Source organism: Rhamphochromis sp. 'chilingali' (assembly GCF_963969265.1).
Source record: "Rhamphochromis sp. 'chilingali' genome assembly, chromosome: 17".
NCBI classification, from domain to species: domain Eukaryota; kingdom Metazoa; phylum Chordata; class Actinopteri; order Cichliformes; family Cichlidae; genus Rhamphochromis; species Rhamphochromis sp. 'chilingali'.
In genome coordinates, this window is record NC_137944.1 from 6,754,269 (window position 1) to 6,865,062 (window position 110,794).

Below are 110,794 nucleotides of genomic sequence, written 5' to 3' on the forward strand. Positions count from 1 at the left end.
CCCCTTCACCGTGACCTCTATTGCTGCAGTGTGATTCACGGTTTCTCTGCTGCTCCCAGCTTGTGTGTGTGCACATTTGGGCTGTTTGGCTTTCCACTGAGCTGAAGCCTGATGCAACAAGGCTCAGAATAGATTTATATCGATCCGTGATGGATGGCTAGGGAATGAGTGATGGAAAAAAAAAGGGCGAAGTAAGTGGAGTTCAAACCGAGGAGTGAACCAAAAGCAGAGAGCTGATAATATCGCTGTGATGGGTTTCTGGGGCTTCTGTCTTTATATGTTTCCACAAATACAGAGTCCTGTAAAGATACAGGCACTAAAACAAGCGCATAAAATGTGTTGTTTTTGTGTTTCCAGGTCTTACAGAGAGCAATCCGAAGCTCAAATCTCATGAGTCATTTCATCGTGTTCCATTATTTGTCCTCGCCATCCAGCTGAGTGAATGAGAGTGTGCGGATACCGGAGGTGACATTAATTTTTGGAGTCCTAAAATTTCCACGCTTATGCATCAATACGTGGAGTGAAGTAGCGTGTTTTGTGTACTCGTATCCCTGCGCTTTGGCCTGGGCACGGTTACCATGAGAACAGCATGAATGGTGACATCACTGCAGCAGTGTGACATCACTGCTAGATGGTGACTCATGCTTATGTTGTGTGTGAGCATAAGAGAAAAATGGAAGAGAGAGAACGCTGAAATGTATGAAGATGCAGTCCGAAGGAAACACCAAAACAAGAAGTCACTCTCAACATCCACGTGTTTTATTCTATGTAACAAAAATAATGACATTGTTTTTGTTCTAGGAGTCTAACAATATTGAAAACAAAAGAAAAGCAAAAAGTTATCCAACTGGACAATCAGACATTTATGTGAACATCAAAGAGAAAGGTTGAATTTAATTAGATCACACAAAAGAGCACAAATGAGCCTCCGTCAAAATGAAGCATTTATATTCATGTCACGAGCTCGGTGTGTACGTGCCTATTACAACCGCAGCAGTCATCACAACGCAATCCTGTCCTTGGCACGGCTAGCTTTCAACGTATTTTTGAGTTGGGCATTGCATGACAAAGTAACCACAAAAACAAAAGCCTCTTGTGTCTGCAAATCTCAGGGCTGAAAGTAAAAGTGGCTCCCCAGCTTCGATGTGGGGCTAATTAGGATGGACGGTATCTAATCAGCAGCGGACATCAGCACACTGTGAAGCCACTTTGCGAGCCAATCTGTTCTAATCAAAGCATTTGACCGCATATTGGTCAATAGAAAATTGGATGATTAACCAAGCTGATGACAATAATGTAGCAAGTCAAAACAACAAAGCAATAAGCACCAAAGCAGATAGACCGTGCGGTCCTGTAGTTCCTAACTTCACTGGTTTACTTAAAAACAAGTCCAAAAACATCTTCCAGAGAAGACAGACAATCTAGTTTGAATTATTTTTGTGTATCAGCTTTCAATTTACTCTGACTGCAATTTTGATTTTGAAAAATGGGACAACTGAGTTGAAAACTGAGATTTGGTTTACTTAAATCTGCAGGTTTCATTTGCACTCGGGAGCCTTATAGTTGCAATGACAGGTTTTTTGGATGTTGGTTGCAACATCTCATTATTGCAATACTAACACGTAGTATTATCGCCAATAAAGTTGCCATGGGGAACACTGTAGGAAATACTTATTTACAAATACCCAGTGTACAGTTAGCATAAACTTAGAGCTAGTTTAGTGCTAGTATTTGAATGTTTAGATATCTCAAATACCAGCAGCAACATCCTTTAGCTGGTTAACAACACCAGTCTCTTCTCCAAAGTTCCCTTAAACAACATTGTTTACAATCTCTAACCTATGATGACTAATAAAGTTTGCAATTTGGAATGTAAACTCTGTAGGTTAGCTTGTTTCTTGACTAGCAATTAGCAACTAGCTAAAAATCTCTATATTCTGGGAGAGGGATGAGAGCTAAAGTAAAATTCACTTATAGTTTTTCCATTTTTTCCACATATACTCATTACACACACACACACACACACACATACATATATATATATATATATATATATATATATATATATATATATATATATATATGCTGAAAACTTTTAAATAAAAAAGCATTTTGTCATAAAAAAGAACGTGATGTCATTTATTTGTTTTAAATATTAAAGTCCACATTGGCGCCTCTTTGCAGACTCAAACCAATGACACAAGCCGAGAGAAACATGTTCATTAATTTCAGATTTCTGCACTTCTTTTGAGAAAAACACAACTTTATCCATGTTTAGCATTTGATCTTCCGGCATGTTCATTACATCATAAACAGAGACTGTACAGTAAGGTGTGGCATTATATTTTCATCCACTGGGTGACACTGTGACACAGGACTATATTTCTTAATCATTCTTCCAATTCACACACCTCTCCTCACACCTTCAGGTTCCCCCTGCTCAACGAACTCCACATATGAGTGTAACCTGTAGAACTGCAACTGTAAGTTAACAAAACAACATGTCCCATGTTAGAGACAGCACAGTACATACTGAATATATACCAGCGGACCACAAAAGCAAATGTATTATGGGGAATAATACTCAGTGATTTTTACAAAGTTAAACTAGACTGAGGCATCTCTTTTTCCACAAATGATACAAATACAAAACACGTGAGCACTCGCGCAAACGCTGCATATACTAACCTCACTCTTTCACACACACTCTCTCTGTCTCTCTCGCTCACGCACACACACACAGTAGCTGTTTCATCATATGAAATTAGGTCTAAGCTAGTGGTACATTTACATATATTTGTTTATATTCATAAATACGATTACAGTCGTATTATAATGTACATGTAAGTTTATCGTTACAGTATCACACCACGGACGCTCTTTCTGTAGCTTTAGGGAGGGAGGATGTTGAGAAGGAGGAGGTAATCTGATTGGCTGGCAGGACAGGAACACAATATTTTTGTGCAAAAAGTGTGACTGGAAGAATCAAGACACTTCTAAAGGCTTTCAGAGGTGCTAAATTGAAAGATGCTGTCATGCTTTTTTTTTTAAAGACATTATTTTTGTATTTTAAAATTTAAGACACAAGGGTTTAATGATTGTTTGGATCGTGATGTTGATTAGATTGTAATTTTAGCTATTGCACTTTGTTTGATCCTCTGGTTTCCAACCATTTTTTTAACAAATAAAAAGGCCACTGTAGTATTTACTTCCTTCAATAAATGCAGCTCGATTTCAAGACTGATGAATCAGCCACTTAAACTGATTCACAGTTAAACTGTGACAATAACAGTTTTTAATTTTAATGGGGGAACATTTATTGTCTCACTGAGATTTAAATAAGACTGATACCACTCTCATGTCTGTGCACCACTGCAAACACGAGTTATCTACAGTAATTCCCCTCCTGGCTACCTGCTTTCATTCATATTCACTTCAGCGTTTTGCTCTCTTTCACATTGATTTTAGATCTAAGCTGAGTTCAGAAAAGTTCCTCCCCCCTCCACCTATTATCAAAGCGTTTCCTCCCTGACATTTAAAGAGGAAGAAGACAAAAACGGGGGGAGAGCAGGAGAGGGGATGCCTGTTTCAGCTTTTAATGTGAAACAACAGTGAATCGTGGAGGCAGCTTTGGCCTTTCTGAGAAATACCGTTTGTGTCATAAGGTCTGCAATTACCGTCCTGATTATCCCGACTCCATGCTGCTACACTCGTTCCTCCTGCAGCTCAAATTGCTGGTCTCAGAAAAGGATGTTTTATATCAAGATGCATGTTTTTTTTTTTATTTCAGTCAGGACTATTTTAAAAAAAGATTATTCCCAAATAGAGTGATTTATATTTAGCAGTTGGGCTCTTTTCTCAGGATCTCCTATCCTTCCTCGCGCATTAGTGGAGAGGAGCAACAAGACCCTTGGTACAGAACAAAGCACACAACATTGACATGGCACTAGTGTTGGGCTAGAGGTGGGTTGCAACTTGCTGATGTAGCAGCAACAGTAAGCAAGCTAAAGGTACTTTAACAGCCAACAGAACATGCTAGATATTGTAGTTTCTGTCCATTATTAGACAAAACAGTGCTCACAAACCAGACTTAACAAAATCTAACAGTGTTAAAATTAAACTTGTTAATGAAATAATGAATGAAAGAGCAGCTGAATCTTACAGCTGTTTTTCTCAGGGTGCTCTGACCCCATGTTTCCAAACTATTATTTATATCAAAGCAGACCCAAAAAGGTCCTGATTAAACAGGTAAGCAAAGATTTGGGATTTTTTTACTCTAAAAAACAAAAAAATACCAGAGGAAGTTCTTTTCTACAATGATTGTAGCCATTAAGAGTGATAATTACAGAGAAATATGCACCAAAAAAGAGCACATGCATATTTCTGACAGTAAAAAACCCTTGCCATCAGAGAGCTAATAGAAACCATAAAAATATCTTATATTTCTACACATGGTAGCAAATGGCAGGCTGATGTAACTGTCAGCTGTCAAGACATTATTGCATAAAATAATTATAAAGCAGGCCACGAAGGGAGCACCTGCTCAAAAAAGGTCTGATTATATTATCTGGAAGATAAAATTAAGTTTAACTTGATTATTAACCTTTTATGAAAACATAATGTATGTTAACCTTTCTGATTACATATTGATTTTTTAAATCGAATGTGGAAAACTTTTAGACGCAGCCACAAGTCACTGAGCAGTACATCAGTATGCCTCACCATGCTGAGACTCAAATCACCTCCCTGCCTCATATTTAAAGAGTAAAGCTTGTGGACACTGTGCTCTAATGTGTTACAACTGCCATATAACTGGCTGTGTGTTTGGCTGTCAAAGGACTAATGATTGCTGCGGCACATTCATGCACAAACACCTGCAGACAGGGTGGTTTGACCTGGCTTTATGAAGTGTGTTTACTCTGAACAAACATATACTAGAATTCATATACACACGTAGAGACATCACAAAAGACAAACAACGGAGTACCTTTCATTTACACAACTCTCTCTCCCTCTAGCAACACATTACATCTTTCTTAATGTTCAACTGGTCCTTGTTGGTCTAATATAAGACAAAACAGCCCATAGAGTATATCATCTAAACATGGGCTGTTGAGCTGTTGGCAGAGCTTATACTTGGATCTAATTAGATATTAAAGCAACATTTTAATTTTTTCACCCACTTTCTTAACCACTTATCCAACTGAGGTTCGTGGGAGGACTAGAGTCTATTCCAGTTATCTTAGGGCACACCCTGCACATGTTGTTAGACTATTACGGAGCAAAAACATAGAGACAGACAACCAGTGACACTCACATTTGCACCTATGACCAACACAGAACAACCACTGACTGTGGGAGGAAGTCAGAGTACCTTAAGAGAAGCCACACAGGATGGCCCCAACAGGAGCGATGTGAAGTGCTAAGTACTGCATCACTATTCACACTGTGCTCATTTAATACCCTTCTAATGTCTCTAGGGTAAGCTGGGGCCATGCAACACTTAGCATAGCATAGCAAAAAGACTCAGGGGCAGTGTTGCCAACTTAGCGACTTTGTTGCTATATTTAGCGAGTTTTCAGACCCCCTTAGCGACTTTTTTCCAAAAAGCGACTAGCGACAAATCTGGCAACTTTTTCTGGTGTTATTGGAGACTTATGACGACTTTTCCACGTGAAAGAACGTATCGCTCTTACTCTCAACAAGCAGCGGGTGCTGCCGTGGGCACCTCGCCTTTGGCGGCAGGTAGTCCTCACGCAGCAGTCCCCCTCAGCTGATGTCAGAGCAGGAGATATTCACCCCTACGCTACAAACTACAAATGAATCGCGCATGAGTGAAGCCGCTGCTTCCCCCCTGCCCCCTTCCCAGAGCGGCGGTAACTGTACATTTTTCTTAGGAATGATGTTTTGTAGTTCATTGATTTAAGAATCAATGCACTACAATAAATTCTTCCAATCATTGCAAACTTAGAATTCGAATGTCCTTGCAGAGCCTTAAGTCCATCTTGTACATCCATACAAGTAACACTTGGAAACCAAAGCTAGGTAGCCAGCTAACCACCTCTGTGTTAACCATTACTGCAGATTAAGTTATTCATGTTGTGTATTTGTGCTTGGGACCCAGCTAGTTAACTGTAGTTTGCTTGCTTACTAATATTGCCACTTGCAAAATAAGACACTTTAGTTTTTTGTTATCCTAATATGGAGTTTGTGTTGTATTCTATTTCGTTCTAAGAGTTGGTCATAAAACTGCAACCAGGCTAGCTGTTTCCCTGGTTATCAGTTTATATGCTATGCTAAGCTAGCATCTCTTGACTCTATAAGAGGTCGTGTCCAAATTCATGGACTGCATCCTCCTGAGGCCGCATTTGTAGGCCGATTACGTCACAGCGACACGACGAAGGCTGTCCAAAATCGTAGACTCCTCCGAATGCAGCTGACCAATGCGTCCACATTTTCCCCGAATTTGAAGGATGGGTCGGGTGTGTCCTTCGTGGCCCACCATATCCCAGAATTCATAGCAGCCAATTCGAGTTTTCAACAATGGCGGCCAGTACTAAGTTTTTAATCTTATTACTCTTTCTGGGTCACAAAATAAACTTTTAACATATTTTCAGGCGAGAATGTAGCTGTGTAAAACTTCAACTATCTGCTCGGTTTATCAGGATATCACATGTTTGCAAAAGTGCTCTGACGTTTTCGGAGACGTCTGTTACCCACCACCTCGATAGCTAGCCGGGAACTCGAGGGTCACTGAAGCCGCCGAGAACGACAAAATCCCGGCACATCATTTTCAGATCACCGCCGTCTTTTGCTACTCAGGTTAAACGTAATATATAAGTCACTTAGACAACCTAAAAATTTTATTGTTTGCCTTTTTTCAGTGTTTTATTTGTTCGTGAGTAAATCGGTTTGTCTGAGATTAACGTTATTAGATTAGATTAGATAAGAAAAAACTATTTTTAATCCCCCGGGTGGTTTTCACACAGCTGAATAAACGTCAAACAGAAAACCGATTAAACAGAAGTGTGAGAAGGTCGAGAATTTACACCAGTGTCCTGTTATATTTTAGATAGGAAGGAGCAGACAGCTGAGTTTATTAAACTCCACGAGACAGCGGTGACGCAAATCTGAAGGCTAGACCGTCCAATTTTACGTTTACTTCCGGCCTACCTGACCTTCTGAGGACCCGGCCCACGTAGACTGTGAAGGCCGGGTCCTCAGGAGGATGCAGCCCATGAATTTGGACACATCTATAGTGATGTCAATATTATTAGTTAGCTTACATAATTTGGAAGTAAGCTACTTTACATTTACATGTTGTAAGTCTTGAAAACAGTGTACATGTTACACAAATAAAAAAGCAGATTAAAAAAAGATGTGATCTTTATACTTCAGTTGTGTTGCAGCCTTGTAATATCGCACACTAGGCACAGAGCCTGACAGCATGAACATCTGAGTGAGACTATTTCCTATGTAAATCTGTATTTTATTTCTTTGATCTGCGCTAAACAGAGCTGGAGGGATTTCCACTTTCCACAGATCGGGCTGAATTTATAAAGACGCTCAGCTGGACTGAAGCAGAAGTGCTTCAGGAGAGCTGCACAGCAGGGCAGCCCGGATAAAAGAATGGCATCAATCAGGGGGTCCGTGTTCCAAACATGGCTTATTTCCAGACATCACTACCTCAGAGAAAGGGAGAAAGAAAGATTCCCTGCCTCTCTCCTTCTCCTCCTCCTCTCTCTAGCAGCATCCCTCCCTTTCTCCTCCTGCTTCACTGTTCTCTCAGCCTCCTTCCTTCTCTAAATTCAGTTCAACTCTATTACCCTTGCTCTGTTTCTCCACCCCTCCCAGTCTACTTCTGCATGTCACACTGCAGCAGTAGGACAATGGAAGGGTCGGATTTGGCTGCCTCTTTAAACTCTTCCAAGGTGATCTCATCGTTCTGGTCCTTGTCCATCTTGGAGAAGATCTTGTCTACACGCTGCTGAGGGGTAAGCCCGTCCTCGTTCATACGCATCATGATCACTGTGCCTACCATCTTGTAGATGGCCTGCAGAGGGCAAAAAAGGGGAAATAATGCTCGATTTTGCCTTAAATACAATTAACAGTTTATTTTTAACACAGACACACCTCGATGATCTCCAGCATCTCCATGCGTGTGATCTTTCCATCTCCATCTAGATCGTACATGTTGAAGGCCCAGTTGAGTTTCTGCTCAAAGCTACCCCTGGAGGTGATGGACAGGGCGCAAATGAACTCTCTGAAGTCGATGGTCCCATCGCCATTTTTGTCAAACGTCCGAAACGCATGTTGAGCAAACTTGGAAGCATCACCATATGGGAAAAACTGCAGTTTAAAAATGAGAAAAACAAAAGTTTGCAATGAGACATTTGTGGCATTGGCCACTTTAGGTTCAACTGTTGACTGTTGAAGTATATACTATCCTTGATGAATAAACAAATGCAGTACAGCATGGGTGCTGAAGATCATTAATGTTACTTTAGGGTAGAGTAGCATTCATCTCTCAACCAGTACTGGTACTGGTATATTCTCTTCGGTACCAGTACCAAATGATACCCCTTTTTTTCTACACTGTACTTGCTCTGAAAACAACGGTGACAGTGTCAGGTGACAAAAGCTTACCCATCATGTAATTTGCAATTGACTGATTTAATCTCACTGTTTACTTGGTAGAACCAATATGTTCAGTACCCTAAAAAATACCTAAAGGTTTAACCAACCCTACATTCCTCACTTTAGTTTTACATTATTTTAATGTTTAAAATCATGCTTTTTTTTTTTTTAAATTTCAATAAATAAATTTGCTGTAAAATTTTGTATTTGTGTATATTTTTGGACACAGACTCATCTTTTTGAGCTTTAGCCAGTGCTGTGTATAAAACATTAAAAGTACTAGCATGTTACTTTTACGGACTAATGCCAAAGTAATGTAACAACTTTCTCCAACAAGTAAATAAGCAACATTAGGGCTGTGCGATATGACCAAAATCTCATATCCCCATATAAGAATTCTATTGTCCCAATAACGATATAAATCACAAAAATGCAACATTTTCTGTAAATTATGTGAATATCGGGCAGCTCGACTTGCGGGAAGTGTTTCCAGCTGCGCGTCGTGTACCTGGAGTCGAGTGTTTTAACCGATGCATGAAACTATACATTTTTAGACATAAGTTGTAACGGCCGCCGTTTTCTTTGTGAGTATTTATTACACGGCGTGCTGCAGGGAAAAGCCTGTTCTAACGTTTGAGTCTAAGGTTTATTTTTTAGCACCTGGCGGCTCTTTTTTACTTATCATCCGTAAATAATCTGCTCTTTCACGTGATTCTGTTTATTTTGAAAAGTCTCAACAGGATCTTGAGCTTTATTGTGAAAGGTTTATGTGGAACATAAACAAGCGGACACACGATGCTGTTACCGTCGTTGTTGCTAACCACAATGCATAAAACAGGCGCTTGTCCGTCAGTAGTGTGGTTATATTAAATATAAGAGAAAGAGAGAAAGAATAAATTAATATAGCCACTACAGTGACCATCAAAAGGATGAAAAAATGTTGCCGTAAACCGTTTATTTTGCGACACCACGACACAAACGATAACATTAAATGAAACGATAGACATTTTTATATCGTCATCCGATATATATCGTTATATCAAACAGCCCTAAGCAACATACTGCATTACCTTTGAGAAAAGTAATAAGTCACATCAAATACATGACTTTTTTTGGGTAACAAGGCCAACATTGTTTTAGCTATATACCGAAACCTATTTAAGTTAAAGGTAGATCATGAATGTGGGCTTAAAAGCACATCTCAATGAGTAAACTCATTCAAAGTCTGTTACATAGACAGATTTGGGCTATGATGATAGTGTAGTACTTTTGTCTGGACGCCACTGCTGTAATCAAATGCACTCTCAGCATAAGTAAAACAGACATCCCTAAAGCTCCATAACAAGACAAGTCCATCAGAGAGACAGCAGGGACATTAGGAGTGGGTAAATCTCTAGTGTGGAGTATCCTGGGTGCAGTAAAACCACCATGATAAAATAATGTAAAGTGCAAGTGCTGGACATCCACAGAAGACAAACTTTATGGAGAGCCACAGGATCCTTCCAAGTGAAGAAAAGTATATTTTGTTCACTTCTTGTTTTTTTCAGTCGTGTTCATTTAAGTTAGGAGGTTGATGTAAGTGCCAATACCAAAGCTAAAATTCAGCCAAATGCAGCAGAATTAATAAGGTGTCACCTCACAGTAATGACCCTTTGACAGCGATTCAAACAAACTGGATGAAACCCACGAGTGTTTGAAGGTAAAGGAGTTGAATATTTTGCAGCGGTCAAAAGAGTCACCTAAACTCAACCTGATCTCAGCCATAAATTTAAATTACTGAAGACAAAAGTCACAGAGCCCCAAATATACAGTTAATGCAATACTTCTGTTCAACAGCTCAAACCTGAAGTCTGCACTCAACCCCTCATATACATAAAACTCTTAATATGTTTCACTAAACTGCTAAAATAACAACTGTCAGTGTATAAATACATAGACTAAACTGTACATCAAACTAACATACTGAGCAGCAATTACAGCTCTGCTTTTAAGCATTAATTGCTTGAAAATTAGCCTCATTTCTTTTTTTTTTCTTTGGCCACGTACACACAAAGTGCAATTTGCAAATACAGCATTTACCTTTCCAGCACTGACTAAGAACAAAATATTTTTTAAAGGATGTCGGTAGCTGGCTGTAAGAGACCCACGGAAGACCTGTTAGCAATGACACGCTGCTTATTAAAGGATTTTTTTCCTCCTTCTGCCAGCAGAACTTTGGAGAGATTATCCGTACAAACTGCAGTTGTTTTCTGTGCCCTTTAAAACCGAGTGGGAGTGAATGAGCCTGAGAGGATATGCAAAATTGATTTAAAAATATATTTTCCCCATCCAACCAATGAAAAATCAGCAGGCCTCTTTGCGGCACTGTGGCATTTTGAAAGCTCCAAATATTTTTGGAGGCAGTTTTAGGCAGCAACAGAGGCATTAATACAGGCTCCTCCTCCTTTATGTGCACTCAACAATTGATTAGTCAGCCTCAGTAACAAAGGCTTTCTATGTAACAGCACAACAATGCTATGAGTCATCTCAGATGTAACTTTTTTTCTTTATATAACTATGGGGAGAGAATGAGGAGGCAATGCTTGAGACGGCTTACTCTCACCTTGACATAGAGCTGCTGAAACTCCTCCAGGTTCAGAATGCCAGAAGGACAGTCTTTAAGGAAGCCCTTGTACCACTGCTTGAGCTCTGCCTCATTGAATTCAGTGCTCTTGGTCAGGTCATCCAGGACCTCTGGAGCCAGCTTGCTGTTGTGTTTCCCCATGATGCCTCACCTCTGTTGAAGAGAAGCAGAGAGAAAGAGAGAGCGGGAGGGTGACCACACAGGTGATGCAGAAACAACAGCAATAGCAGTGATGCCCCTGAGCACTTGCAACAAGCTCGGTCTCTGAGGATGGATGCAAACGAGGAATTACTTACACACAGCCAAACTCAGAGAAAGCCCTGCTGCCTTCCTGTGGCTTTGCCTGTCAACATAAATCATCTTAGCATGGCGCTCTGTCACACAGTAATCGTTTATTTATATTCCTCTTGCTTAAAAAGTTTATCATTATTTTTTAAGACAATTTGATCCCATTCATCTTAGTGTGTCTTACTATCTAAATATTTATATTATTCCTGTTTGGTTTTAGATTTAATGCTTTGGAACTTCTGCTTTTAGTTTATATCAATGACGTTTAATACTCTGACTTAAGTTTAGATCAGAAGCCCTGTGAAGACAGATTTTGGCTTATCCAGATAACTTTACAGTTAATCCTACGAAGGTGGTTCAGTTCTAATCAGGATAATTTGCCATGGTAATTTATGCTGTGAACCTAACCTGCTCTAGAGCAGATCTAGATTAGGGATCAACATGTATGAAATCACTGACTGATGACCAATCAATTCTCCAGAAAATAGCGTCACCATTCCTGGTAGACTCCTCAGACCTTTATGCATGAACGGTAAGAAGGTCTAAAGTTCTTAATATCGTGTTTCCCTCATAAGCATCAGAAATAAATGTTGGCACCAAACAATTTTACAACAATTTTAATGTTATATAAGCCTTAATATCTGATCCTAAAACAGAACACCTACACTATATTTGCTCACCTTATATGAAATTTGTATTATCAGTTAATCACCAGATTAACTGAAGAACTGTGGCATTTATTTCATCCTTTTTACACCCGTCTTGCATTTTACTTGAATATTTGAGCTGATAACCAGCTTCGTGCGACCACTTGATCACACGACTCCTGACTCCTGATCACCAGTGTTAGGTTAAGTAAATCTAGATAACAGAAATGTACCCTGAATAAAATCACTGCATAGTATAGGGCACATGTACTGAAGTAATAAGGCAATTCAGTGTTGTACAGGCGGTAAATCCACAAAAAAAGCCCCAAGGCTCTGCTTTGGGACCACTGCAGTTTACTGTTAATTAGTGCTCTCCCAATATTACTATTACAACCCAATATTGCGGTAAAGCATGTAATACACATGGCAGTCCATAGTGTCCACACTTTGCCTGTCCAAAGTGTTACATGTACCCGCATGCAGAAGTTGCAGGAAGCTGCAGTAACAGCAGAGGGATTTACAAGTATATGCATTTAAGCACCTAGCTTAACCATTTCTGCTCACTACCAACTTCTTGGCTTTAACCTCCTAAGACCCGAACTCTTCCACGGCATGCATCTTTTATTTCTCTTTGATATGAATGTAAAAACAAAGAATGACCAGATTGACCAGATTTTTTTTTTTACCTGATTTTTGTTTTTTAGAAAAATGAGAGCCACATATGAGGATAGTCGTTTAAAATTTCGATAGAACAGTAGCAGTATATTGTCCTCGTAAGTGGATATCAGGCCCTTGTAGAGCAAAATTGAGTATTTTGGTCTAAATAACCCAAAATGTGATGTCCACATATGTGGACACCATGTCCTAGGAGGTTAAATATATTATCTCCCCCTGATGGTAATCCAAGTTCTTCATGCAGTAATGCAAGTTCTGCATGCATGTCTATTACCTGTTCTGCAGTGATACTGGGTTGGCTATTATGTTTATATCCTGAATTAAAAAGAAGATTTTATTAAATTTGTAGTCAATCTAACCACTTGCAGCTGTCATTTATTCTAGCCTCAATTGAGCTGCTGAAATTTAATGCTAACAATAAAGCAACAGAGATTTGCACAATATATGTGTGTATATGTGACTTTAGCACTTAGTTCTAGCACTCTTAGGAAACATGCAGCAGATGGACTCGTTTATATGCCGCTATAAAGAGTTCAAAGAGGTTGCAGACCAAACAAGGACTACCAGCAGCAGTCCAAGTGTGGAGTTAAAATCCGTGGAGACCCACTTAAGAGGTAGCTAATTATGTTGCTGTTTAATCTATTTGTCGCAAAGTATTTGGCATGACAGCATCTCCACTATATTGGCCATAAAATGGCCCATTACTCCCATCACCGAGCACATATTCACACCACAGAGGACCACTGCAGTGCCTTCATGACGCCATTCCTGACTCATGGCCCTGTCTGACAGTTTTCACACTCTGGCACCAGGACACAGCCAATACTGCCACAGCCAAGTGGCCACAAAATCCTCAGAGTGTGAGGTCAGTGTAATGGCTGAAATATCATCCTGTCTTACTTTATAGCAGTGAGTCATACAGGAAGAGGCCGCTGAACCCCAAATCACTGCAAACTGCAGAAATATTTTAGACTCTGCATAGCTGTGACAAGGTGAAAGTGCTGTAGTGCAGAGAAAAAGTAATTAGGGACTTCAATAGGTGACAGGTTGTTTTAGCATTACCCCGCTTTGAAAAGGGTGGCTGTCATCTTAGCAGGTTAAAAAGCAAAAAGGAATTCTCTTAACAGCTGTCAAAGAGAAAAGGAAGGCTGTAAAAAGGATTCATTATTGTAGGAGCAATTGAAGACACTGAGGTGTTATCACAACCTTTTACTGCTCCTCTCTACATATACTCAGCAATGCAGACACCTTTGACTTTTTTAGTTTAGAGTTGCTTTAACCTTTAGACTACAACGCCAATTTCACCAAAATTGGGACAGTGTATGAAATGTAAACTCTCATAAACCTGTGTTTCATTTACACAGAATGTAGAAAACATACTGAAAAAAGACTTTTAAAGAAAGTATGAGGTCATTTTGAGTTTGAATGGAGCAACGTGTCTAAGGGCCACCATGTAGCATTCTCTCTTTTATTAACAGTACATAAACATCTGGGAACCGAGGACAGCAGCTGCTGGACTTTTGAAATTTTGCTCTGTCCTGATTTCTAGCTGCTCCACAGTCCTGGGTCACATTTTAACTTATTTTGCATTTCGCAATTCTCAAATTGTTTTCAATCTGAAACCTCTGGACTGCAGGCAGTTCAGCACCACTGCCTGCAGTCTCAGTGGCTCTTCTACTATAATGCCATGCTGTTGTAAGTGATGCAGTATGCAGTTCAGCATTGTGTTGCTGAAATATACAAGGCCTTCTCTGAAAAAAGGGTCATCTCAGTGAGAGCATGTTTCTCTAAAACCCCGTGTATACCTATCAGCATTGATGATAGCTTTTCAGAAGTGCAAGCCCACAGATTCCTCCAGATTCTTTGAATCTTTTGATTATAATAAGTACTGTACATGATGATATATTCACAAGAGATACTGAAGTCTTCACAATGTTGTGCTAACGAACATTATTCTGAAACTGTTCCATGATTTGTAGATGCAGGTTTTTGCTGACTTTTAGATGTGTTGATGAGCAAATTTTTTTTTTCTTGAAACAGCACAATATTTCAGCTTAAACACGTTGATATGTCCACTTCCATAATTTTCCATTCAAATGGACGCTCTGCACACTCTGGTCATATATCACTGTAGGAGTGCAGTGGTGTTTATTTATCTATAACACAAAACAGGCTGTCTGGCGTTACCATCAGCTTGCGTTGCTGTTACCAAGCTGGCAGTTGGCTGTTACTCTGAGCTCATTTGCATCAGCCAGTAAAACTTGAGTAAGCACAACAACTAAGAATAGCAGCGATAAGCAATGCACAACATAAAATGTGAAGACTGTTAACTGACAAAAACCAGCAACAAAAAAACAAATTAGCCAGATTATTTCAGTCCCGTATCTCAAATCGGCAAAACGTTGCAGTAACACTCTGCAGCTAGCATGCTCAGCATGCCCACGTTCTCTATTAAAAGCTAGCTCAAGCTATCTGTTTCCTTTTATAACATTAAAAATGTTGCAGCTAAAACAAGCATAAAACATGGTACTGCAACTGAGATACAGCTTAGCATGAATAATAGGTGGTGCTTGTGCACTGCTCTCACCTGAAACACCTGAAAGTAACGTCTGGGCTGCTCAGTCATAAGTGATCCACGCTCCTACTGCCATCTAAAATTCAGTACTTCCTTGCCATTACATTCATGTGAGAACAGGTGAGTTTTTCCACTGTGTGCAGTGATGCAAAGCACTTTAAATAACAAAAACAAGTATTAACAATAATAATATTAATTATGTAGGGAGCACTGAGTAATGCAAACCAACTGACAGAGATCTCTGCAACTTATAATAACCTTCAAAATATCCAGGTCAGCACACACACAAACCTTTAATTAGCTTCAGAAAAGTAAGGTATAGTCAGTTTGGTGTTCATTAAATGAATATGCACACTTTTTCTTAACGGTCTGAGTCTAAATGACTCAGTGTTTAATTGAGCAAATGTGTACATCACTGACTAAGGTAGCAAAGACAACAAAAAACAAGTTATGCCACAAGCAATTTATTTTGGATTGTACGCTCCAAGGCGCGCACACACACACACACACAATCCACAGAGTTGGAGTGTTGTTTCTCAGGTCCTACTGGGGAAGATGAGCTTTTATCCCTCTGTTAGTGAAGCAAATGTAGCAGATAATAGAGTTTCCAGAGAAAGACGGCAAGAAGCAAAAACTAGTCAGTCGAGCTGGATTCTTATTCCGTCTAGAAGAATCAGAATATATATGGCTGACAACTCACAAAAACAAACAACTTTAGGGTTCACTGTAATCATTTCGAGGTCGGGTTCTCGTGTTCTGAGCTCATCCTACAGAAGCAGAGATCTAATGGGGCAGAGATTTCGGGAATGGGCGTTATGGAGAGCTACAGTGTTTCTTTTTTCTTAGGCCGTCTTTCATTGCAAATAAGTCAGATTTCTGCAGAGCCAATGTGAAAGACTGAGAACACAGATTAATAGGTGTCCATGTCCTTTTTTTGTTTAGTCTGCCTTAGTTAGGCTTATGTGAGGGCTTAAGGCTGTGCCATTTGTACTTGAAGAAAGAAAAATGCGATCATAAGAATGCATGAAATACAGACTCCACACCCCGGACTCACTTCCCCCTTAAGTGATTTAAAAAGGTCTGCTGCTGCGGTCAGCTGCTCTACTAACTACAAAATAACTGATCAATCAAAGATCGGTGCCTGGCCCAAAACAACACCTGTGCCCATCAAACACAGAGACAGAAACACTGCCGCAAAAATGGTACCAAATGTGGATTAGGATGACACAGCTGCACACTGAGACAGAAATCGTTACTCTTCATCAGCATGTTAAACAGGAATTACGGTGTTTCCTAGACAACTAGTTTGTGATTGTGGCGGGAAGCAGGGACGGGGGGAGTGTGCATGTGCATATGTGCGCCTGAAAAAAGGTACAACAACATTTCCTTAAATAAATTAATAAAAATTTATAATTTGTGACAATAAATAACAATAAAGTATTCAGCTGCCTCTCCAGTCAGTTCCTCATCTTGTAATCTGGCCAGCCAAAACTTTCTCAAAATATCATTAGAATATAATTATATTATACTAATTACAATAATAATACGCAGTGTTGTCTGATGTCTCCTGCATCTTTCCAATCCATGCAGTTTCCTTTGTTGTTACTGATCTGAGGTTAACAGACATACAAAGGCCACATTAGGAAGTTGGAGGTGTGGCAGTTGGAGAATCTTTAGGTTTGGACTTTAATTTTCTGCACTTTGTTTGGGCTTTTTTTTTGCTGAGTGGCTCCTAGACGTTGTGGCTGTGTCACAGAGGTGATGCACCAAAAAATATTTTGTGATTTGTTTAGTTGCCAGCTGATTAATGCACTCCTTAAAAGTCTGCAAGGGAGACACCCACTTTTCAGGAAACCCTTGCCACTTACTCTCCAAGCTGTAACCAGTACCGAACAATGTTCACCTTCACAGTTGCGACTGAGCTCCAATCGACACATTTCAAAACCTGTAACTTTTACTTTGAAGTGGAACAGTCTGGGTTTGTGGTTTGCATCATCGTTTCACTGCAGTTTGCAGTTTCCATCCTAGTTTCCAGAGAGATGGAGATAAGTCAGCATCTTCCATGCAAACTACTGGTTACTGTGGTGACCTGCTAGTAACCAAAGCAATTGCAAGGACGATTTCACCAATTTCACACTAGTGACTGCCAGCAACCTGCAGGAACCACTCACTAACTTGTAGTGGAATATACTTTTTATCTGGCAACCGCTGGTTACCAGGGAGTCACTTAAAGAAAAAGCATCATCTGCAGACACAAGGTGAACCAAACAACCAAATAATTTTCCTCAACGTGCTAAACCCCCATGGAGAATGTCATTCGCAAGCAAAGACAATGCTCTTTCTAAATTTTCAAGTCAGATCAATTAGTGAATCCTGAATCCAAGATTACCAGTTTCCAGAGGGACATAATAAATCCTTAACAACCTAAGAAAGGATCCTATTCAATGAGAAATCAGCATCACCTCCTAATGTACTAATATGAGTATGTTTTAATGCCTAAATGCTGCTGTTTCCCTCTAGTGTACAGCCCAGAAAGTCAGCTCTGTAGCTCTTAGCTAAAAGATCAGTTGGTGTGGCAACATGCTGTTGTTCTGCATGATGACGTCTTCGACATTCCATTCACGTCAACACACAGTGCAAACGCACACGCAAACAGACACGCAAACATGTCGGCTTCAACCACAGACCTATTAGGTCTATCACACACTGACAATCTTACCCTTACAGACACTCACACGCTGACACGAAAATGACAGAAGAGAAAAAGGAGAAGAAGAAAAATGAAGAGGCTCCATATAGAAAAGACTGGAGCGGATGACTCAATCTGGATTCACACTTCTCAGAGAGAAGACAACAGACAGAGAGAAGGAGAACCACGGGGAGAGAAAAGGTTATAAAGATGGGAGGATGGAGAGAGATGTGAGATGTCAGGCAGATAAGAAGAGCTTGTAGAAAATTGTCCCAACAGCCATTCAAGAGAGAAAGACGTGTTTCTTATTGAGTCTGAAGGGGCCTTAATGCATGTTCATTCCAGCTGTCAGACTGATACTAAACACTAAGTAAATGCAGGGGACACTCAGTGTGTGTGTGTGTGTGTGTGTGTGTGTGTGTGTGTGTGTGTGTGTGTGTGTGTGTGTGTGTGTGTGTGTGTGTGTGTGTGTTTCCCCAGCATGATGGCATGATCTATCTGACTGGATAAACTGTTAAACCATGCAAGAGTCCACAGTACCTCTTTTTCCCAAATTCACAGCACTATGGGAGACTGATGTATGACTGAAGCGCTACACTCCAAGTTTCTCAGAGTGAGATCAGATGGCAGTAAGAAACTGTACACCCAAGAAAACCAACAGGGTTAGCTGTTTGAGCAAGTGCCCTGAAATAAGCTTTTCTTATTTGACAAGGCCTTCCTGTAGTAGTGACAGTGATGGGATTACAAGTCAGTTTTAGTGTTTGGGTCAACATTACACTGAGAGAATTATTCTTTAATGCATATCAACCAAACTCTTTTCTTTTGGGGGGGGGGGGGGGGGGGGGGGGTTCAACCTCGACTGAGAACATTAACCTCAGCTTCTGTTTAATGACAGTGATTCATCTTTTCTGCAGTATAATCTAGATCAGAATATCAGAATGTGACACAGCAGGCCAAATCCTGAAAAGGTATCCATCCATGTTTGTTATTTTTTTTAAATAATTTGCCTGAGTTTGCATTTAACCGATGCGTGAAGCTATACATTTTTAGACATAAGTTTTAATGGCCGCCGTTTTCTTTGTCAGTATTTATTACACGGCGTGCTGCAGGGAAAAGCCTGTTCTAACGTTAGAGTCTAAGGTTTATTTTTTAGCACCTGATGGCTCTTTTTTGCTTCTCATCTGTCAATACTTTGCATACTATTTCACGTGATTCAGTTTATTTTGAAAAGTCTCAACAGGATCTTGAGCTTTATTGTGAAAGGTTTATGTGGAAAATAAACAAGCGGACACGCGATGGTTTTACCGTCGTTGTTGCTAACGTCAACGCATAAAAACAGGCGCTTGGCCGTCCGTAGTGTGGTTATATTAAATATAAGAGAAAGAGAGAACTTTAAGAAATGAATATAGCCTCTACAGTGACCATCAAAACAGTGAAAAAATATTGCTGTAAACAGTTTAAAAGATCGTAAACAAACGATAACATAAAATGAAACGATAGATGTTTTTATATCGTCATCCGATATATATCGTTATATCGAACAGCCCTATGTCAGAGTAGTTGTTTTATGCAACTAAACTGGTGTACACCTCAGATTTACCACTAGTCAAGTTAGAAGTGTCTGATGTTGCCCCAAACAGGATGGCGCTGTCACAGTTCTGGGTCATTTGTGTGTGTTTTGATAATATTTTGTATTATGGTTTATTTTCAGGTTCATTTATAGTCATAGTTATTCTATTTTGGAGTTTCTTACAGACCCTGTTTAGTTTTTGGATTATTAGGTTCCCCCTTGTGTCTTTGCCCTGTGTCTCTCTGTGTTTATGTGACCGCTGTGTCCCCCGGCCCATCATGTCCCCTCTCATCTGCTGTTCCTCCACTCCTCTCTCAGTCTTGCGTTCTTTCATTTCCTGTTTTATTGTGAAGGTCATATGTTCCATGTTCAGTGCGTTTAGTTTATCATCCCTGGTCTCGTCATGTCTAACTTGTGTCAACTGTGTTCCCCATGTGTTTTCTGTTCCCTCATCATTGTACTGTGTATTTAATCCTCTGCCTCCCTCCGTTCAGTGTTGCGTTCTCCCTCACAGTTGTGTGTTTCCCCGTGTTCTTCCCCATGTTTTTGTTATTATTTTCCATTCTCAGCAAATAAAGCTGTGTTTTGAGTTCATGTTCCGCCTATGAGTCTGCGTTTGGGTCGTACACTGCCTGCTGCGCACAGCCGATTCGTGACAGGTGCTGCTATGCAAGGCAAAATGCCCAGATTTGGTACTCTATGTATCCAATGCTGAAATCAGCTACAGCTGCCTGTACCAGCACACCTCAGTCAAAGCAGCCATGCCAATGGAAGAATAATAATAGAAGAATTTTTATTGCAGTAGAATAATATGAAAAACATTAATTCACCCAATATTAAAACCAATAGTCATTTTGTCCTGCTCTGTAAACATGCTTTTCAGTGTTGTTTAGTTGGGCGTCTCTATGGAGACTGACTAGCTTTGGGAGACAGCCTCCAGTGGTCATTCAAGAAACTGCAGTTTTTTAGTTTTCAGGTTAGTGAAACTTTTTCACCCTTCGTGGCTGCCGATTGTTTTCCCAAAAAACAGATTTATTTATTCATTTACATTTACATATAAATGTTTTTTTCTAATTCTCTTTTGTGTTTTGATCGCTCTCTTGCTTCACTTAAATAAAGGCAGAGGAACCTTCAGTGCCTGCATTGACCATATCATATGGGGATGCTGTTTATCGTGCCACTGCAATACTTTATTTGAATTCACACAGTTCTTCGATGGAGTCCAAATATTTTTCTTCACAGACACTCAAGAGACTACACACAAGGAACAAAACAAGGGTGAATACACAGTCATTATGATGAGGCTCATGCGGGCTGGCTTTAACCAAACACATCCCAGAGGGGACAATGTGTTGGTGTCCCAGCGACTGAAAATGATTAGCTGGCAAAAGCTGTAATTGAGTTGGAAAGGAAGCAAAAATGGCAAGCTGGGCTCTCTTACAGTCTTTAGTTTTGTCTGTGTGTGTGTCTGTGTGTGTGCTCAGTGTTTGCAGTGGCAATAACCTTTGTGAGAGTGGAAAAAGTACGATGGACCGTAGCAGCAATAGAGGAACAATCAATCACATACCAGTCCAATACCAGCCTCCCTATGAACTGCACGGTCCAGTGTGTGTGTGTGTGTGTGTGTGTGTGTGTGTGTGTGTGTGTGTGTGTGTGTGTGTGTGTGTGTGTGTGTGTGTGTCTTTTCAATAGAGAAAGCAAAGGAAGTGAATAAAAGAAGACAGAGATGTCTGATGAGACATGGACTGCCTTCCTATTGATATGTGAATGAGAAACCCCAACCAGAATGGTCTTTATGGCAGCAGACCAAGTCATCAAAAATGAAATTGAACAATATGTCGCCTTGACAACAGCTGCCCAGCTCACTGCCAAGCCACCATCCGGGATGGAGAATGAGGCTTTCGGCCAATCGAAATAGTCCCTCTGCCAACTGGACCTGACGAAATGGCTGACAGATATATGAGCTGGATCTGTGATTTTATTGAAAATCTAAATATGTACCAGAGTCTTCCACATCCCGCGTGACGCTGATGTGTTTTGATTAGATATTGCTGAAGTGAAGAGAGGGCCATTACACTGTGGAAAACATCCAAACTGATTCAATTCTCATGCAGTCATATGATGAAATGTTAGAGGAGGGGGGAAAAGGCTAATCGTCCTCTATGTGAAAAGTTGACAAGTTATTTGTGCTTTCTGCTGCCCTTTTTGACATAAGCTTCAGAATAACGACATGGTTGTGTTTAAACTTTTCAAGCATATTAGTCGTCCTTCCAATCAGAGTGGTATCTTTTTCCTTGCAGCAGCCTTTTTGCACTTACCTGTATTGCATTCTCTTTTTTTTCTTTATCAGCTCTTCATCCAGAGCCTCAGATGATATTTCCTGGTTTTATTGTCTCTCAAAGAGAGAAATGAGACAGATGCGCACTTACTCAGTACACATATGGCTGAACGCAGGTGACTGATTGGTCAGATCTTTTTATAAATGCTGCAAATTCTTCCTGAGAAATTACGTGATCGGTGTGAACGGTTGTATTAAAAATAGGTGAGTCCCAAAAATATTTAATGCAAAAAATATTCACACAGACTTCAGGTGTGAAAGGTCTTCAGTCGTACCACTGGCCGGAAGGAAACGTCCATCTACCCATGAAAAAAGGCTAGCATAACAGGATGTAAACATTGATAATGCCCACACACAGACAGCATAAAAGTTGGGTGTAGCTTCTGGGACTGAAAAGTGAAACCCACATATAAGTGCCTTAAAGAGGCATGATATTTAGCGAAGGAAACAAATCTCGTAGTTGCAAAAAGACTTCTTGCCCTGCATAAATCTATCAACCAATAAGCACACAGTTTCACAGTGAGATCTGTCACTTATTTGTTAGATCTGGTTCCAAAAAACCAAGATGGCAGTGGCAAAAATGCTTAGCTCAAGGGTACAGCCATCTTTTATACTGTCTATAAAAGACAGTAGAAAAGTGTGAGATGTAATGTCAGCTAGCTGCATGCTAGCTCTATTCCTTAAAATGAGCTATGAACTAAAACCATGCACCCAACATTTGAGGTATGAACCCAGACCATGATCTTTGAGAGTCATTACATAGCTAAATCTTAGAAGAACTATTAGTAAGCAGGATTTTCCAGAAAAGTTATTAACCCTGGGACCTTCAAGTGGCATCAGAAATGACTATTTCATCTTGCACTTAGTTAATGTAGTGGTATTAATCCCATTTAATGCAAATTCTGAGGCACAGACGAACGGCGGAGGTGTATTGGCCTTGGTACATCTCCGTCTCTGGAGAGAAACTGAGGGAGAGACAGCCCACAACAGCAGGATTGCAGAGGTTAATGTCTCTTATATAAGGCACAAAATGACTTCTTACAATTATAAAAGGACATGTTGTTTCCTACAAATATAGTCTCATATTTAATCTCCATATCAAGTTATATCATAGCATGGTACGTGCTGCAGTAAGGACAGATTGCTATAGAAACACAGCTCACCTCAACACTGTTCAAATGCTAATTTAGGACTAGGAAAGCCTGGGGAGAAACACAGGGGACAAAACAGCTGTGTGCATGTACCCTTATGAATCATTTTCTCATCTAACCTTTAACCATCATATCTAAAAGATCAGTATTTTATTTATTGCCACAATTGCTGCACATTTTCTGAAGTCTGGATGATTCATTTCTGACTGCTGCACTAATTGTTGTCTATTTCTATAATTGTTGTCTTAAGTATTCCAGCAACTTATAAATATTGGGGATAAATATTGTGGTTTGTACTCTCTCTTCTCTCTCTGTCTATATGGAAACTGTTGTTTACTTTTGGGCCACATGTCACCAGTGGCTAATATTTCCCCCTTTGTCTGTCTTTATAACCTGATAGTATGTGATGGTGTTTTTGCCTCAAGTGATGAAATATGTTTGTTCTTTTCATGTTTCGATGGAACCACTTTCTTGCGTATTTTGCAACTGGACTTTGTTGGAGGTTCTTGAGGCAGCTCTCTTTTTAGGTACCAAAATTCTCACTGGAAGCTGACATAGGACACTGCCATCTTGTGTTCAAAAAAACAAGCAAGATGAAGAAGATTAAGAATAATATCTCTGAGAAATAACTGTGTGTGTTAAACTATGTTTAACTACCTACTTTGCTAATAAATCACATTAAATTTTAATTTTAATTCATATTTAACTATTAAAAGCTGTTTGCTTTTTTTAGATGTGTGGTCATCAGAGAACAGCTCCTACAAACATGCGGTTTTATAAATTATCAGAATATAAAGTGTTTAAAATTAGCTCAGCCTGAAACATCTGCATAGACCTTAACCACATAGAACAAACTAAACTGAATGGCTGTCCACTATTAAAGGTAGACACTTTCTAAGTTTGGATACAAGAAATAATTCATAGTGGATAACTGTATGGAAATCATACTTGGTGAACACATTTCAGCCTGTCACTTTTAGGGGTACACCACTGAATCAGATGGATGTCAGCATCAACTGATATTAGCATTGTTGACTGGTATCAGCAAATATCAACAAATACATTTTCTGATATGTCGGACTTTTGCTGAATGTGTTTACATTTAGTTAACTGTTTCAAAACAGTGTGATGAATAACTTGTAATACTCAAGATGTATCTGTTTTCTTGTTTTAGCAAAAGATATAAAAAAAAACCCTCATAATTAAATTATATAAAATATTGGCATTACTGTACCCGGTGGCCAAATTATTGTTTAAAAGATTGTCGCTAACTCAGAATATCACAATATATACCTCCTTAGTCATTTTCCTCATTGATAGGTTCATATAAAAATATTCCAACATTTAAAAAGGTAGAAAAGAAAATCATACATTCCCCTATGAGTCTTCCTTCTCTCACCCCCAACCAGTCAACCAGCAGATGGCCCCGCCCCTCACTGAGCCTGGTTCTGCTGGAGGTTTCTTCCTGTTAAAAGGGAGTTTTTCTTCCCACTGTCGCCAAAGTGCTTGTTCACAGGGGGTCGTATGATTGTTGGGTTTTACTCTGTATGTATTATTGTAGAGTCTACCTTACAATATAAAGCGCCTTAAGGCGACTCTTGTTGTGATTTGGTGATATATAAATAAAATTTTATTTAATTTAATTCTTTCAGTTGTGAAATAGTTAGACAGATTTGGAGGAATAAGGGGACTAGTGCAACTGCATTGGTCGTTAGCAGATTGCCATGATCGCCTGGAGCTTGCATGGCAGATACTGACAGATCTGCAAACACTTGCCATTTACTCTCTACCCGATTGAAAAAGTCTGACCAAAAACAGAGAATATTAAAAGTAAAAATTTTATCTTACAATTGAACCAAAATATTTCAAAAGGCACAACAAAATGGTCCCTACTTCCAGTTTGCATCGCATTATTCACAGTCTTACTGTTGCTTAGAGAGCAGTTGGCAAGTTGTTGCTGACAAGTCAGCATCTGAACAATTTGTTGATGATCAAAGCGATCACGAGAATATTTTCAGTGGACTGCATACTTTTTTGTGATTAATTTCATCCAACAGCAACCAACTGGCAACCACTGAGAGAATTTACATTGTTCACTAGCAACCACTATTTGACAGGCAGTCACCAACCAGTCTCTAGGCCTGTGTGACCCAAAAGACAGTTTATAGTGGTAATTAATTACAAATTAACATAACTAATAACTCACAGATGAAAAAGGGAAAAAACCTTCACATGCAAGACTCATGATTCCACCACCAACGTGGTGGATTGAAGTGGAGATCGTTGATTTCCTGTACACAGAAATTAATCAGCACCTATGAGACCAAGTGCACAAAAAATGTTTTTAGGGACATGAAAATAAAGGTAGAAAGTTTGTGTCCAGATGAGAGACGATCACATGGCTGACAGACAGAGGAGTCAGACACTTTAACAACTAAGGACAATTTTAGTATCAAGGCTCACATAAACTGCTTATTTTAAAGTGTGGGAGGGAGCCTCTAACAGCGGTGTCCATTAGTAACTGTGGGTGTTCATTAGTTATTCATCAATAATACCTAACTCCTTCACTCAACATTCCTTTGTTTTCCCACAGCCAATGTCATCCATTCAGAAGCAGACAGGAGCTAGGACTGTGCCCCCCACTCCCTTGCCACAGTAATTTTTTTCTACCGCAACATCTGCCTCCCTGGCTAATAAAGCACGAGACAGGAATGGACGAATCAATCAGTCAAGAGACGCGCATGCAGCAGCTCATGCCAGCTGCCCTCACAAACACAAAGCACACACTGAGCCAGTGATGCATGAGACAGATGCACAGTACACCTGGCCACAGGCTTACAACAAAATGGAAGTGATACAAGGGGAGAGAATAAAAAAGAGGGAGATGTGTGGGGGGAGGTGGGGAGGGGGGGTCAGTGCATCTTTTATCCACAGATGTAGGACATGAAAAAAAAGGGGGGGAAAGAGGACACTGGAAAAACAAACAACACATTCAAATGAACAGTCACATACAGGAAATTGTAGTGTAACATGTTCCTGCGAGTTGATATTATTGTACTACACAGAAAGTGGATCAATAGGTCATTCTTTCCGGGGGGAAGAGCATGTAACGATAATAATGTGTTTTCCTTTCCAGTGATCTGTCACTCAGTCAGCTGTTGTGTGTAACTGTAGCTTCTTTCCACCCACTGTTGGAAATAACAGTGGCGCTTCGGCTGTGTTTAACAATGCTGCAAAGATCAGGTGATCAACCTACCGAATGTTTAGGGAACAGCCTGCTGCTGCTATTATGTAATGAGTACAAGGACATCAAAATAAATGTCCCTGCTATGGATTGCTCTGAAGCGAAGTAACAAACATGGCAGTTTTGCAATCAGCCACAGTACTGTACCTGATACCGTTTTCAACTTGTGAATTTTCTGTCTTTCCACAAGTCATCCTGGCAACATGTGGCCCTGGAGACACCTACTGGACTTTTTTAAGTACTTTGGGTGATGTAAACATAACAATCATGTAAGATGCAGTCACGAAACATTACAAGTGTGTAGTTAAGATCAAAATGAAAGCCATGTTCGAAGATGGTAGACAGATAAAAATACAACTTCAGGATACCCCTAATGCTTTGAACCGGATGCAGGAGCCAATCAGATGTTTTGTAAGGTGGCCTTTGCCGTATTTCACCAGATTAGGATCTGGGGTTATTGGCGTAGGGATGCACCCAGCTATTCTGATGCTCATTCAAAGCTAGCTATTGTAGCCGTGAGCTGATTTATGGAACTGTGCCATTCAATTGAACATGTTTGATGCTTACTTAGCCATCCATTAGTGGTACACCGATTCCCAGAAAAACCAATAAGGACGGATCTTCTTCTACAGGACCAAAGAAGCCAATGGCAAAAGGGCCAACAATTTCTTCAATACACAGCAAATTATTGAATATCCTATCACAACTAGCGACCGTCGAATGTCAACTCGTAGCAACAACTATGAGTGAGCAACTGAATGACTACCAGTGTAACGAATGATACTGCAACCAAACTGCTAATCTGAACAAAAGTACCGAGCCACCTACACATTACACCGACAGGAGCTGCACACGCATAGAAAACCAAGCCACAAGGCTTCCAGCATACAGTGTTTATGCTAATGTTAGTCCCATGTCGCTCAATGGAGCGGACTTCTAAATACAGTGGGAGAACAAACCTGCAGGTCACACTGAAATCATAAAAATTTAAATGTATGAATTTATTTTACTTCTCTGCATTTAAAAGGAGACAAATACGAGGAATAAAAGTAAATCAGTAATTACTAAAAAAGAATAGTTGAGAAAATAAGGAAATTATTGTGAAATGCCAGAGCTTCACAGCATTATTCAAGATATTTTTAACTGTTATATTTTGTGTTTTCCTTTACATACTTAAAGACAATTTAACCATAAATTGATACCCAGTGAGCAAAAACTTGTGTGACAGAAGCTGCAGAAGATGACTTTGCATCTAAATGTTGAGAAATGGTCAAAACATGAAGGATAAAAAGCCTCTTTCCAGCTAAAAATGGTTGAAAAGTGAAAGAACACACTTTCACCTCAACACCTCTAAAAGCCATAGGTTTGGACTGGCCAAAGGCCTGTATTAATAAGTTCACCATGCTTCACACAATGAGACCGAAATATAATTTAAAACTTTAAAACCTTTTTTTAAATATTAAAAATACAGAATGGCTCCCAATTTATTACAAACTGTAATATAAAACTGGTCCTTGTTATCGGCAGTTAGCCTAAGTCAGGGTATGTGTATCCTAGTGGAACTCGAAAAGGATGAATCATTGCAACCCTAACTTTCACTTATGAGATTGTGTCCTTTCTTTTTTCAAAAATCTTTCCACAGTCCTGAAAAACAAATTTAGAAGTAATGGGACATTTTTTTAGAGACCATGACAACATCCATGTACATCTGGGTCTTGGTGGCTAACAGCAGAGATTCTCCAATGGTCATTTTCCCGGCCAATTTGAAGTTCTGTTTTTCGTGATCTGCTGATATCGATTTTCTATAACTAAAAGCAAATACAAGCAAATTATGTTTAATGCAGCATTTTAATTTTCAAAATAAAAAGTGATTAATCTTTACAACTTCTCCCAAACTCCAGCGACTTATGGGATCTTTTCTCACTACTCTGCTCTGCTAATGTATGTTTCTGTACGCCCACCTTTACCCAAAACATCCTACCTTACCAAACAAAAGCTCCCACAGCGTTTATATGACAGAACAAAAGTCAGCTACTTACATTATTTTTCAGCATGTTTATAACTTTACCACATCGCCCCTTTTGTACTTGTCTCCATGATTTTCCTCACACCTGTTGATCCCACACTGCTGGTTTGAATCTGTGCTTTGGATAGCTTTAGCTTTAGCAACTTTGCCTTTGTTGGCTTATTAAAATGTCCATGTTCGCCAGGGCGATGGTGATTTAAGTTTTGTATTAGGTTTGTGGTTCTGGACAGTTTACTTTGGAAAACTTTATAACTCCAGTTACAATAAAACTTTTACACTAATATTATGTTGGCATTTGGCTGTGAGTGTTAGCACAACTATTTACCTGTGCAGCTGTACGTGTGTTGCACATGAATGAAACAAAATGGCTCATAATGGGACACAGATGAGCCTGACTGGCTAGTCACCGGTCCTGGCCAACCACGCTGGAAACTGGACGATCCCAGCCCCTGGCCAGTCAATCGGTGCATTAAAAAAACTCAAATCTTAAACTTAAACACAAAAACAGAGCAGTGAAAGTGTACCGTGTGGGTCTGAGACCTGTCGTGCACTAAGGACCGGCTGCTCCTCAGTTAAAGGCCAGCAGCCAAAGGACTGCAAAGCCAAAATTATTTGTCACTGCCACAACCATACCATCACAGATGTGCTTGTGTCTTGTTATTTTTATGTAATAATGCTTTTTTTTTTTTTAATTATCTCAAACACCATAAATTATGTGCAGACTTATCATAGAAATAGAAATACAGATAGAAACACACGGTGCAATACTTTGATGCATGTGATTTGACTGTTTGAAGCCCAGGAGGCCACCAGTGATGTGAACAAGCACTCACTCACTCACACACACACACACACACACACACACACACACACACACACACACACACACACACACACACACACTCATTTAAAGCTGGTCTTATTGATTGTCCTGGTATCATCCAGAGGACTGAATTATGTAGATAAAACTAAACTACCAGCTCAGCCTGCTTTGATCACCCATATCTGCCTCACTCTGCACTCTCACAGGTCAGCAACAAATGACTCATGGATACAGTTTTCTCTCGCAAACACACAAACACTGACTCCTGATATTCATCAGTTACATTTAGCGCAACCATCCACTCAGGGGGCAGTCAGAGCCTCCATGTATTTGCTAAAAACAGCAGGATATGCAACTACCATGCTTATATCAAGCCATTAACAGAACATAGTCAGAGTCCAGTTTCAGTCTTGAAACACGGAGTGAGCTTTATTTTGTTCAGCCACTTATTGCTCCTAAAGCATGAAGGGCATCCTAGCTCTGACTTCCCAAAGCTGCATTTTCAGGTAAAGGCAGAAGAAAACAGCATATTCTTTAAAAATGACTCACCCAATGTAACAAACGCCAGGGTGATAATGACTGCTGTCATCACCAGAGTGCCTCTTTTGTTTTGAACAGGGAAACGTGGACCCAAGTTCAATTGCCTCTACAGCCCCAAGTGTCCTTGAGCAAAACACTTGAAGCTCTATTTGCTCAACAAATACAGTCCAGTCTACCTAAAACACCGACTTTGATTCATTTGCAGTGACAAATTATCACAGTGATACAAACAGGGGAGAGAGTTAAGTTCATCCTTTCTGGATAATAGCCAACAGCAAAATAGTGTCCATGACTTCTTGTTTTAATCTCTTTTTTAGAAATTAAAGGCAGATTTGACACATTTTCACTACCACCTGTGCACGTTAATATGACGATGAAAACAGAGTATTTACAAATATGCCAAATAAATGTCCTCCACTTACCCTGTAACGCGTGGAAGAAGATTAAGCTCCTTTCAGCCAGAAAACAAAAGCCTCTCTTTTTCTTTCCAGCTATTCTCGCGGCGGTGTTTTGCTCCAAAACAGTTGTTCCCTTATGTAAAATAACCTTCGCGTTAACTCACCTCTCTCTCTGGAAGCAGATGAATGAACCGCTGCGTCTCCCTTGCCAACACATTTGCATAAAGCCCGCCTCTCCGACCCGGAGATTGGCTAGGTTTCCGTTTAAAGGTGGACCCCTTTTAAGTGATTCGACGGAGCCGCATGTCAATAAAACAAAGAGCGCACAACAAGCGCACGCGCCTGTGCCCTCGCGTCCTGTCTCTGTAGCACCGCGTGCGCAGCAGAGAGAGAGAGAGAGAGAGCCCAGTAGTGAAAAACTGTAAAGAACAACACATCTCCAGCGAAAACAGAAATACACACGACACATGTTCGTTGTCCTGTGTAATTTTCTGGTACTTCTCGCTCAAATTCGCCATATTTTATTTTATTATTTGTAAACTTTGTCCTTTAGCTCCTATAACATGGTGGATATTTACTTATCGGAACAGACAGGGAACCTGGGCCCATAAGGTCACAAAGAATTAGACACCAGACAAAATAGCAAAACTACAGAACTCTTAAGTGTAACACTCATGACAGGCACCTTGAATGAGATCAATCACTGTCACCGTGGAAATTGTTTCGTTGTTAAAGAACGTTACATGTGGTTTTCAGGATTTCCATGTGGCTGGTGATTGATGGTGGTGACAATGGTGTAAGGGTCAAAAGTTATTTGTACACTTCTCATCCTTATTTGTTGCAATCTTGGCTTCGCCAGGAGGAAACATAGCCTATACCATGTCAGAATAGACTGTATAAAAGTCAGATGTCGTTTGTGGGACTGTGACAGAGCGTTCTCACTCCCGAGATGTAACATTTCGACGTTTTGTCACGTCCCGCGGCGTTCCTGAGGAACGCGAAAGGAGACCTTCGGCGTTCTTATGGTATGCGGCGGGTTATGGCTGGAATCCAGTGAATGACGCTCCCGCGGTAATAGACGTTCCAGCCCTGTATTCCAGCCCTAAACCTAACCTTATCCCTAGCCCTATAACCATAACCTTATTCCTGACCTTAACCAGGACTTTAATGATGTTAAATAGCGTGTTTCTAAGCGATGTGAAGAAAAAGAGCGAACATGTGTAGATTCAGTCCAGACGGTTCTCATATGTCCTCTTTGAGCGAACATGTGTAGATTCAGTCCAGACGGTTCTCATATGTCCTCTTTTTTCCGAGGTCGTCATTTAGGAACGTGGTGGGTAGCCGAAAACGTAATATGGTGACGATTTGTCACCTAGCGTAAAATGTTACGCTTTGGGAGTGAGAACGGGGTTGACTGTGAAGTGAAGATAACATGGAATTGTCTTAACCTGCTTTCTTTTTAATGACCAGCAAACACTTTTGTTTGCAGAAAGATATGAATAGAAATCGATAAGAAAATAGCTTTTGGCTCACTTGCTCTGTGATCCTAGTAAACATGATTTATAGACCCAATCATTATTGTAAAGCCATAATGAACATAAAAGTTTATTTTGTAAATTGTGATCATTAATACAGAATATTATGAAGGGTGGGCTCATTGATTTACAGCTATAGTTACAGTCCCGTTGAGTATGTCACGTCTTTAAATTCAGGCTCATCACACCCAGTTTCAAAACACCAAGATGGTGACTGTAAAAACAATCAGCTCAAAGTTTCCTACCAGAGGTTCAGTATCCAATAATTAAGGTCACAGTGGCTAGGCCTATTACATACGTAGTTTACGGTTGTCAGCTATGATGGAAATGCTAGCGCTAACTAGCAAGCAAACAGTGTCAGATTTTATCTCTTTAATTGAGTTTAAAATGTGTTGCAGTATTACACAGTGTATATACTAGTGCTGTCAGCATTAATCTCATTAAAATGACGTTAACGTCATAACTGCATTAACGCGGCAAATCCGTTAGCAGGTTAGCATGGATTGCCCCGTGCCCGCTAACCGCGCTAACGTATTGATGCAGGCCCACGCACAGTTATTGGTATTAAAGCCATTTTAACGAGATTAACGCTGACAGCACTAGTATATTCATTTTACATTTTATTAATACATTTTTAGTTTATATATTGTAATATATGGAACTATACTAACAATTATTCTTGGCTAAATTCCCGCAAAGCATAAATGGCAACACACTGCACTGTCCAGTTAGAACACCTCCAAATGGAAAATTAGCTCATCTATAAGCAGCTCCTGTGGAAACCAGTTGGTGACGGCACCTCTTCATAATTTTTATTCAATCTATATACAAGACAGTCATGGGTCATGGGTGAGAGTCTTTAAGCTTCTTATTGTTATTGCAACCCTGTCACTGTACACTAATGCCTCAAATCTTGTCCCAGATAGTTACATAATAGTTAACACATGTATTGATTTCTATCATGCCAATACTCTAATGCAGTGTTGTTGTTACAAAGAGAATCCAGACCGAGTGTTTGATTAGAAATCAATGTCAGTGAGCAAAACAGAACTTGTATTAACAGGTAACCTTTTTATTATTTTCCTAATACATGAAAATACATTTAATATTGTAGGTGAAAAAACAAATTCTAACAAATAAAATGTCACAGCGTGATTAGCCAAGGTGAGCCACAGCCTCTCATTTGAGAATAACATAACCTTCAGCACAAGGTTAACCTCCATATCTCTGCAGGAGCACTGCAACACACACTTCTTCTTTTCTGTGGCGTGAGTGTTGTGTGTCCTTCACTACAAGGTAAGTTCTGAAAAACTGTGAAAAAGAACAGGACAAAACAACGTGTTTAGACTTAATTGTGAAATGTTGAACTCCTGGAAAATCTAATTGCATTGCATTGATACCGCTGCATTAATCGTATTAATGCAATCATATAATTGTATAAGTGTTATGCTAAACTGTGCTCATCCATGGCTGTTCAGGTTTCTCATGTGAGATTGAGCAGAAAGAAAGATCTTTTTATCTCTTTCTTGCAGATTTAAATAGAGGATGATGCTGGATTTCAGTGTTAAATTATAATACCATAATATATAAAAATAGGAGCCTAAAGCTTACAGTAGATTATGCTCTGAATGTTAGAGGTGATGTTGGTAAGCATTTGTTCATGATTAATTATTATACTTAATTAATAATTGACAGTCATCTGACAACCAGAAAAAAACATGTAGCACCCAACCAGCTGCCAAGTGGTTCCAAGAGGGCAGAATCAGAAAATTGCAAACACTTTGCTAACTGTGAGCTGAGCGGTAGTAAAACTTCAAAAAGTGTGGCGCAAACAGGAAATAGAGAACGTTTCACCTTCAGACCAGTCTTCAGGCCTATGTGACTGGAGATTTTGCAGTTGATTTCACAGTCATTAACCTCCTGCAACCACTCCTCCCCAACACAATATACATTTCATTTCCTTGCAAATAGTGGTTACCAGACAGTCACTGAGTGTTCTCTAGGTCTGTGTGGCTGCGACCTTATTAACTTGACCTACAGCATCACATGTCCAAAATTCCTGTCAAGTTAATGGTGGTTAGTAGTCACATGGTTAACGGTCACATGACTGCAAAACCTGAATAGTCATACACTGCATTAAAAAAAATAAAAAACAACAACAACAGCCCTTTTGGGTTTTTTGGACTGTATGGTATTTTGAGGGGGGTCATTGTTTTGTTTTTTGTTGCCAAAAGTGACTATATTTTAGGTAGACATAATCCTTGATTAGCTTTTACAAGTAAAGTATATAATCCCATGAAAAATGTTTCAGAAGGCACTAGCACCACACAGTCGAGGAGTCCAAATTAGTCACTACCGCCAAGTCCTTAACTTTACCCCCTTATTACCATTACCCAAGCACATCAATTTTTTTTAAATCACCAACCATACAGTTTTGATGGTACAGTACAAGGCCATGATTTATACAAAGTTGTCTTTTATAGTATAAAACATTTAGAGCTTTAGAGCTTCCAGATTATAAAATAAAGCCAAATGCATGAGTGCCTTAAACCTGCATTCTGTCTGAAGGCCAACCAAAGGTAACAGCTACAAAAAGAGTTCTGGTGGAAAACAGCTTTCTGACTTGACTTGTCAGAACTTGTTGAGTTTATGGGCTCAGTCACCAATTTTGAATCATATTCAATTCAATTCAATTCAATTCAATTCAGTTCAATTCAATTTTATTTATATAGCGCCAAATCACAACAAAAGTCGCCTCAAGGCGCTTCATAGATACAGAGAAAAACCCAACAATCATATGACCCCTATGAGCAAGCACTTTGGCAACAGTGGGAAGGAAAAACTCCCTTTTAACAGGAAGAAACCTCCGGCAGAACCAGGCTCAGGGAGGGGCGGGGCCATCTGCTGCGACCGGTTGGGGTGAGAGAAGGAAGACAGGATAAAAGGCATGCTGTGGAAGAGAGACAGAGGTTAATAACAGATAGGATTCAATGCAGAGAGGTCTATAAACACAGTGAGTGAGAAAGGTGACAAGAAAGGAAAAACTCAATGCATCATGGGAATCCCCCGGCAGCCTACGTCTATTGCAGCATAACTAAGGGAGGATTCAGGGTCACCTGGTCCAGCCCTAACTATATGCTTTAGCAAAAAGGAAAGTTTTAAGCCTAATCTTAAAAGTAGAGATAGTGTCTGTCTCCCGAATCCAAACTGGAAGCTGGTTCCACAGAAGAGGGGCCTGAAAACTGAAGGCTCTGCCTCCCATTCTACTTTTAAATACTCTAGGAACAACAAGTAGGCCTGCAGAGCGAGAGCGAAGTGCTCTAATAGGGTGATATGGTACTACAAGGTCATTAAGATAAGATGGGGCCTGATTATTTAAGACCTTGTATGTGAGGAGCAGGATTTTGAATTCAATTCTGGATTTAACAGGAAGCCAATGAAGGGAAGCCAAAACAGGAGAAATCTGCTCTCTCTTTCTAGTCCCTGTCAGGACTCTTGCTGCAGCATTTTGGATTAACTGAAGGCTTTTGAATTAAACTGTAAGTTTGGTTTGTAAACCTCCTTCATACCACATTTCAAAGTGGAGGATTATTTCATGCTAATTGGCTGTGAACTCGTCAGTCACCCGTCTTTAACCATTTAGTGTGCAGTTTAAAAGCCTACAGCAGAAACGTTCATCCCAAGGCTTGAAAACGAGATGTTACAAAAAGACTTTTGCCCTTGGTCATTTTTAGGAACCTGATCCAGGATCTGCAGTTTTTACACTCCTGCATTCACAACAGCACTAAGACTAACCTCAAAGATAGGAAGTGTAAGTACGAAAGTCCACATTGGCTTGCCTGAAACACCAACCAATCAGCTTCATTGTGTTCAGAGACCAGGCTTCATAATCAAGTACCATTAAACTTAACTTGTTGGCACTTGGCTGTAGCTTTATTGTTAATGTACCAGCAGGAGAGTGATATTCCTTTTTTCAGCTCTCAGCAAGAAGGCACACATTCCCCAAAATGTCCCCCAGCACTGACCTCAACGCTAAGTCTCAGGTCCTTCAATCATTTTTCACTAAGTATTTTAACAAAATCCCATCCTTATTTTTCCAATTCGTCTTTCTGTCTTCCTCTTTCTTCTCCTCCCTGTAATTCAAGTATGTATTATTGAAACCACATTAATTGATATGAAATGAATCTCTTGCCCTCTAATTGAAATATGCTTAATTGAAAATGGCATGAATTTAGTATGAACCTCCCTCCCTCCCCTCTTACCTCTATGAATATTCATGAGTGAACACATCCATCAGCAACAGAGAGTTGCCATGGGAGACAACCCATCCAGCCTGTCCTCAGCCTCTCATCCCTCTCTGCTCCCTTTCATCTCTCCTGTCCTCTGTCACCACTGATCTCCTCACTTTGGCACCGTTCAGTGTTTGCTCAATTCCTTCTTTCCCCGTTTATTCTGTTGACACTTCAGAAATAAAGTCATTTTAACTATGACAAAATTTGATCTATATATATATATATATATATATATATATATATATATATATATATATATATATATATATATATATATATATATATAGAGAGAGAGAGAGAGAGAGAGAGAGAGAGAGAGAGAGAGAGAGAGAGAGAGAGAGCAGTGTGCTATTATAATAATAATCAAAGACCTGAAAGATATATTACATGTAAATAACCGCAGGTAGCTGTGATACAGGCCCCTCCCTAATTCAGCAAGAACTGATGGATTCAAAATCATGCTAACTGATGGGCAAGTTTGAGGTTGTCTGTGTGTGAGGTGAAGAAATGTCCTGTAAACTGTCTAATTGACCTTTCCACACTCCACAAAGGACGCCCCCCACCCCATGCACCTCCTGCCTGCCATTCCCTCCCTTCTCCTTTTCCCTGCTGTTGTCTTCTGTCATTCAATCACTCATTGTTTTGTGAGGAGAATCACAACTGGAGGTCTTGTACTTTAGAAATAATTTTCCATCCGTCTTTTTCAGCTTAGGCATTATCCCTATCCCAGCTGTCATAGAGCAAGATGGAGGGTACAGCAGGTCACCAATGTGTTGCAGGGATAACACATAGAAACAGATAACCATTCACAATTAGGGCCAATTTAGAATCACAAATTAAGCTAACCCTATGCATGTCTTTAGACTGTGGGAAGAAGTCAGAGTAGCTGAAGAACATGCAAGCTCCTCACAGAAAGGGGCCAGTCTGGATTCAAACCCAGAACCTACCTGCTGTGAGGTGACACGACTAACCACCACAACACTGTGCTGCCCTACACTAAATTATGTTTGAAGTCTTTATAGTTTATTAAAGCTTCTGAAGCGCTCATCAAATGATGAGTGACTACTAAAGATGTTTGTCGCTGAAAAACAAAAGTACATCCAGCCATCTTTGCAAAGAAAACATTCGAGTTTTAGTCGATCAGAGGGATAAAATTTTCCACCAGCTTTGATTTTTTTTAGGGTTAAGTATTAAGTCAGGGTTTAGAATATGAGTTTGTGGTGGTTAAACTTGGGGAATTCATGTCAATCTGTGTCCTCACAAAGATAAAAACTAATATTTTGGTTACTATCTATCCCCTACACATGGTGGGTAGTTGTAAGACTGCACACCTTTGGAGCAGGAGACGCAAGTTCAATACATGCCCGGCAGCAGTATCCAGTAAGGATCCTGGATAGACCCCCATGCTAAAACCAAGCCCTGAGATGGTCACGTCTGCAGCCTCGGACACAAGCATTTCACTGCATGTTGTTCTCTGTATGATTGTGTATGTGACGAATAAAGACAGCAGTCTTTCTTTTCTATTCAAAAATGTAAAAAAGCTATAGAAAGCATGTCTTTGTAATAAAGTGTGGCTCACTGATATACTTTCATTTTTCTTTTATTAATACTTTTATTCAGAGAGGTTTGGTAAACACATGGAGTGATTTGATCAAGCAGTAAGAACTTTTTAAATTTCTTGAAACTAACCCAAACACACAGATTCGTCCCAAGTACCAAAAATTACACTCTTCCAAATACAGACATGAGGTTAGCTCCAAAAGCAACGTTTTTAGTTTAATAGCTAATTTAAGTTAATGGACCAGATTCTTTAAAGCACACAGACTGAAACTTTTAACTTATTAAAGCTTAAAATTCACAGTGTGACAGCTTCGATGGACAAACTGATACCAACAGACGTGTCAATAGCTGGCTGGTGTCTGCCACTTCCAAATGTCGTGCAGCGTTTGTCCTGGCAGGCTATCTAAGAAGTCCGAGCTCCAGTTTTGTTAAATAAAATTCGATCATTTTCGTTGAAAGTCCTTTATTGCTAAATTAGTGCCTGTGTCTGTGAGATGCTCCTATAGAGTTGATGAATGCAACTTGCTTACTAAGTTTGTGAGCATTAGCTAATAATTTAGCACCCCAGCCTCTCATCCATGGGGGCTCAAAAAGAAACTGTCACGATGGCTGCTTCCATGACAGAGATCAGTGCTCAGGCTGATCTGTGTGATCAAACTGACTCAGAAATCACATCATGCTAATAGCTTGTTGCTGTCTGTCTGTTGTTACATAATAAATTCACTGGAGCTTTTCCTCCCTGGGTCTCAGTCCAGAGAGAATAACGACTAATTTCAATGTCAACTTGCGTCGTCACTGGGGACAGGCCCTGTTGAGGCTATTTCTGCACACTTTCACTTGAATGATGCGTCGCAGCTTTTTACCATATGGAGAGAATCCATGTCAGTTGGCTCAGTCACATTTCAGTCTCAAATACTTGTAAGAGATGTCGCGTCACTGATCTATTCAAGTCTACACTTAACCACTGAGTAACATATGACAAAATAGTAATTGTAGATGACATTATAACTTTGGTTTTTCTGCATAAGATCCATATTTCTTATTCATCCTCTCTCATTGCCTTTCCTTCTTTCCTCCTTCTTCTTTTTAATCCCCTTCTTACAAACTCTCAAGGGTGACAATGAGGGTGTGCGAGAGGGAGATGATGAGTGTCTAGGAGACATAGCAGCTAATTACCAGCACTGATGATTAAACACAGCCTTGAACACTTGGTGTGTGCGAGCGTGTGTATGTGTGTTTCAGTTTTTTATGGACTGACGGGGCAAAGTCATTGTACTTCACACAGCGCTCGACAACTTTTACTGTCACTTTTTCATGATTCAAACCTACCGCTGTGTCTGCAACAGGCTCCACTGAGACGAGAGAAATCAGATTTCTCTCGTCTCCTCTTTAGACGACCCTCGGTTTTTTGCTCCTTGTTCTCCTCCTTCCTTTTTTGTTTTTGCTTCTCCTCTCCCGCCTGTGGCGATGCAAAGAGATTACGGAAAATGTCTTGAGATGGCCTCTCCATCGCAGGTCAACTTCTGCCATTTCATTTGGCTCTTTAGACAGAAACTGTCTGCCGCAGGCAAAATGACTTCAGACCAATAAAAATGCACTCTGTGTGCAGAAATGCACAACATCTACAGAAAAGGGGGTATGTAAATAAAACATTATTATTATTACTACTTATTTTTATTTATTTATCTTAGTTCAGCCTTAACATTCCAGATAGTCATGAAGTGTGTCGGAGTTTTTTTTAAATGAGCTGACTGAGAGGAAAGCTAGAGATAGATAATGAGACAAATCGTCTCATCGTGGAAGTATATTCATTCAGCCCACAGTAAAACCTGAACGTCTGATCTGCTAATCCAGCATATTCCTCTGATATGCTAAAACCACTGGCTGCATATAAAAGATCGCCATAGTTTCCAGGTATAATAAGCAAAGCTAACGTCTATGTGCTTCTGTAATCTGTGACTGTCCTGATCAGTTTATGGTCTCAATAAAATCTCACAAAGACTGTATAAATGGTGGACATAGCCACCATGACATCACCCACTGATTTGGCGCACCACATTACCAAGTCTCAATTTTAGGGTTTTGGCTAGGGTTGCCAACTCCCTGAAAAATAAATAAGGGACACCTCGTGGCCAGGGCCGGGCGACCCAGTTGTCTTCACCCTTCCCAGTGTGGTGAATTTTCTAGCTCTTTTTTTGTGTGTGAAATTATTTTTTTAACTATTTGACTTGAAGTTGATTTAAGTAGATGCATATTCTATTCTTTGTGATATGAACACATGTGAAACAAATGATCATTTAGCCATTTATTTTTAGCTCAAAATGACAACATTAACACAGTAAAACAGGTCTCTTTCTTAAACAGAAGCCTGTCATGCTTAACTTTTGAGAATATAAGTAAATCTTTCTTTAAAAGCACTCTGTCCTGCTTAACTTAAAATAATAGAAAACAATAGAAAGAAAAATATTCTTGTAACAGTGCACATTTAGTGCATTTAGTACAATTGGCTTCAGTTGAGGTATTATTTCAGCTTTTCTAATGCTAATCAGCTGCTCCTGTTTGTAAACCCGCTTGTTCCCATGATTACGCATCATAACTCATCATCATTATTCATCTATGTATTACTTTTATGTATTAGTCATCAATTTGTTGTAATCATCTATCCTTGCAGTTGTTTATTACACAAAATAAATTATATTATCACACTTCTGGCCACATAGCGCTGATATTCACTGCACATGCCCATATTAACGTTTTCCAGCCAGGTGTTTTCCTTTTCCCATTCTTCCCTTTCTCTGAGGGGAACAAACATTGCTGCTCTAATGCTGGGCTCACACTGTGCGATTTTTGGCCCATTTTGAGCCGATTTTTGAGTGATCGGACCAATTTTGGCCTTCATCGTGCGTCGTGTAGTATACGTGGGGTAACGAGAAGTGATTAACACCTCACGACCAGCTCCCGATCATCAATCGCTCGTGAGGGTGTCACCACAGGCGCTCACACTGCTCACGCGCAAACGTAAACGTTGGTGAAAAAGACGGCGCAGCACGGCTGTGCAGCGTGTGATCTGGATACAAGCGATGGAGGCACAACTTGTAGAACTTTGGAAAGCTCATCCGAGCCTTTTCGATGTGGCATCACAAAATTATCACGACACAACAACCGTGAAAATAGTTGGATTTACACTGCTGCTCAATCACAGCTGCCTGATCAATGTTTTTCATTAGCAATTTAGCAAAGTTGATGGTAGTGGTGTGTCTGTGTGAGTGAAAGACAGAGAGAGAGAGCGACAGAATTTCTGTTATAACCTTCATTTTATGGACGCACAGTGTGAGCACTCAGGTCGCATCAGAGCATCGGGCGGTATAGTGTGAGAGTACATCGTGACATACGAACTTCTAACCCCTGCGAGTCAATCGTGCAGTTTGAAAATCGCACAGTGTCTGCCCAGCTTTAGGTGTACTGTCATCCGAGACTTGCACCGCAGAGTCGGCGTTTGTTCCCCTGTTGGCCATGCTTCTTGTTGTGGTCATCTGTTGTCTTCCGGTATTTTCTCCGCAAGCGACCTTTCCTCGACCAATGAGATGAGCGGTAATCTGAATTGTCATACTCGAATTGTCATAAGTGTGCTGTCAGCTCATTGGTCACAAAGCAGGAGAGGGGCTGGGAATTATGTTTTCAAACAAAGTGTTAATTCCATAAACATTTATAGACTACTTTTGATTCTCACTGTATTATGGGACAAAGTGCGTCCCTTATTAGCTCAATACGGGACGTGTACTTTTGTTTCTAAATACGGGACGATTCCGTATTTTAAGGGACGGTTGGCAACCCTAGTTTTGGCCATCACCATGTTTGCATTTTTACGGGGTGGTGCTAAGTTTTAAGCTAACACTAGCAAGCTTGACTAAGATTGTATAAAGCTGGAATTGCTACTGCCTCTTTTGCAGGTTACAATCACAGAGTGTATATAAAACACGGACAAAGCCACCATGATGGCACCAACTGGTATGCAAAGGACCTAAAGCATCAAGCAAAGTGTTTCTGGCATCACCGTGTTTTTGTTTTGAAACCAGATGAGACAAGCGGTGGGTTAATGTCACAGAGAGGGACGCTGCACGGTCATAGGCTAGTGGCTCAATCACCTAATAAGGCATACCCTGATTTAGTTGTGTTTAAACTCTAATGGGGGCCATAGTGTCAAAAAACAATCATGTATATTCAACAAGACTTGAAATTTTGGCACCAAGGTTAAAAATCATCATACTGTAAAGACCGGATGCCAACCTCCTTCTGACGAGGAAAAATCAGTGATTGCATTACCTTTTTTGCTGTTGGAGACTGATTTCAAGTAGTTGGAGCAGCCAGTTGGTGACCCAGAGGTTGAGCAATTAATTGCCATCCAAATTTATGCAGACAGGTTAAGAACATGCTGCAATCAGTCTGTGCCGAAGAGCACAACTCATCTGTGATGTGTCTCTTTACAACAGGGGCTTGACTGAACCGGCTGCCATCTGCTTGCATTCAGGTTATATTCCTATATGAAGCAAGGTTGCCAGGTAACTATGTTACATATACTGCAGTCCTGCAGCAATGACATCGCTGTTTGTGGAGGAAATTCTGAATTTTTGTTTCAAATCTGAATACAAGAAGTTAAAGTAATTTCTGCGTAAATAGACAGCAACAGATTTGTGATGTTATCATAGTAAACTGACATATTATCTCAAACAGATTGCATTCAATTGTCAACTTGGCCTCATTCAATCACAGACTGACTCCATCTTGTTGCTGTTTTTGCCATTTTATTGCCATCTTGATGCATCAAAGTTGCTGTGAAGATGGCAGCTGGCTGTGAGTGGTTGCAGACTGGGTCCCAACCCTCGAAATAACCGTTTCAGAGGCAACAAGATTGCAAATTCACTGCAACAGTTTGCAACCACTGTTTTCCCTGAAGTAGGAAAAAAGGCTACCAAGGACATCTTTTGTGTCCCCTGTTGGCAAAGTTATTGCCTGCATGAAAATTAAATGTATCCATGAGTGTATTATAGTAAGATTCCTTAAAAATATGTACTAGCACTGGTCTTAAAGTCCACATTCAGTTCTTTCACTGAAACTTTCATCTTGGCTCTCTTTTTTAACAGAAAGCTAACGACTCTCACCTCTCAAGACCTCTCTCTGTTGTTAATGACTCTGTCTTTAAGCCGACCAATGGATGTACCACCTTGGGCACTCAATCGTTAATCATGAGGGGACAAAAAGGGAGCAGACAGAGAGAGATGAATGAGGGGAGAACGCGTGGCCATGGGGGTGGGTGGGTGATGATTGGACAATGACTCCACTCCAGTGACTTAACATGGAAAGAGGAAAAAGGCATGATCAGAGAAAAAAAAAGAAGGAAGAGAGCAGAAGGTAGTCTGACAGATCCTTAATTAGCTGTGGGATGGAGCAGGGGAGGAAAAAAGAAGAGGGAAGGAGGGAGGAAGTAGCGTTATCACTGATCAGACATGACATTAAAACTACATGCTTAATATTGCGTAGCTAGGTAAGGTGCAGGTTTGCATTATGCCACCTGAAAAGCTCTGACTTGTAGGGGCATGGACTCTACAAGACCTCTGACTGTGTTGTTTGCTTACAGAAGCTTCGTAATGTGAAACTCGGGGGAATCTGGAGGTCAAGTGAGTCACAAGCCGTGAGCACATGCTTTCTGAATCTCAAAATGATAAATAATAAAGTACAAAATGACCTGAAGGTGATCACTGTCCCCATAACCTCTTCAGAAAAGTGTTTAGTGAGCTCACTTTACAAAGAATGCAGGTTTAAGGCACTACTGCATTGGCTTCACCACATCCTATACACTGTCCACGGTTGTATGTGGAAAAAGTTACTAACAGGCAGCTAGCATGAAAATGGTAAATAGAGTGGTACTTAAAAGGAGCATTCATGCACTCCTAGACAGTATTACAGCACTTTATTCTATGCCTTTTAGTACTACTTCAAGCCGATGCACTGGGGACTTTATCTGGTCTTTAAGTCTGATGTCATTAGCCAATTCTGGGCCCAAACTCCGCTGCAGGTCCCTAAATCAAATGATGCCGCACGGCATCACTGAGAGTTAAAAACTGTCTAAATTCTTTCATCTGTAATAAAATGATCAGCGTTCTGCTCTACCAGGTGTAACAATTAAGTTTAACATCCAGGCATCCATGAAAACAGAATTTATGTAATTTAACGGAGTCAGAAGTTAGCAGGGAGTTAGGTCACTAGTTTCCATCTAAATATAATATACCGTGTTCTGACTGAGGGATTTCCGAAACAAATTAAAACGTACAGCTCTGCTATCACTTCCGACATAAATGTAGACAGGAAACTAAACAGCAGTGACGTTTGTAGGGTTACTGAAGTTTGGCTAGCTGGTATATAATGATGTGCTACGTGATCGCTAGCGACACAGCTATATTAGCATAATTAAAACAGTGAATCTGGAGAATGAGCGCTAACCTTTTTCCAGTCAATAAAAGTTAACGTGAGGGTTCCCGAAGATGAATGAATAGTGGCATTGTAAAGCGCTTTGGGTGCCTTGAAAAGCGCTATATAAATCCAATCCATTATTATTATAAAAACACAACAGCCTTATTAAACGCAAAGTAGTTTGGGCCCGGAAGCAGGATTCATCACGTCATCACTTAAAACTGGATAGGTTTCGGTAGTTTGCCCAAGGATTCTTCAGCATAGAGATTTTCCCAGACTGGCTCTGGTAATTGTTTGTCATTATGACGATAAAACTAGCTAATGTCACCGTCCCAAACGTCAGGCACTGACGCAACTCCTACGTAACGTAGTTACAGTTTAGACTTAGCAGGTAAACTTTTATCCTGTTGCTTCAACCACTTGTAGCAGATGGCTGTCCCTCCCTGAGCCTGGTTCTCCCAGAAGCTTCTTCCTATTAAAATTGAGTTTTTCCTTCCCACTGTCGCCAAGTGCTTTCTTAAATTGCCATTATTGGGATTTTCTCTGTAGTATTGTAGGGTCTCTACCTTACAACATAAAGCACCTTGTTGTGACTACTGTTGTGATTTTGCACTATATAAATAAAACATAATTGAACTGCTTGAACAGAGAAGGAGATGAGCCACTGAGAGGTCTGAGGAGAAACACTAACCAGGCCATCCTTAACTCCTGACTCTTTTTTTTCTTCTGATAACAGATTTGTGTAATGAATAATATACGCTATGGTGACTTTGACATGCACTATGGACTGGTTCAGATTTACAGTACAGATTTCAAACAGCACTTCACAGTGACTGACACACTATAGGGCATTACAAATTTTCTAAGTTGACTGTTTGAACACAGCCAAAGTAACGTTCACATGAATGCCAGGGTCCAGGTTTCCCATCAGTTAGTCCACTGGGGACAAGGCTGGGATTGGGGCCATCTTCACTGGCAATCACACTGTTGTCAATTATCTGTTTCTAGTGCTTGTTAACGTTATTTACAATTACACTCATGAACTATAAGTAAAAGACGGGCGTAGCTTCCCGGCCCAAGAATTAAACCCAATGCAGGCGCCCTTAAACCTGCATATTTTTACAGCTGACATTAACATGGCTGACACTTCTCTGGTAAGTTTATGGGCTCAAGTCATTAGTTTCAAGTCTGTTTGAACACCACGTGAAGATAAATTTTTAGAGTCATAGATGATAATATAATAATAATAATAATAATAATAATAATAATAATAATATAATATAATATAATATAATATAATATATATAATATAATATAATATAATATAATATAATATAATAGTCATAGAGTCATAAATGAGGATTGACCAGGCTGTGTTCATTGGCTAATAACTCATTCACTAATGAGCACGCAGTGTTCCTCACACATAAAAAATACTTTTTTTTCCTACTACAGTGGGGCAAAAAAGTATTGTCAGCCACCGATTGTGCAAGTTCCCCCACTTAAAATGATGACAGAGGTCAGTAATTTGCACCAGAGGTACACTTCAACTGTGAGAGACAGAATGTGAAAAAAAAAAATCCATGAATTCACATGGTAGGATTTGTAAAGAATTTATTCGTAAATCAGGGTGGAAAATAAGTATTTGGTCACCTCAAACAAGGAAAATCTCTGGCTCTCACAGACCTGTAACGTCTTCTGTAAGAAGCTTTTCTGTCCCCCACTCGTTACCTGTATGAATGGCACCTGTTTGAACTCATCATCTGTATAAAAGACACCTGTCCACAGCCTCAAACAGTCAGACTCCAAACTCCGCCATGGCCAAGACCAAAGAGCTTTCGAAGGACACCAGGAAAAGTATTGTAGACCTGCACCAGACTGGGAAGAGTGAATCTACAATAGGCAAGCAGCTTGGTGTGAAAAAATCAACTGTGGGAGCAATCATCAGAAAATGGAAGACATACAAGACCACTGATAATCTCCCTCCATCTGGGGCTCCACGCAAGATCTCATCCCGTGGGGTCAAAATGATCATGAGAACGGTGAGCAAAGATCCCAGAACCACACGGGGAGACCTGGTGAATGACCTGCAGAGAGCTGGGACCAAAGTAACAAAGGTCACCATCAGTAACACACTACAACGGCAGGGAATCAAATCCCGCAGTGCCAGACGTGTTCCGCTGCTGAAGCCAGTGCATGTCCAGGCCCGTCTGAAGTTTGCCAGAGAGCACATGGATGATACAGCAGAGGATTGGGAGAATGTCATGTGGTCAGATGAAACCAAAGTAGAACTTTTTGGTATAAACTCAACTCGTCATGTTTGGAGGAAGACGAATACTGAGTTGCATCCCAAGAACACCATACCTACTGTGAAGCATGGGGGTGGAAACATCATGCTATGGGGCTGTTTTTCTGCCAAGGGGACAGGACGACTGATCCGTGTTAAGGACAGAATGAATGGGGCCATGTATCGTGAGATTTTGAGCCAAAACCTCCTTCCATCAGTGAGAACTTTGAAGATGAAACGAGGCTGGGTCTTCCAACATGACAATGATCCAAAACACACCGCCCGGGCAACAAAGGAGTGGCTCCGTAAGAAGCATTTGAAAGTCTTGGAGTGGCCTAGCCAGTCTCCAGACCTCAACCCCATAGAAAATCTGTGGCGGGAGTTGAAAGTCCGTGTTGCTCGGCGACAGCCCCAAAACATCACTGCTCTCGAGAAGATCTGCATGGAGGAATGGGCCAAAATACCAGCTACTGTGTGTGCAAACCTGGTAAAGACCTATAGTAAACGTTTGACCTCTGTTATTGCCAACAAAGGTTATGTTACAAAGTATTGAGTTGTATTTTTGTTATTGACCAAATACTTATTTTCCACCCTGATTTAAGAATAAACTCTTTACAAATCCTACCATGTGAATTCATGGATTTTTTTTTCAGATTCTGTCTCTCACAGTTGAAGTGTACCTCTGGTGCAAATTACTGACCTCTGTCATCATTTTAAGTGGGGGAACTTGCACAATCGGTGGCTGACTAAATACTTTTTGCCCCACTGTATATCAAATGTATATTCTTTTTTTCTGTCATAACCTGTGTTCTTACCTGTTTTTATACCTCAATTTCAAATCTCCTGAATGCAGAGGAGACCGTGCCTTTGCCGTTGCTGCACCCAGGCTATGGAATACTCTCCCTCTTCATATTCGCGCGTCAGATTCCATTCAGTCTTTTAAATCACGTTTAAAAACGTATTTGTTTGATCTGGCATTTAAGGCGAATTAGGGAAATTTACATCTGGCTCTGTATTTAGATTATGTAATTATCTTATATTTTATATATTTGTAATTTATATTTTAGTGTGATTTTATTTGTACTGCGATTTTACTGGAAAGCACTTTGGTGTACTTCGGTCTTAAAAATGTGCTATATAAATAAATTTTGATTGATTGATTGATTGATTTTTTCCCATATGTTCAACTTAGAACACACTCAGCCTGTTTTTCAAATTGCTTTTCAAGTGTCTCCACTCTCAATTTCCCTCAATTCTCCATCTAGTCAGCTTTGATCGCCACACCTTTCTCTGATTCTTTTGTCGTTTCGTTTTTCCATCTTCTCTCCACATGTTCCCATCTTATTTCCAATCGCTTCATCCCTCTCTATCTCTTTGTGTCAGTGAGACATGGGTGTGTCCAGGGATTGGCAGCTGGCAACCGACCCCATCTCTGTCACCATGGAAACTGGGTCAATTTCTCGGTAGCCATGGCATTGAAGCAGCAGTGTGTTTCCCTGCAACAGGTGTGGATGTGTGTGTGCGTGTGTGCGTGCGTGCGTGTGTGTGTGTGTGTGTGTGTGTGTGTGTGTGCGTGTGTGTGTGTGTGTGTGTGTGTGTGTGTGTGTGTGTGTGTGTGTGTGTGTCTCCGATTCAGTGACATGACTGTGCAAGTTGGGGGGATTCTGGGAATAGACAGGCCCAGGAGATGAAAAGCACACATGTGAACAGGTGTGTGTACACATGCACATTTTTTGCTTGAAGTTGTTAAATGTGTTAAAACATACTAGTTATTATTATTAACAGTTATTAATTTTATTAGTAATAGTAGCACATCTTTATTAATGATCATCAGCTTTTTCTTTGAACACTAAAATTCAGCCTGACTTTTAACTCAGTATCGTGTCAACAGTTCAGTCTGCTGGTGGTGGTGTAATAGAGTGGGGGATATTTTCTTGGCACACTTTGGACCTCTTAGTACCAGTTGACTTTGAGTATTATTGTTGACCATGTCCATCCTTTAATAGCTATGGTGTACCATCTTCTGATGATAATGGTCACTTCACAAAGCTCAAACCACCTTAAACTGGTTTCCTGTGAGGTCACTGCAGTCAAACGTTCTCCACAGGCACCAGATCTCAGTTCGTGACCAAAATATCTGATGAATTTTTCAAGCACACTGTGAAAACTGGGCCATGAAGAATGAAGGCAGTTGTGTTGTTGTACCTAACAAAGTGTCCAGTGAGTGTATACACGATAATTACCCAATTTACTTAATGGCTTTAGGACCTCATTAAATACTTTCCCAATGGTTAATGATCTTAAATGCTAGTTCCAAACTCATTTGATACATTTTGATGTTTCTATTTTAAATTATATCTTAAATATTACTTAGAGTAAAATAGATAAATTTGTGGGATCAAACGGTGAGGGTGTGCACCAATAAAAAAGAAAAAACTTGATCGCACCCTGAACTTGCTGTCTTTTAAGCATTGATTCTGTTATTGCAATAACAATCAAAAAGCACAAGTACATTGTAACAGCTCTTTCATAAGCGCTTCTCCAGAGTCCAGAGAACAATCTGGTTCATCAACCAAATCTTGTTCATCTACAACACTGTTTTATCCATTAGGCAGGAGGCAGGAGGCAGGAGGCTCCGGTCCATTCGCACCAGAACCTCTCGCCATAAGAACAGTTTCTTCCCCTCTGCTGTTGGACACATGAACAATAAACGTACGACTGTTCCCACCACTAACACATGACCCTATGCTGTGTTCACTGCATCATTCCATGTTTGGCACTGATCACCACCTGCACTCATGTATATATCTTTCTACGTAGCACTTTAATTCTTATTCTCATGTATATATCTCATGTATTACTCATGCATATATCTTTCTACGTAGCACTTTTAATTCTTATTCTTACTTCTATTTTTTTCATGCCTATTTAAGCGCAATTTATGACAGTATGTTTGCACTGAAGCACCGCAGCAATTTCCTAATGTTGTTAACCTGCTCAACATTTGGCAATAAAACCCTTTCTGATTTCTGATTAGTGCTGATGATGATAATTCCCCAGCAATCCAAGTCTTTTTAATGCTTCTTTGATGCAAATGAAGAGAACAGAGTCATACTTGAGAAGCATTCTTTGTATCTCTGTGCCCAAATTTCATTAGTGTGATGAGTACCACCCACCGAAACACTGCAGCAGGCCAAGCACACCTCCATTGCAGGAGTAATCCCCGGTGACGGCAGCATCTTCCGAAAAGACAGAGTACACCTCCACACATCCAAACAGCTTAGAAAAGACTTGAAGAACACAACAGGGAGCCAAAGGCACTGACCCAACCTCCAAACTCCCCAAATCCCAATCCAATCAAGCTTTCGCAAGATGCACTGAGATTAGCTCGCTCCACTGAGGCCCCATCCCAAAACCTACAACATCCTAGTGCCAGACACAACAGGACCCACATCTGTGTCGCAACAGGTAAGAGCACAGGGGCGACCTACGCAGTATTAGCAAGCTGGTTGTAATGTTGAGGTCAATCACGTGGCTAAATGTCAAACATGCAGACTACTGGGGCACGCTACAATTTACTGATGTTCCCTGGATGCCTCACAAGCTGGCTATTTGTAAATTACTATTGAAATGAGCTGCACTGTTGGACTGAAAGAGCAGCAGGTGATAGGGAAACACCACTGCTACCGCTAATGTTGCAGTCCAACAATGGTAACTCACACTGTCACCAGTTCTCTGCTTTTCACACTTGCCTCAGAGTGGTAAATGTACAAAATAAACCTCTGACTCTTACCTTTTGATAAGGTAAACTTTAACATCCAAACAGAGAGATGTACTTTTTGATAGAAATAGACTATTAACACCTACAATGATTGTATTTGTATGTTAGACTGCTTCTTTAGAACCATTAATGGCCTTTCTTGTAACAAAAGCTAGAAATATTAAAAAATGCTTTTTTTTTCAGTTCCTGAACTAATGTTACAGCACCATTAGCTCAACTAGCTAGCTTTTTAGCTAACCTTGCAGAAGAAAACCCCCCACAGTTCTCTGCTGACAAACTTAAATCTCTAGCACACATTATTACTTTAAAGAGCTTTAGTGCTCTATGTTTTACATTCCTTTAACAGCATCATTGACAATACAAATAACTGAGCATTAGCAGTGTAATTAAACCATGGCAGAAACTCCACTGTGTGTGTAAGAAGCAGCAAGTTGTGGTGGCTAAAGGTGACTGCTATCAGGAGGCTACCGGGCTACGGCTAGAATCAAAATGTTGGATGCCTTAAAGGGGATCACGATGCAGGAAGGTATTTTATTACAATAGAATCATGTGATTTAAAAATCCTAAATTAAACTGTATCTATTATTTCAAACACTTCTATGGAAAAAAAATGTGGAAACGTGCAAGAAGATCATTTTAATTTCCTATCCAGCATATAGAAGTTTTCTCCCCTTCTGTACTGAAGCCCTTTCCGCTTTCTGGTGCTCTTTACGCCATCCACTGCCCCTTCTTTGTTCCAGCCATGAATTGACTTTTGTCCCAGAACAAAGTTGGAAGTCTGTTTCTATTCCTGTGGATAGAAATGTATTACGGCAGACAGGGAGTGATGTATGTTATAAAGACCCTAAAATAACTGCCGGGGTAAATTTAGCTCACTGTTGGCACAGTAGAACAGAACATACATGGGCCAACATATGTGACTGTGAGTTAGGCTCCTAAATGAGCTGCGACTCTGAAATTACAATGACAAAGATAACAGGTGGTCATTTGTGGTTTGTTTGCATGTGTGTGTGCAGAGAATGAGGGCGAATGTGGCCGAGCCAGAGGCGAAGGTGACAGGGATTTTCACTTCAAAGGCAGGCAAGAGCACAGCACAGATTAAAGCACGGCAGGAATCAAAGAGCCTCAGGCGACCGGCAACACACAGGTGTCTTCCGTATGCATGTGTGTAAGCTTGTTTGTCGTGTCGTAGAAGAGGGACCCGTCCTATTATTTACCTCCGATCTTAGAACAACCTCTCTTGGTTCATGCACTCTTTGTTTTCCTGTGAAATTTAAGACTTTCAGGAGAGGAGAGCAGAGGTGATCCTCTGTGGATGTTCACAGGTGAAGCAACATTCAAGCATCCTTTATGAAACTGTTCCATTTTCCACAACTGCAAGGGAGATTTTGGTCATCCGAGGGATTACGGCTGTTGGTTGAGTACCTTCCATTTTGTGGTGATCTGACAGACAGCAGTGCCACAACGCCACAGGGGCGCTCAGTGCTCTCGTGTTATCCAAGTGGTATCAGTACAGACTAAAACAGTATAACACGAAGAACAAGGTGTCGGAACTGAAGCTGCCCACGTGCAATCCTGGCACTGACATGTGAACTAGTGCTTTTTGCACAAAAAGTAAAAAGAATATCCTGCTGCTCAACGTTTTTTAACATTATACTAATGCATTTACACAGAGCAGATGGCACGGTAAAAACTCATTAGAAATTTGTTCTGGTTCTGCCAACTTGTTGGATTTTGGGAAGTTTAACAAGCTTAAACTTCCCAAAATCAGAGCTGACCATAATATTTTGGGGCTTTCTTAATATGACCAATTATAATATAACCATTGTGGTAATTAATTTATCGATATCTTTTAACTAAGGGGACAAATTAATAGCACAAAAACTGTCAAAGGAGACATTTCCACTTGATTGTATAAAGTGACAAAACAATCAGAAACAAACAAAACACAAAGGGATGTTAATATTGATATGTCACGTTTATACTGTTAGCTTACAGACACACAGCTGTATACTTCTTACAGAGGGAAATGATTTATTACATTTAGATTCATGCTGCATGGTCACTGCACAATAAACTAAACCTGCCAAGTTACTGTTACAATAACCCAAACAGGCGCATTTCTCTATCATTGTGTCTGCAGCACTGCTGTGATGAGGTCAGAGTGGAAATTACAACACTTCTGTATCTAATTTCAACTCAACAAACAGCTCAGTGCAAGTTATCAAGTACCTAATGCTAAAACACGAACTGTCTGTATGTTAGATAAAAGTGCAAGAAGACCAGATGAATATAAACACACTTACTATTTATTGTGTGCTGGCTTACTGTGGAGATACTGTAAAAAACAAAAGCATGCAATTTCTATAGTAAATGGTGAAAAAACAGGAACTTTTCTCCCTTTTAACTGTTTCTCTCTTATAATGACTTTGGTGTAGTATGAGAGGCCATGGGGGAGATCTTAATCAACTGTAAAATCCATGAAAATACAAACTCCACAATTTAAGCCCTCCACATTTTAAAATCCAGTTTGCCGGATTGGACTCCTTGCCGGGCCAATTCTAGCCCCCGAGCCTTATGTTTGACACCCCTGCTCTAAAGGGCTGCTACTCCCATCAGGTCAGAGTGAGCACTACTGCTACTTAACCCTTTCATGCATAGTGGTCACTACAGTGGACAGCTATTCAAAGGCTGTTTTCTTGTATTTGTGTCAGCGTTGATGTATACTTGCACATAAACACAACACAGTGTAAATTATTTATTCATTTCTCAAATTCATAAGTTAAAAAGTATGCTGTCCACCTAAGTGGACACGTAAAAAAACTCTTTTAAAAGTACATGTTTAAAAAAATGAAGTTCAAAAATCTTTTTTCATGCCTAAAGATGAATAAAAATACTTAAGAAAGAATCCTGATTGAGGTTGTCATAATTCATGCATGAAGGGGTTAAGGGCAACATCAGGAAGACGGGGCTGAAAAAGGTGACTGGGTTCGTAGTGATGGAGAGATAAACAGCTGGATCGTAGCTTCTGCTCCACTGCATGAGGAAATCAGAGGGAGGAAAACCTCAGGCACACGTGGGCATTTGTCCTGGATGGAAAGACGTTAAGAGAAAAGAGAGGAAACCACTTTGGATTATTGACATTTACCTTGTTTCTCACATATTAAGTGAAGTGTGCAAAAGTGGCATTACGGAGAGGGAGAAATAGGGCGAGCAATTGTACACACACTCTCTGAAGTGCCTTACCCTAACCTGAGTGCTAACCATGTACAGCCATTAAAGCCCCCCTCCCCTACCGCCCACCCGCCCAGCGTGGGCCACAGGGCTGAACCTCTCAGCCTCCAATCGCTGCCGGTCACCGCTCTCCACACACCCACTCACCACTCCACCGCTGAGGAGAAAAGTGTGTGAACTCCATTTACTGCCCCAACTGCTAAAGTAGTATCATGCAATGCTCAAAGTGTCTCATGCTCACAATGTGCCGGGAGCAGAATCCATCAGCGTGACACCCTCCCCTCTCCCCTGCCTTTGGCTGTTTCCCAAGTACACATAGCCATGCGCATGGGTAAACACACACGCACACAAATACACTTACATAGGCTGGCAAATGTCTGCTTTAGCACAGGCAGCCATAGCAACACGGTCAGCAGCGTTCTTGCTCTTTGGCTTCGGTGAGCATCACAACGAGGCCTGGCGGCATTCGAGGCGCACTCACGCACAGGCACACATGTACCCACCTCTACACACACACACACACACATGCAGCCAGTGTTGTTTGATTTCTGTGTAATATTTCTGCTGGTCTCAAAGGGGATTTGGTGTCTGTCTCAAGAGGAGGAGAGAAAAGTCATGCAAAATAAAAGGGATTTATACCACTGCCATCTACAGGTGAAACACTGCAAATGCAGCTTTGTGGTTTGCTGTTTTTTGGATTCGCATGGAAAAATAGAAAGGCAAAGCTTACTCTGTGTCTGTTATGCTTACTTTTTGATCATGCATGATTAAAATGTCCAAATGTACTGTTGTGCCATTGGGTTGAACAGCTGACAACTATCATGGAAAACTACAAAAGCACAAACACCACAATACTGTTTAAGAAAGCACATCTGATCAGAGTTTTAGTCTGTTTCTATGAATTATCTCAAATATCAGCAGGAAAACTAATGCATTAAAAAAATAATGCACTGCACTGATGGTCAGAGTAACACCTGGCACGCTGTCTGTGTTCCAGTTCTTGCTAAAAAAGCTTCCAAAACAAATCATAAAAACTGTTTGTTTTTGCTCTGTGTGCAGGATTGTGGTGAAACAGCAAAAGGAACAAAACAGCAAATTCCAATAACATCATCACATGATGCTGCCAGAAGATTTCTGAGTCTGATCTAACAATTGATGTTTTTCAAATTTCATTACTATGCAGGCACATGCTGCTGGACACTTTCAGCACCACAGTCAGCAACAAGAAAATGCACTGCAATGAGCACATGTGACCACTAGAGGGGAGTGTGAGTTCATTTTAGGAGCATTTAGACTTTTTAATCCCACACTTGGGATACAGCAACACAAGGGACACAAGAAACTGGGCCCAGTCCCATTCACAAACTGACCCCCTCTGAGGCTTTCCCAATGTCAAACCATCAAGTGCATGAGAGCACTGTGACTGCGATTAAGCATGGAGTGGCAGTAGACACCTTACCAAAAAACCAAAAACAAAACGTGTGTAGCAATGTGCAAGTGAAAGCTGCACGAAAAAGTCTTAGTCTGTCCATTTTTTATCCTAGTTTAAATTTTAAACATCCAATATGGAAACTTCCTCTTTTTGGGGGAGGGGGGACTTTTTATTTAGTACTTTTTTTGGTAAGAAACAACCAAACAAGCAACATATCAACATTCTCTGACATAAGACCATTTAAGAGAAAAACAAAAAAGAAAAACAAAACAATAAAATGCATGTGCTGGCATTTCTCCTGCGGTGTTGCTATCAGTGTGTGAAGAGTGGGAGAAGTAGGGTTGCATTGACAATCCAACATAATGGGCAGCACATTGAACACATTTTATAAGTGGTCAGAAACTTGTAAATAACTTATGAAAGAATAAAGTTAGGTTGAAACCAAGCACACCATTGTTTTTCTTGTGACATTACCAATAAGTTTGATGTGTCACATGGCCCTCTTCCTATTGAAAAAACAAAAGTTGTATCCAAGATGACCGACTTCTAAATGGCCACCATGGTCACCACCCATCTTGAGGAGTTTGCCCCCTCACATATACTAATGTGCCACAAACAGGACTTTAATATCACCAACCATTCCCATTTTATTACGGTGTATCCATATAAATGGCCCACCCTGTATATTGTCTCTCACTAGCATGGCTCTCGAGATGGACAAAGGGCCCCCCATTTTTTTTTCCTTATTGTTGTCCACATCTTCAGAGTATGTTTTCTCCAGTCATTCTCTATTTTTAGGGTTTTAATCAATTTTGAATTAATAAAGGGCAATGTTAATAAGGATACGTTCTTAGCTGTGCTTTGTTCCATCTGAACCCATCCAGTTTCCTGGTCATTTCTAATCCTCTTAAAAATAAAAGTTTAATCTCCACAAGGGGGCAGTGTTTTACCAGAAAAGTGATTCATCTATTTAGGTATAAACAAAGAAATGCACAGTACCTCCTAAATGTGTGTGGTCTCCACATCCTTACCCTCTAAGCTCAAGCTAATTTTAATACTCACAGTCAGTGGATTCAATAATGTGATTAAAATAATCACAAAAGCTTTTCCTTTTCTTCCTTCGCAGGATCAGGATGCTGGTAAGATTTCTATCAACTTGTTGTTCACAGCATACAACATAACTGAAAACCACATTCAGTAATTAGAGGGCACTTTTTTAAGAATATGAGTCAGATCCGGAGCAGATTTAAAGGGGTTTTCTCTTTTCCCATGTTCCACCTCTCCACACAGGTTTATGGAATTTGGATTGGTAGCAGTCGACATGTTTCTGTGGCAGTTTTGACCTTAAATCCACTGGTCCGTCCCTGGTGGGAGCCAGGGACCAGTCAAAGTTCTTAAAGACCCAATATCTGGAGTCTTCTTTGCTAATATTTAGAAACAGCTACTCTCCAAATACAACACACCACAGTTCACATTTTTACCTGCATTTCTTGCTAACTTGTTGCCTTTATAGTCCACATATTGCAAAGCAATGTAGAAAGTGTTAGCGCTACACATTCAGTTAAAGCCCCTCCTCCTCACAGGGCAGTCCGGCCCTTGTTCACTACTACAGGTTTAATTCATTTTATTTTCCTAATTTCCTCAATACACTGGATGCTGTACGTGAAACAAAGTTACACTGACAAAGAGAACATGTAGAAAAATTTAATGAGGGTGGACACGCTGATGTTGCACATTAAATGATATTAAAGGTCACAAAAAACTGCATAGATATTAAACAGCATCATCTCCCAGAAATGTTACATTTAAACTGATAATTACATTTTTATTTTATGCATAGATACAAAGTTAACAAGTGCCTTTCAGGATTTAGACTCAATGTTATAATCACAATATTTCAACAAAAAATGGAAATAAATACTTGCAGTAAATAAATGAAAAACATTTTCCTTATTTTCCCCAATGAGCTACTGTCACTGATGACGCGTCTTGATTTGACGTGTGAATGTACTGAACAGCCTGTAAGCACTGCAGTAATGTTTCCCTGGTCATTTTAAGCATAGAGTAAATATTGTTAGTTTAACAATAACTAAAGTATCTTCACCTTGTAACTCGCCAGGAGCTGGACTATAGTCCACCAATAAAACAAAAATATTTTCTAGCTGTGATGTTTTTATCTCAGGTTGAGCTTTTTAACCAGCTCAACCACTTGTTGTGCAAGAGCACGTGTGTTGTGGACAAGCAGAACTGAATGCACTGCTGACTATTCACTGATATTTGTGTCACACTGTGATAAAGCAGTCAGAATGTTCAACACACAGCCATCAGAGCAGACCAAACCTGCCCAATTCTGATAAGTGCCACAGATATATAACAGCCATCGTACTAATAGGTGGGAACCTGCCCAGGTGCATCACTGTTGCAGTTCAGTGCAGAGCACCATGTTCCTCTGCCTCGATGTTCAGCTGCTTTGTGAGAGAGGATCTTTTCAGTCAGGTGGACATACTGCAACCATGCTGGACTGCAGATCTGCTGCAACATTCAGAGCTACCAGAACCGCAGCAGGTAAACAGCTGGTTCATGTGCCGCTAAGTGTCAGAGACTGTGGAGCAGAACGCAGACTGCTGTCAGCAGTGCTGTCCATGAAGGTGGCCCTCTTCATCCACACGATGAGACACTTGTTGAAGAGCAGCTGGTTTATTGCTCACTGAGTACTTTCTCATAAAGTACTCAGTACCAAAGTAAAACATTTACAGACGAGAAACTTAGAAATCTCACTATTAACTGATTTGGGTTTTTTTTTCCTATTTGGGTGTTCAGCCACATGTGTGAGTGCATGTAACCCCAAACTGATGCTACAAATAGAATCAAAATCTCTAGAAACCAGTGAACCAGCACAAAAATTAAAAATTCCAACATAAACATTGTGCACCTACACATTACAAACACTACAACTGTGTAATTTGTGCATTTGTCATATGGAGAACCTGCAATTAGCATTAAGACATCAAAACTTTGAGAACTCCTGGTCTCCACATCAGTACAACTCAAGGATCCAGAATTCACATCCACAGACGTTACTGAGGTGAAGGTTGTTAGAGATTAAGGGTAGTGATGTGCCAGTTAAAGTAAAGACAACCACCGAAACAAGCAAACAATGGTGTTTTAAGACGTTAATAAAGCCTTTATAAATGCACCATGCTGTTGCTTTATTAGACTTCACTGTAGATGCATTTCTGCATAACAGCTTAGCCATCAACCCAGCCTTGAATAAGACAGGCTTGCTTGTAACTGGCTGAGGTTCAGAGAGGTATTTCATTAATTACATGTTTAAAGCCAACACAGACGGTCCTGAGGAGAAGCACACAGCTGAAGTAAGACTTCTGTGAACGCTTCCAGTCACAATGAGAGAGGTCAGCTTTGTCATGCTGTAGTACGAGGCAGAACTGTTGGAACTGATTGCCCAGATTGTACAGGTGTACCTAATGAAGTGGTAAGAGGCTGTATTTTATGAGTTGGAAAAGTGGAAAATAAAACCGTCTGATTGGAGGACATTGCTTCCAATAAATCTCCGAGGTAACCCTGATTGGATATGATCTGAACAGCACATCATAGCAGCTGGAAAAATAAGGATATGTTAACATGAGATTCACTACTTCAGGTGGGACTTCACCATCTGAAGTCCCGCTTCAAGACCGATGAAGTGTGAGGTCACAACAGGAAACAGCTCATTGGACAGATGAAGTGTCAGCCTGGCGTCACTTTGAAGATGCCTGCGCCTCCATACCAGCCTTCGTCATGAGCTCAGTGACGTTTCTCTCAAGGTCGTTGATGCGGGTTCCCATCTGATCAAGTGTGAGCATTAAGAAACAAACAAGTCTGCATTCATGAAGCTAACTACATCTACAATATGTTCATTTTTTCCCAGACGTTTGAATAACACCACCTCTGAGACCAGGAGCGGAGGTCAGAGGACACATTTGTCAAAACTGCCAGTTATGAACAAAAACACTGATAACGCAACAGCAGCAGTGATGATGACGCTGGCACAGAGTCTGTTTACACACTGCAAAGAGGCAGCGCTGTTACTGACACTGTGAGCTCAGGTAGAGTGAAAGAAAACTTGCTTCTAGTGCCTAAAACAGCAGCGCTGTTCCTGTGATCGCCATTAAAACCTTTACAGGGAAAAAGCAAGCGTCAGTCATCAAAGCACCTGACCAGCAAACTCCAACATGAATAAGAGCAAACTTTGTAGCTGCCCCATCCTCGCTGATTGTTTGACACTCAGAAAAATCTGCAGTAAGGCTCCAGAAGTTGTATTAAAACCTGCAAATGGACTCTTCACTTTATTCATTCATTATACAGCTCACTGAAGCAAACAGGGGTGAGTCTAAAGGGGGGCATGGGGTGTACTAGACCATATTTATTTCAAGGCTTTTGTAACATTTTTCTGATTGAAAATGAAATAATATAAAATATTGTGTTAATTAAAACCATGTTAATATTTAAAAATATAAAAATAAAAGCTTTTTTCATAGCTAATAAAACATATAAGAGCCATTAAACTGAGAGCCACTGACCTGAGGGTTGTTCGGTTGGACACTGAATTATAAATAATATTACATAATGTCTACACCATCATTGGCTCCTGTTAACATCAGAAAGTCTTCCAAGAAGTAAAGGTACATTTTTATGCTGTTGTTTAAATACTTGAGATTAATATATATTTATAGGATTTAAGAAAATATTTTCTTTTAAAATTACATTTCAACATGGCACATAAATACAATTAAAGGGCTTGTTTGGGGTTTTTGACAGATGTTGTATGCAGTTAAACTTTAAAACACTGCAATTTCTAAAATAGAAACCACTGAGCATTTTATTGTGACAGACCCATGTTTTCTCTTTTGTCTTATTAATTAGCGATTATAAATATTCAACAGTATTTCTTATCCAATTGCACGATCTGATATCCTTGTGTCTGTGTTGTTCCCACATCATCAGAATAATAAATGTTGTTCCAGGTTCAACATTGCAAGTGAGCAATCACATTGTTGTGACGTCATACTTTTGTGACTTTGGAAAAAAACGTCTTCTTAACGTGCGAGAAACCACTGCTGTCCGCCAATCCAGCAATTTGAATTCGTTGCATTTCAGGATACTGTTCTTTAATAAACGGTAAGCATTATACATATCGTTCTTGCAACATTGGAATTTCATAAATGAATGAATCGCTTGGTTTGCAAAAGTATGACGTCACAACAATGTGATTGGTCACTTGCAATGTTGAACCTGGAACAACATTTATTTTGATGATGTGGGAACAACACCAACACGAGGATATCAGATCATCCTATCCAATTAGTCAATTAATCGATGGAACAATTGACAGATTACTCCGTTACTAAAATAATCAATAGCTGCAGCTCTGTTAGCTTTTAATAACTATTTGATCCCCTGCTGTAAATTTGTAAGTTTGTTCATTTAGTTGTAAGTGAACAATCTTTTATTTTTATGAAATAATATCAATCAAAAATCCAGGAAAACACATTAAATAAACGTTAGAAATGATTTGCATGTCACTGAATTCAAACATAATATGACTCAGTGCTCGGTGGAGAAGCCCTTGTTGGCGATTTTACCCATTTAGAATTAATGCATTTCACAGCATACAGAGTGTTCAGAGCACAAGTGACCCGCATATTGCAGCAGGGCACTTACATCCAAACTTCTCAGGGCGCTTTTGTTTATTTTTGTCTGAGCTTCGATTTTATTGAAATTGCTTTTCAATAAATGATTTACTGCAATTTGAAGCTGCATCTTTATTTCTGTGTGTATTTTCTGACTACATCAGCAACAGCTTGAGTGTTTAGTTTTGGGTCACTGCCATGCTGTAAGACCCTTCTTCGGTGTTTTTGCTGAGAGAAGGGGTTTATATGTGGAACATGGCTCTGTCCTTTGGCCCCTCTATCTCAAAGTCGTCCTGTGCCCTCAACAGAAAAACACCCCCAAAGCATAATGTCTCCACCTCTGTGCTTGACTGTGGGGATGGTGTTCTTCAGGTCATATGCAGCATTTCTGTTCCTCCAAACACAAAGAGCTCGACTTTGGTTTAATCTGACCACAGGTTAGATGTTCAGTGGTAAACTTAAGACAGGCCTGTACATGTGTACATGCTGGTCCATACCCTCCTCAGGATAATCCTCATCCAATGATGCAAGATCTTACATGCAGCTCCAGACCCAGGGTGAACAGCTGTCACCTCCTCACCAAACTTCTTGCTGTTGGTCTTGGGCAGGTCTACAAACTTGTCATCGATGTCCTTTGACAGGACAGCTCTGGTCTTGCCAATGGTGGCGGAGAGGTTAGAATGGAGGACACTGATTTTGTGTGCGTTATACACTGAAATAGCTGAGACCAGGAGTATCTGTAACTGACTGACTGAGGTGTGCACCACATTTATAACCACTCATTTCTTCGTGAGTGAGCAAACTTACAAAGGATCAAATAATGATTTCTCCAACCACATATCAAAATCACCCCTCGTCACTGACACATTTTCTAGTAGACAAAGCTTAATTTCTGAGTATATTCCCATCTTTTAACACACATTTCACTGTTGACTCTTTTACAGGAAGAAATCTCATTACTGGGTGCCAATGTGCCTTAAATAGATAATTATTATTTAAACATATACAGTAGCAGAAGTCACAGGCAGAATGTCACATTTGACAGAGGTTTGTCTCATTTGATTTTCTTCATACTGCACTTTTAAGTGATTGTTGTATGAAAACCAAAAACGACGTGATTTTTAAAGAAGACTTATTTTACCTTCAGTAGCAGTGGCGCTAAACTTGTACAACAGTTGAACAGTTCAAGTCTCGGTAGCGGTCGGTCGCCCTCTAGTGGCCACGTGTTCATTGACAGGAGTCAAAGTGAAAGTCTCATTAGTGAGCTCATTGCTCTCAGGTGTGTCTTAGCAAGCAGAACTTTGAGCTGACTGACTGCGTGGATAAAACGCGCCTGAAATGGAAGAAAACACGGCTGGAAAAAAGGATATGTTTGGACTCCAGCTGTTCAGAGATGCTCTGGAATCTTTTCTCAAGTCGCTGCATGGTTGCCTCCATCTAAACGGACGAGAGAAGGAAACTCGTTCTTACACAGATGTTTGCCTGCCCGGGTTGTGCTTTTTACAGGACACGTAGGTCACATGAAACAAACTCACCGCCTCGGTCATGTCTTCAGCTGCTTTGCACTCTGTTTTAGACATGGTGTCTCCAGACACACACACACAACCCGCTCAGCTGCACTCAAACAACACACACACGCCTGCCTGGGACTGTTTTGCCGCACCGGCCTGTGACACCCAGGTTAAAAAATCCCAAATGAGTTTCCTTTCTGTGACGCTGGCGGTGACTCCCTTAACTTTGCGGTATGCCGAGTTGACACAAACTTCCGCTTGTGGCGCTCGTCCCTTCAAAATAAAAGCGTCGCAGGGGATCAACCTTCAAGTCACCACATTTTTTTTCAGCTACAAACAATTTTATTTCAATATGATTTTTTTTTCTAGAAGATTTTTTATTTTTTAAATTTGGCACAAGGGTGAATAGCTATGGCCTAAATGTACACGGTATATGTAAGTTGCATAATTGGCTCATAATTGCAAGGTTTGACTCTTAAATCTTTGTGCCAATCTGTGATATTACCAAGGTGTAAATGCCAACAGCTTTGACATGAGGGTAGGATCATTTAGTCTTTTTGATTTGGATATAATTCACTCATCAGTGTTAACTGGTGACCATTCTGGATAAAATAGACATAGAATAGGAACACGTCTAACACCAGAGATTTCTAAGAATGGGTGGATTCATCCTTAAAGTTGTCCAGAAGAGCCAGCGTGGGTTTAAGACGACTGAAAGATTAAGAGGGGCGAGAGGTTGAGGTTGTTTCTCTCTGTTAGCCCTGAGACAGGCTGGTGATCTGCCCACGGTGTACCCTACCTCTCACACCCTATCTCACCCTAAGCCAGCTGGGATATACCCAACCCAACCCTGAATTTAATAAGTGGGAAAAATGGATAGATTGGAATTTATGCTAATAAAGTCCACTTAATTTAATTGTTAATAATGAGGCAGATCGCATTCAGGGGGGTAATATTGATACAATGACCATGAAGACAAACTGTGAGTTTGAATTTAAGCAGCAAATCTGTAAAAGTAAAACTCTTCACACAAGTAAACAGATTAGAAAACACACCACGCCACACGTGTGAGCTAGAAACTCTGTTGAATTCAGTCTTGTGCTGTGGCAGGATGTCTACAGTATAAATGTCCACAAGGCATTTCATCCAGGTAAAGGCGCAAAGCAAAAAAACAAAAAACGAAAACCCACTTTTTTTCCCCAATTTCCGCCTTTTATTTTGAAGGCGAATATTGTTACATTTCCGTTGTTGTAACAGCTGCCTTTCTCATCCTTAACTGTGACAGTGGCGGAGATTTGTATGCGCGCAGCACATGGGACAAACATTTTTTTAACTCTTTGTAAACTGGTTTATCCTGGCAGTCAGGTCGCTGTGGGTTTTGTTGCTGCGCCCCCAGAACGAGGCTTTGGTTTTTATGTAATACATTATCCTGCTCACTGTGAGAGATGAGAGAAAACAGCTGTCTGCCATGAGGGTTACATAACTTTCATTAAGCCTTTATAAATCTTTCTTTATTTCGGGCAGTGTCTCTTTCACTCCTGCTGAATATAATACATTTATACTGTATAACATCATTACAAAGGCTTGTTAAAATGGACTGCAGTGATTAAGGGATGGACTGTACAAAGGAAGAAGTCAGCTAACATAAACCAGGTTACATGAAATATTGAAGAAGATGTTGCTCTACAGTCAGTGCAGAAAACAGGCAGAACCAGATGTGTCACTTTGTTTTAGGCCTCTTCAGTTGCAATTGACTAAAATATTCATTGTCTGCAGCAGGGCCGGATTAACCTGCTTAGTGTTCTCGGGGCAAAGACTGTGGGTGGGGGGCTGTAGTTGTAGCTGTATGATGCACACTGAGAACTGCGTTAGAGATTTGTGAAAGCGAAAATGTTTCTTACTGCTGTTAGCAAGTGATAGAAATAATTAAAACTGTCCACTGCAGCTTGTGTCTGTGAAGCTCATTGAGCATCTTTGTTCTTTGTTCTGCTCCCCTTTTCTTTCATCTCTTTCCCCTAGTTCACCCCCTAAAAAGCTGAGGCAGACTGCCCAGCGCTGACCCTGGATCTCTTCTGAATGTGAATGTGTTAGTGCTTTGTAACGTTAATGATAACGTAATGTTATCATTTGTGCCCCCTGCGTACCAAACACCCAGGCAGTAGGAGAGCACGCAGTGCACCGAGGAGCGATAGAAGGCCAACAGCAGCTTCTGGTACAGGTTATTCTTCCTTTGCCCAGGTGAGATCGCCAGAGATGTAGGTGCCCAGAAACCTGAAGATAGAGACAGAATAAACACACTCACCATTTATAATGAGAGTGGAGAGAACCTGTCTGTGCCTCCTGAAGTTCACAATAAGTTCTGTTGCTTTAAAGATGCTTAGTTTCAGGTTGTTTTCTGAGCACCAGTGAGAAATATCTCTACCTCTACACTGTCTCATCTCCATCAGAGATTGATCAGAGATCCGTCTGACTGACCGAGGCTGGTTTTTGAGGAGGTCTTTGATCCAGGAGCAAGTAGCAGGGGGTTCTGAAGGTGGTCTAGTTTGGTAGTAAGGATGTCTGGTATTATGGTGTTGAACGCTGAGCTGTAATCCACGTAAAGCATCCTCACGTAGCTCTACCCATTCTCCAGATTTCCCGCTGCTCTGTGAAGGGTGATGGTGATGGCATCCTCCATGGACCGATTTGCTCTGTAAGCAAACTTGTGGGGGTCAAGAGAGGGAGGTAGGTAGTCTCTGATGTGCTGAGACACTTCATGACTACAGACGTGAGAGGTATAGGTCTGTGGTCATTGAGGCTTTCTATTCCAGTCTTTTTGGGGATGGGAATGATGGTGGAGGCCTTCAGACAAGTGGGGACAGTGGCATGAGTCAGGGAGAGGCTGAGCAGGCTGGTGAGGATTCCTGGCAGTTGGTCTGCACAGAGTTTGACCACTGGCTCTCAGTCTCCTCCTGACCTCATGTTCCTCATGTTGCACCTCAATCAGATGTTTTTGGTAGCCATCAAAAAGTTTCTGGCATAATTCTGTCGTGTTCGTGGCAGAATAGACTGAAACTGGTTGGTTTTCCTGGTGCTAACCTGTTTTTTTATGAGCAGTCCAGGTTGAAGTGAGGGCCTAAATTTTTTAATCCTCAATTTCAGAGGCTTATGTAACCTGAGGTCATCAAACCAAAACCTTTTAGTGGTCCCCCACACTCGTTTTAAAACCCGAGGGGACCGATCTTTGCAAGCTGTTGCACCCAGACTCTGGAATGCACTTCCCCTATTTCTACAGGGTTTGGACTCAGTGGAGACCTTCAAAAAGCAGCTAAAGACATTTTTATTTCAAAAAGCTTTTAATTAGACCAGGGTATTTATGATGTATTTTATAACTGTATTATGTTTTTACCTTGTAAAGCACTTTGTGACATATGTCTGTGAAAGGTGCTATATAAATAAACTTTACTTACTTACTTACTTTTGAAGCTTATTTCTACGTAGCTACAGAGTCAGAGCCCAAAATTACCATAACATTCACGTTCTGCCAAACAGCTGACACAAACTATATGTTAAAATTCTTTCTTTTATTTATTTATTTATTTTCTTTTTTTTATTCTTTCTATTATTTTTTTTTAGCTAACCTGCTAGATAGCTAGCCACATACAGTTTGCCTGTGTGTGAACTCTCTTGATCAAGTTGGATAATCTTTGACTGAGCGCGTGACGTGAGACGTTCCAGGAAGTGTTGGGAAACATTACAGACGGGCAGGACAGCGAAGAAGAAACAATGGTGATGTAGGGACACCGCAAACAAAAAATGCTGTTTCATTTCAGGGGCTTTTTATACATTTTCAGGAGAGTCGTGTGTTTCCTATAACGACTTAAGTTCAGCCCGTGCTAAAACGCTCACAAGCATCAGCAGTGTTGAGTCAAGGAAATGGGAAACGCAGAGTAAATGACCGTACTGCAGTGACTGCACAACCGCTGCTTTTGTACGGAAGCTCATTGTTTACTGCTCATTGTTTCCGCTATTGTAACGTCAGCCCCGGATACGTCGTTTGTGCTTCATTGCTCTGTTTATGATGGCGTGGCATTAGCTGCTGTTTCTCAGTCATGCGTGGAAAACACGGATGCTTCTCTCCCGATCTCAAAGCCACATCGAGGAACCGGAGGAGGATCAACAGCCAAAAATAGTCTCTAGAGCCACTGACAGCCAGCTGACGTCTCTTCGCTTATTCCGCCGACGAACAGCATGGAAGATGAGTTGTTTGACCAGATCCTCACCGTGTTTAACAACCTGGTGGCGTGGGTCGCTGCCGGTGCCATGGTGTTCGGTGGGGTGGTGCCCTACATCCCCCAGTACAGAGACATCCGCCTGACCCAGAATGCAGAGGGCTTCTCCACCTACGTATGCCTGGTGCTGCTGGTGGCAAACATCCTGAGGATACTCTTCAGGTAACAGACTCTCACATCCTTTGAGAGCTTGTGAGGTTGTTATGGGGGGCTTCGGATATTCTCTTATATTCAGCTTTTAAAAAATAGAGATCCTCTTACACTGCATGTTAACCGACTCATAGAGGAAAAGCGGCCTGCTGGGTTGAATGCACTGCAAACAGTCTGCTGGTTACTGTTAAACACCAAACTGTAGTTTACCTCTGAACAGTATTCAACTTATAGCAGACAAGACTCGCTTTTCCTTTTATTTTTTTATACAGTGGTTATAATGGTGGATATTAAATGAGGCCACAGAAATAATGATGTAGAGACTTGTACATATAATGTGGATAACCCGAGGCACAAAAATACACAGTTTACGATAAGAGCCGTGCATTGTGGCTCTGTAGTGCAGTAGTTTGCATGTTTGCCTAACAAGCAAAAGTTTCCTGGTTCAGTCCCAGGATGAGATACAGATCCCTTGGCGGTTGTGTCAGGAAGAGCACCTGGTTTAAAAATCCAACAGGTTAAGTATGCAGCGCTGTGGCAACCCTGTGTGAATAAGTGAGCAGCTAAAAGTAGCTTTAATCATGCAAAGCTACTCTATTAGAGTCCAAGCATTAATACACTGTATTGCCAAAAGTATTTGCTCGTCTGCCTTCACACGCATATAAACGTAAGTGACGCCCCATTCTTAATCCATAGAGTTTAATATGATTTTGCCCACTCTTTGCACCAATAGCAACTCTTCTAGGAAGGCTTTCCACATGGTTTAGGAGTGTGTCTATAGAAGTTTATGATCATCCTTCCAGAACCACATTTTTGAGTGCAGATGCTGATGTTGGACAATAAAACCTGGCCCACAGTCTCCGTCTAAGTCATCCCAGAGGTATTCTGTCAGGTTGAGGTCAGCCAAGTTCTTCCACACCTTTTCCACACCGCTTATCCTTGGTATGCTGAAGCAGTAAGAGTTCCTTTTGCTGGAGCTAAGGGCCCAAGCCCAACTCCTGGAAAACAACCCCACACTATAATCCCTCCTCCACTGAACTTTACATTTGGTACACTGGAGTCAGACAAGTATCGGTCTGCTGGCAACCGCCAAACCCAGACTCGTCCACCAGGTTGTCAGAAAGACAAATGTGATTTGTCACTCCAGAGACCTTACTGCTCTAGGATCCAGTGGTGTCCTTTACACCACTGCATCCAAGGCTTTGCATTGTGCTTGTTGATGTAAGGCTTGGATGCAGCTGCTGGGCCATGGAAACCCATTCTGTGGAGCTCTCCATGAAATGTTCTTGAGCTGATCCAAAGACCACATGAGTTTTGGAGGTCTGTAACGACTCTACACACTATGCCCCTCAGCATCTGCTGACCCCGCTCTGTGATTTTACATTGCCTGCCACTTCATGGCTGAGTTGCTGTCATTCGCTTCCTTTTTGTTATAAAACCACTAAAAGCTCAGGAAAATTTTACAGCTGGACATGTTACACAGGCGGTATCCTATCAGTGTACTACACTGGAGTTCACTGAGCTCCTAAGAACGACCCGTTCCTTCGGCATATCTAGCCTCTTGATTTTATACACCTGTGGCCTTAGATGTGATTAGAATTCAATGATTTGAATGAATATGGTGTAATATGCACTTAGGAATGAGTGTAATAGGTCTGGTGACCAGCAAATGGGTGAGAGAACCATAGGGTAAATATGAAATCTTAAAATCCACATATTGTTTTCTTCTTCTTTAGATTTGGACGCTACTTTGAGACACTGCTGCTGTGGCAGAGCATCATCATGATCTGCACAATGCTCATCATGCTGAACCTGTGCACCAACGTCCGCATGGCCACTGAACTCAGCACGAAGAGGCGCTCCTTCTTAGGTCAGAACACCCAGGCGGTGCCACTTTACCGTGCAGATAAGGCTCAGATTAGTGTGTGTGAGTGTGTGAGAGGCTGGTGATTGTTGCCTGTGATCTCCTGTGCAGGTTTTTCTTTCTAAAACTATATAAAATAAGCTTTCTGAAGCTGGTTTTATATTGCGCTTAGTTCAAATAAGTGATATAGGATGATGGGGTAAAATATATTACTAACCATGAAACTTTCCAGGCTGATTACTGACATTAAGGTGATTACATTTTGTAATGTTTGTCATAAAGTTATTCATAACCCACACAGGGAAACGCTTGATTCTGTTTTGTGACATTTATCCCTTTGTAAACAAACACAAACAGCTGCCCTTTGTTGTCTGATACGCCGTGCTGGGCATGCTACAAGTTCCTGCTTACTTTGAGGAAATTTGACTAAACCTGGCTGCTAATATGAAGAGGCTCAATGTCAGATAATGGGAGAGTATCAGTTAAACTAGCGTGGGCAGGATTAAATATAATCCAGTGTAAAAGGAAAACATGGAGACACTGTTTTATAATCAGAGCCTCACACATTTCTTTTTAAGTCGATAACAATAGTTGGCGACTCTAAAATCTGATACTTCAGCGAATATACATAGACAGGTTTGCTTAAAATTCGTATTGTGTACTTCTATCTTTATGAGTCAGTGCTAAAACAGCACAACAGTACAGTTTAAATGCACAGGATCAGCTGGTTGTGGCATTTGAAATGCTGTTGCTAACAGGACAGTTGCCCTCTGGTGGACAAACTGTGCAACATCAACACAATGTTTCTCCTGTCAACTTTTTTTTGGTTCATTTCTCAGTTGTTATAAATGCTGATAATTAGCAAAAGCTAATACCGGCCAATACCATCAGCCTGTCAATATAACTGGAGCATATGTCAGGAAGTGCAGTGCAATAAAACAAGTTTTATCCATCAGCCTTTAGGATAGATTGTTAATTTTACTAAATGTAATGACATTTTTGAGCTTTGTTATTTTAACTGAAGCTTCAGACTCATGTCTGATTGCAAAACACGAGAAAAACAATAGCTGTCCTGTGATTCTGCTATCTGACATCTAAAATGATCACACAGAGGAAGTTTGAAACAACAGGAAGTCTCTTGTCTGTCTCTTCTCTTCCACAGCTGGTCTCCGTCAGTCACTGATCATTCACTCAGTGAACAGCACACAGAGAGAGACAGAGGGACCGTTTAGTGCCAGGTTTTTTTTGTATTTTGGCCAAATGTGTAGTCAGTGCATTTTGCCTCAGTAGGGCAGTGTAGCTTCATGTTTAAGTGTCTACACCAAGCAGCAACTGTCAGAGAAATTCCAAACTTCCAGTGAAGTAAACCTAAGATGTGAAAAACAAAGTAAAAAAAAAAAAAAATGTAACTGCTGAGTTAGATTAGATTGTTAGGCTTAGCTTAAATACTGAAGTCAGGGCTAAAGGCTTTATTTTTCAGTTTTTGTACAAATGTGTGTATTTAATCCACAATCATTCACTGCTTCCTGTAACCCGGAGGACTGTATAGTGAGTTTATCTGCAAAATTGAAGGAACAAATACATTGGAGACTACAGGGTTCATTTTCTCAGCATTGTGAACTTTATAATTGTAGTCACGCAATTAAAATGTTACCAGTCAACGTTAACTTGATCAATAAATACACATCATGCCAAGCATATTCATTTAAATGAAAAGACACAAATACTCTGGTAGATTATATCGCGCTGCTCTCTTTCATCTTTGGTCTGCAATGCTTGGGTCGTGGCCATCGACTGTACTGTAAACTCTTTTTTGTTTTTTTTTAGAAGTTTTGAGACACAGTACGGTCAGACGACACCCTAGGAGCAAGCATTAGGTGACAGTGGGATGGAAAAACTTCCTTTTGACAGGATGAACCCTCTGGCAGAATCAGGGTCAGTGCGGGGCGGCCATTTGCTGCGACCAGTTGGGGGGTGAGGGGGCGGCTGTTTTCCATTGTGGAAGTGATTAATGCGAATGATTAAATGCAGAGTGGTGTATAAACACAGAGAGTGAAAGGGAGTGAAGAAGAAACACCAGGAAGCTCCCAGCAGCCTAGGCCAACTGCATCACAACTAAGTGATGGTTCAGGGTCACCTGATCCAGCCTCAACTATATATTGAAAAAAGGAAAGTTTTAATTTTTAGCTTAATCTTAAAAGCAAAGAGCGTGTCTGTCTCCTGAATCCAAACTCGGAGCTGGTTCAGAGGTGAAAGCAATGTTTAAAATAATTTTCCCAACATCACATGTTCCTATAAATGTGTGTGTATGTGTGCGTTTGTTTGTGTTTTGTTTTGTGTGGGGAAGCTAAAGAAATATTTGTTATTGAAAATATAACTGAAAAGTTTGAAAGCGTCACAGCTCTGCATCACACCATCTTGAAATATTAAGCCCGTGTCAGGTACATGTGACACTACAGATAAACATCGTCCTCACTAAGCCAGATGTCGGCTCATTCCAAGGTCTGGCTAATAGGTTTGTGTGTGAAATATGTTTTTATGGAGCTTTTATGTATCCTTTGGTAGTAACGGCTACGTTTAAAGAATAACATGACGAAGGCTATTTTATGTCTTCCTATGGAACAAAAACTGTGCAGCAGAAGCTGTGAAGATGAGCAAGCTTAGTGCAATAAATGCTAAAACAAATAAAGTAAAAGGAATGTAAGACGATTGGAAAAATAGAACTTTGGACTTTGCAGATGTCACCAGATTTGTGGATTAAAACACCTTGAATTAAGTTACATTACTGAACTCAAAATTTTATTGATTGTTTATTAGCTATAAAGGTTATGCATCTGAGGAAGCTAAGCAGGTGGGAACACTCCTAACCTCACAGATCACTGGTGTAACAAATCACAGAATCAGTGAGTTCTGTAATTTGACAAAGATCAACTCCAGCTTTGCTGATGAAAACCAAGCTCTATTTTTTTCTTTTTTGTCTATATATTTTTTGTTTTTTTTGTCTGTAGCCACAGACATTAAGGACGAGGAGGTCAGAATCCCTAAGAGGCTCTTTCTGGGTATGTACTTACTGTGTCTGTCATGAAACATCAGTCGTAGTTCATCTGCCTCTCCCATCTCCACTCCCGTGTGTCTTGTGCATGGTGATAACCCTGCCTGGCTCTCATTCACAGCCCACCCGTCTCACTAACTGACACCGACTAACAGTTTCCAATGAGTTGACGTGAAGCATGAGCCCCTTTCTCTCGCATGTTTTTGAATGATCGAGCACATTAACTGTTTGTCGATTATAGAAACTGTTGTGATGCTCTACAGCATGTTTCACTGCACGCCCTTAGTGCACAACAACGTAGGAAGAAAAAGAAGCTAATCCTGTTAGACCTGCATACTGCCACTAGTTTACAGTAGTTACTGTACTCATGTCATTGAGTTACAGTATGAAGTAACTCAATGAAATATACTCATGTTACTGTGATGTTTATGTATTTTGAAAAGCAATAATTGATCTTGACGAAGTGCAAAAGACAAAAAGGAAAATCACTGCATCATGAAACACAGTCACAAAATGTTGTTGTGTTTGTTTTGTTGTTGTGATTTTGTTTTCTTTTTCTGAAATGTCGTGTTTTCTGATTTGTCTTTGTGTTTCGCACTTCAGGGCCAGCATACAAGCAAAATTAACTTTTGTGTATGAATAATAACCTTTCAGCTGCGGCATGTTGATTTTTATTCTGGACTAATACAGTAATGTAAAGCACATTGTTGAAAGGCTGCAAAATCAAACACTAATGACTTTTAATTAATGCTTAATTAATGATTTTGAATTAATGCTGTCTTCCTACTGGCTGACTTCAATACTTTCAGTACAGTGTAAACCCAAACAGAACTCGACACATTTAAAGAGGACTCAGGACTTATGTTGCTGAACTTACAAGTCAAGCTGCATTTAAAGTAAACTCAAATATTCTCATTTGAATTGACGAATCCCAGCGTATTACTTGGGATTAAATTAAAATGGTGAGACTCGTATCCGCTATCTAATACATTTAAAGTATATTTTGTACTTCTTTATTTTTCTGTTGACCAAAGAATTACTCCATACTTGTTTTTCTGACATGGTGTGGATCGTCAACTCGGCGACCCACTGCACTCTTTGTGTCACAGTTTTGCTAATCTAATATAAAGGTAAATGACACGCAGTCCGAACTGAACCCATATATTTTATTTAAAAAATAAACCATAGGAAGCATGTGAAATGTTTAAGAAAAAAAAAGTAAAATATATGCTTTCATAGTTTAGGTTATTTACATATTTGTCTAACAAGTGAAAAATGTCTGGTTGAATCCAAGGAGGAGATACAAACCCCCATTTACCAGTTTACCACTGTGTAGCATCTCCTTTTAACAACAGTCCAAAAAAGCATGGGAACTGATGAGACCAGTTGGACTTCAGGAAGATTAATTTTGTTACATTCCTGTGTAATTTAGGATTCCAGCTAATCCACAGTATTTGCTCTGCTTATTGCTATTTGTTTCAAGATCACCAGATATTTTCATTTAATGAGAGAAATTGCCCTTCTTTTGTAATAGTCTAAACGACTGTGGCATATAGAGTCCTGCCTAAAAAACTTTAGCCACCCTTCATTTCTTTATATTTTGATAGGAAAATGGAAATTATGATATATCAAAATGTGCAAACACATATGGAAATTTATTTTTCATAGATTCAATAAAAGAAATGGGAACAAATTATTTTCTCTGGAAACAGCATGTTGGTATCAAAGTGCCTAAAGATACAATTTGTTCTCTTTAGGGTATCTGTAGACACAACACCAGTTCACATTTTAGTTAGGTGCCTTTTCTGTGTTTGAATGATTGATAGGTCAATGTTAAGTGGCCTAGCAAACAAAAGCAGTCCTCTGAAAATGATCAGAAAGTGAGTGGAATAAGCAGCCAATGTTCAAAGAAAAACTTCAGAAAGCCTGGAGAACTATTGCTCAAGTCCGCTTTTCTATAAAGACAAGAAATTCTGGCTCCTTCTAATTAAAATACTAATAAATGAGAAGTAATCAAGATTTGTACACAGTCATATACATATGTTTAAATGTGTATATACTTGCAATTGGTATACACAGTTCAATTGGGACACAGCATGAAGAGAGGGCTGTTGTTTTTGCGATGGACACTAGATGGCAGAAGGAAACCATAGATGTGCGAATTGAAAAGGCAGCATGCACTTTTAGTTCAGCGTGTCCGAATACAGAACAAACTTCCCTGTTTAGTTTGTAGTGCACAGTAGACAACATGGACAGAATTGCTGTTTTCCTGTCATGAAAAAGTCAGAGCGCAGAATCGTTTTTCATTAGCGTCATTGCTTCTTTGATTCAGTGTGTTCTGACCTGTGTGTGTTGCTGCTGTGTGACTTTGACCACATGTGGAAGCTGCCATCGCTGGGCTCTGAATGGTCATCGATCAGTGAGCTCTGCCAAGTGTCATTAGACCCTTGCTGACAGAAAGCCATGTTCTTTGATCGCAGCTTTGCTGCCTTGCTGCCTTGCTGCTGTTCATTGATTCACTATTGAAAATATCAAGAGCAAGCATGCTGTAGTCCACCGTCGATAAAAAGTGAGAAAATACACAGGGAGAAAAGACTGTTAGATCAAAACTGCGGCACAGAACAAACACATTAGAGAGAGCAGATATTCGGTTCACACCATGTCGCTCTGTAGTGACTCACTGTGGTGCTGTTTAGTCCTCAGGACAGTTTCTCAACCTGTGCATTTGTCTGACTGTCCAGTTTGTTCCCTTTGCGTTCTCGGAGCCTCAATAATACCTCATTTGTTCTCATAAGAGCACAGCAGCATTATCACACCAGGCACCTTCATGAAACAGCAGGACATTTGCACCTAGACAGACAAAATGTAGGTGACTTTTAATAGAACTTCCCAGGACTGCCCAAAGGAAGCTGCAATAAATGTGATAAGCTGCAACCTTTCTATATACAGGTGCCTCAGACTCACTCACATATGTGTGCGTCGGTGCTGGACTGTAAGTCTTTTGTTGTGGCATGTGTAGTTTTGAGAGAGAAGTTAAGTCCTGGTGTAATAGCAGCTCAGTGTGATTTATGTGCAAGACTGCCTGCTGCAATCCTTTAAGAAGATTAAAAGATCAGATCATTTGGCTGTGTCTGAAGCAGAAATGCTGGCAATCACTCAGGTGGAGGTAAAAGGATTTGGGGGGAAAAAGCAGGAAGACAGTGCAAAAGTTTGTTTTTGAGTCAAACTTTTTAGAGGATCTATAAGAGGAGGCAACAAGGAAACCAAAATGTGAAACTCTACTCCACCATGACAGGAACTGTGTTGGTTCCCTAAAGGGTGCAGCTCTCTCCGTCACATCCACACTTTCATTTGTTTTGAGCTCCATTCAGTCATCTAAGTCATTTGATTTTTATATTAGGCCTTTTATTACTTCTGTGAATGCAAATATCTGACATTTTTGCATTTGTTCCAGTCAGCACATCTACACAGAGCTCCAGGGTTGGAGCAGGGGAAATTAGTTTAGTATGGAAACCCGAAAGCTTTAACAACAGTTTTAACAGATGGGTCAGTGTACTTGTACTTACTTTAACTCCTGATTTTTACTCGGCTATCAGCTACAAAGTTACATATGCAGGGTGTTATTATGAAGAAGCTGAGTATCTATCTTCAACCCATCTTTACTTTGATGGTGTTGTCCTTTCTTTTGGAATCTCATCATCATGATTAACTTGATGATGAAGAACATTCTGCTTCCTGACACATCTTCTTAAGGCGCATCCACACATGAAGCAACTAGCAGTCACATGGCAACCAGAGACCACTGAAAGTCAGTAACACCAAGAGACTTCAAATGACTGCTAACAGAATAACCATTGATGACATGAACTGGGTCGAGCTTTGAGACAAGCCACTGAAGCACCAACCAGTGAGAGCTAAGAAGATATATGACATATCAGTGAATGCTAAACACATTAGAAGAGTACCAAGGCAACAGAAGCCTACAATGTCCACTAGCGACTGGCCATTAATGACAAAGCGATGAGCAGATCACTTCCCTGACATCCTACTGTGAACTACACTGGAAAATGGAAACCTGGCAGTGTAAAGGGAATGCTGGGTATCAGTGTTGGTGACTTTTAGAACGTCTACATCAGGGGTGTCCAACTCCAGGCCTCAAGTGATTAGTTCATTATCAGGCCTGTGGAGAACTACAAGACATGAGGAGGTCATTTAGCCATTTAAATCAGCTGTGTTGGATCAAGGACACATCTAAAACCTGCAGGACACCGGCCCTCGAGGCCTGGAGTTGGACACCCCTGGTCTACATAAACACAAATTCATTCAGAGTCCAGTCACAACCACACATTCCTACACAAATAGTGACAAGGTTGCTGCAAAATGACTGTCACCTGTACAGTGCTGCAGACTGAATAGAGTTGGAGAAAATGGACTGGTAATATTAACTAGGCAATTTTAGACTCCATGGCAAAACACAATATATATCTTAGTATTTCTATGAAGTCGGCGAAACACAAGCCGTTCTGGGTTCTTTATGTTCCTTCTCAGTCATGTGGCTACACCCAGATGGTATACAATCCCAAATTCTTTTTTTTAATTTAAGATTTTCTTTGATGTAAAAAAAAATAAAAAATAATTAGTAAAAGTCCAAATGTAAAAAGGAGTCTCTTTTTGTAGCATTTTTCCCACAAAAAGAAAAGCGTCCCTGTGCTGATGTGGTGAAGAATTTAATAACTACAGTTATGTTATGTGATTATGTCACAATGATTCAGTGGTCCCATATCACAGAGATGTTGGCCTAATGATGTTATGGAGGTACATGGCAATACAAAAGATTTCCATTTCTTTCTATTGTCTGGGAATGGCTCATTGCTCATTTTGGTCCCATGGGGGTCTGCACCTGTATAGCTTCATTGGGTTTGGCAGCTTAGAATATATCACCTTATCCTGTAGGTGAAGTTATCCATTCCCTACAGGCAGGAAGGAGCTGAACTTTTAGACTGAATGTGGAGGAAGTTGCTGTGACTTGGCAGTGAAAGCCTATTAGTCACCGTGAAAAAGCTACCTGTCCAAATTTCAGAAAATGAAGCCCGCTGCGATCCAGGTTCAATTTCCCAGGTTGTTATAACCGTCTTTTATAATAATGTTCTCGCTTGTCCCACGGGTGCTTTTGAGTGACAGCCATTATTTCAACTACCCCCTTAGACTTTTCTGGGGCCTAACTGAAGCTGGCAGGAAACAGCCGGTAAACAAGCGATTGGAATCGCCAGCTCTGACCCGTGCCTTCCTACACATGTACCGCAACCCTGCGGGACTACAAACTGAGACATTCGGCCACCGCAGGGAGTCTATTGTGTGCAGCTTCAGTCTGTTCCCACACAATGCCACAACGGCTGCCACACAGCATGGGGATTAAAGGGGAAGGCAAGAATTCCCCCGGGCACGCAAGTGGCACAGCAAGAGAGGGTGTATGGTAGGGAATGGCCAAGGTACACTACAGTAATAAACATCCATTTGTGGTCGCTGTGAAGTGGGCCGACAGACTACTTTTAAAAAATGTTTGCTACTTTTCAGTGCTGAAGGCAAATAAGTCTCCAGAAATTGCACATGCATGATTGAAAGCTGATTACGAGGCAGCACCGACGTGAAGGAGCGCATTTACTGAAATAGGAAGCTGAAATTGCACAACAGTTAAGATGCATGTCCCGGTCACAGTGTTTGCCTTTTATTTGCGAAGGTTAACAGTCTTCATTTGAAAGGTGTTGCAGAATCGGTGATCATGCAGTCAGGTTGCAAGATGGAAAAAAATGAAGCTTTCATTTCATGCTAAGGCATGAAATGAAAGCCTCTCCAGCCCCCGGTTCATTACATCAGTGAAAACTGGGAGAGAAGTCAAGAAAAAGAAATCCTGTCGATACATTAGTGCTCACACATTTACATCGAGAAAGAGAACAAATGATGTTATGGCTCAAAAAGGTTAGGGTGCAGTATGAAATTACCTTTATTAATTAGCCTTACACAGTGCAGCTTTCAGGTTTCTTTTTGGGGGGTTTTAACTCGATTGTATAGGTAACAGTGAGGCTACACACTGCACTACTACTAAGTAGCAGAAGAGCTGATATAGGAGAGGCATTCCACTGCCTATTAATTACATCTATACATCCATTTTCTTAACTTGGTGTATCATGCAGTCTTTCACAGGACTAACAGAGAGCATCCACACTCATGTTCACATCTGTGGCTAATTTTGAATTACTAATGGTTATGTGATGCAATGCAAAATACTTTATTTATACTGTATTTGGAAAATTGTTTCTTACAGCAGCTGAATTTATTGACGTTTTTATTTTTATTATTATTATTATTTTCTCATTTGCACCTACGGTCAATTTAGAATCACCAATATGTCTAACCCCATGTATGACTTTGGACTGTGGGAGGCGAGAGTACCTGGAGAGAATCCACTCTGACACAGGAAGAGCATGCAAACTAAGCACTTTTTATTTTTCAATTTCCTGAATAAGATATATCCTGATATATCTGGAATCAAACAAAACCCCACCCTTGTTCTTTAGATTATCTTGCAGGGAAGCCAGTTTTCCTCATAAAAGGTCAGGATTCTCCAAATACATGCCGATATACATCCTGCTGGTAAAGGATGTATATCGGGACATATACTCTTGATGGTTCCATTTCCAAACCATAAATGCAACTTATCACAACAGGAATGTATCTGAGTTGAACATGGACATTATACTTGGTTACAGACAACATTGAAAAGTAAATATTCCTGTCATAATTCTTTGAGGTCTGCTTAAAGTCTGTTTGAAGTGCATATGCAGAGCTGGTGCATTTTGGTAGACAGCCAAAGAACAGCTTACCACAAAACGGAAAAGTTATGACAAATCAGACTATAAGGCAAAAAGAAAGTGCAGCTTTATGGTTTCATGGACAAAAGAATTTCTGTGGCTGCAATATGACGAGCTAAATAACCAGGGCTGCACATAAGTGGTCCGCAGGTGCGCATTCGCTGTCAAAATAAAAAACACGCACAAGGGTTAGGGTTAAATTTAAAAACTGTACTTTTGAGTTAAAATATATATTTATAATTTTAATAAATGACAAATTAAAAAGGCATGAACATTTTTTTGTATCGAAAAAATATTGAACCGTGACACCAAAGTACCGAACCGTGAATTTTGTGTATCGTTGCACCCCTAATATATATATATATATATATATATATATATATATATATATATATATATATATATATATATATAACTCATTCAGTTAAAAGCATGATGGAAATTGCCTAAATGAAGAATTTTACGACAAGGAGCAGGTGCATCTAGTACAGGTTAAACTGCTGCAAAAACCCACAGAGCCCAGCAGCCAGTGCAACAAATTCTGGATCTTTGGCTTTTCGTTAGCATTAGCAGCACATGCTGCGTCTGATGTGAAAGGACCTATATGCTGCGCACTATGACTCACAGCAATGGTCCCGGGTCAGCCCTGACTTTGTGTTAAGCTAATCCTAAAGTAATAATGGTTTTTCCAACCACTGACATACCACAACTTTATCCTTTCAACAGCTGCTGAAAGTTAGGTGACCTAGCTTCTATCGGATATTTATATAGAGATCCTCCTCCAGCTTCAAACTGTATTACCCTTCAAGGACCTGAAGCTCCATAAAGCACCCCTCCGACAGCCAAACCCATCTGTTCCCTGATTGGTCAATGTCATGTCAATCACAAATTTAACTATCCAATCAGATGAAAGGAAGAAAAATAGGGTCAAAATTCGTACTTGTAACTTGAAACTTGAGTGCAGAGTTTGACACTTATTTTTTGGCAAAGTCCACACACAAATCTTTTTTACGCATACACATCTTTTTTACACACACACACAAATTCTTTTTACACATACAAATCCTGATTTACAAGTACAAAATATTTATGACCACAATTTGAGCCCATACTGGCACCCATTGTTTTCATTACCGGCAGTCACATGTGGTTCCTACCATATATTCAGTTTTGTACTTGTGGTGTGATGGCTTTAGCTCTAGGTTGGTGTTGAACGATGTTTGATTGCCCTTCATCACTTCTGACTATATTTGGCTGTTATCACAGAGTGCCAGCCTGGTGCTGGCTGGCCCAGATTCATAGTCCTTTGGCTCAGCTGCAAGCAGGGCTTCACAACCACACCAGATATCTACGCCTGCAGTATAAACACTGCTTTAGAGCACACATAACAGCTGTCTGTGGGTATTCTTAATTAAACTCAGAACAGGAGTAAGTACATGCTCCAGCGTACCACTGAAAGCTCCACTTTCCTTTTGTTCAATACTATATTGTGTTACCATCTTGGATACTGATTTTTTTTTTCCATGGTAAAATCTTAGTGTGTGCTGGATTGGCAGGCTATGACCTGCTTTAAATGGCTCTTTGAGAATTCAATTACATTTGTTGTATTTGTTTAGCTTTGCTTTCAAAGAGATACAATTGAATTGGCTCAGTTTTAAAGAGCTGGGTTTCTGGCACAGTTTCGTAAATATATGTGGAAATGCCATCGAAATGTCAGAATCGGTTGCCATTAATTCTGTAATGAAACAACCATCCATTCACTCTTAAACTCAAATGTCATAAACATTCCCACTCTTTTACTTCAGATTTTATCAAGTCTGTGTGAAATTTTAAAAAAAAAAAGAAAAAAAAGAAAGGGATTGTCCAATTCAGGCATTTGGCTAAGCAATGGTTGGCATTTGGTATTGTTTTCTGTTTTTCTTCTGCAGTTCATAGGCTTTTCTCAGGAGGCCTATACAGGCCTATGCAGTTGGCCTTCGTGGAGCACTTAGATGTGCCATTTAGATAAGCAAAGCCTCATTTAGACATGATTAAGTAAATCAGCTCGATTACATTTGTTGCTTGTAGAAATTGCATTTGCGATGCAGCAGTGGGAGTTCAGCCATGATTGGACTTTCATGGTTAAAGCTTTCACTCTCCTAATTTTTTACTTGTGTTGTGGTTTCACTGCCTTAATACAATAACGATATATCGCATGTGTTTAGTCATCAAAGACTTTATAGGCAAAGTTGAATTAATGTCACCGTTTCCTTCAGTTAAAGTTGAGTCTTGGGCGATGAAGCCGGGAGACATAACAGTGTGATTGGTATTGGCTTGTTTGCTTATTACAGGAAGACAGTGCTGCTGTGATCAGATTCTTTACCTAATAATTACATACACAAGAATGCACATGAGAGGCACTGGGACTGATAACAGGGTTTAAATCATTCATCAGTGTCTCTATTCCCATTCATCCCATTACTACAACGGAAAAGAAACACAACCTCGGCTGACCGTCACACACTCCTTTCACAGTTTTTCACCACATTCTCTCTTCCTCCCCCTCATCCACTCATCAAGACCACAAGTAAAATGTTTCTGTTTTACAAGAATCTTAATGAGAACTGATTCCAGTGGGGACCGGCTCAGATATTTGTTGCATGGTAACATGGTGTGTGTTCTGATTATGAGAAGGGAATTGTGACATATTAATTTTTGTAGTTATTTAATTAAATAAAAAATAACAGCAGTAGTTTGTTTGATTTTATCAACTTGAGGCTTCAATAAATAAATAAATAAAAACAGAGAGGATTAGTAGATGATCCCTTGTCTCCAGTGCTGGAAAACAAGAAATTGGCACCACAAAATTGCCTTTGACTATTAAACGATGAATCGAACATCATTTCCAAATGGTAATAAGCATTTGGGATTTTAATTATGAATGTTAAAATTCTGCCCTACCTATAAGAAAAATACACCTTCTACACAAGAAATATTACAACTTAATGTGCAGATTACTAAAAGGTTTGCAGAGCTCATCCACTGAGGATGAAGCTTTTTTTTAAATTAAATTACAAGTTACAAGAACATTTACCCCAAATGCAACGATTTAATGACGTATTCTGGGGTACTGTTTTCAGAATTTTGGCAATAAAAATATCCTAACAGAGTAAATCCAACTGAATTCACCTGATTAGGGTCATGTATTTAAATTTCATTTAATTACATCAGATGAAAGTGTCTCCACAGTAAAAGAAGGCCATGTCTTCCTGGTCAGGGGCTAATTTAACTCCATCTGATTAGGTGTAGGTATTTTAACTCACCTGGTTAGGCTTAGGCACTTAGCAATTAGGATCAACCCAGTGGTTCCAGTGGTGACCATTGGTGGCATGGTGGTGCGGTGAACAGCATTTCCTGGTTAAATCACAGACTCGGGCCTTTTGCATGGAGTTTGCATTAATCTATATGTTGATGTGAGATAAATAATGAGCTTGAAGTGTACAGAATAAAGCACTGCATCAATGCATAGTTAAATGTGGCCAATAGTCTGAAGGACTTTGAGTATTCAGTAAAGCTGCATCAAAACATGGAGGATTGCTTATCACAGATCACTGTGAAGCCTGACGGTTGGTCAGTAGTGAACATTCCAGGAGCCAGTTATCTGGGAAACCATCGAATGTTTTTATTGGCCTGTCAAATATCAGTCACTGGTATCGTGTGTGCTCATTGGTTGCCAGCATAATCTTTTAAAATCGTAATCACATGAATTTACTGACTTTTTATAGTCTCTGGTTTTAACGGATGCATCTTAAGATTGGAAAAGCAGTATATAAATAAAAGTGCCTTCCATAGTTGGGATTAGACCATTAGGAACCATTTTTTTAAATGAATCTTTTTAGAAGAATGATTTTTAAACTTATTTCTGTGTCTCTCATGTTATGCACCTTTAGATTTTGACTGGAACTACTTCTGGTCATGGAGTCGTTTTGTGGACTATGTGCAGTGCGTGCTGGCCTTCACTCTGGTGGCAGCGTACATCACCTACCTCCTCCTGGACTCGGTTTTGTTCGTGGAGACTTTGGGATTCCTGGCAGTCTTCACCGAAGCAATGCTGGGTACACCGCAGCTCTACTGCAACTATCAGAACAAATCCACAGAAGGCATGAGGTACATCTGCCATTTTCATAAAGAATCCACTTTATGTATTCAGTCATGAGGGGATGCAATGGATAAAAACTTGGATCTTGAAAGCAGACTCAAAGCAAGCATTGTGGGAATATTTGGATTAGAAGAAAGGCAGATGAAAGCAGTACTGAACTCTTAGATCTTTTTCCCAATTGTATCAGCAATGACCTTCTAGAGCTCAGTCAAAGTGCTTGTGAAGATTTTATTAAGATTGGTATTCTCATATATACATCCCAGTGACTGAGCCCTACCAAAACACAAAGCAGACAGTTATTAGACAATACATATGTGTTCTGCTGTTTTGGCGTTGAGCTCAGATGACAAGTTGAGGTATCTCCATGTGTTTTTTGGTCAAATTCCTGAGCAAAAAGCTTTGTTTGTGGAGAAACCAAAGAGTAGCTAACAGCATTTGGAGGGCTTGGAAGTCATTTTTACCCTTACCCTTAGCCGCTACAATACTTGCAGCTCGTTTTATGAATGCTCACCATTCGAAATACTGTAACAAAAAATTATTACACCAGGCAGTGACTTTGAGCCACTGTAACACCCTTATTCTTTTCTTCTTCTGACGTTCTGTTGTAAATCTGCTGCTGTGTGTGAGATGATTATCCTGTTGCATGAGATGACCCCACATTTGACTCTAGAATACTTTGGTAGACAGAGGAGTAACTCAGGAGCTGCAAAATAGCCCAAATCATCACACTTCCACCGCCGTGCTTGACAGTGGGTTAGGGTTAGGGTTTGCGCTGATGTGCTGTGTTTGGTTTTCGACAAACGTGCTACAGTGCATTATGGTCAGACATCTCCACTTTGATCTCGTCTATAAAAGGAACATTTTTCCAGATGTCTTGTAGTTTGTTCAGTGCAAATTTGGGACGATTTATGTTTTTTAAAGATCTTTGTTACAAATAAGCTGCAACCATTAAGCTTGTTCATGATATAATTAGCCAGTTGTTTAATTACTTGTTGCTTAGACATATAAAACAGCCAGCAAGAGTTTGTAAAACAAATGTACTTCAAAAATAGAAAAAAGGAATCAATCTTAAAAACTACTGAACCCATCAGTTGCTCAGCTGACACTGGTCTATTTATGTATGCAAGCCTGCAATTTTCAACAACACTGTCATCATGAAAGACACATTGATCCGGGCGGCTTTTTAAGCTTGTTATTGGTGGTGCAAATCTAAATGGAAAAAACATCCCAGAAGGTATGCAGTTCTCAGGAAAGCACCCTAATTGGCAGTTCCCGCTAGAGGGTCCCAAGAAATCTTTTGTCCAAAAATGCAGTATGACACTGTGAAAGTTAAGCCACGCCCCCAAATTCAATTGACAGATGTGTCCTGCAGGGACCTGGGATTTTAACTGGATAACAAACATTTGACCCAAATGTTCTCACCACTAAAATTTCAAAAGTTCTGACATGACGTAAAGGTTCAAATCTCTCATCTTAGAATGGAAACAAGGAACCTTACACACTGTATTCCTATTCATTTTAGTTGTTTATCAGACTGTATTAATGTTAGACTACAACCCCCCCCCCCCCCAAAATCAGAAGATGGGAGATAATAAGACCCAAACTTAGAAAAGGATAGACTCAGTCTTCAGGCTTCTTAGAGAAGTTTGCCACTATAATCAACTTTAAATGCAGAATGGTTATTGGCCAACACGCTCTTATTTTCATCAACTACTTAGGTCTTCAGTGTAATTTATCGAGAGTCAGCCCAATGAAAATTAAAACAGATTTAGTCCTGTCCTCGATTAATGATACTGTCTTTGCCCTGTTAAATAATGTTTCTTTTGTGAGTGCCGCTTCCATCACAGACAGCTCTGTGGCTGTACAGCAGCACACCGTAATGATTCCAGATGATATTGTCGCACATGTGATCATTAACACTGACACATGCTTATTAAGTATCTCTGGCACCTGAAGTAAGAGCACGGCTCACAGCAACCATGTGTTAATTCAGCCTGACAATTGGCTATCTGAAGTTTTGCCTGAGAATCAGTATGGTAATGAAGTATTCTGTTTCCCCACGTCAGTTGCTAATGTGTCATTTAGGCTCATTAATGAAGATCTGCATCAAGCCTCAGGCTGTAATTAGAGACTGTGATATAATATTGATTTTTTGAAAGCATATACAGTTTCAGAATTGGCCCTAGCAGCTCTCTGAGCTGTGGCCAAGCCCTGGTAACTGCTTTTTGGAATTGTATACTTTGTTACAGTAATTGCAGGCATGGATTTAAAAAGAACCCACAGAGAATCCATATGATTAAACTAGATTTAGATAGAGATGTTTAAGTTGCTAAAAGTACTTGGAAAGATTAAACTGATGATGTCCATATGAAAAGACCTGTTCATCTGAGATTGTTCACAGAACATGCAATAAAAAGCTTTCTCACAGTGTGTGTCCTGCCTTAGAGCAGAACCCCACACACGCACACTCATATACCCTCCTCTCTGCTGGTTGACTTTCTGCGGCAGACAGATAACAGAGCTCCAGCAGGGCTGCCTGTCCACTTAACCGGCCATGACAGCTCCCACGCTGGGCCTTTCCATACCCTCTCTGTCCAATGCCTTATTTATTTTTGATTTCCTTATATTTTCTGCCCACCCGACACTCTCTCCACCACCAACATTGTCCTTTAAGCTCTCTACACTGTGTGATTGCTGAAGGACCCCACACTCAGTTGTTCTTATATTGCTAAATCTGGTGCATTTTGTGATTTTTGTGTGATTAGAAAGTGTTTCTTACTTGTTTGCTAGGTTCCTCTTCCCCTGACAAAGTTAGCTGTTTTCTACACTGCATTTCGACAAACCTGTAGGCAAAGGTTGTAAACATTATTTTGGGTCAGGGCAGGCATAATGGTATCTCTATGGTGCATTGGAGACTGTCTGTGCTCTCAGTTGTACTCTGTAAAATATATTTTAGATGCTCTAAAGGAATATGTTGGTTTTTGTGCTGCTTTTATGACTGAGTTTCTTGTTCTGGCCTGTAGAAAAGAATTTTATTCTTCTGAAGTACTGACAGCACACAGAAATGTTTGTCATTGATGTTGATAGGAAGAACCATATATGCTGCTGTCAAAACAGGAGGAAAAAATTTTTGTGGGAAAATACATCATGATGGAATTACAGGCAAATAGCCAACAGCCGTTTTAATCATAGATTTAATCGGGCTCTACGACGTGTTCCACTATCTGTATTTACAAAAAGATTGCAATGGCAAGAAGTGGGAACTCTCTTTTACGCAGTCTTGTCATTGCAGTTGCTGATTTTTGTGACTCACCGTGTTGCTTATGAATTTCTAGGAGTTTCTTTCTCATCTTGATTCATTTAATTAAACTCGGCCCTATATGTTACACACTGTTATGGCCCGTCTAGGGGTGGCCAGACCACAACATAAGGGTGATCCATCCTCGTCAGACCCCGAGCAGCCACATCACACAATTGGTGGCATTAATAGTAGTTTAATAATGATTTATTTACAATATGTTGATTCATTAGGTCATTTGACACAAAAGAACTAGCTGGCTATAGCTTCGGGGTGGACCTAACGCCAAAACAACAAACAAAAGGAGCCTATCTCGAGGATTTACCAAACTTAACTGACCAAAAGAATCAAACTAAATGAAAGCAACTTGCCTCCCTAACGACGAAAAACAGGAGAAAACTATAATCAAACAAAAAGGCAGTCCACCCCTACATGCTCCTGTACTCCTGGTCTGCTGGTTGGAATGAGGTGAGGATGAATGACTGGCCGTCCATGGCGGTGTCATCATATGAGCCATCTCCAGCTGGTTAGCCAATCCGTATGATCCTTCTTCTGGTTCCACCAATCACGGAGAGGTACCTGTACACTGAGATTTGCATATTAAACAGCATTACATCAGGAGTCGTAACACACATAGTCACATGACAAAGAACATTTATTCTGAGCTCTGTACAGCCCAGCAAAGAAGTAAGTACACTCTTACTACTTCCTTAGGAATTAAGAGGGCAGATGCATGTTAACACAATGCTACAATCTCACCAGGAGTGGTTATCCAAGCAAAATGACTTCAAGATCACATCAGAGGAAAAAAAAAACCCCAAAAAAACAAGTGCTATATCTTAGCATGTTAAATTTTAGGTTTATACCTTGTTTAGATATCAGGTATGAGCTGTCAAACAAGTGACCAGTTCAGATGTTGTCGGTAGAAAGAAAGCCTAACTACAGAGGTACTGTAAACACTACTGTAAGCCGGAATAGTGTAGCTAGCTAGACTTCTGAGATAAAGTAAATTTTGTTGTCTTATATTGTAGATTAATGCTTTCCAGTAAAACTAACCAAAGTCTCCCCCCCCCCCTCATTGCAGCAGATGGCTGCCTTTCCCTTTGCCCTAGTTTTGCTCCAGGTTTCTTCCTGTTAAAAGGGAGTTATTCTTTCCCACTGTCACGATTCCCTATAAAGTGCCTGTACATAGGGAATGACGACTCTTACTTTGAGATTAATAAAATGGAACTGAATTAAACATCAGTTTCATTAGTTTAAAGTTTTTCACTTTAACCATATTACCTTGCCATGACAACAGATTCCTTTTTATTTTCTGCTGTGTACAGTCAGTTCAGTGAGTAATCGTATAGGATCTTTGTCGCTGCATCTACATCTAACTAACCACCACTATGTTTTCATGGGATCACAAGTTATTGAATAATTAACCGATTAAGGTAAATAGTAGGGGTGCAACGATACATAAAATTCACAGTTCGGTTCGATACTTTGGTGTCATGGTTCGATATTTTTTCGATACAAAAAAATGTTCATGCTTTTTTAATTTGTCATTTATTAAAATTATAAATATATATTTTAACTCAAACGTACAGTTTTTAAATTTAATGTTGCTGAAACAAGTAGTAATAAAAAAAAATAATTCTATCTGATCGAGAAATCACTCATCTTTGGAAAAGAGAGTTTATTACAGAGAAATGGCTCTTTCCAAAATAAAAGCTATACTACAGTATACGCTTCTTCTGGGCTATATTCTCAGCAGCATATTAAACATATCAGGTCCCCATAAGGAGAATCATGTGCTAACGGCTGTCTAAATGACTCGGGTAAAGTTTGTAGCATGCGTGCTTGTTGTTTTTGTCTCCTTCCACTTGTCTTTGCACTAGGATGATGTCGGAGTAAATGTGCAGTCATATTCGTTGTGTTCCCACTAGTGCTGTCAGCGTTAATCTGAAATGACGTTAACGCCACAACACGGCAAATCTCCGTTAACGAGCTACCGCGGATCACCCCGTGCGTGGGGCTGGATGGGTCAACACGTTAACGAGCAAACTGCGCTAACGCAGTAGTTCCCACCCATGTAATTGAGCATTGCATGGCACATCCGACATACTGTTTTACTTTTGTCCATGACACACTTACCTTCAGGGTCATATGTCACATGAAAACCAAGATAGTTCCAAACGCCACATCTGAATGAGGGTGGGGGGGGGTTCAATGTGCTATGTTGCAAGGAGCTTAGCTTCTGTCTTGCTAGCTTGCGCTGCGCTCAGTGGATCTGCGCTCGACAGTGCTGCCTAGGCGGAGTAGTCGAGCGCAGATCCACTGAGCTCTCAACACAGACAGCATCGTCAGAAGAAAAGTTGATAAAATAAATTAAAAATTTTGTATTGTTCCGATACATATGCGTACCGAACCAAAAGCACTGTATCGAACGGTTCAATATTGATACGAGTATCGTTGCACCCCTAGTAAATAGCAGACCACGTGTGGTCTGCTATTTATAATAGTTGGAAGGATTGCTCTATAATAGTTGGAGCAATCCTTCAAGAACCAAGTTTACATGGAAGACGGTGCCAACTTCTAATAATAATGTCAGTTTATGTGTTTAAATTTAAAGAAATCTATTAAAGATATATGCAGACAAATATTTTTTTCTCCATGAAGCTCAAACTCCAACCATATCTGTTAACCCATTCAATTACATTATATTTATATAGCACAAAATCACAACAATGATCTCCTGCAGTTTATACTGGTATAGATGCTACAACAATACAATTCCAAGCATCATAAGAAACGAAATCTCATTTTGACCATTGAGATCATGGAGTGTATCATAGTTTCAGTAACAACGCTGGCAGTATTTAACATCAGTGATGTAGAGTAAACAAAAAGCACTGGTGCCCAGGATGTTGTTCTCACTAGAGAAAACTTCAAAAAGTGCATTTTGGTAAACTTCCAAGGTTATATAACTATGTGGGAAACCAGATTATAGGATATGAAAGGTCTCTGCTTTTAGACCAGGCCATATGGCCATATATGATTCTTACTCTGTTAAAAGAATCTATTTATTTGAAAGTTTTACTAACACCAGAAATCAGTATAACTAATTGCTTGTTTGTGTGGGACCAATGGTTATATTAAAGCTTTTTCCACTATTTAGCAGAATTCAATTATTAGTATAAAATATAAACCTGCTAATAAATTGAGATCATATAGATTAAGCTATATGAAGCAGGGGGAAATTGTCAGTGATACAGTCTCATTAGTTCTCAAATGATAAACACAGTGTAGTCCCTGTATCTCTGTTATCCATAGAGTTAGTTCAAATATAGCCAAAAGAACTCCAGCCCCCAGTCTGTGAGAACATGAAGCTTCCTGTTAGTTCTGCTTTTTCTTTTGTTACCCTACTGCACAGTCTGAAGCTAAATCTTCCTCAAAAGGAGGACATTGTCATTTCCAGTCCTGTTTATTGTTTGTCCTCTCCTTCCCCTGAGCACAACCTGTTGAGTCTGGCAGGCTGTTGCTAGGTTACTTACCTCAGCCAACAATCAAGGTGTGTGTGTGTGTGTGTGTGTGTGTGTGTGTGTGTGTGTGTGTGTGTGTGTGTGTGTGTGTGTGTGTGTGTGTGTGTGTGTGTGTGTGTGTGTGTGTGTGTGTGATATGAAGCGAAAATCTATAAAGGAAGGATGTTGTGTTTCAATTTACAATTTTCAAGGTTAGAACTCGGCTGCAGTGTTACTATCAGGTTTGTTCTTGTGTTCGGGGTATGTGTAGTTAAGAGGAAGTAAGAAATGCACACGTGTAAACAAGAGAGCTACTTTCTGTAAGTGCCTGGAACTAAAAAGGAAAAAAAAACATGTCCACATGGTAAAGGATAATGCTGACTTCCTCTCAATTAATGGCCCAGGCAGCAAGCTCCCACTCTGACTGTAGGTATATTTTAAGTTACACCACTTTCTAGTATTTATATATTCAGACTCACAGTAGTGCACGTCTCCACACTCCCCAGTAGGCAGTGGGTGGAGTTGAAGCGGGGTAGATATTGCTATGAATCATTTCAGATGTACTCAGCGTGTAGACATACACCATCGCTGCACCAGACAGGAGGTAGCAAAGCTGTTTTGTTATCGTTGTTGTTGTTGTTGTTGTTGTTGTTGTTTTTAATCATGAAGGGAACTCGGGAAGACATGGCTCATGTCCATGAAGACAGATCTGAAACCATGTTAGTTATCTGTTTATTTACCCTCAGGTGTTATATTAACCTCATCAATCATAATCGTATGTTTCCCAGTATACATAACTTTAAGTTAAATGTCATTCTTTTAATTCGAATGCTAAACCAAATTTGTCATTGGCAGCCTCCAGTAGTTATGATTTTTTTTTTTTATCATAAGGATAAAGTGAATGCTCCCCATCATCTTCGTCAGCCTCGTCTTTTATCAGCGAATGTTTATACTTCTTATTCCCTCCTGCAGCCAGCTGCTATTTGCTAAAACTGAAAATTTCACTCTGACTGGGTTTTTTTGTTTGTTTGTTTTGTTTGTTTGTTTTGGGGGGGGGGGGGCTTTTTAGGGGCTAACACAACATTAATCACAACAGGTCTGCGTAAAAGAAAGCAAGTTTTAATTTTTGAGATATAAGTGTTTTTTGGGGGGTGGGGTTGCATAAATTTATTCTAAACAAAACCTCATTTTAATAAATGACATTATGATTAATATTTAATTTTAATTCAGTTTTTTATTGTTAATTATGAAATCCTAATTAATCAAAAATTAATAAAATCATGAATTAAGACATGCATAAATTTAAAACAGTCTGAATCTGGAGCTAATTTTCTCCTATGTTATTCTTTTAGGCAGCACGGTGGTTAGCACTGCTGCTGCACAGCAAGAAGTCTTTCTGTGTGGAGTTTGCATGTTCTCCCCGTGTTTGCGTTGGTTTTCTCCGGGTACTCCGGCTTCCTGCCACAGTCCAAAGACATCCAGTTAGTGGGGATAGGTTAATTGGAAACTCTAAATTTCCCGTAGGTGTGAGTGCAAATGGTTGTCTGTCTGTATGTGTTAGCCCTGCAGCAGACTGGCGACCTCTCCAGGGTCCAGGACCCTGAAAAGGATAAGCGGAAGAGAATGGCTGGATGGTTATTCTTTTATTCATTGTACTCTAGAATTTATAACCATTTATTTTTTTTATTTATAATATAAAACACAGTGTTCAGTTCTTATTAGTGTTCTCGGAAAGTGGAGTATTTGCTTACATAATATACATAATTGGCTTTTTAATCCATTTTCTGACATTTAATTCTAGAAAGTGACAGAAGATATGTTAATACGAGTTTAAGTGCTGCTTAATAGATCATTTAGATGTTTTCTTGAATCATGTGGGTGCCACTGGTCTTGGAACCAAGTGAAACTATCTCAGCCAGTCTACAATAAATATTTGTGAAGGCAGATACTTTAAGGAGGACATTAGGCCGGATTAAAGGGGTGTTTGTGGCATGTGTATCCTGTGTTTTGAGGGGGGCTGTGGTAACAGTTTTCAAGCTGCTGCTATTATTAGATGGTACATACTGATGCTGACCAGCCCACCATTAAACAAATAAAACACAACAACACATACAGGCTCACACAAACACAAAACACAGAAATGGGACATCCAGACAGCCAACTGCAGCCTTATAAGGTTTGTGATTTTGAGCTGCATCCCAGTATGCTAGATAACGGTGCCAGAGCCATATTTAGCCTGCAGGCTGCTGTCTGCACACACTGCCACGTGCCTTGGGTAGATCTGAACTGACTGCTGATGCAGCCAGGCCATCACCTGTGGTCTGGTGCATGGCACCACTTGTGTGTAGCAGGGCTGTCAGGCAGAGCTTCGGATCACCGCAGCTGGAGGATCCTCAGATCATTCGTCCAACACGAAATCTCTCCATCTGATCCATCACTCGGGGTCCTGCTTTCTCTTTCTTGGATGATTAAATGATAATGGGATTGTTTCTTTTCAATCCTTCAGGGTTACAGCTCTTTTGAGAATGAACTGTTGATCTAAAGTCATATTTTTGTAAATAAATGTATGAATGAACAACCAGACAGCGAAGACCACAAAGAACAGCAAAATGATACAATCTTGAGCATCGTTATTTAAAGAAAATTAGTAAATTAGTAGTTAGTTGTGTAAAATGGTATGCGGGCCTTCATAAACCATCTTCTGATTGAATTTTGTCTTTAATGGCACTTAAATATCAGCAGATAGTCTAATCATAGCTTTTAATAATAATAATGGATTGCATTTATATAGCGCTTTTCAAGACCCTCAAAGCACTTTACAATTCTGCTATTCATTCACTCTCACATTCACACACTGGTGGAGGCAGCTACAGTTGTAGCCACAGCTGCCCTATGATAGAACTTGGCATATTTGCTCGACTCAGCATTTAAGTTGAATAGAAATAGTATTTTCTTAATGTTTGGATTAAAACTTGATGGAATGACCCCACTGTTTTTGTTTTGTCTTGTAAAAATGCAAAAGTTCTAAGTTCAGCTGAGAGAAGTACCGGGCTTTGACAGTATAACTTTGTAAGAGTGAGTCAATATAGAATCCAAATGAAAAATCTCATAGGCCTAGCTGTACATCTGTAAGCCACTTGGCAACCCGCCATCGGAAAAGCTCCTCCTGTAATGCTACAGCTCTGTTGTCACTGCTACTCTGTTCATCATAGTCAATTTGTTAATGGTTTTTTGCCTCCAGGTTTCCACAGTTTCATATCCTTGCCTTATGCTTTTTACAAATTTGTGCCAGACAGTGAATTGAAATTACATTGTGTGAGTGAAGCACAAAAAAGAAATGTGCTAAAAAACCAACTAAAAATAGATGGACAACAGATCCTCTGTTTTAACATAAACCTTATAACTTTATACTAGTTTACTGTATACATCATATTGTGGAACTGAAATATGCTTTTCTGATTAGCTGTTGATGTCAGCACGCTGTGCTCTGGGCTGAAATGGCAGAAGTGGAGAACTACTGTGGCGCTGAACCAGACAGTTTCTACCCTGGCCTCTGCATGTGCTGGGTTTGTGCTTTGTCCCAAGAAATGGCAAATAGCACAGCTGAGGTTGAAGCGTGTGCCTGATTTATTTATAGGCTTTTTAAACAAAGATGAATGAATTGGCACAGAACTGCTAGCATTGTAAAACTGCGTTTTAGAAAAACACACTTTCATTGACAAGGAAAGATAAATCAAGTTTTGTCCATTGGAAGGCAGTGGAAGTTTGTCTTAAATGTGACTCTCAGTATAAACAAATAAAACAGTAAAAAAAATTCTGAGAAAAGTCAGAATTATGACTTTAATCTCAGAATAATGACTTTTTCCTCAGAATTATTTTTTCTCAGAATTCTGAGAAAAAATAAGCTATAGAAAAACTTGATGCTTTTCTACAGCTTATAACTACTCTGTTTACAGTCTTTGCTGGTTTTATTGGTGCACCATGTTGAAAATGGATACAAATAAACAGACAGTTTGTACTTAGCCAGTGTTACCATACCATGCATCTGCAACCCAGTGTAGAAACTGTGTGGTCAGTGCAGCTTATACTTCTCCACTGCTGCCATTTGAGCCCAGAGCTCAGTTGGCACTCTCCACCCCTCATTTGTCTCAGAGAAGGTGACAGATAAGTAGCCAGACACCCTCTCCCCACAGCCCTGCCTTTGCCACATCTTATTAGAGAACCACCAAAGGAACTGGTCAAACAAGAATCCTCCCTCTCTTATCTTTACATCCAGATTCAGCACCATAACTAAGACAGCAGCCACTGAGGGAGGTGTGGGTGGTGGGGTTTTTTGGGGGATGTTTGGAGGGGGTTGTTTTCACAGTGCTAACAAGCTCCTCGTGGAGAAAGAGTGGTGTGAGGACAGCAGGTATAGGGAATACAAATACAAACGGGTATAGAGAGTTGATGGGAGGCTGAATGGATGAGGAGAGAGACATGCTTAAAAAAATGGAGAAAACGATGCCAGTGCAAACATTTTGAAAAGATTCAGGGAAGGAGCTGGAGAAATGTTAGAAAGGAGTGTAAGAAAAATGACAAAATCTGCAACAAAAAAACCCAACAAAAAAAATCGTCTTAAAAATACATAAGTCTAAGGTGAGGTTGGCGATAAAAATAATGCAAGAAGGGATTTGGCTCCAAAGCTTTGCCCCAGTGTGGCTAAAGTGCACACAGTTGGGGTGACAAGCCACTCCTCCACCCCATTCCCTTTTACATTTGTTAAGCGGCTTATAGAAAGGCAGGAAATCTGCTAACACAACGATTCATTGTTTCTTCTTTATCTTCATATCACCATGATTCACCTGCTGCAGTAATCAAAGCATCACACTGCGACATGTTTAATCAGGATGCTCTATCAGAGGATCCGCGGGGCACTGGGAACTGCAACTAAATGTACTTTACTTTCTTAGTGGAACATTCATATCAGACGGTGAAATATGCCCTGAACATCAGCCACAGGTCAAATGTTTCTGGGTTTTTTCATAACGTTCACAATAAGCACACTGCACTTTATTGCTGTTGTGTAACCTAATGGAGACCGTATTTTATAAAATCAGCATCGTGTTGAATTCAGTAAGACTAATGCGGTGAAAGTGTTTTGTTGAGATCACAGACGACTAAGACAGAGTTGTTTTCCCTGGACTGTGGAAAGGTGTAACCAGTTTAGTGTACAACACATCAAAGCTACTTCAAGGTTTGACATCTTGTACATACCTTTTTTGTAATGAGTTATCTATTCTGCCCATTTTCACCCAGAGAAATGCCCTCACTGGATATTTTGTCTTTTTCAGACCACTCTCTGTAAACCTTTGAAATGGTTAAATATATGAATCCCATACAGGACAACAAAGACATAGATTTAGTGTCTGCTTTCCAGAATATCAATAAGAAGTTTTTCAGAATTATAGCTATTATTTGATTAACAAAAATAAAAGCTGGTCAACACTTAAGTTTAATGGTTCTCAGTTCTAGAATATGTGAACGCTGATTCTAGGGGAACGATGTCACAGAATTTTTTTAACATTGATGGAAACACGCTGTGTCCTGGCATTACACACTGAAGGCCAGTTTGGCTCTGTCTGATTCAGCTCAGTAGGTGACATTGATTGAATGCTCATTGGTAATCACATTCATTGCCTAGCAGTGTCAGGGAAGAAGAAAACCTGATTAGCTTTTACAAGTTGATAAAAGTAAAGGCAAGCAGCCTAATGAGTCACAGTCAGGAACTGAGTTCCAGCCATCAATCCATCCTGATGCTTAACTGGGTCTGGATCGCAGGGAAGCAGTCTAAGCGGGAGCATCCTTAGTCCCTCTGCCTAACCGGTCCTCCAAGAGGGACACAAGCTGCCCAAGAAAGAAGGAAAAAGAGCGTTATCTGTCCAGCATGTGCTCTGTGTGTCCCGGAGCCACTTCTGGTAGAGAGCGATCCAGGACAGTCACCTAGAGGCTTTCTAGTCTGATGTCCAAACATTATTTTGGTCACTACCCAGATGAGGGCAGAAATGTGAAAAGCAAAAAGGTAGTGCACTACAGATCAAATACAAGGCTAATACCACAAAATACCACAAAAGGAAATGCTTTCTTCTACTTTTTCACAGTTTTTAAATCTCAGATAAATATATCTCCAGACCCGGGCAATAAAACTCATATCCAGCAGTATCTCACAGAGTCAGATACCACTGGATATATACCAGCCCTTCAAATTCAGGGTAGCAGTTGCCTCAGTGGCAGAAAAAAAGATATCTGCAAAGCTCATTCAAATAGTGCTGACCAACCAAGCTAACACGCTTGAGTGAAAGGATTTCAGATATCGCAGCATGTGTTCACATTGTTGTAGGCTGGTAGCTTTAGGAGGCTCATCTGACAAGACCTCCTTCTGTACGTCTATGAGTGGATTGTGGGCACACTGCTGGTTCAGTCCTTTCTTTGTCTGCATTGCCTGTGTGTATTTCTGCCTCAAACAAATAATTTAAAAAAATGCAACAAGCAAACTAAAAACAGATTCGAGTGTACCTGAGCTCTGCAGAAGGCGATGGATTTGTTGATGCTGTCATAAAAGAGAGCGGGAAACACCCATAACCACCAAGCCAAACTTTTCAGAGAGCTTTACAAGCAATTTTGAACTGATGTCCTCGCATTACTTGATACGCAGCTGTACATTGTGTTTTTCTATCTTGGGAGAGGATAACATGTATGAGAAAGTGTGTTTTCAGACCCCAGGCCTTTGTTCTTTTTTCGCTGACTCTTGTTTGGCTTCCCTTTCCATCTCATTAGTTGAGTTCACAGTGCTTTCCAGTGCCAGTGAGAGGATGATGATTATGCTTAGAGGAACTTTGGCTCTTCCAAGTCATGTGGGCGCTCATCTCCAGTCACTTGTAGAGCGATAACTGCATAATTCATGTCTGGATTGTCTCACGTGCACTCTGTGAACAGCTCGGTATGAACCGGAAGCAGAATTTTATAGTTAGAAATGTGCCACAGGATGCAAAGTTAATAAGAAGCATGCAACCTGAAGAGATTCATTACTTCAATTTACCCTGGTACTTATTGTGTCATATTTCCTATTTCTTTGCTGCCTGCATCTCTCAGACCTCGTGTCCTGCTGTCATTAACATGTGGTTTTGGTGACCAAATGGAGTAAAAAAAAAATCAGTCCAAATAGAAATGAAGCCAGGATGCATTAAAGGTCTGGTCAAAATGCTAATGTGGAAGTTGATGTGCGGACAGGCCCTAAGTGTTCAATATGAGAACAAATTATTCCATCAGTAATTTGGTTTCCTCTGTAACAGCAGTCTACAACTCATTAATACTAAACAGTTTCATTTTGCACATATTCTTCAGGATTCTATTTTTATTTCCTAATGACATTTTTTGCCATTGTTGTTTTTGCAACAACCATGTTGATGCAATAACAGTATTATGGAAAAAAAGTCTCTCATTTCTTTATTCTTTCTTTGGATGATGGGAAATGGGTGCAGCTATTTACTGAAATATGTGCAACGATATATGGAAATACCGCATAGAAGGCAAAAAGAGTTTATACAATTCTAATGAGCCTAAACGTCAATATTTGGTATGACCTTCTTCATTCCTCAACACAGACTGAACTGTTTTATTAATTTACGTAGTCTTCTGGAATAGTTCTCCAGGCTTTTTGAAATACATTGAAAGTTTTCCTTCGGATGTAGATTATTCCAATCTCTGTCAAGATGATCCCACACTGCTATTGGGGTCCAGGCTCTGGGGGATGAGAGTCCATGACCGATAGTGTTTAATTTTGAGTTATTATATCCGGGTATGTTTTTACTGCACTGGCAGTATGTTTGGGATCATTGTCATGCTTAAAAACCAAAGCCTTTGCTAATCAGATACTTTCCAGATGATATTAATTGGTGGATCAAACTCTGGTAGTACTTTTATGCATTTCAATTCCATCAATTCTGATAAGATTGTCAACACTATTGGCAGAAAAACAGCCCAAACCATGACAGAGCCTCTACCGTGCTCTACAGATGTCTTTAGGCACTGTTATACCTCCCTCCTGATATCCTCTGTACATACCTGCTCCCACCGATTTTCAGTGCAGTTCTTGTGTAGTTTGGCATACCTCAGCATTTTCTGTTTCCCTTTCTTAAGAGAATAGTCACTAACAGCATTTCTGATGCAGCACCCCTAGACACCTAGCCTGTTACTAATCGCTTTGCTTTTATTGAGAATTACCGCAACACGACTTTTAAAGTCTATTAATCATGTTTTAAATAGGAAGTAATGTATTAACCAACTTATACTAAAAAGAAAAACTGGACAAAGGCTGGTGAAGGCACGACAAAGCTCTACAACACTGTTGTCATGTTGTCAGAAGTGCTTGTTAGAAAAATAACATTGAAAATAATTTAAAGAAAATTAACTCCAGTAAATCTGGTAACAAAAGAATGATACAGAATGGTAGAGCTACAGTAATGGGCTACAATATTAACATTGTTTTCTCTTCTTCTCTTCTTGTTTCCATCAAGCATCAAGATGGTTCTGATGTGGACCAGTGGTGACACCTTTAAAACGGGGTACTTCCTCCTCACCCAGGCTCCGGTGCAGTTCTGGATTTGCGGCCTGCTGCAGGTCTTCGTGGACATCACCATCCTCTTCCAGGTTTACTACTACAGCCACTACCCGCAGAAACCAGTGTCACACACAGTTTCTCACACCACCAGTGCCAAAGCCCTCTGAGAACATCGGCATAATCTCTGAGGACACTACAAAGCAGCAGCGAGGAAGGCCTTATCGAGGCACTGTGGAAATGTATAAACACACACGCACCAAAGCATCTTGAGATGATGTAGGCTGCTGCTCCCCCTCACCTCCTAGTATAAATGAAGACTCCAACGCACTCATAAATAAGGCAAAGATACACAGACACCAGGTGGTGGCAATGTCTCCAGTGATACCCGAAGGACACTTGTTACACACAACGTCAGCCTGTTTTATTTATTGTCCTCTTGACTTATCAAAGCGGCCCAATGCATGCTAATAGGAATGCAAACGTCTCTGAGAATACACCTTGAGTCATCCTGTGCATGTGGAGAATATTATGCACACACAGCACATGAACATCCAGCGTATGCAAACTGCAGATGCACGCACTGAAATCAGTGCTCAAGGAAAAGTGGACCAGCTTGTGTCGTCCTCAAGATGAATGTTGCTTGGAACTTCTGCCTTAAAGCACCCACATTTTCAACATGGATTGCTGCATTGCCAGTAATGTGTTACAAATCAATCAAAACAAAAAAAAAGAAATGTTAATATACAGCATTGCTGAATGTACATTTGTTGTTGTTTTTTCCCAACACAGTGGAGGAATGCCAGTCAGTCTCCTGCTTGTTGGGCGACATATGCTGTCATACTCAATCTTGCACGACAAAAATACAGAAAAGCAAAGTCACCAAATGAAGAAAACTCCTCACGTTTGGTCATGAATGTGAGTGGCCTTGAGACTAGCAAAAAGTTGAGCGACTTAGCCTTTGTAAGCAAATGCCAAGACTTTTATACTAAAGCCCTTGACGACATTTTATATATATATTTCCATCATTTCCAAAACGTCCTAAATAAATGCTCAAAGATGTGTTAACATCATTAAACTTATCCTGCGAGCCTACAACTGCACTTCATAAAGGTAAAGGAATAATTTAAGCTGCCAGCATGATGCAGCCAATTTTCTATGTGTGGGACTAGCAGCTGAATCATAGCTCGAGGCGCTAGTTTAGCTTCGCGTTCAGTCTGAACTCATCTTTATGATGACGACCGCATTTAAAGTCGCATCATGGGCTTAATTTAGTGATGTTTGCGGCTTCTGTTTCATTTTGAACATCATCCTACATTCATGCTATAACTGCAGGATAACAAGAAGCTGTTTTTCTGTCCTGAATTGGATCATGTTTTATTCTAAGGCCTCGTGACAGCTTTGCATTCACCACAATAGACTAGATTTTCTGTTTCTGTTGTGTTGCAAGCAAGTCTCGCCAACTGACGGCCAGAAGCTGAGCGCTCTAAAGCTTTTTCAAATTATATTATTTTTACATTTGCTTGCAGCTTGATGCCAATATTTCACTGAGACTTGTGTGACAAAAAACAAACAAGAGCACTCAGAAAGCGCAGCTCCCTCCGAAGAGCAAGGGCTAAAATGTTTTTATTACAATATGCTGACGTCAGCCTGTTACGGCATTGTTGTGAGGTGTTATAGTGAAAGAAATATGTGCGTTATACAGCTTTCTCCATGTCTTTTTATGTGATAAAGTATGATATGGTTTCAAGAAACTGGAATCTGGAGCGGGCACATCCTGTTACAGCACCACGTTCAAATTCATCAAGCTCTTTAGACCGATCCATTCTTTTACAAACATGTGTAAAAGCACACGGCGTGGATAGGTGTTTGATTTTATACACCTGTGGTAATGGCACTGAACACACTCGAATTCAAACGTTACTTTTGTCCATATCGTCTATCTTGCTGTGGCATTGAGATCCATCGATCTGCGCTAGACTGTGATTGTATAAAAAAGACAAACTTTGTTGAGTTTGATGATGACCACTATCAGGAGGCTGCTGCTAGAAATGCTCTGCTGCTGCTTGGTTCCTTCCTGAAATCAGAATCATGGATGCCCTAAAGTGGCTCGTGATGCTGTGCCACTCCTAATTGTACAATCATAATCCATAACATATCTAAAAACTGAGCTACATCAATCCCACATAGCAAAATTGGTATGGCCCAGATCTGGCCCACACAATGGGCTTACACATGGCCCACATACCGCAGAGAATGACGGCCCTTTGGTTTGCCAGAGGTGGCACACATGGGCCAGCACAAGGCCAGTTGCAGACACACTGGTGGTCCTGTGCCAAAGGGCCGTCATTCTTTGCGCTATGTTGGCCATGTGTAAGTTGTGTGCAGCCACAGGCCAGTTGCAGACACACTGTCAAGCCATGTAATAACAACATGTGCTGGAACATGGTAGCATGAAAAGAAATATGACAAAACTCTGTTCATACAGTGAATGGACTAATTCTGATATAGAGCTTTTCTACTTTCCCGGATTACTCATAGTGCTCTATACAACATGACGCATTCACTCTGCCATGACACCAGTTAGTCAGAAGTGCCAGCTTGATGCCGGATCCAGGGAAGACCTGTTTTCTATGAGCCTGGGCCACATACACCAAACCACAATCGGGCCAGATGTGGCATGCCATCACATAAATAGTGCCATCTACACCAGGCCTGGCCCATATCTGAATGACATACCACTTACTATGCCAGAAGTCAGCCAGCAGTGCCGGCTTGACACCAGATCTGGCCCAGAGCAGTGCCGGCTTGACACCAGATCTGACCCAGACCTGTCTGCTATGTGGGATGATTTTAAGCCATTCTGAAATAAACCAACAATGACATAGAGCTTCATAGAGCCCCATTCATTCTAAATTATTTCACAAGTAGTCCCTATGAAACCAGAGCTCCCATGAATGGGAGTTCTCAGTGTTATTAGAATTTTTTCTTTTTTAAATGTTCGGGATTGACCAGTAAGTGTAAGTGCACAAACATCATTTCGCTCCTTACAGCAATAATAACGTTAAATACATTTTATGAAAAGGTTTTTATGCAGGACCAAGTCGATATGTTCTGTGAGCGATGTTGTTCACAAAGCCCAAGCTGTAATAAACTGGAATTATGCCTTAAAGAGATGAACTTCACAGACTCACAGTTCAGAATTTGCTCAGCTAAGATCGTACCTCTTCCTCATATTGGCTGCAGAAAGCACTGACTGGCCAGTTTATCATTTATGACAAATCCAATAACATCCTTTAATATCCCCCCTGCTCATGACCCCACATCATTGTGAGGTCCTCTGTGAGGGCAGGTTCTACTCATCGTTTTGTCATATGAAATTCATTTCCTGTTAAACGCAGAGGCAGCCATATGATTTTTTTTTTCTTTGTGTTACTGTTGTTGTTTTGTCATTTCTCTCTGAGGAGGAATGCCAGACCATAAGGTGCACGACTGTCAGCCCTTCAGTGACCTGTGTACCACAGCAGACCTGTCCTCGTCTTCAAAAAGAACAAAACTGCAACAAAAATAAATCTTTGTGTTCTGCCGAGAAACGACTATTCTCTGCTTCTTCTTTTTATAAACACGTTGGGTGAGAATCGGGTACTGAGGGATCGGTGGGGGTATTTTTTTATGTTTACATCTTTTTAGCTTACGTATTTATTTTGTCCTTTTTTATATTAACTCTTCAGGTGCCAGTGTAAGATTGCCTGTTCTCTGTCCCGACAGTGCTGAGCCCGAGTGTGTTGTGTGAGTTAATGTGAGATACCTGACAGGGTCCTGTTGTGCGAAACAAGATTAAACTGACCTCGGAGTTCCACTTCTGTGACTGTTTCACTGCACGTGATGATTTATCTTTGTTTGCTCCGTGTTTTGTATCTTTTTGCTCATTTGTCATGTGAACGTGTTTTCATGTTTTTGTTTGTTACTATACCAAAAATATCATTCTGTAAGTATGTTTATTATGTGTTTTTGTTTTTTTTACCCTAGTACAGCGATTTATGTCTCTATTTTTTTTATCCATTTTCCTTTTAAACTGGCCACACACCTGTAGTTCCTGAGGCTGTTTAAACCCACCCAGTATTGTCAAGCATTTAATGTGGCGTTGTCCCCCAATAAAAAGGACTCAGACAAACTCTTGCGCCATGTCTTTACTTATTGTTTTTTTTTTTCCCTTTTGATGGAGATGTTTTTGGGACTTGTGACGACATCCGTCGTTGCTCTGATCAACAGTGTCGCTCTGGCAGGCATCAGTTGTCAAAGGAGGTGTAAGCCCACCAGCCGTGGTCCTTCTTTGGGCTTTGGGCACATGCCATCTGAAGCAATAATAAAAACATAAATCGTAATGTGCTTGGCTTTCCACACGGAGCTCTCTGCAGGCACAGAGAGGAGGCACAACAAAGATAAGAGTCACCAAACAAAAAAGGATCAAAAAGATGGATTTGAAAAAATGTTTTCTAATCCAGATTCACATTCAAAATGTGTTCCTATTTATGCCTTTCACTGCACCACATATGTCTCTCATAGATTAGGCCTGATTCATGCACACACACATATGTACTGTATATATAAACTGAAATGACACATGGACCATAACTGACAGAAATGTGTTTGAAACTTATCTAATTTAAACTCAAAGGTCAGGACCTCATACACACAGGCCTGGAAATAAAATTCTTTGTTTTCAGTGCCTCTGGAATTTGAGTGAATGTGAGAGAAAGAGGCTTCCCTTTGTGATAAATACTGAAAACATACGAGGCACTCACTTTTGAAACTCCTCTAGGGCCTTGTGTTGTGAACGTTGTCGCATCAAACCTCTTCACAAGTGCACCGCTGCGTCAAACCGCCACAGACAGGTGGCTTCTTACCAGGGTACTCCTCTAAGATTCAGTTTATCTGCATGGAATGAATATATTTTAAATAAAGTGACTGCGCTGCTTCACAGAGAGCCACTCAAGAGCTTTTTGAATGTGAGTGGTGGTGTTCACAAGCAGCATGGCTATTGTTCAGTGCTGGAGATAACAATTGGCCCAGGTATTAGAATGCCTATAGAGCAGTAATAGGATATAAAGTGGGCCAATTATGGTTTCCTATACTGTTACAGTGGTAGATACTCATTTCAAACAAAATGACAAATAATGAGGTTAGCCTACTGACAAGTTGTCCATATTAGCTGCAATCTCAACTGTCAGACTGCTTTAAAGGCACTGTTTCCAACCTTTTCTGTTCTATTAGACTATTAGCTATAGATTATAGTTTTTATAGATCTAAAATATGGATTGGACATCACTGTGACATCACCCATTAGTTTTGAAGCTTCTACTTTAGTGTTTTGACCACAGTCATGTCAAATTTTTTTGGACTGATGAAAGGTGGAATGCTAATTTATCAGTTAATGTTAGCTAGCTTGTTAGCAAGCTGTATTCTTGAACGGTATCAGTGCAGCACACAGAAAGCACCAGGCTAATAAAACATGAGAATTTTACTCACCAAAACTGAAGCCCAAATTTCTGGGATGGTCAGTTAACAAGACAATCGGTGATGTAGTAGCTCGTCCGCAATCGCTCTCAATTCACAGGTTATTACAACCAACTGGTTAAACTACAGGAATGTTTATGAGACATAAACCCCTGATTGACCTCTAATTTCCTACTTCTAATTTCAGACAAACCTGAGGATATTATGTTAAGCTTTATAGTTTATGTCTTGCATATAAACACAACCATATCCATAATCACATACTGTGTATGCTACCATTGTATATAGTGTATTATCTTACTTATATTATATATGTATGTATTTTATTTTTATTTTTTTGTATTTTCCTTCTGATATCTGTACCTGAGCTGAGGTAACGCAAAAATTTCCCTGTCGTGGGATCAATAAAGTCTCATCTTATCTTATCTTATTACCTTGGCCTCCAGTAACACTGTGAGAAATATTGGAACCATTTTTAATGTGCATATCAAACTATGTAGGACTGCTTTCTTCAATTTACACAATATCTCTAAAAGTAGACACATCCTGTTTCAGAATGATCCCATAAAACTAGTGCATTTATAACGTCTTGCTGGACTACTGTAATTTATTATTATCAGGCTGTCCCAAAATTTCCTAAAAAGCCTTCAGCTGATCCAGAATCTTACAGTGAGTACAGACAGGGACAAGAAAGAGTATATTTTGCACATATTGGCTCCTCTTTGCTGGCCACCTGTTAAATCCAGAAACAACTTTAAAATCATTGTCCTAAATTAAAAAATCTTAAAGAGCTCATAGTACTGTATCACCCCAATAGAGGACTTTGCACCTCACACCACAGGCTTACTTGTGGTTCCTAGAGTATTTAAAAGTAAAATGGGAGGCAGAGCCTTCAGCCCTCACAAGAGGCCCCTCCAGCGCTGGGTGGGGGGGCCTTTTGTAAATTTTTGCCCCTGCCCCAACAGATTCTAGAATCACCAACTGGCTGCACTGTAAGACGAATAAATCCATTGAAAATGATGAACATGACCTCGCCATTGACCGTGAGCACACTATGAGTGACGACCCATTGGGTGATTATTGTGTGCAACTTTGATTAGAGCGATCCTTGAGACGTGTTGACTTTTGACCAGGATATTTCCTTCAACGCACATATTAAACAAATATGCAAGATTGCTTTCTTCCATTTGCGCAACATCTCTAAAGTTAGAAATATCCTGTCTCAGAGTGACGCTGAAAAACTAGTTCATGCATTTATTACTTCCAGGCTGGACTACTGTAATTCATTATTATCAGGATGTCCAAAAAACTCACTGAAAAGCCTTCAGCTAATCCAAAATGCTGCAGCAAGAGTCCAGACAGGGACTAGAAAGAGAGAGCATATTTCTCCTGTTTTGGCTTCCCTTCATTGGCTTCCTGTTAAAATGAATTCAAAATCCTGCTCCTCACATACAAGGTCTTAAATAATCAGGCCCCATCTTATCTTAATGACCTTGTAGTACCATATCACCCTATTAGAGCACTTCGCTCTCGCTCTGCAGGCCTACTTGTTGTTCCTAGAGTATTTAAAAGTAGAATGGGAGGGAGAGCCTTCAGTTTTCAGGCCCCTCTTCTGTGGAACCAGCTTCCAGTTTGGATTCGGGAGACAGACACTATCTCTACTTTTAAGATTAGGCTTAAAACTTTCCTTTTTGCTAAAGCATATAGTTAGGGCTGGACCAGGTGACCCTGAATCCTCCCTTAGTTATGCTGCATTAGACGTAGGCTGCCGGGGGATTCCCATGATGCATTGAGTTTTTCCTTTCCAGTCACCTTTCTCACTCACTGTGTATTAACAGACCTCTCTGCATTGAATCATATCTGTTATTAACCTCTGTCTCTCTTCCACAGCATGTCTTTATCCTGTCTTCCTTCTCTCACCCCAACCGGTCGCAGCAGATGGCCCCGCCCCTCCCTGAGCCTGGTTCTACTGGAGGTTTCTTCCTGTTAAAAGGGAGTTTTTCCTTCCCACTGTTGCCAAAGTGTTTGCTCATAGGGGTCATATGATTGTTGGGTTTTTCTCTGTATCTATGAAGCGCCTTGAGGCGACTTTTGTTGTGATTTGGCGCTATATAAATAAAATTGAATTGAATTGAATTGAATTGAATTGAATTGATTTGATCACGTCCCTACCTCCAGTATCCAGGTCAATGAGTTATGAAAAAATTCTGGGCTAATTGCAATATATACAATATCAACCGTGTTTAGAAGCAGCGGCGCCCACCAGCCAGGTGAGTGGCAGCCAATCAGAAGGAAGACAGACAGGAGCTGCTTGTTACTGCACTATGGCCTCACACAGTGGTCAGCGAGGTCCCATTGTGAAGCGTCAAGCTGAGTGTTTTCTGTTGCTTTCGTGGTGTTTTCAAAGCAGAGATGACATGCGAGGGGTGGATCTGAGTGAGAAACCAAGGGAGACTGCACATTCACAGGCTAATGACTTGTAAATCACACGGTAAACAGAGCAGAACAGAAGTTTATCTGCACATTTAATCCTGCCAAAATCTTAATAAAAGGAAAACAATTATAACAGTATGTAATTTTTCTACACGATATAGAAATGCTGCTGTAGTACATGAAATAAATCTGGACTCTGGGTTCAATTTGCAAGGAATAAACGTGTACAGAAAAAGTCCTGGTAGCTCGTTGTCCACACCTGTGATCATAAAACTGAAAGTTTCTAATTACACTATAGAAAATCTAGTTAAAAGTCAAAACTTTATATCTTCCTTCACATTTTTCAAAGCATTCAGGTGGGCCAGATTGGAGTCTTTCTCAGACTGAATCTGGCCCACGGGCCTTACATTTGACACCCCTGTCACAGAGCACCACGTTGGTTTTCCCAAAGACATCTAACCCTCTTTTTTGCCACAAGACTTATCCTCATACCTGGTTTGAGAGATGGAATCCAGCTGGACTGGAGCTAAAATTCCAAACAGAGTGCCTAAATCAACAATAGATGAAAACTGAATGAATTTATTATCAGTGACAGACCTGAAATGAAAACAAGAAGTCAAACCACAATCAAACCAGTCCTGATTCACGTACCTCGTGAGTATATCACATACAGCTCTGCAAGTTTGAGGAAGCACTTGTGTAATAAATTGTTTAAGCCTTTCACACGGGACTGTGTTCATTATCATTTTTATCACATTTTTGTCAGAGACTTCCTCAGGCTATGGATTTATGACTCAAAGCACAAACCCTTTTAAACTCAAACACACCATCTGCTCCTCATCAAAACTCTATTTCCATTGAAATATTATGTAGTAGTTTTAAGAGTGTTCCCTCTGTAGTATTTTCACACTTTTTAATGACATTTTTTAATCCAGTGACTGCAATCCAGGGCAAGCACGTCCTTGCAACCTGTACGGCCTTTTGCAAATACCTGAACCTAATTTGCACTTTCAAGCACGCTTGGACGCCTCCGGCTTGACAACAGTTTGGGAAAATGGTTTGCTGTTGTATCGCTTCAAAGTACCAGCCACTCGAGTGGGAGAAAATGAAGAAAATGAAGCATTGTTTGTGGAATTACATGAAATCATGTGAGGGTGTAGAAATTATTTACAATAGCTGTTACTGCTTTTTGAATGAAGCTTTCCCGGGATCTGTTGTTTAACTGCCTGAAGGTGGATGTTTAATACTTGTCAGAGTTAGTCAGCCTCTTTGAAGAGAAGAAAACTAGAATTTCTTTTGGGGAGTGCTTGCTCTCTAACAAACTTCATGTACTTATAAATACAGGTATCACTGGTGATACATTTTGTCACTTCTTCTCTTGAAAAAACACCAATCTTTGGTTCATAATCAGAGGCCTGTATTATCAGCCTCACATAATTTCAGGTTCAACTCTGGGTGGTCAGTTGTGAGAAAGGTGGCTAAAAACTTAATAGCTATAACCTCTTACTGGGATCCACTGCCATGGCAACTTCTGCTTCACACCTTGCATGCATCGGTTAACAGATTAATGTCGCCTACTAACCAATCATTTTTGTGGGAAAGAAGCATCGCCATTTGTAAAAGACGTCGTCTTCAAGTCTCACATAGAAAAGCACAGATCGGCACATAGTACAGTTGCACAAATAAAAATATTTTTACTTTATTATGTTTGTGTGATGTTCATTGGTGGATTAATTTATAATATTTAATACATTTAAAGAAATTAAATTGAGTTGTTGTCAAACAGCTAACAGATCATCTGCAGAGGAATGGTTTATTTGAAGAGTTTCAGTCAGGTTTCAGAGCTCATCACAGCACAGAAACAGCTTTATTGAAGGTTACAAATGATCTTCTTATGGCCTCTGACAGTGGACTCATCTCTGTGCTTGCCCTGCTAGACCTTAGTGCAGCATTCGATACTGTCGACCATAATATCCTATTAGAGCGATTAGAACATGCTGTAGGTATTACAGGTACTGCACTGCAGTGGTTTGTATCATATCTATCTAACAGACTCCAATTTGTGCATGTAAATGGAGAGTCCTCTTCACACACTGAGGTTAATTATGGAGTTCCACAGGGTTCAGTGCTAGGACCAATTCTGTTTACATTATACATGCTTCCCTTAGGCAGTATCATTAGAAGACATAGCATACATTTTCACTGCTATGCTGATGACACCCAGCTCTATCTGTCCATGAAGCCAGATAACACACACCAATTAGTTAAACTGCAGGAATGTCTTAAAGACATAAAGACCTGGATGGCCACTAACTTTCTGCTTCTTAATTCAGATAAAACTGAGGTTATTGTACTCGGCCCTGAAAAGCTTAGAAATATGGTATCTAACCAGATTCTTATCCTGGATGGCATTACCTTGGCCTCCAGTAACACTGTGAGGAACCTTGGAGTCATTTTTGACCAGGACATGTCCTTCAACGCACATATTAAACAAATATGTAAGACTGCTTTCTTCCATTTGCGCAACATCTCTAAAATTAGAAATATCCTGTCTCAGAGTGACGCTGAAAAACTAGTTCATGCATTTATTACTTCCAGGCTGGACTACTGTAATTCATTATTATCAGGATGTCCAAAAAACTCACTGAAAAGCCTTCAGCTAATCCAAAATGCTGCAGCAAGAGTCCAGACAGGGACTAGAAAGAGAGAGCATATTTCTCCTGTTTTGGCTTCCCTTCATTGGCTTCCTGTTAAATCCAGAATTGAATTCAAAATCCTGCTCCTCACATACAAGGTCTTAAATAATCAGGCCCCATCTTATCTTAATGACCTTGTAGTACCATATCACCCTATTAGAGCACTTCGCTCTCACTCTGCAGGCCTACTTGTTGTTCCTAGAGTATTTAAAAGTAGAATGGGAGGGAGAGCCTTCAGTTTTCAGGCCCCTCTTCTGTGGAACCAGCTTCCAGTTTGGATTCGGGAGACAGACACTATCTCTACTTTTAAGATTAGGCTTAAAACTTTCCTTTTTGCTAAAGCATATAGTTAGGGCTGGACCAGGTGACCCTGAATCCTCCCTTAGTTATGCTGCAATAGACGTAGGCTGCTGGGGGATTCCCATGATGCATTGAGTTTTTCCTTTCCAGTCACCTTTCTTACTCACTATGTATTAATAGACCTCTCTGCATTGAATCATATCTGCTATTAACCTCTGTCTCTCTTCCACAGCATGTCTTTATCCTGTCTTCCTTCTCTCACCCCAACCGGTCGCAGCAGATGGCCCCGCCCCTCCCTGAGCCTGGTTCTGCCGGAGGTTTCTTCCTGTTAAAAGGGAGTTTTTCCTTCCCATTGTTGCCAAAGTGCTTGCTCATAGGGGTCATATGATTGTTGGGTTTTTCTCTGTATCTATGAAGCGCCTTGAGGCGACTTTTGTTGTGATTTGGCGCTATATAAATAAAATTGAATTGAATTGAATTGAATTGAGTTAGGCTCAAAATAGCAATATTAATTCATTTGAATTCAACTATATTTCTATAGCACGAAATCACACCAACAGTTGTGAGGCGCTTTATGTTGTAAGGTAAAGACCCTACAATAATACAGAGAAACCCCAAATCAGACCACCCCCTATGAGCAAACACTTGGTGACAGTGGGGAGGAAAAACTCCCTTTTAAAAGGAAGAAACCTCCGTCAGATCCAGGCTCAGGGAGGGGCAGGCATCTGCTACAACAGATTGGAGGGGGGGAGGGGGGGGGTGATAATGGTAGCATCTGAAAGGATACAACCTTCATCTAGGGAGCAAATTAATTTAGAATTGAAAATGTAAGCTTTAATGAAATATGCAGTTATAATTAACTTCCTAGGACCTGGCGTCCACATATGTGGACATCACATTTTGGGTTATTTAGACCAAGTGATATCCACTTACGAGGATGTTATACTGCTACTGTTCTATCGAAATTTTAAACGAATATCCTCACATGTGGCTCTCAATCAGGTAAAAAAAAAAAATCTGGTAATTCTTTATTTTTATATTCATCGGGTCCCAATATGCCCAAATATCAAGAGAAATTAAAAATGCATGCTGTGGAAGAGTTCAGGTCTTAGGAGGTTAATCTGAGATCTTGCTGTGCTGTAATGATGAGTTCGTGATACTGGTAAGCCCATTGACTGACCCAGTCGCCCCTTTTCCAGCCAGCTTTTCTCCCTATGTGTGTTTCTCCCGCTGTGAGTTATGTTCACACATTTTTATATTTATATTTCAGTTCTCTTCCTACTACACACACACACACACACACACACACACACGCACACACACATTGCTTCTTTGAAAGCCACTTTGCTGCCAGTAGACCTGTCCATGTTTGTCACAGGTCAACAAGACCTTCTTCACGTGAATGCTTTTGTGGATAGATTGGGAGACCCTGGGTGGACATCTTCATGTGTCAGTGTTAGAGTAAGTTAATTGAAAAACTATCCTTCATATGGACAAAAAATTGTGTCCAAAAGTTGTTTGTTTTTGTTTCTTTCTTTCTTTTTTACTATAACGGCAGCTATTATAATCTGAGCTAAACATTAGTATCTTTAATAAACAAATACACAGGGAACTATACTCAGCTAGCAACAACCAAAAAAACCTTTGAAGGATAATAAAAAGTCTCGAGTTTTTTTTCCAGATCTTTCAGATATATGATTAGAATGTATATTTGTCTAGATTCCAACTTTCAGCTGGTTCCCTTTTGTGTTCAGCTGTTGACCACCACAACACTAGCTCAGGATTATTATTTTTTTCTTGCTGTGCACACTAACATAGCAGGCTTAACCCAGCCCTGTATTCAGCTGTACCTAATCCCAGTGTTGGTGTTGTACCAGAATCATCATAGTCAATGTCGGTCCAGTTTAGAAGTGACCAATCACATTGTTATGATGTCATAGTTTTACGACATGGAAAAATCTGCTGATGTTCACTCAAGAAAACATCCTGAAAAGGGGGCAGTTAAGTGTCAGGGTTAGGTGATCAGGTTATAATTAGGGTTGTCTTTATGGTTATGAGGTGAGGGTTAAGGTTTGGTGTGTGGTGTTTAC

General features: G+C 40.2%; 3 protein-coding genes across 4 annotated transcripts; 1 reads left to right on the top strand and 2 right to left on the bottom strand.

The window, feature by feature from the left end:
• Positions 1-2,091: 2,091 nt before the first annotated feature.
• On the bottom strand, positions 2,092-30,388 carry LOC308384356 (visinin-like protein 1). Its single transcript, XM_080862859.1, has 4 exons — positions 30,249-30,388; positions 11,240-11,413; positions 8,134-8,349; positions 2,092-8,053 (listed from the first exon to the last, which is right to left on the bottom strand). The coding sequence occupies exons 2-4, from the start codon at positions 11,399-11,401 to the stop codon at positions 7,856-7,858; spliced, it is 576 nt and encodes a 191-aa protein (XP_080718985.1). The 5' UTR covers positions 11,402-11,413; positions 30,249-30,388; the 3' UTR covers positions 2,092-7,855.
• A 26,128-nt stretch (positions 30,389-56,516) lies between these two features.
• On the bottom strand, positions 56,517-62,239 carry hsbp1l1 (heat shock factor binding protein 1 like 1). Its single transcript, XM_080863959.1, has 3 exons — positions 62,039-62,239; positions 61,874-61,940; positions 56,517-58,666 (listed from the first exon to the last, which is right to left on the bottom strand). The coding sequence occupies exons 1-3, from the start codon at positions 62,081-62,083 to the stop codon at positions 58,572-58,574; spliced, it is 207 nt and encodes a 68-aa protein (XP_080720085.1). The 5' UTR covers positions 62,084-62,239; the 3' UTR covers positions 56,517-58,571.
• Positions 62,240-65,730: 3,491 nt separating this feature from the next.
• Positions 65,731-100,891, top strand: slc66a2 (solute carrier family 66 member 2). 2 transcript variants are annotated; one of them, XM_080862591.1, is made up of 5 exons: positions 65,731-66,447; positions 68,172-68,305; positions 71,308-71,358; positions 82,150-82,366; positions 97,718-100,891. In XM_080862591.1, exons 1-5 carry the CDS (start codon positions 66,245-66,247, stop codon positions 97,926-97,928), a joined length of 816 nt encoding a protein of 271 aa, XP_080718717.1. In that variant the 5' UTR covers positions 65,731-66,244; the 3' UTR covers positions 97,929-100,891. The 2 variants fall into 2 exon arrangements, with proteins under 2 accessions (XP_080718717.1, XP_080718718.1); XM_080862592.1 differs by lacking the exon at positions 71,308-71,358 and having other exon boundaries at positions 65,732-66,447.
• Positions 100,892-110,794: the final 9,903 nt, after the last annotated feature.

What these genes read in the sequence shown, in the direction of transcription:
- slc66a2 (XM_080862591.1), top strand. Translation starts at nt 66,245, where the DNA reads ATGGAAGATGAGTTGTTTGACCAGATCCTCACCGTGTTTAACAACCTG. An exon ending in GAAGAGGCGCTCCTTCTTAG is followed by an intron (nt 68,306 to 71,307) that starts GTCAGAACACCC and finishes TTTTGTCTGTAG; the next exon opens with CCACAGACATTAAGGACGAG. An exon ending in AAATCCACAGAAGGCATGAG is followed by an intron (nt 82,367 to 97,717) that starts GTACATCTGCCA and finishes GTTTCCATCAAG; the next exon opens with CATCAAGATGGTTCTGATGT.
- LOC308384356 (XM_080862859.1), bottom strand. Translation starts at nt 11,401, where the DNA reads ATGGGGAAACACAACAGCAAGCTGGCTCCAGAGGTCCTGGATGACCTG. An exon ending in TTCAGCAGCTCTATGTCAAG is followed by an intron (nt 8,350 to 11,239) that starts GTGAGAGTAAGC and finishes TTTAAACTGCAG; the next exon opens with TTTTTCCCATATGGTGATGC. An exon ending in AGATGCTGGAGATCATCGAG is followed by an intron (nt 8,054 to 8,133) that starts GTGTGTCTGTGT and finishes TGCCCTCTGCAG; the next exon opens with GCCATCTACAAGATGGTAGG.
- hsbp1l1 (XM_080863959.1), bottom strand. Translation starts at nt 62,083, where the DNA reads ATGTCTAAAACAGAGTGCAAAGCAGCTGAAGACATGACCGAGGCG. An exon ending in CTGAAGACATGACCGAGGCG is followed by an intron (nt 61,941 to 62,038) that starts GTGAGTTTGTTT and finishes TCGTCCGTTTAG; the next exon opens with ATGGAGGCAACCATGCAGCG. An exon ending in TGAACAGCTGGAGTCCAAAC is followed by an intron (nt 58,667 to 61,873) that starts ATATCCTTTTTT and finishes TAATGCTCACAC; the next exon opens with TTGATCAGATGGGAACCCGC.